The following is a 144179-nucleotide window of genomic DNA, read 5'->3' on the forward strand; positions in this document are numbered from 1 at the left end:
GTGAGTCATGAAGTTATACAAAGTCTTGCATTGTCAGGGCATGAAAATATTATAATAGACTTCTTGGGAGAAGTAGACTAGACACTTAAAGGTAAAGGTTTCCCCTGATGTTAAGTCCAGCCATGTCCGACTCTGGGGGTTGGTGTTCATCTCAATTTCTAAAACGAAGAGTCGGCATTGTCCATAGACACCTCCAAAGTCATGTGGCCAGCATGACTGCATGGAGTGCCTTTACCTTCCCGCCGGAGCGGTACCTATTGATCTACTCACATTTGCATGTTTTCGAACTGCTAGGTTGGCAGGAGCTGGGGCTAACAGCGGGAGCTCACTCTGCTTCTGGGATTTGAACCTGGGACCTTTCGGTCCACAAGTTCAGCAGCTCAGTGCTTTAACACACTTCGCTACCGGGGCTCCTTACAAGGCAACTACAATGCCACCAATCTTTTGGGGCTAGACTAGACACTTAGATGACCTTTTTTGGAGACTAGCTACTACGAATTAGTGAGAAATATGTGGGTTATATATATGAATCTTCCGGGGTTTGATGCCCTGGTTATCTTGTGCATTGTAGGTAAAATTCAAATAAATAGCTCTTGTAGTTTTTTGTTTTTTTTTAATTGTTAGTAAAACATTCAAAAATTTCCCAAAAATTAGTGGATGAGTATAACATTCTGAAACTTAGTGGGCTAACAGTGGGAAATGTGTGGTACAATTATAGCAAGTTTCATCACGATCGCTCTAAAAATAACTTATTTATTTACATCATTTATATACTGCCTTCCGCCCCTTCGGGACCCAAAGCGGTTTGCAACATACTATGAGCACAGTGTTAAAAATGATCAAACCGATAGCATTTAAAACATCCCAAGTAAAAACAGTTAAAATCACACAATCCGAAAGCATCAATCCAAGGCCAGTCCAATGTCAGTTCTCCATTGCACATATGGTTCAATGTTTCTTATTGCTGTTGAATAAAGGCTTCGTCCCACAAACAGTTTTTTAGTTTCTTCCTAAAGACCAGGAGGGAGGGCACAGATCTGATATACTGTATATACTCGAGTATAAGCCTAGTTTTTCAGCCCTATTTTTAAGTCTGAAAAATCCCCCCTCGGGTTATACTCGGGTGAGGGTCCTGGTTGGCTTATATTTGGGTCAGCTTATACTCGAGAATATATGGTACATTTATTTATTTTCCTCTATTATTATTGGTATTAATACATTTATTATTTTTCTCTATTATTATTGGTATTATTACATTTATTATTTTTCTCTATTATTGTTGCTACTATTACATTTATTTTACTCTATTTTTATTATTATTATTAATACATTTATTATTTCACTCTGATCTTATTATTATTATTGCATTTACTATTTTACTCTATTTATTATTACTTATATTATTTTCCTGTATTTATTATTATTATTATTATTATTATTATTATTATTATTATTATTACATGTATTATTTTACTCTGTTATTATTAAAAGGATACATAAGCACATTTACACTGAAGAAGATGAGAATAATGATTTGATTAGAGTTGGACAGTCTTATCTTAAATTTGAGCTTTATGTAAATATTTGAAAACATTTAACCTACTGATGCCTCAATTCATGTAATTTTATTGGTATCTATTTTTATTTCTGAAATTTACCACCCTTGGTTTATACTGGAGTTAATGTTTTCCCAGTTTTTTTGTAGTAAAATTAGGTGCCTCGGCTTATATTCAGGTCGGCTTATACTCGAGTATATACGGTAAGTCTACAATTTTATTGGTATCTATTTTTATTTCTGAAATTTACCACCCTTGGCTTATACTGGAGTTAAATGTTTTCCCAGTTTTTTTGTAGTAAAATTAGGTGCCTCGGCTTATATTCAGATCGGCTTATACTCGAGTATATACGGTAAGTCTACAATTTTGAAAACACCCTCAAAAACAATTCACCCTCCCCCCTTCAATTTGAAACATTTTTTCATTGATCACACAGCCCTATTGAGTACAACCAGCCAATTTCTTGGCAAACTTTCTTTGAACAATACTTTTATAGATTTCAGCTCCACCTTTCCAAGCTCTGGCCACCCAATATACCTGGCATCGACACCGGCATGGATGGCTACATGTATTTCCATTGATGCAGGGGAAGGGACATTTAAATAGCAAGCTTATCAAAGACACGTTGCTCTGGGAATGTGGCGATGTAAAACATAAATCATTCTTTCCTTAGTTCTTTTCTCATGAACGGAGCTGTGTAGAATTGCACCGGTCTAAAGGTCCACCTCGTCTGATCACTTTGTGCCCTGGTGGAGATATCAATGTGCCTTTCTTAAACAGAATTCCTTTAAAACTCTGTTTTGCTGCCCCTTTTTTTCAGTTACCACTGATCATTGATTGTTCAGTGTATTGGCTTTCTGACAGAGTTTGGAATGAAGCCATTTTTATTAATTTAGTTATTTTTGCTGATATAAAAGATCGTCTATCATGTTAATGATGTATCGGTCCGCGGTACCACTGAACAATAATTACAGAATGTTCTTAATAGTAAATCATTTGTCACAATCACAGGTCTTTGCAACAATCTTTTGTTGAGCAATAGAATACATTAGGTGAGCAGCAATACACCTTTACGCTTACCAATTAAAAGGTCCTGGACATATAGAATTCACATGAAATCCAGGGCAAAGTATTATAAATTATGACAGCTCCTTAGGAAATCCTACTAGGCATATAACTTGCTGCTAATTTTCAACTTGTCAGACAATTTATACATGTCTTTTCAAGTGTAATTGGAAATACAAAGGCATGGGCATTCCTCTGTGTCACTGCTGAGAGGTAGGAATGTAGGGGAGGTCAGAAAATAGAAGGAACACCAGAGAGTGATTCCCTGTCTGCTTAACATGAAAAATCTCTTTCCGTCCAATTTGCATGCCTTCCTATCTTACTTAGGGATTTTGCATCGTTTGCATTTTGAACTGAGCCAACCTGTGTTGTGCCTGGTGATTTAAAATTTACTCGGAAATGTATATTTTAGGACAAAATTGCTAAATTTGGGGAAAACGTCCTTTAGAAGTGTAAGTTCAGCACAAACAGGTGTTTTAAATACTTTTCAAAATACACTTTTCTGCAATATTTACAGTTCACAGATTAACCTGGACACAGGAATAGATTTGTGAATCAAGATGTGCAAAATGCTTCTAATAATAATAATAATAATAATAATAATAATAATAATAATAATAATAATAATGCGGTTTTCTGGCATTGTATATTTCTGCCGCTTCTGTGACTGTCATTTGTATTTTGATTCTGTAGCCCACTTGTCAATGGATGTCCAGAATCAGCAGCATCCACCGCGGTCCTTTTTATCCTGGGCGACAACTGAGCCAGTATAGACTTCGTTTTGGTTTGATTCTCCATAATGCTAATGGGTTAGGTGCTCTTAGTTCCATTCCTCCGCTGAGGCCTCTCTGGCTTGGTTGGACCTGCCGGTAGTTACACTACCGCCAGCACAGCCCTCAGTCATCTTTGGAGCAGTTAAGCCCCCACCACCACCACGTCAAGGTGGCACCTACGGGGGGTGTGGGGGGGTGGGGATGGAGCAAGCCATCTCCTCAGCTGCTGTAAGAAAATCGCACAGACAGACTACAAACAGAGGCACAACCATGTGGCCCAAATGATTCATTGGAACTTATGCTTCAAATACCACCTCCCAGCAGTAAAGAACTGGTGGGATCACAAACCTGCAAAAAGTATTAGAAAATGAGCACGCAAAGATACTGTGGGACTTCCGAATCCAGACTGACAAAGTTGTGGAACACAACACACCAGACATCAAAGTTGTAGAAAAGAAAAAGATTTGGATCATTGATGTTGCCATCCAGGTGACAGCCGCATTGACGAAAAACAACAGGAAAAACTCAGCTGCTATCAGGATCATAGAATCATAGAATCATAGAATAGTAGAGTTGGAAGAGACCACATGGGCCATCTAGTCCAACCCCCTGCTAAGAAGCAGGAAATCGCATTCAAAGCACCCCCGACAGATGGCCATCCAGCCTCTGCTTAAAAGCCTCCAAGGAAGGAGCCTCCACCACAGCCCCGGGGAGAGAGTTCCACTGTCGAACAGCTCTCACAGTGAGGAAGTTCTTCCTGATGTTCAGGTGGAATCTCCTTTCCTGTAGTTTGAAGCCATTGTTCCATGTCCTAGTCTGCAGGGCAGCAGAAAACAAGCTTGCTCCCTCCTCCCTATGACTTCCCTTCACGTATTTGTACATGGCTATCATGTCTCCTCTCAGCCTTCTCTTCTGCAGGCTAAACATGCCCAGCTCTTTAAGCCGCTCCTCATAGGGCTTGTTCTCCAGACCCTTAATCATTTTAGTCGCCCTCCTCTGGACGCTTTCCAGCTTGTCAACATCTCCCTTCAACTGTGGTGCCCAAAATTGGACACAGTATTCCAGGTGTGGTCTGACCAAGGCAGAATAGAGGGGGAGCATAACTTCCCTGGATCTAGACGCTATTCCCCTATTGATGCAGGCCAGAATCCCGTTGGCTTTTTTAGCAGCCGCATCACATTGTTGGCTCATGTTTAACTTGTTGTCCACGAGGACTCCAAGGTCTTTTTCGCACACACTGCTGTCAAGCCAGGCGTCCCCCATTCTGTATCTTTGATTTCCATTTTTTCTGCCGAAGTGAAGTATCTTGCATTTGTCCCTGTTGAACTTCATTTTGTTAGTTTTGGCCCATCTCTCTAGTCTGTCAAGATCGTTTTGAATTCTGCTCCTGTCTTCTGGAGTGTTGGCTATCCCTCCCAGTTTTGTGTCGTCTGCAAACTTGATGATCGTGCTTTCTAACCCTTCGTCTAAGTCGTTAATAAAGATGTTGAACAGAACCGGGCCCAGGACGGAGCCCTGCGGCACTCCACTTGTCACTTCTTTCCATGATGAAGACGACGCATTGGTGAGCACCCTTTGGGTTCGTTCGCTTAGCCAATTACAGATCCACCTAACCGTAGTTTTGTCTAGCCCACATTTAACTAGTTTGTTTGCCAGAAGGTCGTGGGGGACTTTGTCGAAGGCCTTACTGAAATCCAGGTAGGCTACATCCACAGCATTCCCTGTATCGACCCAACTCGTAACTCTATCGAAAAAAGAGATCAGATTAGTCTGGCATGACTTGTTTTTGGTAAATCCGTGTTGACTATTAGCAATGACCGCATTTGTTTCTAAGTGTTCGCAGACCACTTCCTTAATGATCTTTTCCAGAATTTTGCCTGGTATTGATGTGAGGCTGACCGGACGGTAATTGTTTGGGTCGTTCTTTTTTCCCTTCTTGAAGATAGGGACCCCATTCGCCCTCCTCCAATCTGCTGGGACTTCTCCCGTTCTCCAAGAACTCTCGAAGATAATTGCCAGTGGTTCTGAAATAACTTCCGCTAGTTCCTTCAGTACTCTTGGGTGTAGCTGATCTGGCCCTGGGGACTTGAATTCGTTTAGAGAGCCCAAGTGTTCCTGGACAACTTGTTTCCCTATTTGGGGTTGGATTTCTCCCAATCCTTCGTCCATTCCGTGTTGCTGAGGTTGAAGATGGCTTTCTTTTTGTGAGAAGACCGAGGCAAAGAAGGCATTAAGTAGTTCTGCCTTTTCCCTGTCCCCTGTCGCCATCACCCCATCTTCTCCTTGCAATGGCCCTATCGCCTCCTTTTTCTTCCTTTTTCTACCAACGTAAGCAAAAAAGCCTTTTTTGTTGTTTTTTATGTCCCTGGCAAGCCTGAGCTCATTTTGCGCTTTAGCCTTGCGAACCTTTTCCCTACAGGTGTTGGCTATACGTTTGAATTCTTCTTTGGTGATTTCTCCCCTTTTCCACTTCTTGTGCATGTCACTTTTGAACTTTAGCTCAGTTAGAAGTTCTTTGGACATCCATTCTGGCTTCTTTGCACTTGTCTTATTTTTGTTCTTTGTTGGCACTGTTTGCATTTGCGCCTTGAGTATTTCACTTTTGAAAAACTCCCATCCATCCTTAACTCCCTTGTTTTTTAATATCGGCGTCCATGGAATGCTGCTCAGTAATTCCTTCATTTTTTGGAAGTCAGCTCTCTTAAAGTCCAGAATGCGTGTTTGACTTGTCTTAGTTTCAGCATTCCTTTGTATTGCAAACTGCAGGAGCACATGGTCACTTGCCCCTAAGGATCCAACCACTTCAACTGTATTGATCAGGTCTTCCACATTTGTTAAGATTAGATCAAGAGTTGCTGATCCCCTTGTTGCCTCTTCTACCTTCTGGACCATAAAATTATCTGCAAGGCAAGTGAGGAATTTGTTGGACTTTGTACTCTTGGCTGAGTTTGTTTTCCAGCAGATATCGGGATAATTGAAATCGCCCATGACTACTATATCTCTTCTTTGTACCTGTTTGGTCAGCTGTTGACAGAAGGCTTCATCAAGTCCTTCATCCTGACTCGGAGGTCTGTAGTAGACACCCACGACAAGATCTTTTTGAGTCCCGGTTCCCTTGATTCTTATCCAGATGCTTTCAAGCTGGTTTCCCGGATTACAGTCTTGCATTTCTTCTGCAACTGAACTGTTTTTGACATATAAAGCTACTCCCCCTCCTCTCCCCTTTGTTCTATTTCTGTGAAAGATGTTATAGCCCTCAATGGTTAAATTCCAGTGATGGGGAGTCATCCCACCAGGTTTCAGTGATGCCTATGACATCGTATGTGTGGTGCTGTGCTAGGAGTTGGAGTTCGTCTTGCTTATTTCCCATGCTCTGAGCATTAGTGTAAAGACATGTAAGCCCCTGTGACCTCCCCTCGAACTGTTTATTTGGGATTATTGTGCTCTCTGTACTTGGTCCTTGCTGTGTTTGTGCAGCCCTCCGTTTAGCCTTTCGGCGGTTTCCTGTGGTCGTGGGTAATATAGTGTTCGCCAGGCTGTTGTTCCCCTCCCCCAGTGGATCTAGTTTAAAGTGCGCCTGATGAGGTTTGTGAGTCTGTGTGCAAAAAAGATGTTTTCCTACTTGTGTGAGATGCACCCCATCGCTTGCCAGTAGTCCATCCTCCTGTTGTATGTATTCCGGGCTGTATGGCCATGTTCCAGAAACATTCTCTCCTGACGTTTCACCCACATCTATGGCAGGCATCCTCAGAGGTTGTGAGGTATGGCGAAACTAGGCAAGGAAGGTTTATATATATCTGTGGGAAGTCCAGGGTGTGATCTCAAGATGGAACTGCAAAGACTCTGGCAAAAACCAGTGCAGGTGGTCCCAGTGGTGAACGGCACATTGGGTGCCGTGCCAAAAGATCTCAGCTGGCATTTGGAAACATAGACATTGACAAAATTACAATCTGCCAACTGCAAAAGGCCACCCTGCTGGGATCTGCGCATCATCCGAAAATACATCACACAGTCCTAGACACTTGGGAAGTGTTCAACTTGTGATTTTGTGATATGAAATCCAGCATATCTATCTTGTTTGCTGTGTCATAATAAAATAAAAATAATAATAATAACAATAGCAACAACAACAACAACAACAACTTTATTTTCATATGCCACCTCCATCTCCCCGAGGGGATTCGGGGCGGCTCACAGGGGACAAGCCCAAACAATGGGGACAAGCTTCTAGTTGGGAAACAGATTCATGACTCCTGTACTAATACTGCTTGCAAATAATTTTGCAGAAAGACCCCAAATTAATACATCAAATTTTTCTGGTTCCTGTCACCAGTTTGTCATCTGTTGGCCAATATCTGTTGGCCAATTTTTCTGCTTTTGATTACGCAGAAGGCACAGTGTGTGCCATTGGAGCAGCACTAAGAAGACAGGAACAGGTACAATGGTTTGAACTTACAGGATACTACATTTTGTGTAAACATTAGAAGGAGCGCCTCAGTGGCAACAGCAGTTTGGCCATAGAACCAAATACTTAGAGACAATGGAACTTATATATTTTAGCAACATTCACAAGGTGATATTCACTTCTCCATTCTCCAAAAATATTCTCATAATTGAGGAAAACTATGCCAGTCATGGGGCTGTTGTCATTCATGTCTGACTGGTTGTAAGGAGCAGTAGAGAGTCACTGAAAAAAAATGAGAGGAAGAGCCCCAAACAAATAAAAAAGGAGACAAATAGGGTGGCACTCAGGTTCATTTTGAGGGTTTAGGCTTAGCATAATATGTGAAGTGGTGTTTTTGTGAGTTACAGAATCTTCATGCTTGAGTTTACTGGGTAAATTCTGCAACATTTCACTTTTGCACAGTCTCAACCGAGCATGCTCAATAGTGTGACAATGGTAACCTTCCAAAGAGGAAATTGATGTACCTGGAGAGCACACTTAGCAGGGAATTCACCCTGATGCTTCATTTTGCTTCAGCTCCCCTTCGTTATTTGCAAAACACTTTTATGGAATGGAAACAGCCAGCAAAAGTTGAAAGCATGAATCTAGAGATGGCTGTCAATGACCTCTTGAAATTCTAACTATATTCTTGGAAAGAGTAATTGAAGGGGTTAATCTATTATTTCTTCTTTATTGCAGTTTTTGGGCATAGGATCAACAATTAAATGGAATAAAGCTTGTCTCTGGTTTCTTAAAGTCTTTTTTTCTACTTTGGTTTGCTATTGTTGTGTTGTTGTACAATTTTCAACCCTCCACAAGGCATTCTTTACAAATGGGAGTATCTTGGAAAGAAGTGACAGTGTCTCCCCTCCAAACTTGATATTGAACATTTGGAGAATATATGCAACATTCTTCTTCAAGAAGAATGCCCTTATACCTCAGGATCTGATCCCAGATTATCTGCTTTGAACTGGGTTATATGAGTCTCCTTCTGGAGTCCTTGTTACCAGGTGAGAGTATAGCGGAATCAGTAGCATCCAGATAACACCATGTGCAAAAGACTCAGAGCAGGCAGAGGAATTTAAAAGAACAAAGGAAACTTTACTCTTGCTTGTTGAGTTGAAATACAAAACAGTTCTGCAATCGTACAATGTCCATGTAGTTGCATAAGATCAAGAACCTAATCAATCAGCATCAATATATACAGCATAGCATATTCAAAACTACTACTTGACCGTAGCTAGAGAGCCTTTCTCTCCTGTGCTCTCTCTTGAAGCCCAGATTCCCAACTGACATTCTCAGCCACCTGCCAGAAACAGATACATTGTTTTAGGCGTGGCCTTGCCTCTGCAAAAAGAGCTCCTCTGCAGAGTTCCCTTGCAAACTAACTTTTGCAAGGATTTCTTTACACACACACACACACATAGCAATTTGGCACAATAGTCCTCTCAGCTACCACATGTCTCACCCTCCTTCCAGCATAGAACGGTGGATTGATCAGTCAGCAAAAGTAAATTCAACATGTGGTAATGATGCAGGAGCAAAATAATGCAGCTGAAATAGTGAGCCAATGCACCCTTCCCACTACAATGAGCACTTGGTATCCACTTTAGTTTCAGGACCCCGTGTGGATATCAAAAATCTGTGAAAGCTCAAGTCCCATTATATGCAATGGCTTAATAAAACTGTGTCCCTTAAATGAAATGGTAGAATAAAGGCTTGCCTTTTAGGTTCTTTAGAAATAATCTCAAACTGTGGATGGTGGAATCCATGGATATAAAATCCAGAATTAAAAACGATCTTAACAGACTAGAGAGATGGGCCGAAACTAACAAAATGAAGTTCAACAGGGACAAATGCAAGATACTTCACTTCGGCAGAAAAAATGGAAATCAAAGATACAGAATGAGGGACGATGCCTGGCTCGACAGCAGTGTGTGCGAAAAAGACCTTGGAGTCCTTGTGGACAACAAGTTAAACATGAGCCAACAATGTGATGCGGCAGCTAAAAAAGCCAACGGGATTCTGGCCTGCATCAATAGGGGAATAGCATCTAGATCCAGGGAAGTCATGCTCCCCTCTATTCTGCCTTGGTCAGACTACACCTGGAATCACACTGTGTCCAATTCTGGGCACCGGAATTAAAAGGAGATGTTGACAAGCTGGAAAGCGTCCAGAGGAGGGCAACTAAAATGATCAAGGGTCTGGAGAACAAGCCCTGTGAGGAGCGGCTTAAAGAACTGGGCAGACTTAAAAGAATAGAGGAAGCCCTAAAGATGCCGTACATCCAAAAAAAAAAAAACCTTCCCAGAAATGCAATGAGATGCACTGACTCTTTCCCCTTCCTTGACAATTGGGTTTTTATATCGGGATATGATGTTTTAACTGATTATGTATTGTGGTTGGATGTATTTGTATGAATTTTATGTGCTGTACGCCATTTTGAATCCCACCCACAGGAGAAAAGAGGGATAGAAATGAATACATTATTATTATTATTATTATTATTATTATTATTATTATTATTATTATTATTAACACAACAAGATGAGTCCGCAGCAGACAGTCTGCTGGCTGTTGCATTGGATGACACGTCGGACACTTCCCAAGTGGGCCGGGCTGTGGCGCAGCTGTTGAGCAGCTGCCTTAAATCACTCTGACCATGAGGTCATGAGTTCGAGGCCAGCCCGTGGCGGGGTGAGCACCCGTCAATTAAAAATAAAAAATAGCCCCTGCTCGTTGCTGACCTAGCAACCCGAAAGATAGTTGCATCTATCAAGTAGGAGATAAGGTACCACTAAAGTGGGGAGGCAAGATTAACTAATTTACGACCTGGAATGAGGAAGTGCCGTCAGTGTGGATGATGAAGCAGCTGCTCCCCCCTGTGGCCAGAATCGAACATCCCCTCAGAAGAACGTTAACTTGCCTCTGTGTGTGTCTCTCAGTCTCTGTTTGATGTGTTTATGGGCATTGAATGTTTGCCCTTTGTGTGTTATAATGTGATCCGCCCTGAGTCCCCTTCGGGGTGAGAAGGGCGGAATATAAATACTGTAAATAAATAAATAAATAAATAATAAATAAGTGTCTAGAACTGTGTGATGTATCGGCGAATAATGCGTGCAGATCCCAGTAAAGTGGCCTTCTGCAGCTGGCAGGTGGTAATTTTGTCAGCGCCAATTGCGTTTAAGTGCAGGCCAAGATCTTTAGGCACGGCACCCAGTGTGCCTATCACCACTGGGATCACCTTGACTGGCTTGTGCCAGAGTCTTTGCAATTCAATCTTTAAATCCTCATATCGTGTCAGCTTTTCCAGTTGTTTCTCCTCAATCCTGCTGTCACCTGGGATTGCAACATCGACAAACCATACTTTGTTTTTTAACACGATCGTGAGGTCTTGTGCTCCAAAACTCGGTCAGTCTGAATTTGGAAGTCCCCGAGTAGCTTGACATGTTCATACTCTGTAACTTTTTCCAGCTTGTGATCCCACCAGTTCTATTATTATTTTTTATTATTATTATTATTATTATTATTATTATTATTATTATTATTATTACTATTTTATGACACAGCAAACAAGATAGATATGCTGGATTTCATATCACAAAATCACAAGTCGAACACTTCCCAAGTGTCTAGGACTGTGTGATGTATTTTTGGATGATGTGCGCAGATCCCAGCAGGGTGGCCTTTTGCATCTGGCAGATCGTAATTTTGTCAATGTCTATTGTTTCCAAATGCCGGCTGAGATCTTTTGGCACGGCACCCAATGTGCCCATCACCACCGGGACCACCTGCACTGGTTTCTGCCAGAGTCTTTGAAGTTCAATCTTGAGGTCCTGATAGCGGCTGAGTTTTTCCTGTTGTTTTTCGTCAATGCGACTGTCACCTGGGATGGCGACATCAATGATCCAAACCTTGTTCTTTTCCACAACTATGATGTCTGGTGTGTTGTGTTCCAGAACTTTGTCAGTCTGGATTCGGACGTCCCACAGTATTTTTGCGTGCTCATTTTCCTATTATTATTATTATTATTATTATTATTATTATTATTATTTCATGGATGAAACTCTGCCAATTGCCTTAGATGATGATTCTGTGTCAAATCTAGACCTTCTTCTTTGTGATGTCCTTGAAAGCTGTGATCTGCATCAAACCTGCTATGAGGCACCTATTGATTTGCCTCTCCTTAGAAACACTGTACATCCTCTGCTAAAAGAAAAAAGAAGAAGCCCAACAGGGATGGGGAAGTCAATGGACTTTGGAGCCTCTGGGGCAGGTGTCAGGTTTTAATTTTGTGTCACGTCTTTTTGGAAGTTTGAGAACTTATCCCTGCTTTGCTCCCGAGTCTGCTATAAGCCTCAAAGGGGACACCAAGACCTTGAAAGAGCAGACATTCAAATGCGGTGCCTTTCCCCTAATGTCCTGCACATGCCACCCACCTCTTGCCATGTTCTGTCCAGAAGAAAAATCCCTCCGACGCAATGGTTGTTTTTATTAAATTCTCCTCAATAAAAAGCTCAGGCAGGATTTATTAGGTACTCAGGGCAGACGTTTAGTATTTCGCCAGTTATTAAGTGAAAATCAATAGAAAGCAAAGAAAATGGAAGTCATTGCTCTGTTAGCACGGTGTTGTCGCCTAGATATTATGTCGGCTGTCTTGTAGATTCATGACAGACGAAAGCAGGGAGGAGAGGACTCTTTCTGCTTACATTGCAGGAGCCAAAGTGGGGTTATTCATTAGACAAGGCAGCTGGCCAGATGGATTTCTAGCTCAGTTTTACCATTTATCTTGAAAACGCCGGTATCGAGTGAGAAAGAACACTGATATTATGTGATATCAATGGCAGCTTTATGTATCTAAATCAGGATTTATCGTTATTTTGTTCGGAAGACCTCTCTCTTTTTTTTCTTCCTCAAGAAATACCATTTCACTGGGAGAAAATAATAGCTAAAACCACGTCAAAGATAACCTCTCGTGATGTTTGTGCACCATGGGCTGTAAAGCAAATAGAACCAAGGGTATTAATAGGTTTAACCACATTCTAACAAATCATTCGATCTGGTTGTGAAGGAGAGTATGTGCGTATATGAGAAAGAAAGTGGACTTTTTTCTTATGATTGTAAGACTCTTTCTCTTCAAATACTCGCTTGAATTGTTGGCCGCGTCTGCTTTCCTTGACAACAGTTTAACTACAACCTCCGAGTTTTGCTTGGTTTTAATTGCCTTTGAAGCTATTGGCAAGGTCCTTGCTTTGGGTGATGGTTAGCTGTCTTGATGTTTCTTTGTTAAAAATAATCAAACACATCCAAAACAAACTATAATGTGACATCAATAGCAACAGAATGATGAAAGTAAATGCTCACCCATTTTAAAACTAAAATTCTAGAGTCAGACTTGTGCCCATTTATGGAATAGATTCCACACAAAATGATGTTGTGGTAAAATACACAATGTCAATGTAAGTGTCACATTGAGGAGGGAGTCATCTTGTTTTCTGCTGCTCCAGAGACTAATGCATGGAACAACGGATTAAAACTACAGGAAAAGGAAACCTACTTTTTTTAAAAAAAAAAATTATTTATAATTTAAAAAAAAACAATACAGTAAAAGTGGGGGAACAATACTTTGTATAGTAAAGTAGGAAAAGAAAGAGAAAGAGTGGGGGACAGAGGGGGGGGAGTGAAAGAATGAAAAAAAAGGGATGGGGGAGGGTAATGTTTAACTTCCATTCATCTTCTTCGCGAATATTTTCTTTTCTTTAAATCTATTTCTTCTATATTCCAAAAGGAATTCTTATGTTTGGTCTCCTTCTCCTCTTCATTTTTTCTCTTTTAATACTCTTTCTTACCTATCACAATTAGTTTAGTCCTTGCATATAGTCTTCATAGTATTTCCAATCCGTTAGTCTTATTTGTTTACCTGTGACTTTCTTTAATAAAAAAGTTAATTTGTCCATATCTTTTATTTCTGAAACTTTTTCCAACCATTGTTCCTTTTATGGGGTTTCTTTTTGTCTCCATATTTTGGCATAAACCATTCTAGCCGCTGTTGTAAGGTATGTGAATAAAATGTCCTGGTTTTTGTTTAAATTCATGTCTGAGCTTGTCATGCCTAATAAGTAAAACTCTGGTTTCTTTTCAAATTTTGTTTTTAGGATCTTCTGGGATGTTTCATGATCATACTCCAATATTTTGTTGCTTGTTTGCAGGACCACCACATGTGGTAAAAGCTGCCTTCATGCTGATGGCATTTCCAGCATTTGTTTTCTGAATTTGTATACATAATGCCAGTCTTTTTTGGGGTCATGTACCACCTATGCATCATTTTTAGCCAGTTTTCTTTTAAATCAGATGCATAGGTATAATTTAGTTTTATGTTCCAAATTTCTTCCCATTCCTTAAGTTTTATGTTTCTCCCAATGTTCGCAGACCATTTAATCATGCAATTCTTTATGAGTTTCGTCTCCGTTGACCATTCTAAAAGTTTATTGTATATTCTGGTTATCTCTTTTTTCTCTAATTTTATCAGTTTTTCCCAAAAGTCATCTTTTTCACTGAATCCATTCTTTTTATCTTTATTATATATTTCTTGTAATTGGTGTTATTGTAGCCATGTAAGGTTCTTATACTTGTTTGCCAATTCCTCTTGCGACCTCATTTGTAGCGTGTCATTTTTCTTAATTAATATCTCTTTGTAGGTGGGCCATCTCCTCCAGCACAATAGTCTTCTTTGAGTTGCCTACTTGAACGTTAGGAAAAACATCTTAGAGATAAGAGCTGCTTGAGAAAGAAATATGCTTCCCTGGAGTCTGATGGACTCTTCTATACAGCTCAGGCCCTGCCTATCTTCGTGACCACATCTCCTCTTACGAACGAACCAGTGTGCCCTCTAAGATCTCCTGTGGAGGCCCTCCTCTCGCTCCTGCCACCGTCACAAGCGTGGTTGGTGGGAACAAGGGAGAGGGCCTTCTCGGTGGTGGCTCCCCGACTCTGGAACGCCCTTCCAAGAGAGATCAGGCAAGTCCCTACACTGTCCTCTCTAGGACCCTGCTCTGCACTTTATCCACTTCCTGGCCCTATGATATTCTGTTGCACTAGTTTTACCTAGCACTTTATAGTTGGTCGTGCCCACCCTGAAGCCCTGGTCATTATATTTTGGCCCCACTGATGGAGCATATTGTAACTGGATTTTAGTTTTTGTGATTGTTTTGAATCGTATGTTCTTGTTTTATGGTTTTTCTTTTTTTTACTATGTTTAATTTGTTGTATGGTTTCTTTTCAGCAATTGAATGTTTTGCCATGTTGGAAACCACCCTGAGACTTCTCAAGGAGATCGGGCGGTATATAAATACATTATTATTATTATTATTATTATTATTATTATTATTATTATTATTATTATTATTTTATAACACAGCAAACAAGATAGATATGCTGGATTTCGTATCATAAAATCACAAGTCGAACACTTCCCAAGTGTCTAGGACTGTGTGATGTATTTTCGGATGATGCACGCAGATCCCAGTTGGGTGGCCTTTTGCAGTTGGCAGATCGTAATTTTGTCAATGTCTATTATTTCCAAATGCCGGCTGAGATCTTTTGGCACAGCACCCAATGTGCCCATCACCACCGGGACCACCTGCACTGGTTTCTGCGAGAACCTTTGAAGTTCGATCTTGAGGTCCTGATAGCGGCTGAGTTTTTCCTGTTGTTTTTCGTCAATGCGACTGTCACCTGGGATGGCAACATCAATGCTCCAAACCTTTTTCTTTTCCACAACTGTGATGTCTAGTGTGTTGTATTCCAGAACTTTGTCAGTCTGGATTTGGAAGTCCCACAGTATCTTTGTGTGCTCATTTTCTAATACTTTTGCAGGTTTGTGATCCCACCAGTTCTTTACTGCTGGGAGGTGGTACTTGAGGCATAATTCCAATGAATCATTTGGGCCACGTAGTTGTGTCTCTGTTTGTAGTCTGTCTGTCCGATTTTCTTACAGCAGTTGTGGATATGATCAATGGTTTCGTCGGTTTCCTTGCACAGTCTGCATTTTGGGTCATCAGCTAATTTTTTTATCTTGGCCTTAATTGCATTTGTTCTGATGGCTTGCTCCTGGGCTGCCAGGATCAGGCCTTCTGTCTCCTTCTTCAGAGTCCCATTCATGAGCCATAGCCAGGTCGTCTCCTTATCAGCTTTTCCTTCAATTTTGTCAAGAAACTTTCCATGCAATATTTTGTTTGCCAGATTATTATTATTATTATTATTATTATTATTATTATTATTATTATTATTATTATTCTCTGGAGATTTTTGAGCAGAGGCTTGATGGCATCTACCTCTATGATAAAATACAGTTAGACAGACTGGGCCTTGAAGTCCCTACCAACTCTGTGATTCTATGTGTCTGCTTATATGTCAAATCCTCATGTGAGGTTTCTACATCAATACTTCATAAGTAGAATATTACTAGTGGGTGACCTGCAGCATAAAGGTTTTTCTGTTGTCTTGAGTCAGCTTCCTCTTGTTTGCTATTTCAGGCCTGCCTCTTTTCTCCCCCAAATTTCACTTGAGATATATGATTATGGCTAATGCCTCCTATCCAAATCATTATCCCTGAGCCCTTCCTTCTCCTCTTTCCAGGAGTACAGGACAAAAACAGACCAACTAAACAACCCAATCCTCTTCATCCTATCTACCTAAACAACCCAACCGGGTACAAAAATGACTCTGTCTTCCACAATGGCAACAGAAGAATGGACTTTTCACCCTGGACTTTTCACAGATATATATAAACCTTCCTTGCTTAGTTTCTCCATACCTCACAACCTCTGAAGATGCCTGCCATAGACGTGAGTGAAACGTCAGGAGAGAATACTTCTAGAACATGGGCATACAGCCCAAAAAACATAACAACAACCCTGTGATCCCAGCCATGAAAGCCTTCAACTACAAACAGAAGAATGCCTTCTGCCGAATGTACTTTACAAAGTACAAAACAATCTAGTGTACCGAACTGGGGTCAATGTGGAACGAGCTCTTGTTGATACCCCCGGATCTGGTATTGGTGACAACTATCTCCCATGGATTAATAATCACAAGGTTTTCTCCATATAATTGGCATCCTGTTGAGTGAGAGATTGGTCATTTAATGGGGAACAATCAAACTTCCAGCCCACACTCACATGGCTGAACACTCCCTCCAATGGGTAGAGAATAGAAATATAGAATTATTGGAGATGGAAGAACCATCTAGTCCAACCATTCTGGAGACATCTACTTGGGTTGACTTGAATACCAGCAGAGTTTCAAGCAAGACTTTGTAATTTTGTTTAGTAAGGTTGGGCATCTGAGGGAAGCAGACCAGCGGACACTGAGATGTTTGGTGTTGGTGGGGACGACAGTCAACATCCACAACCCTTTCTCTGAGTTTAGCCCTTACGCATTCTGAAGAATACATGAGAAGGGCTACAGTGATTGGAGCAACCAAATATTTATGGCTATAAGCCCTTCCTCAAGAGTGGACAGCTTCTTTTTAAATGAAGCACAGTCCACCATGTTTCAAAGTAGTTCATAATATGTTTTGGGGAGGAGGAGGAGGAGGAGGAGGAGGGGGAAGGGAAGGAGAATAAGTGTCGTGGCACTTAAAGTGTTTTAAAATCACTACAATGTTCCCTCGTTACTTTGTGGTTCACTTTTCGCGGATTCGCTGTTTTGCGGTTTTTCAATAAACTCTAAAAGACTATTATAAATCATAAAAATTACAATTTACAGCCTAAGGAAGGGAGGAAGGAGAAGCCGAAGGGAGAGAAAAGGAGCCCAAGCGGCAACAAGAGGAGAAGGATGTGATTTATCAACACACGATTGGTTGATAAAGACTTAAAATAGTGTATAACTACTAAAATAATGTATAAATATTAAAATAAAGATAGTGTCCCTACTTTGCAGATTTTCACTTATTGCGGGTGGTCCTGGAACCTAACCCCAGCAATAAGTGAGGGAACACTGTATATCTTTACAGTGTGGATACACACCAAGTCATTCATACATTCACAAATACTGTAATCATTTGGGATTCATGCTGAGCAGTGAGCATGCATTTAATGACAAATAAAAGTGGACTTCTATGTGAGTTGTTTCGCACTGTGAAAAAAGAAACAGGGCAACTGTGGGAAACTAGATGAGCTAAATCGGTTTTCCCCTCCCTCCCTATCTATTTCTCAAAAACAAACAAACAAAAAAACCCAGAGTCTTCAACTGCTTTTACTGTTGTTATTGTTCCAATCCAGTAGCCTTTTATTATTATTACTTAGCCCTTAAGTTTGCTTTTCAACTCCACCTGCCTTTTTGTCTTCACCTGTGTTTTTATTTCCCTGAAATGTTACTTTGATTGGAGATGGTTCTGTAGCTTGATTGCCATTTCTGCTGTTAATAATTATTTATAGCAAGAAGAATCGTCTCTGAGGATAATCTCTAATCATACTTTTGGGATTCTTTCAGTCGAAGGCTGGAGAGCAAACACTAGTTTCCTGTTCACAGGGCCTGATTTATAACTAACTAGCGGGCTCAGAGACACATGCAGGCTAGATCTTCTATCTTTCCAATCCTCTAATTTCCCTAACATTGGCCCACAATAAAGAGTCCCAGGAAAATGTCAATGCGGATTCTTGATTTGCACCACTTTTGTTGCATTTCAGTGGCACGAGTACAATGTATTCTACTCTGAATTCTGGCTATAGACTACATACCAAACCTGGTCCACCTCCAGATATTAAGATGCCAAAGGCAATATGATAACTAAGGTAAAGGTTTCCCCTGACGTTAAGTCCAGTCGTGACCGACTCTGGGGGTTGGTGCTCATCTCCATTTCTAAGCCGAAGAGCCGGCGTTGTCCGTAGACACCTCCAAGGTCATGTGGCTGGCATGACTGCATGGAGCGCCGTTACCTTCCCGCCGGAGCAGTACCTATGGATCTACTCACATTGGCATGTTTTTCAAACTGCTAGGTTGGCAGGAGCTGGAGCTAACACCGGCCACTCATTCCACTCCCAGGATTTAAACCTGGGACCTTTTGGTCCGCAAGTTCAGCAGCTCAGCGCTTTAACACACTGTGCCACCAGGGGCCCCTATGATAACTAGCGGTGTGCAATTTTTTGTTAGTTATCGTAAGTCATATCACATTTGTTAAATTTGTACTTACGAGGTGATATCCAACACACGGGCATGGCCTGTGCCAAAAATTTAAGAATTAAAACTTACCCAATACTTTTATGTTTGCATTTTGTAAATCTTAGAAGCCTCCTCAGGTCAGTTTCATTTCCAGGACAAGGAAGTAAAGCAAAGGCACTTTCTCGCATCATTCTGTAACTCTGGCTATTATTTTTTGCAAGTTAAGAGAGATAAACACCAATATTTTCAAGACTGGTTAGGTAATGCAAAGCCCAGAACAACAGGGCAGTGTAAGGATGGTGGTCTAATGAGCCACACTGGGCCATCCAGACACTATCTAGCTTCCAGGCCAGCTCAGGGGCATGCAGTGTGGCCACATCCAACCTTCAAGTTAGCTTGACCACTGACCACTGCAGACTATGGTGAGGGCACACCACTCTGGACCTGCATCACTATTTGTGACCCATGTAGATACGCTATCAACAGGTTGTATGTGGGAAACAAAGAAACTTATCAGATGCAATCTTCTTTGCATCTTCTCTTCATTTTCAGGTGCTGACAAAATGGAGTCCCACGAAAGCCATCCCATGACACACAGCCACTTCTGGTGGTTGTCCGTGGGAATCCATGTTGCCAGCACAGCAAAGAGTGTGTTTGATAAAGCCCAATGTTTCCCATACACTTCCTGTTGACTGACAGCATATATTGTGTTGCCAACACCTAAAAATGGAGAAAGGCCACTACAGTAGCAAGAATGGTTTTCGCTAAAAAAAAATGGAAACAAGAAGAAGAACCAACAAAAGAGGACTTACTAGTCAAAATAATGGACATTATGGATATGGGCAGATTGACGTTTTTACTGAAAAAGGTTACAGGAAGTCATATTAGAAGTATGGACTGGAGTCTCTTTAGAGAATACATGAAAATTTAAATGAAGTAGATATATATATATATACAGTAGAATCTCACTTATCCAACACTCGCTTATCCAACGTTCTGGATTATCCAATACATTTTTGTAGTCAATGTTTTCAATATATTGTGATATTTTGGTGCTAAATTCGTAAATACAGTAATTACTACATAGCATTACTTCGTATTGAACTACTTTTTCTGTCAAATTTGTTGTATAACATGATGTTTTGGTGCTTAATTTGTAAAATCATAATCTAATTTGATTTTTAATAGGTTTTTCCTTAATCCCTCCTTATTATCCAACATATTCGCTTATCCAATGTTCTGCCGGCCCATTTATGTTGGATAAGTGAGACTCTACTGTATATACATACATAAGAAAGGAAGACATATGCTAAAATTGGAACTATACAAAGGAAGACCGAGTTGAATAGAAATCAGAATTGGGGTGAAGAAAGATAGATAATGAAGAGAAAATGATGATGGAAGGTAATATAAACAATTGCAAAGAAGAAGAATGGAAGTACAAATTTTCCCTGTTTTTCCCCTTTTTTTCCTTTTTTTAAATATTGGTTTTCTTTTTTTTCTCTTTTTTCTTTTCTTCTTTCTTTCTCCTTTCCTACTTTCCTTTAACACATGTTCTCCCACTTTTTATGTAGTTAAAACTTTTCTTTTTAATAAAAAATATTTTTTAAAAAAGAGACAGATGGAGTAAGGCCTCTGTTTTCTGGAGTCAGATGCTACCTTACTCCTAATTGTAGAAAACAGGGAGGAAGTGGGGAAGCATTGGAAATAGCGGGAAATGACATGGAATTGGAGGCCATCCCAGAAGACAGGGGCCTCTTCTACATCGCCATATAATCCAGATTATCAAATTAGATAATCCACATTATCTGCTTTGAATGGGATCATATGAGTTTACACTGCCATATAATCCAGTTCAAAGCAGATAATCTGGATTTTATATGGCATTGTAGAAGGGGCCGGTGTTAGGGAATGAAGGAGGACAGCTCCCTCCATTTGCCCCCACTTTCCCCTGCCTGTTTGATATGGTCCAAGGATCATTCATCCCCCAGAAGCTGTATCACATAACTTTTTTCATCTTGCTGCTTTGAGGAAAGTCTGCAAAAAATTAATAAGATAATAATAATAATAATAATAATAATAATAATAATAATAATAATAACAACAACAACAACAACAACAACAACAATGAATGGGACCTTGAAGAAGGCCTGATCCTTGCAGCCCAGGAGCAAGCCATAAGAACAAAGGCAATTAAGGCCAAGATCAAAAAATTAGCTGATGACCCAAAATGCAGACTGTGCAAGGAAACTGACGAAACCATTGATCATATCCACAACTGCTGTAAGAAAATCGGACAGACAGACTACAAACAGAGACAAAACTATGTGGCCCAAATGATTCATTGGAATTATGTGTCAGGACCATAATTTCAGGGCCTGTACTCTGGCGCCAGAAATCAAGGACGCTGACATCACAGACTGATAAGGCACCTGCGGTTCACGGCCCTGAAGGAAAACAGCTGGTGTGCTGAGGGGAAGAATTGCACGGGGTTTTCTCTGGGTGGGAATTGTTACATTGAATGTGGGGGGAGTGTATATAAGGGAGTCTTTCTGGGCCAACCAGCAATCTCGGCTTTATGCGTGTCAAAGTATCCTACAGTACAGTTTTCAGTGATAACAGAGCGAGTCTCTTGTGTTCATTTGGAAGCGGCTGGAGTGAGCTGACATTATGCCTCAAGTACCACCTCTCAGCAGTAAAGAACTGGTGGGATCACAAACCTGCAAAAGTATTGGAAAATGAGCACGCAAAGATACTGTGGGACTTCTGAATCCAGACTGACAAAGTTCTGGAACACAACACACTAGACATCACAGTTGTGGAAAAGAAAAAGGTTTGGATCATTGATGTCGCCATCCCAGGTGACAGTCGCATTGACAAAAAACAACAGGAAAAACTCAGCCGCTATCAGGACCTCAAGACTGAACTTCAAAGACTGGCAGAAACCTGTGCAGGTGGTCCCGGTGGTGATGGGCACATTGGGTGCTGTGCCAAAAGATCTCAGCCGGCATTTGGAAACAATAGACATTGACAAAATTACGATCTGCCAACTGCAAAAGGCCACCCTACTGGGATCTGCGCACATCATCCGAAAATACATCACACAGTCCTAGACACTTGGGAAGTGTTCGACTTGTGATTTTATTATACGAAATCCAACATATCTATCTTGTTTGCTGTGTTATAAAATAAAATAATAATAATAATAATAATAATAATAATAATAATAATACTTAAACAAGCAAACCCTGTACACTTTTTAGGAGATGCTGCTTACACTCTTAACTGGAGAATGTGGTGCTAAAAGTTGTTCTTTTATAACCGTGGATCAGCTGAAAGCTTTCCTACGAAAATCAATATCACTTCAATATGAGCATAACGTGACTGAAGACCTCAGAGAGAATTAAATGTGTGCATAATTCTTCTCTTCAGATCACTTGGGCTTAGAAGTGCTTAGCAATGCTTAACTTTGTGTTTTGATGATGTCTCTCTATTTCAGTAAAGCATGTATGGTCATCTGGGTATGTGGAAATGTAACCTCTAAAAAAAGAAGCTGAAATCTTGCTGAATGGCTGTTTGCTGAGTAGGATCCTTTCTGATCAGAAATGTAAAATGTTGCCTCTATCAATGAGGGGTACGCTCGTGGACTTTGGATAGTATGTCAATCTGTGAATAATATATTGAAACAAAGGTCTTCTGGCCCAAGAACACCATAGGAGAATGTTGAAAATGCTTAAGGGAGATAGACATATTTTGGCAGATGTGAATGAATAAAACTATCTATCTATCTATCTATCTATCTATCTATCTATCTATCTATCTATCTATCTATCTATCTGTTCCATCTCCCAGGGTTTTGATTTTACAAGTTGTCTATAGTTGCAGGAATAGCACCTGTTTGCATTTCTTCCAGGGCTGTTGCAGATTCTGCAGCAACCTGATAGTTTAGCCATTAGCAGAGTTTGTAGCCTGTTTGCAAAGCTTTGCTGCTTGTAGCCTGCAAATGTATCTTTTTGTTCTGGAGACCGCCCCTTTTCCTGGGGAAAGAAGGCTCCATTTTGAGAAGCCTCTTGCCTTCTAGACTGAAGAAGAAACAACTTAGATGTGCTTTTGTGGCCAAGCCAGGCCAACTCTGACAAAGCCATTGTAAGTACTGACCTGCCTTTAAAACCAGTGCCGAGCATAGATAGGGGAAAGACCTGTTCTTGCTAAAAATTGTAGCTTAGCACTGGGGCAGAGAACATCTCCATATTTCTTTGCCACTGGAAGAAGCCCTACCAACTTCACCTCAAAAACTAGCTTTGAGCTTAGATAGTTATAGACCTTTTTGATAGCATCTCAGGGCTAGGGTAAAGAGGATCTCAGGATCTCTTCACCTTTGGTGGAAGTTAACCCAGCAACTAAAGGGGAAAAGCAAGAAAGGAACATCTGCAAGGTTTTATAAGTTGACTAGCTGTGCCCGGCCACGCGTTGCTGTGGCAAAGTGGTGGTAGTATTGGTTGAAAATTGTTGTGTAATTTTTATTTGACTTTATTTGCATTTTTTTTATTAATTTTATTGTAAGCTATATTTTTATTTATTATATTTTATTATTTTCTTGTATTATTTTTAGTTATTTTCTGTTATTATAGTATTTTATTGTATTAATTTTTAGTGTTTTTATTATTTTTATTGGGTTGCTAGGAGACCAAGTTGGAGGAGCTTAGCCTTCTAACTGGCAGCAATTGGATAAAAACAATTATTCCTCTCCCTCTAATTAGGACTTTATTTTTCTTTTCTTTTTGTTGTATCAACCTAGAGGCGCGGGTGAGGGGTTGTGCTGTCAATTTTCGAGGTTGTGGGGTGTTTACTTTTGTTGTTTTGTCCGCTGCCGTGATGCCATCACTCTTTTATATATATAGATTGTTTATATTTGCAACCTTAATTACGTGTGCCAATTCTGCCAAGGACTTTATGAAAATAAAATTTTGTCTGATTATTCAACTTGAAGTGCCTTTGGTTACTGGGATTTCCAGAGCTTCTAAGTAAGGCCCCCGCAGTTCACCTGGGCAAAGGAAGAAGCACATCTTAAAGCTTTAAAAGGTGCCTGGGTGTGATGGCATACTATCTATCTCAGGTATGTGTGTCAAGTTTGGTCCAGATCCATCGATGTTTGGGTTCACAGTGCTCTCTGCGTGTAGGTGAACTACAATTCTCTCAAATCAAGGTGCATTTCCCCCAAAGACCTTCGGTATTGTTTGCTAGTAATGGGGGCTGTGTGTGCCAAGTGTGGTCCAATTCCATCTTGGTGAAGTTGAGTGTTTATTGATTGCAGGTGAACTATAAATCTCAGTACCTACTACTCCAAAATGTCCAGGCCATTTCACCTCAAAACCCACCAGTATTCAAATTTGGGCATATCGGGTTTCCCTCAAAGTTTGGTCTAGATCCATTACTGTTTGGCATCATAGTATGCTCTGGATGTAGATGAACTACAATGTCTATAAATCCCTTTAAAAACTGCCAGTGTTTTTTGCTGATCATGGGGGTTCTGTGTGCCAAGTTAGTTCCATGTCCATCATTGGTTGAGTTCAGAGTGCTCTTAGATTGCAGGTGAACTATACATCCCAGTACCTACAACTCTAATAAATCATGGCAAATTCTCCACAAACCTCTCTAGTATGTTCAGTTGCTGATCAATCCCTCTGCTGTGTGCCATAGAAAAGAATAGGAAAGGGTTATGGGAGAGGCAGTGGGCGGGGTCATGCAAATTCCACACCAATGGAGAGAGTCAGAAACACTGGGATGTCTGTGGTGGGGGGAAAACAAAAAAATTAGGATGAAATTGTCCCTGAATGAAAGCCTTCACTTGGGTGGTGGGCGGTATTGTGTTTGTGGAGAACATTGGCAGGACTCCACTCACTATAACCTGCAATGTCATTGGAGGGAGGGCCATTGGTGTCTCCTGAATAGTGGGAGCTAGAGCTGTTTGTGGAGTCAGCAGCTTGTCTGTGTAAGTGGACACCCAGCCACACACACACATACATATTTTCACTTCCATTATATGTATGTATGTGTGTGTGTGTATATATATATATATATATATATATATATATATATATATATAGGAGCCCCGGTGGTGAAGTGTGTTAAAGCACTGAGCTGCTGAACTTATAGACCGAAAGGTTGCAGGTTCAAATCCCAGGAGCGGAGTGAGCACCCGCTGTTAGCTCCAGCTTCTGCCAACCTAGCAGTTCGAAAACATGCCAATGTGAGTAGATCAATAGGTACCGCTCTGACGGGAAGATAACAGCGCTCCATGCAGTCATGCCGGCCACATGACCTTGGAGGTGTCTATAGACAACGCTGGCTCTTCGGCTTAGAAATGGAGATGAGCACCAACCCCCAGAGTCAGACACGAATGGACTTAATGTCAGGGGAAACCTTTACCTTTATAGATATACAGTAGAGTCTCACTTATCCAACATAAACGGGCCGGCAGAATGTTGGATAAGCGAATATGTTGGATAATAAGGAGAGATTAAGGAAAAGCCTATTAAACATCAAATTAGGTTATGATTTTACAAATTAAGCACCAAAACATCATGTTATAAAACAAATTTGACAGAAAAAGTAGTTCAATACGCAGTAATGATATGTAGTAATTACTGTATTTACGAATTTAGCACCAAAATATCACAATGTATTGAAAACATTGACTACAAAAATGCGTTGGATAATCCAGAACGTTGGATAAGCGAGTATTGGATAAGTGAGACTCTACTGTATATGCAAAAGTGGGTTTATGTCTATATCTTTCTACATACAGTAAGCATTCATAGAACTAGCCTCTACTAATGGTAAAAGATGAAACTTTTTACTTAGCAGTGGGATTGTTTTTCCTCTTTAAAAAGTAAACAAACAATGAACACCTGATTTAATTATATATATATATACACACACATACACAGTGAGAGGGATAATTGTTAATACAATCACATTTCTTTTGGAGAGAGAAAAACGGAGAGAAAGGAAAGGATGAAAATGTAAATGCTGCACTAATTGAATTACACTTTGGCACTGAGAGACACTAATGTAAATATTCTTGCGAGTAGGCCTAAGACACTTGAAGTAATTACTTAAGGGCTTCCTTTCAAAGGATCCCCCCTTTTTATTAAATGCCTTTTAACATTAGCACTTTCTTCCTGACAAATTAAATGAAATTTCATTACTCGCCCTGACTTAATGGCATGAGGCTGCTCTCTCTCTCTCTCGTATATATGTGTGTATATGTGAATTAACTCTCTGTGTGCAGAAGACAATGAGTTTGTACTATCCTTATGTTACTGAGCTGCCCAGCAATAGAAAGAGTTGGTTCTTCTCCTCCTGGTTCAGGCAGGCAGATATTATTGTGTTGACCATTACAGTTAGCATTACATAGCCACGGATTCTATACACACAGATTCAACCATCAACAGCTTGAAAATATTCCCTTCCAAAAAATTCAAAAAACAGACTTTAATTTTGCCATTTGATATAAGAAACTCCAATGTTGTATATAATGGGAGTGGGGTATCTATGGATTTTGGCTTCCACAGGGCCCTGGAACCAAATCCTTGGAAATATTGCTGTAATTCTCAGATGGTGACTAGTGGTGGGTATTCATATAGAATTGCTGTTCGTTTATGTATTTTTATTCATATCGTCTCATTTTCGTATTTGTGTCCTGCTAACGAAAATGGGCTGCCTATATAAAACAAAATTTTGTCTGGCTTATGAAAAAAACTAAATTTTTCAGACCATTGGCTGCAATGGGAGGGCTTCCGAGGCTCAACCCCCCCCCCCTCGGTTTTGGGGCTAGACGGGTGAAAATCAACACACATGGAGGGCATTTCAACCCCTTTTAGCCCACCAACTTTTAAAACATTTGGGTCTTCCCCAGAGTACTGTTCTTGTTGTTGTTGTTGTTGTTGTTGTTGTTGTTGTTGTTGTTGTCATCATCATCATCATCATCATCAAGACCCATTGATACACATTGGATGTAATTGGGAGGCACTGCTCTCCCTGACTCAGCTTAGGGTGCCAAAATAACCGCTGTTCTTAATATTAATATAAATATTATCATCAAGACCCATTGATACACATTGGATGACTCAGCTTAGGGTGCCAAAATAACTGCTGTTCTTAATATTAATATAAATATTATCATCAAGACCCATCAATACACATTGGATGTAATTGGGAGGCACTCCTCTCCCAGACTCAGCTTAGGGTGCCAGAGTAACTATCATTATTTATATTAATACTAGCTGTGCCCGGCCACGCGTTGCTGTGGCGAAGTATGGTGGTATGGGAAATCAGATAATCTGTATTTTATAGGTAGTGTGGAAGAAGCCTAAGTGAGGCCTAACTCTGTCTGTCCCCTGGGCTGAGTGGGTTGCTAGGAGACCAAGTGGGCAGAGCTTAGCCTTCTAACTGGCAGCAATTGGATGAAAGCAATTATTCCTCTTCCTCTAATTAGGACTTTATTTTTCTTTTCTTTTTGTTGTATGAACGTAGAGGCATGGAAGAGGGGTTGTGCTGCCAAGTTTAGTGTTTCTGGGATGTGTAGTTTTGTTGTTTTGTCCTAGGCCGAAATTTCATTACCCTTTTATATATATAGATTATTATTAACACCCATTGGTACAAGGAAAACGAAAGCAAGCACAATGATTGTGCAGCTTTTATTTTTGTGTCACCTCTATAGTTTCCTGCGAAAATGTCATCATTCGTTTTGTGTAGACAAATGGTCGAAACGAAATGATAGCACGAAGGAAATGAAGGAAAATTTTTTCGCAAACATCTCTACTGGTGACTATGCTAATCCACCCATTTTCTCCCTCCCATGGAAATGAAAGTATGTAATATAGTGTTCAACTTGAAGAAACTGATTTTTAAAACTTCCCTTTGGATCATGGGATTTGGAATCTGTTCTGGAATAATTTCTGAATTAAAATAGTAATCAGTAACAGGTTTCCTCCTGATCAGTCTTCCTACATGCTGGATTCATGGTGAATAGTATAACCCAAAAGGCACTTGAAAAATTCTGTTGACTAACAGCAAAAACAAATCAAAAAGTGAAATCCAATAGAATACCCTTCCTCCTCCTACTCTTCTTTTCCCCATCCTTCTCCTTGTCCTCCTTGGTACTTATCGGGGGCACTAACCACTTTGGATGTCATGACCTCCTAAGCCCAAGTAAGTCCTGAACATGATCATAGAAGATGAAGTTGTCTGCTTTTCAACGATTTCAAGCCATGACAGACCATTGGAATGAGACTTTTTAGGAGTTAGAGGTCAGGCAGATCTTACCCGAAATCTTCCTGGAACATACCTCACACGTTGGGCTTTGCTCTTGCCAAGTTCTCCCTTTTCGTGGAGGTCTTCTCTCTGTATGCAGAGGTTTCCAGCTTTGAAAACAAGGACCTTGGAAGATAATACTAATGGAACAATTTCTCTTGGCTGGGACCAGGGTTCATTTTTATCTACCCTAAAGAAAACATTTCTTGTTTTCTACAGTAGAGTCTGAAAGGGTTCTGAAAACAAATCTCTCCTCTTGTGAGGTCCAGGTAAATGTTCGTGGGGTTTCATGGCAATTTCCCCCAATGTAAACAATACAAGAGGAAGGATCTGAAAATATGATTGTTTGTATTAGTTTATTTCGGCATACAAAAAGAGTGAATAAACATAAGTGAGACTTCATTGCCAAAAGCAAAATGAGAAAATCCACATGCGATAGCCTGAGATAGCTTCTTGGGAAATAGCTGGGGAGAGTTTTCTGGGGGCGGGGAGGAGGTGTCCAGCTGGCCTTCCAGATCTTCTGGGACCTTCAATCTAATTGTGGCATCTTTACTGGATGTGAATTTCAAGGTTACACTTGGGTGTTCAAGGGCAGGCTCAAGTGTAATCGTTACTTAGATCATACATTAATCTTATTTGCCATCTATTAGGTTTGATTCCTGCTTTCCTCTCCTCCTCCCTAAAGCCAGGATTATTGTGATAGTTTAAGATAATGGATTCTAACGGAAGAAAGGTCATGCCGGCACTGAGATTTGGAACCTTAAGATAATATGATTAATCTAAAAGCTGCTTTCCCGAACAGAGAGGGGGCATGCTTTCATATGTTTAATTGAGAAGAGAGAAAAAGGGAGAGAAAGAATTAGCAAAAGTTGTGGGGCGGGGTGGAGTGAGGAAAAGGAGAAACGCTGGCCTCTTGTCAACATGGGTAACTAATGAATGCTATCAATAATCCCATTCATTTTCAAGCTCACCATGCAGATTTTTCTTGCCTTTCCATACACACATTCCAGAGATCAGACAGAGCCCAAATATCCTGTTTAATATGAAGTGCTATATGTTGACTTCAGCATCATTCCAGTTGGCACAATGGGATGCAAACATATCCATGTGAGATATTCTGGGAGAAGGCCAGCCGCATGGCTTGTTGACTTGGCCATGCCTCATAGCCAGAAGGCCAGCTGCATGGCCAGCCTGACTTGGCCACGATGGTCCCTTAGTTACATCCAGGATGGATTACTACAATGCACTCTATGTGGGGCTGTCTTCGAAGATGACTTGGAAACTGCAATTAGTGCAAAGGTCAGCAGCCAGATTGCTAATGGGAGTTGCTTGCAGGAAGCATACCTTGCCTCTATTGAGGTAACTCCACTGGCAGCCAAGAAGTTTCCAGGCCCAATTCAAAGTGCAAGTTATTACCAACAAAGCCCTATATGGTTCGGGTCCAGCCTATCTTCAGGATCGCATTAGAGTAGCCCCCACCCTCCAATGTTTTCTCTCCAACCGAAAATCTTGGCTCTTTACTGGTGGGTTGCTATTTATTTTATGCCCATAATTATTGTGGTGTTTTGTGGATGTCTATTTGAGGGTTGATTGATTTTATTGTGTTATTGTTTTATATATTGATGACATATTGGTATTAATGTATATCTATTTTATTGCACCATATGTATTGTTACATTATGAGTTCTCTGTAAGCTGCCCCGAGTCCCATTTGGGAGATGGTGGCAGAGTAAAATAAATTATTATTATTATTATTATTATTATTATTATTATTATTATTATTATTATTATTTTATGACACAGCAAACTAGATAGACATGCTGGATTTCGTATCACAAAATCACAAGTCGAACACTTCCCAAATGTCTAGGACTGTGTGATGTATTTTCGGATGATGCATGCAGATCCCAGTCGGGTGGCCTTTTGCAGTTGCAGATCATAATTTTGTCAATGTCTATTGTTTCCAAATGCCGGCTGAGATGTTTTGGAACGGCACCCAATGTGCCCATCACCACCGGGACCACCTGCACTGGTTTCTGCCAGAGTCTTTGAAGTTCAATCTTGAGGTCCTGATAGTGGCTGAGTTTTTCCTGTTGTTTTTTGTCAATGCGACTGTCACCTGGGATGGCGACATCAATGATCCAAACCTTTTTCTTTTCCACAACTGTGATGTCTGGTGTGTTGTGTTCCAGAACTTTGTCAGTCTGAATTCAGAAGTCCCACAGTATCTTTGCGTGTTCATGTTGTTGTTGTTGTTGTTGTTGTTGTTGTTGTTGTTATTATTAATATTATTAGGGAGCCCCTGGTGGCGTAGTGGGTTAAAGCCTTGTGACTTGAAGGTTGGGTTGCTGATCTGAAGGGTGCCAGGTTCAAATCCAACCCGGGGAGAGCGTAGATGAGCTCCCTTTATCAGCTCCAGCTCCATGTGGGGACATGAGAGAAGCCTCCCACAAGGATGGTAAAAACATCAAAACATCCGGGCGTCCCCTGGGCAACGTCCTTGCAGATGGCCAATTCTCTCACTCCAGAAGTGATTTGCAGTTTCTCAAGTCACTTCTGACATGGAAGACAAAAATTATTATCATCATCATCATCTCAGCAAACAGTCCGTTATAATGGGGGGGTGCCACAAAGGAGAAGAAATGATGAGCAAGTAGTTGGCATTCTGCTTGGTAGGCGTACAAAGAATATTTTCAAGAGTAGAATGGTAGCTTAGGCTGAGTGTTCGCGGCTGAGGCCTTTTACATGCTGACGCATAAATTAAACATTGTTGCTACTACTACTGTATACAATCAATGAGTAAACTGAAAGGTATGGGTGTGATACATGCATATCAAAATAGAAATGTGTATATTAATGTATGCCACTATGGCACAAAATACCCAGCGGTGGTGATGGATGTTATTAAAAAACACTAAAATATTGACACATCAAAATAAAAAATTGGCATTGCAGTGGCAGTTCTGATGGGCTGTGATGTACATAAATAATTGTTCTGGAGTAAAATTAACACAAGAAGGGAAGAGGAAAAAACACCTTACTGAACCTACAAAAATAAATCTTGAGGTTACTTTCCCCCCTCTAATAACAGGGGGGTTTTTTTTACACCTTGCTGGCATCCATCTGCAGAGAATGCACCCTTGGGTGAAAAGAGGAAGAAAATCAGATTCTGATTTATACTTTAGAATGTTTTAAAACCTCCCACAATTAAAAAAAATCATTCATACTATACTCACACTAACATACAGGATGACATTCTGAAGTGGTAAACTCAAACTGAGTAGACCCACTGAACGTATGGCATTTACATAACCATTGACTCTCCATTCAGGCTGGACCTACACTGCCACATTATCCACATTATCTGCTTTGATTATATAAGTCTACACTGCCATATAATCCAGTTCATAGCAAATAATCTGGATTGTATATGGCAGTGTAAAAAGGGCTTGAACAATTGATTTGTGGTGTCTATTCTAATTGGAACTACCACTATGATTAAGACCATGATCACATTGTATTAATTGTTGAAAAGATAAAAGATAGTCTGGAGTTCACTTATAATTATGCCTGGTATTTTTCCCAGGCATAATTATAATAATTAATAAAACTGTTCCCTCCTAGTAGTGTCAAACTGCATTAATTCTATACTGTAGATGCACCCTCACTTCACTACTAAAACCACTATATTCCATTAATCCTCTTTTCTTTCCAGTAGCAGAAAGACCAACACACATGTGTACTGTTATGACAAATCTAGAGTAAGAATGATTTCTCCCAACTAATCCAAAGTGTAATTTCCTTCTCTGGTTTTAGCAACATGTATCAACTGATGAGGATCATTTAGCTTGTTTTAATTCCTTTTATAAGCTCCTTGCTTGTCTAGTGACTGTAAATGGGTCTACACTGCATATAATGCTGTTTCAGAATTCACATTAACTGTGTCAAACTGGATTATATGGCAGTGTTGACTGATAGAATCCAATTCAGTGCATTTAATCTTAGTGGTTTAGTTATATGATAGGAGTATTTCACCATTTCCAAAGCTGCCATAAAACGAGGAAGTAATTTATATCTTTTTTAAAGAATGGCTAATGCTCTTTCAGGTGGTGTGGCTCCTAGTGAAATAAGTGTTTTAAAAGGGTGCCTTATCTCAGATTTATTGAAAGGGTGTTTCTTAAGTCTGATGCCTTAACCCAGATCTTATTGAAGGAAATGAGGAGAAATGATCCCAGAAAAGATGGTTTCTTCAGTCTCATGCCTTAACTCAGGTCTAGTTGAAGGATATCAGGAGAAACAATCCCAGACAAAGTGGTTTCTTAAGACGAATGCCTTAACCTCAGTCTTTGAAGAATATAAGGGGAATCAATCCCAGAAAGAGTGGTTTCTTAAGATGAATGCATTAACCTCAGTCTTTGAAGAATATAAGGGGAATCAATCCCAGAAAGGGTGGTTTCTTAAGATGAATGCATTAACCTCAGTTTTTGAAGAATATAAGGGGAATCAATCCCAGTAAGGGTGGTTTCTTAAGTTTGATGCCTTGTTATAATTTTTATAATTAGCACAATTTGTTGATTGAGTTACAGTAATTGCACACTCCTAGTGGTTCATCACAAACATGAATGCCCAGTGAGTTTCTTAAATAGACATACATCCATTTTAGTGGCAATTACTGTAACTCAATCAACAAATTGTGCAAATTATAAAAGTTATAACAATATAACAATATAAAACCGCAGCGTTTTAATTTTTGTATACTTTTTATCATGTTTTTATCATGTTTTTATCATGTTTTAATTGTTTTGTTTTTATAGTATATTTGTTGCTGGCCCTCGTGGCAGAATGTAAGCCGCTCTGAGTCCCCTCGGGGAGAAGGGCGGGGTATAAATGCATGTAATAAATAAATAAATAAATAAATGTTTGAACAGCACCAGCACTCCACTTCTGTGGTGACTAAACCTCTCTGGCAGTTTTTGAACTAAAGCCAGATGGCCATCCAGGAGGACATCCCTGCCTCTTTTGCCTTAACTGTCCTGGTCCTGTTGCCTAAACATCCTGGAAAATCTATACCAGCAGCACAATAGGGCCAATGCTGACTGCCAATAGCAGTCAATATTTATTTATGTGTATTTAATTAATTTACACCCCACCTTTCTCTGCATATGGGACCAAAGGTTACTCAAGGGTTCTTTCCCTGACCTATCTGGACTGAACTTTGGACTTCTTGGATACAAAACCTGTCCTCTACCAATGAATCATGTTGGGTTGGGTTTCTGAACTGTGCCGAAGAAATCCGGAATGCTTTTCTGCTCCACGTAACAGCTCAATAAACAGAAAACAGCAAGCAAGACTTTTCCCCATATGGAGATAAAGCGTTACAGCAGTAAATGCAAGCAAGTCACGCTGCTGTTAAAGGCCAGCACATGTTCATTAACAGCATGGCAGACAGTTATCATGGACCGCGATTTTACATCAAGGATTAAAAAAACAGAATTTTATCCCTGTGGTTGTACGAGACAGCTGTATGAATTGAGACACTTTGCGATCAAATATGCAACCAATTCTATTATGAATAAAAATGACAACTTTTAAAAATATATATATACTAGCTGTGCCCGGCCACGCGTTGCTGTGGCGAAGTATGGTGGTATGGGAAATAGTCAAGATAATCCAGTTCAAAGCAGATAAAATAAGATTATAAATGGGTTATATAGCTGTGTGGAAGGGCCTTGAGTTTACACTGCCATATAATCCAGTTAAAATAAGGTAATCTGTATTTTATAGGCAGTGTGGAAGAGGCCTAAGTGAGCCCTAACTCTGCCTGTTCCTTGGGCTGAGTGGGTTGCTAGGAGACCAAGTGGGCAGAGCTTGGCCTTCTAACTGGCAGCAACTGGATAAAAACAATTATTCCTCTCCCTCTAATTAGGACTTTTTTTTCCTTTTTTTGTTGTTGTATGAACGTAGAGGCATGGATGAGGGGTTGTGCTGCCAAGTTTAGTGTTTCTGGGATGTGTAGTTTTGTTGCTTTGTCCTAGGCCGAAATTTCATTACCCTTTTATGTATATAGATAGTGAGCAAGAGAGAGAAACAACTTAGCCCGAACTACTCTGCCATATAATCCAGTTTCTGAGTCCAGATGATCTGGTTTGAACTGGATAGATTATATAGCAGTGTTCACTCATATAATCCAGTTCAAAGCAGATTATATGTAATCAATAAGTGGATTATATGGAAGTGTAGACTCATATAATCCAGTTCAAAGCATATCACCAGTTTCTGATTCCAGGTGATCTGCTTTGAACTGGATTATATGAATCTACACTACCATATTGTCCAGTTTCTGATTCCAGGTGATCTGCTTTGAACTGGATTATATAAGTCAGAAATCAGAAACTGGACTCTATAGCAGTATATCCTCATACAATCCATTTCAGAGCAGATCATCTGGAATCAGAAACTCGATTATATTGCAATGTAGACTTATATAATCCAGTTCAAAGCAGATAACCTGGAATCAGAAACTGGACAATATGGTAGTGTAGATTTATATAATCCAGCCAATGAAGATGTTGGTATGTTTCAAATATGGCCTTGCAGTCGGAACAAGGATGGATAGAGGCATGAATCCACCATGAATTTTAGTGTGGATTGAAACCAATCTACCCAAAGTATTGAACCTTGAATTTCAGACTGGAACCTGGGGTGGATCCATCATCCACAGAAAAGCCATCAAAGGATATCTCTCCAAGGAAAAAGTAATTCAAAGGAAGGTCAGAAGAAGGAATGAAGCCCTGCTTGGGAGACGTCTATTTCTCCTCCCGTACTTCCTGGCTCTCCCTCCCTCCCTTTCTAACACACACACATTCTCTCTCTGGTCTTTGCCTCCCTTTCTCCTGAGAAAAGGGCTGTCTCTAATATATGATGGGCTTATTCATCCCAGACGGAGGGCATATCATTCTGAAATGACTGACAAGCTCTCCGAAATGAAGAGAGAGTGGAGTGTGCTCTAATAGTGAAGGGAAGCATTTCTAGTCAAACATAAAGCAAATTAATGTGAGCCCCCAATGCACCTTTCATCTGGAAATGTCATAAAGTAATAAGCAGAGTGACCCCAGTACTGTCTAGGGCTGGATTTCAATAGATTTACATCTTAAAGGGCAAAGCGCTCAAAAGAAAAAGGGAACCACAACCGAATCCTGATCTCACACAAACACTCATAGAGAGCCACAGAAGCGGCACAGACTCCAGGTATATGCCAAATGGGAATGGGGTCAAAGCCTTCAGAAGTGTGGGTCTCAGCCACTTTCCTCAAGTTGCTAGCTGTTGTTGATACCGAAGAATACTCCAATTTTTCTTAACTTCCCCAAGAAAGATGTATATCTACTCTGCAGAATCAATGTGATTTTACTCTGCTTTGACTGACATGAATCAAGGACACGGACAAGTCAAGGGGTGCTGTGGTTTTAACTTTGAAGATGCACTGAATATGCTTGAATGGCTTTGAACTGTGGATTTTTAATACCATTCACATTTGATTCTGTTTTAATGTTTGTATATTTGCATATTTTGAGTTGTTTACTAATGCTGTCATGTTAAGCCACTTTGAGTCCCATTTGGGAGAAATAAAGCGGGATATAATTTTTTTTTCATGTCAGGAGCTACTTGAGAAACTACAAGTTGCTTCTGTTGTGAAATAATTGACTGTCTGTGAGGACGTTGCCCAGGGGAGGCCCAGATTTTTTATGATTTTACCATCCTTGTGGGAGGCTTCTCTCATGTCCCCGCATGGAGCTGGAGCTGATAGAGGGAGCTCATCCGCACCCTCCTCATGTTGGATTCAAACCGGCAACCTTCAGGTCAGCAACCCAATCTTCAAGTCATCAGTCCTGCCAGCACAAGGGATTAACCCTCTGCGTCACCAGGGGCTTTGGGTAGATATATAGTTTGGGTAGATATATATTAATAAATATAATAATAATAATAATAATAATAATAATAATAATAATAATAATAATTCCTGCAGCCCAAGAATAAACACTTAGAACAAATGCTATCAAAGCCAGAATTGAAAAGTTGACTACAGACTCCAAGTGTAGGCTCTGCAAAGAAGAAGATGAAACGATGGATCACATCCTCAACTGCTGCAAGAAAATTGTGCAGATGGACTACAAGCAGAGGCATAACACCATTGCTCCGATGATCCATTGGAACTTGTGCCACAAATACTATCTGCCTATGACAAAGGACTGGTGGGATCACAATCCTGAATAAGTTATAGATAATGAACACATCAAACTACTCTGGGACTTCCGAATTCAGACTGACTGAGTTTTGGAGCACAAGACTCCTGACCTCATGATTGTGGAAAAAAAATAAAACAAAGTATGTTGCAATCCCAGGCAACAGCAGGATTGATGAGAAGCAACTGAAAAACTTACACAATATGAGGATTTAAAGATTGAACCGCAAAGACTCTGGCACATGGTGGTCCCAGTGGTGATGGGCACACTGGGTGCAGTGCCTAAAGGCCTCGGTCAGAACTTAAAAACAATCAGCGCTGACAAAATTACCATCTGTCAGCTGCAAAAGGCCACCCGACTCAGATCTGCATGCATGATTCACCGATATATCACATAGTCCTAGATGCATGGGAAGTGTCCGACGTGTGATCCAATACAACAGCCAGCATAGTGACCTGGTTTCTGTGTACTAATCTTGTTGTGTATCAAATTATTATTATTATTATTATTATTATTATTATTATTATTATTATTGTTATTTCTTACTCGCCTCTCCCCACAGCTCGAGGCAGGTCACAGCACAGTTAAAAACACACAATTACTATAAAAAATTCTACAAACACACATTAGATGCCCTTGCTCCATTTGTGGAGCATTAAAAAATCCTTTGTAACTCAAATTTCCTTTTATATTTGTGACGGACTCTTCAGATATCTTAAACAAAATAAAGCATGTGTGGTGCACCTGGAATCAGAGGATTATGTACAAAAATCTGATTTGTTGGGGGGTTTTTTTTGCATGTTAAGGAATACTGAAAGACAAAAAACCAATGTTTGTGGCCTAAGAAATTTTGATGCAGGTTGATTTGGATGAAATAGCAGAATTCTTTATTTCTTTGGGAGGATGGGGAGACATTTTTGCCATTTTTCTTTCCCCACCCTTTTCTGGGTTAATCTCAGAAAACAGTCTGCCAATGTCTTCTGCAGAATGCACTTTCTGCACCACTTTCTCTCACTTTGCATTTGATTATCATCTCAATGCTCTTTAATTAATTCATTTGCAGGATTTTAGAGTCTGAAGACATTTATTGCTTTATTATTAAGGATGGGAGGGCACCCTTCGGCCCTTATCCAAAAATGCTCTCCTCTCCCTCTGCTTTGGGGTTGCAAATGCCAACCCCATCAACTGTAGAGTCAGACTCAAAATCATTTATATTATATAGTAAGGGGGTGTATTTCTGACCTTTTGTGTTTGGTGTCATAAGCTGAAATGCTTATTTAAGCAATCACTCACTTTTAATCTCTATTACAGGCATAAGTGGATCAGTCAAAGAGGCAGACACATTTACTTACTCTTAAATAAGACGATTCCTTAGGGACTTCTCCTTTCTTTGTTCTCAAGTGGCAGGTACATTTTCTCTCTTTGTCTTCTAACTTTATCTCTATTGATTTTATAATAAGCCAGGCTTTATCCATGAACCCCCCACCCGCAATGCACCAATAATACTTTTGCACTTATGGAATCATATGTTGCACTTACGGCATATGGCTTTGGCTTCCAAAGGCTCCTGGTGCAATTTGCAACAGTCACATAATAATTACCCTTCAGCAGGAAAGAGAGAGAAAAAGACCAGGCTGGTCAATGATTAGAGATGGAAAGAATGTTCCAAAACGTTTTTAATGACAAAAATGGTTCATTAAGAGTTAGAAAGTCCCAAATACGTTTTGACCTTTAAAGCAGCATTTCCCAATCTGGGGGTCAGGACCCCTCGGGGGGTCCCAAGGGTGGTGCCAGAGAGGTCACCAAATTTGTAGGTAGTGTGCCAAGTTTGGTGCAGATCCATTGTGGGCTGAGTTCAGAGTGCAACTACAACTCCAAAATGTCAAGGTCTATTTCCCCCAAACACCACCAGTGTTTACATTTGGGCATATTGAATATTTGTGCCAAGTTTGGTCCAGATCCATCATTGTTTTAATCCACAGTGCTCTCTGAACACACCCTGTTTCCCCGAAAGTAAGACAGGGTCTTATATTAATTTTTGCTCCCAAAGATGCACTAGGTCTTATTTTCAGGGGATGTCTTATTTTTCCATGAAGAAGAGCTCACATTTATTGTTGGACAACAAAATGAACATTTATTATATATTGTAAAGTAGTTGTCATCACAAACCAGCATAACCAGACAAACTATGAATCCTATCAAGAATTTCTTGTTACTACCATTATTTACATGTACAACAATCTATGGTACCTCTTGCAGTTTAGGTTTCACAAGGTTTCCACACTGATTTCTCTCTATTCTAGTTTCAATGTAGTCATGAATGATGAATAATATAATATACTATTGTAATAATATAATATAATAATAAAATAATGATATACAATATATTAATGAGATAATATGATAATTGGATATAATAATAACAGAATATGATAATATTATGGTATTAATAGGATAATATAGTAATGGGATATAATAATAGAATAGCATAATAATATAATAATAATAGGATAATATAATAGAATAATAGAATGGAATAGAATGATATAAAATATATTAATAGGATAATATAAATGGAATATAATAATAATAGCAGAATATGCTAATAATAATAAAATAATAATATGATAATATAATAGAATAATAGTATAGAATATAATGATATAAAATATATTAATAGGAATAATAAAATGGAATATAATAATAACAGAATAATAATATAATGTGAAAATATAATAAAATAATAATAGAATAATAATATAATGATATAATAATTGTCACACCCGAGGCAACGGAGCACTAAGAACCGAACACAGAGGCCAATAACTATCTAATATCTTTATTAAGGAAATATATAGGAATAATAAAAACAAGTAGAAAATATGGTCCAGAAGCAGACCTATCAGATGAGGTCAAATATAGTCCAGAAATGTTTTGTCCAATAAATGATATTAGAGTTCAAAGTAAAATCCAACAAACCGAAACACACACTATTGCCAAGCAATAGTGTAGGGAAATGTCCAGGGTCTTTTAAGGTCCAAGGTAAATCCACAACAAGGCTGGAAACAAAACTTGATTCTAGGAACAAGGTCCGTGACTAGGAACAAGGCAAGGGAATTCTTGAATACTTGGATAGGCAAAGCAAGGAGACTGGGTTTGCGGACTTTGCGAAGTCCACACTAGTGTGATGACCCATGGGCAATGTAGTCCCATTCCTGGCACTGTGGTGCCAGATGAAGAGGAAAACTTGGGTTTTTCACCGTTCCAGCCAGAATTGGAACTTTCCCAGCCAGATTTGGAAACCTTGCACCTGCAAGAGATTTGTCTTCCAGAAGTCTGTCAAACAAGCCCCGAGCCACAATCTCCTACGTTTTCTCGCCATGCTTTTTGTAAACAACAGAGGGGAGTTCAACAGGCGTCCCGCAGGAGTGCTAGGATAGCTGCTAAGCATTCAGCTGATTAAGCCTGCTTTCCATGGGAAACTTTAAGGAGTCATGCATCTGGACTCAGAGAATAGCTTTCGTTTCTGGTTCTCCAGGGAACTGCTCTTTGGTGGGAAAACTAGATCCTATTTAGGTGCTTTGCCCACAAAGGGATCTTGCGGAGTCAATTCGTCAGCAACTGGAGTAGGTTGTGTGTGGACAGCGCTACTCCGCTTCTAAGCCTTCGTCCCTGTTTCCAAGCCTACGTTCCCGTTCCAGCCTTGTTTACCTCCGCGGACCTTGCCTTGCTTCCTAGGACTCAGCCTTGTTTTCCAGGACTCTGCCTTGCCTTGTTTTCCGGATTTTGCCAAGTATTCCACGGATCTTGTTCTTGCTCCTCGTCCTTGTTGCCTTGTATCAAGCCCTGTTTCAAGTTACTCCCTAGCCTCGCTCAAGTTCCATGGACTAAAGGACCTTGTCATCTCCCCTCACTTTGCCTGGCAAAGTGAGTGTTTCGGTTATTGGATTACAACTTTGGACCTTAATATTTCATATTGGACATTGTTTCTTTGGACTAATTTTGACCTTTCCTGAAAGGTCTATTTCTGGACTATTTCATACACTTGCTTTTATTAACTTTATATATTCCTTCAATAAAGATATTAGATAGAATCTGGCCTCGGTGTATGGTTATTGGTGCTCTGCAGCCTGGGTCGTGACAACTAGGCTGGAAACACGAAATCACTCCTGAAGCTGCTCTGTTGACTCCGCACGGAACCTACCGTGCCAGGCACATTTAACTAGGTCTCGTTTTCCTGCAAAGCAGGTGTCCAGCGCTCCCTTTCCCTAGGGAACAGGAAACGAAACACAGCTCTCTCCAGATGTGAGACTCCCTAGATTTTCCCAGGGGAACATGGCTAATCAGTGTCTTGTATAGCTGCAAGTCTCAAACTCCTCCGAACCTGCTCCTTCTCTCCCCTGCCCGCAGTATAGGATTGTCTCCTAACAAAAGGGGGTGAGAACTGCTCAAGGTCTGTTTTAATGGGTTCTTGGGCAAAAACATCAACATCAGGCATCTGGAAAAATTCCGGCTCTTGCTGAGCCGGCGAAAACCCCATGTTTTCATCTTCATCAGCCACGGTGGCACTGGGAGCAGGACTACAAGGCCCATGAGGCATTACAATAATAGAAAAATATAATATAATGATATAAAATATATTAATAGGATAATATAATAATGGGATATAATAATAGTAACAGAATATGATGATAATAATATGGTAATAGAATAATAGTATAAAATAATAAGTTTCATGGCATAGGATAGGAATAAGGATGAGAGGAGAATCCCTATGCGTCCTGTACCTTTAAGAAGCAGAAGGAGCAGGACGAGTGGAAAGCCCTCTTCCTTCCCTCCCACCCTCCCTTGCCCTGGCTCCAGGAGCCAATCAGAAGCCTTGGGGGCGAAGGGAGCATGGCCAGGATGGAGCCTTGTCTCCGAAGGAAGGAAGAAACGGCAGCGCAGCAGCAGCCACGGAGGCTGGGGGACAGGCAAGGCAAGGCCAGCAAGCACTTTCCCTCCCTCCCTCCCTCCCTCCCTCCCTCCCTCCCTCCCTCCCTCCCTCCGGTGTATGAATGAGTGCTGCTTCTGCCTTGCAGCCATGTTTCCCAATGGAACTCTGCTGCAGCCTTAGTTGCTAGGTCTTACTTTCAGGGGAGGCCTTATATTTGGCAATCCCCCCAAACCCCTGCTAGGTCTTATTCTTTGGGCAGGTCTTATTTTAGGGGAAACACGGTAGGTGAATTACAACTACAAAACTCAAGGTCAATTACCATCAAACCCTTCCAGTATTTTCTGTTGGTCATGGGAGTTCTGTGTGCCAAGTTTGGTTCAATTCCAGAATGATCTTTGATCATAAGGTAAAGGTAAAGTCCAGTCATGTCTGCCTCTGGGGGTTGGTGCTCATCTCCATTTCTAAGCCAAAGAGCCGGCGTTGTCCGTAGACCTTAGAAATGGAGATGAGCACCAACCCCCAGAGGCAGACATGACTGGACTTGTGGCCATGGGCATGACTGCATGGAGCGCCGTTACCTTCTCGCCGGAGCAGTACCTATTGATCTACTCACATTGGCATGTTTTCGAACTGCTAGGTTGGCAGGAGCTGGAGCTAACAGCGGGCGCTTACTCTGCATCCAGGATTTGAACCTGGAACCTTTCGGTCTGCAAGTTCAGCAGCTCAGTACTTTAACACACTTCACCACCAGGGCTCCGTCTTTGATCATAGGTGAACTATAAATCCCAGCAACTACAACTCCCAAATGATAAAATCAATCCCCCTCCAACCCCATCATTTTTCATTTTTTTCATTTTTTTTGGTCCAGTGAATGAAAATACATCCTGCATATCAGATATTTACATTATGATTCATAACAGTAGCAACGTTACAGTTACGAAGTAGCAAGAAAAATAATGTTATGGTTGTGGGTCACCACAAATAATAATAATAATAATAATAATAATAATAATAATAATAATAATAATAATAATAATAATAATAATTTATTTGTTTGACCAGTCATATGACCGTTTCAAAGTGCAACATAAATAAAAGGGTCACCACAACATGAGGAACTGTATTAAGGGGTCACGGCATTCAGAAGGTTAAGAACCACTGCCTTAAAGCATCCTAGATGAGCAAGTCTGAATTCTGTGCCAAAATGTCAAGCATCTTTGTGTGTACAGAAAATAACACTTTCTGCATGGAAATAATGTTGGTGCGAAGAATATGAATTAGGTGTGCCTTTAGCCCATGAAAAACAATAGGTGTTTAGCTTTTTGGAGTACTGAAATGGCTGAGAGAGTGCACATATTGCAACTTTAATCACGGAGCTCCATCAACATAGCTGCAATGGTTGGTGCCCTACTCCAAACCAACTGAAATGTTTTCAATGTCATCCACAATGCAATCACAGTAATGGGGAGATGCTGTGAAAAGAAAGTTCTGGTGGGTCCCACCAGAACTACTTATGTGGTTTTGGTCATAATTTCCCAGTAACTCCATCTCCAGAACCTTAGAATGTTTCACTCAGGACAAAACCAGACTGTGAAGGATAGGTCATGTTGAGTTTGTTCATGATTGTAAATAAGAATTCCCAGACATTTCAATTCTGTCAGCCCAGTTTATGATCTCATGATTGCTGAAAACAGAATGTCACCTGATAAGCCCAAAAGAAACCTCAAAGAATATACAGTAGAGTCTCACTTATCCAACCTTAGCATATCCAAAGTTCTGTATTATCCAATGCAGTCTGCCTTTTAGTAGTCAATGTTTTTATAGTCAATGTTTTCAATACATTGTAATGTTTTGGTTCTAAAGTCGTAAATACAATAATTACTACATATATTACTACATATAGGAGCCCTGGTGGCAAAGTGTGTTAAAGCGCTGAGCTGCTGAACTTGCAGACTGAAAGATCCCAGGTTCAAATCCGGGAGTGGAGTGAGCGCCTGCTGTTAGCTCCAGCTTCTGCCAACCTAGCAGTTCGAAAACATGCCAATGTAAGTAGATCAATAGGTACCGCTCCGGCGGGAAGGTAATGGCGCTCCATGCAGTCATGCTGGCCACATGACCTTGGAGGTGTCTACAGACAACGCCGGCTCTTCGGCTTAGAAATGGAGATGAGCATCAACCCCCAGAGTCAGACATGACTGGACTTAACGTTAGGGGAAACCTTTACCTTTTACTTTACATAACGTTATCGTGGATCAAACTGCTTTTTCTATCAATTTGTTGTAAAACATGACGTTTTGGTTCTTAATTTGTAAAATCATAATGTAATTTGATGTTTAATAGGCTTTTCCTTAAACCCTCCTTATTATCCAACATTTTCGCTTATCCAATGCTCTGCTGGCCTGTTTATGTTGGATAAGCGAGACTCTACTGTAACAGCACACAAACAACATAGGTGGATTGCATTTTTTTTTATAGAAAAACCTGAAATAGTTGCTTAAGTAATTTCTATCAAGCTTATGGAGATTTCTGAAAGTTTTAGAAAGTTCTTCCTAAGAATACTGGAACAAACTTAAGTCCTCATCTTGATCCAAGCTATTTGCCAACTTTTGAGATTTCTGTTTGTGGAGATGGCCTCCATTTTTAAGCACGCCATAAAACTTTTAGCAAGAGGGCTAATGAAATGCAAAGCTTTTGGTGAGTCCAAGCTAGCCTTCCTATCAAATCATCTGAAATATTTATTTGTCCTCTTGAATAATTGATAGGGGCATCAGCTATCCTGGTCAATTGATTTATTAAGGGGCTGTTCAGAATTAAACAGCTTAAAGATATTAGATTTAGCAGCGACCTTGCTTGTTAGCATATTCATTTACCTACGGGAGCCCCTATTAGATATTGTTAATACATAGCGTTCCCAGTCATGGCCTGGATCTCCTCAAATTGCATTAACACTGGGGCTGTTTAGCCACAGAATAACAGGTTTGATTGAGTGCTTGGGCTTGGTGTAATTAGATTTTGCTGGAGAAAGGGGGGGAATGGTTTTAATGCGCTGTGCAATAAACTACATATGTCATCAGCATTACAGTAATTGGCAAGCAGGAACGTCAGAGACCTGGCTGCGTTTGAATGTTTGTGTTTATGGCTTATCCTCCCATTTTCTGAGATCGTGCATAATAAGAGTTGCAGTCCTTTTCGAGATGCATGCCTTTGATCCAAGGTGGCTGTTATTCCCCCCCCCCCCCTCCTTTTTTTAACGAGGGTCTCTTCATATCATTAGAATAGTCCAAGCCCGGAATATTTCCAATGGAATAATGGGATCAATTTATTGTTCGTTAATAGTGCCAATTATTGGATGGTCCGCTAAGGTCATTGGGATGCTTAATCAATGAGGGAGATGTAGTGCACTTGATCATTTCGATGGGCCAAAAGGTAGCTCCAGGCTTCATCACACTCCGTCATGGCTTAGGGATGAATAGGGATTTTATTTCAGTTTTAATTAAGGATTTTACCAACATTTGCAAAATTGGAATGAGGGAGGAAAAGAAACACATTATTCCATCCCTAAGCAATGACCTTGGAATCGGAACCCAAGGAAAAGGACAATCTATGTCAATGGAAACAGATGCATGCAGATCCCAGTAAGGTGGTCTTCTGCAGCTGGCAGGTGGTAATTTTGTCAGCGCCGATTGTGTTTAAGTACAAACCAAGGTCTTTAGGCACTGCACCTAGTGTGCCGATCACCCCTGGGACCACCGTGACTGGCTTGTGCCAGAGTCTTTGCAGTTCAATCTTTAAATCCTCATATCGTGTAATCTTTTCCAGTTGTTTCTCCTCAATCCTGCTGTCCCCTGTGATTGCAACATCGACAATCCATACTTTGTTTTTTAACACGATCGTGAGGTCAGGAGTATTGTGCTCCAGAACTCTGTCTGTCTGAATTCGGAAGTCCACGAGTAGCTTGGTATGTTCATTCTCTGTAACTTTTTCCGGCTTGTGATCGCACCAGTTCTTTGTCGCAGGCAGACGGTATTTGTGGCACAAGTTCCAATTAATCATCTGAGCAACGGTGTTATGCCTCTGCTTGTAGTCTGTGCGATCTTGAAGCAGCTGAGGATGTGATCTATTGTTTCATCTGCTTCCTTGCAGAGTCTACATTTGGGAAAGGATTATTATTATTATTATTATTATTATTATTATTTTATTATGACACAGCAAACAAGATAGATATGCTGGATTTCATATCACAAAATCACAAGTCGAACACTTCCCAAGTGTCTAGGACTGTGTGATGTATTTTTGGATGATGCGCACAGATCCCAGCAGGGTGGCCTTTTGCAGTTGGCAGATCGTAATTTTGTCAATGTCTATTGTTTCCAAATGCTGGTTGAGATCTTTTGGCACGGCACCCAATGTGCCCATCACCACCGGGACCACCTGCACTGGTTTCTGCCAGAGTCTTTGAAGTTCAATCTTGAGGTCCTGATAGCGGCTGAGTTTTTCCTGTTGTTTTTCGTCAATATATTATTATTATTATTATTATTATTATTATTATTATTATTATTATTATTCCCAATATATGCATTGTGCATTGGTTCAACTATTATGTATTGGTCCTGCTGAATTTGCTCACTTCCATAGATAGATAAATAGACACATAGATACTAGATGTATAGACTGTATGACTGTATGTATGTATGCATGTATGTATGTATATATGTGAAGGGGTGTGTATATATCGTTTTTGGAAGCTGCCATGAGTCCCACTCAGGGAGAAAGCAGAATATAAATTAAACAATTAAACAATATATAGCAATATAAAGGAACCCTGCTGGATACAGATGCTAACAAATTGCCCAATCTAATTCCTTCAGGCAGAAGTCCACTTATGAAGATGTGCATCCCAACAGGATTTCAGCCTATACAACCAAATGATATTCGTAAGACTTTTTTTTGGAAAGGGCGAGAGTGTGATAGAAATATGCATTTAGAGAAATTGGACACAAATGTCTACGTTTCATACTCCCTTAGCTAAACTACAGGTCAAAGCCTCTAAAGTTTGAGTGGATGCATACTTCCGAATATTATGAAAGAGCTATTGGCTTCAGAAATATATAAAATAATTAGAAATAATAGATTGAGGAATGGATATGAGTACTATTTGTTAACAAATGCAAATTCATGAGGAAACAGGAATACGCCAATTTATGTCTAAACCCGTGCACAATTTTCACAGGCTAGAAATAAATCGATATATTAGTTCCTAGCTAAAATCACAAAAATGTTCAGTGTGGACAACAGAGTTCTGGATTTCACGACTGTTATACCTGATGAAAATTATAAAGGTTTGAAATGCGAAAATTTGCTGGTACATAACAATAACAACAAAGGTCCCCTACAGAAACAGCAGAATCTTTCCGTCTTGCATGGGACATCTGCATTCCTTTCAAAGTTGTGCAACTGGAGTTGTGTATATGGTCCCACTTTGTACATTTAGATGCACATCTGCTTCCAATGTGCATGGATGTGCATAGGCATAAATCTATAGACACATATAGCAACCCCCAGATGTATTTCCTGTAGCATACCATTGCCATTTGGCATAATGGTTGCATGATGCAGTCTCCATGTGCAGAGAGTTATATTTTGTCTCCTTGAAGTGGGATAGTTGCCATTATCCCCTAGAAGTCTATGTAGTTCTTCCTGTGGGCCCTTCTTAATGCAAACAAATATATGTACCTACATGTAATGAACTGTTTTAATGCCCAATGTTTAATGTTTTGAACTTTTTTGGATTTTAATGTATTTGTTTATTCATTGAATGTATGTGTGTGGCATCTAATTGTTGCCTACCAGATATGTGCCCAAAATTAGTTCCTACCATTTCTACTGTTTCTTTCGTGTGTTCCATTTCTTCAGAAGCACGAAACAGGAAGCCCCCTCCCCACATGGAAATCTGCTGGAAATGAAAGCCTGCTTTTGTGTGCATCTGAACTTGCCTCCCAGGAAGGGGAGCCAGTGAGTGTGATTCTGAGTTTTGGGCCCCGAAATGAAAGAACCAAAAACAACTCTCCCAATTTTGGGAGACTTACAAAGAACAACCCAACAAAAGCCAGGACACGAAACACAACAAGGTTTCCCCCAAATGCACCAAAAACAAGTCATGCCAGACTAATCTGATCTCTTTTTTCGATAGAGTTACGAGTTGGGTCGATACAGGGAATGCTGTGGATGTAGCGTACCTGGATTTCAGTAAGGCCTTCGACAAAGTCCCCCACAACCTTCTGGCAAACAAACTAGTCAAATGTGGGCTAGACAAAACTATGGTTAGGTGGATCTGTAATTGGCTAAGCGAATGAACCCAAAGGGTGCTCACCAATGCGTCGTCTTCATCTTGGAAAGAAGTCACAAGTGGAGTGCCGCAGGGTTCCATCCTGGGCCCGGTTCTGTTTAACATCTTTATTAATGACTTAGACGAAGGGTTAGAAGGCACGATCATCACGTTTGCAGATGACACCACATTGGGAGGGATAGCCAACACTCCAGAAGGCAGGAGCAGAATTCAAAACAATCTCAACAGACTAGAGAGATGCGCCGAAACTAACAAAATGAAGTTCAACAGGGACAAATGCAAGATAGTTCACTTCGGCAGAAAAAATGGAAATCAAAGATACAGAATGGGGGACGATGCCTGGCTCGACAGCAGTACATGTGAAAAAGACCTTGGAGTCCTCGTGGACAGCAAGTTAAACATGAGCCAACAATGTGATGTGGCTTCTAAAAAAGCCAATGGGATTCTGGCCTGCGTCAATAGGGGAATAGCGTCTAGATCCAGAGAAGTCATGCTCCCCTCTATTCTGCCTTGGTCAGACCACACCTGGAATCACACTGTGTCCAATTCTGGGCACCTCAATTGAAGGGAGATGTTGACAAGCTGGAAAGCGTCCAGAGGAGGGCAATTAAAATGTTCAAAGGTCTGGAGAACAAGCCCTATGAGGAGTGGCTTAAAGAGCTGGGCATGTTTAGCCTGCAGAAGAGAAGGCTGAGAGGAGACATGATAGCCATGTATAAATACGTGAAGGGAAGTCATAGGGAGGAGGGAGCAAGCTTGTTTTCTACTGCCCTGAAGACTAGGACACGGAACAACGGCTTCAAACTAAAGGAAAGGAGATTCCACCTGAACATCAGGAAGAACTTCCTCACTGTGAGGGCTGTTTGGCAGCGGAACTCTCTCCCCCGGGCTGTGGTGGAGGCTCCTTCCTTGGAGGCTTTTAAGCAGAGGCTGGATGGCCATCTGTCGGGGGTGCTTTGAATGCGATTTCCTGCTTCTTGGCAGGGGGTTGGACTGGATGGCCCATGGGGTCTCTTCCAACTCTACTATTCTATGATTCTGTGATTCTATGGCCTTCCTGTGTCGGTGATCCGGAAGCTTAAGTTGGTGCAAAATGCAGCTGCCCGGCTCCTTGCCGGAGTCCCGATAAGATGCCACATAACACCAATCTTACGGCAGCTGCACTGGTTACCAATTGAGCACCGGATCACTTTCAAAGTGATGGTGCTTACCTTCAAGGCCTTACATGGTCTAGGGCCGATGTACCTGAGGGACTGCCTCACTCCCTACAAACCCCAGAGATCCCTCCGTTCTGAGGACCAAGACCTACTGGAAGTCCCCAGTTTTAAGACTTTTCATCTAACTGCAACTAGACGCAGAGCCTTTTCAGTAGTGGCGCCATCGCTCTGGAACACCTCGCCACCTGAAGTTCGTGCCTTGCGGGACTTGTTGACCTTCCGCAGGGCATGTAAGACACATCTGTTTCGACAGGCTTTTGAGTTCTGTTGTTGATGTTTTAAAAGGTGCTTTTAGGATGTTTTTAAGATGTTTTTAAAGATGTTTTTAAGATGTTTTTTTAATTGTTGATTTTAGCCGGTTCTTGTAAGCCGCTCCGAGCCCTAGGGGAGTGGCGGCATATAAGTTTGAAAAATAAATAAACAAATAAATAAATATACATACAATTACATACATGCATGCATGCATACATACATATACATGCTCCAGAATTTCCAGGTTACGAGCAAACAATGGAGTGCAATGGAGCCCTACACACACCTCCCCCCTGAGAAATGATGAGGGAATAGGAAACATTTTCTGCCATTTGCTAATGGTTTAGGTAAACCATGCAGCATTGAGCACAGTTCCTCACGAGGGCGATTTGTAACATTACCTGTTTTGCTCAAGGAAGCAATGGCTCAAGATGATCTAGCAAATCCTCTTGAAGAATATACCATTACAAAATACATTGCTTAATCTCAGCTGTCTGTTACAGGGAATGGAGAAGGAAAAGGCACATAGAGTGAACATTGGGTTTTGTTAAAACCAATATTCATGTGTCCTCAAGGACACCAATACCATTTTCTTACCCCTCTCCAAGTCCAACATTCCCTCCTTTTCCGCCTTTTTCAAATGGAGCTTGACTATATATATATTTTAAAAAAACAACCCACAAATGCAGAGGAACAATCGCCTTTTTCAAAGACACTCTCCTCCTTTTGGGGCTTTTATTCCTTTCTTTTCGTCTTGAAATTACAATAGGCGTCTCCTCCTCCTCTTCTCCTTTCCTACTCCTAAAGTTGTATTAGGGATTCACTTAAGCAGAAATGAACTGTAATATGCAAATAGTTCTAATTGGACTGCTAATAGAGCGTGTCTCTGTTGTTTTTTTGTAAGGAGTTTTATGTCTATGTAATCAGTGCAGACAGACGTTAAGTAAATGAAGAGGCAACTAACAATGTCAGAAAAGAGACCAGGCGGTTCCAGCTGACACTACCCTAATCTTCCAGGACCCATTAAATGGCAGTTTCAACGCATTACCTACCATAACAGCCTTGAATATCACTGATTTTATTTGCAGTATCAAACATTCCATTTCATGCCCCATTAACAATGGGAGCCTGAGCTTTTGACGCAGCTAAACATTTTACTAACTACCTGGACTAAGTAACCAATTAACTTTTGGAGACAATACGGCCAATTAAGCGCAAAAAGGTAAGGTTGTCATCCCCCACCAAAATTGAATTTCCGTTTTCATCCCCCTTGCTTCTCTCCTTGATAGCGCTTAGCAACAGAATCATATTGGGGAGTTGGTCTTTATTAAAAGGAGAGAAATCTTAGCATTCGAAGAAGTAGACTTTGGAGGGAACACATCACAAAGTGTCCTGAGGGGTCAGTCATTCTTCTGAATGTTCTTCATGACATCAGGTTTTGTGGAGGAGGCTGGCAGTGATGGTCAAGTTGGCAGTGAAGTATCTTTTGAGTAATCATTGTGTGTCCAAGTGGGCACCCACTTCCAGCTTCGAACAAGCAGTGCAGATAAATATTCACATAATTTGATAAATGAACCAATAACACTGCCAATGAAGTTATCCTGACAATATAATGTTTATAAATATATTTGTAACTCTGTATTTACTCTCTGTATTGATCATCCAAGGAGCCCCGGTGGCAGAGTGTGTAAAAGCACTGAGCTGGAGACCGAAAGGTCCCAGGTTCAAGCCCCGGGAGCGGCGGGAGCAGCCGCTGTTAGCTCTAGCTCCTGCCAACCTAGCAGTTCGAAAACATGCCAATGTGAGTAGATCAATAGGTGCTGCTCCGGTGGGAAGGTAACGGCGCTCCATGCAGTCATGCCGGCCACATGACCTTGGAGGTGTCTCTACAGACAACGCCGGCTCTTCGGCTTAGAAATGGAGATGAGCACCAACCCCCAGAGTCAGACATGACTGGACTTAACGTCAGGGGAAAACCTTTACCTACCTTATTGATCATCCAAATTAGCTTAGTGTAGTGGTTTCAGCGCTGGACAACAACTCTGGAGACCAGGATTTGAGTCCCATTTTGGTCGTAGAAACTCACTGTAAAAGTCACATACTGTCAAACTACTTCCACAATGCCATATAATCCAGATTATCCAAGAAGATAATCCACATTCAGGGATGTAGTCAAGGGGGGGGGGGGGGGGTTAGGGGTTCAACCCCCCCCCCCCCCCAAAAAAATCAGGTTTTTAAAAAACCTGGTTTACTCATGAATTTTAACTGATTAACAAAATCCTCATGAGTGTCCACTGAAGTTTATTGATGGAGCCTGATTTCTAAATTATTTTGTGTTATGGAATTGCTCTTCCTGATTCACTTAAAAAAAAAGTTTCAACCCGACCCCCGACCCCCCCCCCCATTTTTTTTCTGGCTATGGCCCTGCCCACATTATCTGCTTTTAACTGGATTATAGGAGTCTAAGGTAAAGGTAAAGGTTTCCCCTGATGTTAAGTCCAGTCAGGTCTGACTCTGGGGGTTGATGCTCATCTCAATTTCTAAGCCGAAGAGCCAGCGTTGTCCGTAGACACCTCCAAGGTCATGAGGCCGGCATGACTGCATGGAGCACTGTTACCTTCCCACCAGAGTAGTACCTATTGATCTACTCACATTGGCATGTTTTCAAACTGCTAGGTTGGCAGAAGCTGGAGCTAACAGCAGGCGCTCCCGCCGCTCCCAGGGTTTGAACCTGGGACCTTTTGGTCTGCAAGTTCAACATGAGTTTACATTGTCATTTCATCCAGTTCAAATAAAATAATCCGTATTTTACATGGCTGTGTAGATGGGGTTCCAGAAAGCCCCACCTTAGTGCCACTATATGTCTGAAATGACTTGAAGGCACAAAGCATAATCTATTGATCCACCATTGCACTCCCTTTCCATGGCAGTGGGATTTGTGTATTCCCCTGAGGCTATACTGATGACAGCAATGCTGCTGGTATTTTGTGCAAACTATCCCTTGTGCATTTATTTCTATATAGAATATTCCCCAAGTTCTCCGTTTGTGAAAAATACAGGAAGAAAACTCACAGTTCTGTCATCCTTCCCAGTGGAGCTTCCCAAGTATCAAGAAAACCCCTTTTCTCAGCTTGGAAACAAATACCAATGAATATTTGTTTTCATTCCAATCCGTCATTTGTAATATCCAGAGCATGTATATAGTCTTCCATTCTTTTTTGTGTATTTGTTTATTGCCTGGATTTATCTGACTTTTTTGCTGATAAATAGTGGGAAAGGAAGGCTGTTATGAGAAGGGGACAAGGGTAAGGAAATTCAAGTCAACACATGACACAATTCCACTGGTAGTCCTTCTCTCTCAATAGTTAGCTTTCAGTGGTGAAAGCCACTGCCTTCTTGGAGAGGGAAATATTGCCTGTTCGGGCAAGACATACATACAAGATCAGGAGGAAGACTTCAAAGGACAAGAATTGCTCTTTCCATGCCTTCTTTGCCCTGTGGCTATGCCAGTTATGGCTCCCAGTGGGAAATCCCCAATAACTGTGCCAGCGTTGTTGCTGTTGGAAGGAAATCCATAAAGCAGGCAAGCTTTTTGAAACCGCATGCAAGGCGAACGTAGTTTTCTCTTTGCGGCTTTTCAAGCAACTCTGTGAATACTTGCAATGTGTAAGACAAAATAGGAGGCCACATCAAGGAGTAATCCAATTCTTAACATAAGATTATCCCCACCACAACACAGCTGCTTCGAGTCTGCTATTAATCTAATCTCTTAAATGCATATAATATCCAAACAAGAAAGTCGGAGTGCCAATGTCTGATTTATCTAATGGCAAAAATATGTTGTGGGTTTTTCTGTGGCAAGTCTTTACAATAGTAAGTAATTTCAGTGGCTGGAACCTCAGCCACCATCTTGACGCGACATATAGCTCCCAGATTGGATGGTTTTCTCAGGTAAGCCTTCCAATTAAGTGTGGTTTCCTTCACTTATTAAAAAGTGCAGTCATCCTTCATATTCATTCATTTATACCTGGAGGGAGACATTAGTAATGTTAGGAAATTGCCACAATGGGATTAAGCATGTTTTACTAAGAGGGAGACCACATTCACAGGTGGCTTTCAGGAAATTGGCCAAAGTACATTTGTAATGTGGATTTCGGCATCTATTCTTTTTGCTATACTTGACTTAGGTTTGGTTGTTCTACAAATGAGACTGTCTAGATCAGGGGTCCCCAAACTTTTAAAACAGGGGGCCAGTTCACACTCCCTCAGGCCATTGGAGGGCCGGATTATAGTTTTTTAAAAAATATATATGAACAAATTCCTATGCACACTGCACATATCTTATTTTGAAGTAAAAAAACAAACAAATAGGGAACAAATATAGCCTCAATGTTAATAATAATAATCATTATCACCATAAAAATAATAAAGAGGGTTGAAAAGACCCCTTGGGCCATCTACTCCAACCCCCTTCTGCTTTTGTGCACCACACCATAATCAAAGCACCGCTGACAGATAGCCATCCAATAATAATAATAATAATAATAATAATAATAATAATAATAATATCACCATAATAAACATGGTTGGAAGAGACTCCTTCGGCTATCTTGCCCAACCCCCTTCTGCCTTTGTGCACCAAAACATAAAGCACCCCTGACCAACAACAACAACATTAACGACAACAACAAAAATAATAACACTGTAATAATCATGGTTGGAAGAGATTGCTAGCTTTCAAGAAAAAAGAATCCACAACAGGGCTGCAGAGTATTCTTTCATTCATTCACACTGGAATGACTGAGGAGGGAGAGAGGCACATGCGGACTCCCTGCTTGTGTCCTCCGTGACAGCGAGAAAGGTGTGTGCGGGGCGAGGAAAAGGCGTGCGCCTTTCTCTCCTCCCTCGCCTTGCACGCACCTTTCCTGCTGCCTTCCTCGGTGGCGGCGGCGGGAAAGCTGCCTGCGGGATGAGGGAGGAAAGGCACAGGCCTTTTCCTCGCCCCATGTGCATCTTCCTTGGTGACGGCGGCGGCGGGAAAGGTGTGTGCAGGGTGCACATGGTGCGAGGAAGGTGCGCATGGTGCGAGGAAAAGGCCTGCGCATTTCCTCCCTCGCCCTGTGGGCAGTTTTCCTAACGCCACCACCGAGGAAGACAGCGGGAAAGCTGTCTGCGGGGCGAGGGAGGAGAGAAAGGCGCAGGCCTTTTCCTCGCACCATGCGCACCTTCCTCGGTGGCAGCAGTGGAAAAGCTGCGTCTGGGGCGAGGATTTCTCTCCTCCCTCGCCCTGTGGGCAGCTTTCCCACCGCCACCATCGAGGAAGGCAGCGGGAAAGCTGCCTGTGAGGCAAGGGAGGAGAGAAAGACGCAGGCCTCTTCCTCGCCCCGCACTCACCTTTCCCGCTGCCGCCGCCACCAAGGAAGATGCACATGGGACGAGGAAAAGGCCTGTGCCTTTCCTCCCTCGCCCTGCAGGCAGCTTTCCCGCCACCACTACTGAGGAAGGCAGCGGGAAAGGTGCAGGCCTTTTCCTCGCACCATGCGCACCTTCCTCGGTGGCAGCAGTGGAAAAGCTGCGCGTGGGGCGAGGAAAAGGCCTGCGCCTTTCTCTCCTCCCTCGCCCGGCGCACACCTTTCCCGCTGCCTTCTTCAGTGGTGGCGGTGGGAAAGTTGCCCGCGGGGTGAGGGAGGAAAGGTGCAGGCCTTTTCCTCACCCTGTGAGCACCTTGGCGGCAGCAGTGGAAAAGCTGCGTGTGGGGCGAGGAAAAGGCCTGCGCCTTTCTCTCCTCCCTCGCCCGGCACGCCTTCCTTGGTGGCGGCAGTGGGAAACTGCCCACGGGGCAAGGGAAGAAAGGCGCACGCCTTTTTCTCACCCCATGTGCGCCTTCCTCGGCGGTGGCGGTCGAAAAGGTGCGTGCGGGGCAAGGGAGGAGAGAAGTGTGCATGCGCGGGCCGGATAAATGGCTCCGACGGGCCGGATATGGCCCGCGGGCCGTAGTTTGGGGACCCCTGGTCTAGATGCTCAAAGCCTTTGGCAAGTGTCCCATACTTGTGGAAATTGTCCTGGAGAATGTCTGAAGTCCAAAGCATTTTAATGCAATTTAACAATAATTTGCTTCAGAAGCCATTTCTTGGTTTGCATAGAAAAAAAAATTAGTTTCATGTTCAGCACAAAGAAGCAAAACAAAGCCAAAAAGTCTTCCTTTCCTCCTTAAAATAATGGCCTCTTGCCATGACAAGAGGGAAGCAGCAGGGAGAAAGCAGCGTTCGCTGAGAAAGAGACTGAGAAAACACAGAATTTCTACGAAATGTAGTTTGGGAAGGCAATGACTCTTATGCCAGAGAACGCAAAAGACCCTGCCCTGAACTACATTTCCCAGAATTCTACTCAGCCTCAGGAAGCCTCAATCAAGAGAGGGGAGAGATGTGTTCCTTCATTGCAGCAGCCAGCTAGAGTTCCAATGAATGGTTGAATCTGAAAATTGGAGGACTGACTAATACTTCGAGTAAGTAAATATCTGTGTTGAGCTGGGGAGAAATATATTGCTAAATAGGAGAAACATTCAATGAGATAGTGTTTTTGTCAAAAAAAATTAAAAATTGCCAAAAATCAGTAGATGTATGAATATTTCTGAAAGTTGGGGAAAATGATCCCCTGCTATCTGGTGTCATTGTATAGAAAATTCAAGGAGATAGCTCTTGTAGGTTTTTTTTTAAAAAATGTTGTTTATAAAATTTTTGAAAATTCCCCAAAAATCTGTGGCTAAATGAAACATTTGGAAACTTGATGGGCTAACAGTGGCAAATTGTAAGGCTTCTCAGCTCCAGCTGTGTTGCTGTGGGTTAGTCTTCTTCGGAAGAATACACCAAGACACACAATGAGTGAAGATACCATATGACTTTATTGTTCGGAATACAAGAGCCTACTCTACTGCCCATCTATATAGCCCCTCGCTACAGTGTTATAAATCATTCTTAGAGTCCTGGCGCCTGGAGGTTGCCCATTCTCGCATTCCAGAGTCCCTTTCCCCGCACCTCAGGGCAATTGAATTTTATGGCTGGTTCATATTCCTGTCCTCCCTTTCGGCCCATGGCCATGTGTTCTGTGTCAGCACTCTGTGTCCGGAGATGGCATGACACAAATGTATTCTACCATTGTAGCAAGTTTCACCCCAATAGGTGTAAAAATAAGGGGAAAGGAGTCCCTGAAGTTTCCCTGCTCGCACAATTACTATAACGAAAAAGTAACAAAATTTCATTACGCTCATTACAGTAACAAAATGTTAACTAAGGATACTTTAGAAACATTTTAGAAACAAAACATCAGCGCCCCCTAATTTTGTAATGACTTTTGAAACATTTTTTTAATTGATTGCACAGTTCTAATATCCAGCACCCATTTCTCAGTTTAAAGAAAATAATGTTCTGGAGAAGTGCTATAGGAATAGGCAACCTGCTCACTTATGAGACTTCTAGGAGACCCAAACCACCTTTATCTTTTTGTTTTTTAAAAAAAAAACCATGGACAAAGGAATCTGGATAAGTTAGGGTTGGAAAATACAACCTTGGAAGGGCGAACCCTTTGCCCACCCTGGTTTCAATCAATGGAAAGGTTATGAATGGTTTCTTCTAATCACTTAGCAACTAAACATTGTCACTCCCCTATTAATAAACGTGGAACTCAAGAGGAACGGCAGTGCCAAAATAGTACAACCATTTCCATTATGAAGAGAACACTCCTGAGTCTCCAACCCATAAATAACCATAAAAGGTAAATAATAAAAAGAGAGGTACAAGGGAGGCATGGAAGAAAGGACCCCTATAAGTAAGAAGTTTTAAATGAAAGGTGATGCCCTGTGAACTTAACACACTGGCCCTTTAGCCTCTCTGTTAACAAGATAATCTGATTGCCATTGATTTTCTTCACCTCTGGAACTAAGAAGGTGGTGGAATGATGTCCACATAGATGTATTGAATCAGATACAAAACAAAGAGCAACATAAAGTACAATTATCAGCCTCCTGGGCTTCAGCTCACTGATTATGACATTAGCAGAGAGACAAGGTCTGGGTGACTATATATGTGTATATTCACATATACACACATATATATGGTTTGGTAGCCTGGCAAAATCTTCTGCTTTTCTGCTGTTTTCTTGCTTCTGACTGCTGAAAATGAATCATTTCCACCACTGCAGCTTACCAATAGGCATCCAAGTGTAATCTAATTAATTACTTTTATTACGCTTGCAGAGAAAATAGCATAATGAGGAGGAATCAGCTTCTAGCTTCCAAGGCTTCCCTTGGGCAGAGGAAGGAGAGGAGGTTTTGCAAGATCTGAAAGAGAGAATGGAAAGGAGATGTCACGAACTTCTTTTCTTATGAAGCGTGACCATATTCATAAATCTAGACTCTGGATTTGTGTGTAGAGGAGTATACCTATGTGTACATGGATTATAATAGCCTACCCACAATACACCAAAGCTACAAAACCTCTTTAAGTAGACAGTTGGACGTTGAGTGTTTTGGTGGATTTTCTTGGTCTCGTGTAGACAGCAACATCTTCTGAGCCCTTGCAAAATAGACCTTCTGCTAGGCTTAAGTGAAGAAGCAAGTAGCAAAACTAAACTCGTATGTAGTCCCCAAACTCCCATTGAGATAATGATAGGATGTGGCCTAGATTAATGTTGACATCCACAAAATATTTACCGTAATATTCCCATGTTCCTCCTTCTCATCTTATCTTGCACAGGACGTCTTGGAAAGAGTATGTTCAAGTCACCAAACATTTGCTTTCTATGACATTTCTTGGACTGTCTTTGGGTCGTATCCAGTATTGAAACCATATTCACTCAAAAGTAGGGTATAGGATGATAAAAGGATCTGGAACATATCAACTCAGTGCATTTTCACAGCTACCACAAGCATATCATGTTAGATTTTGGGCAATGTGTCTAGACTGGGAATACAGAAAGAAAATTGATGAATTTAGGGGATATTGTTATAGTGGAGAAAATTACTCAGAATAAGAAGCAGACTGGTTGGGCTTGATGAACTGCAACTCCCACCAGCCTCATGCAGCTAGCCAATGGTGAGGGATGATGGAGCCTACAACCCCCAAATACTTGAAAGGCTACATAAAGCTTTAGGACTTAGAGCAGTGGTTTTCAACCTGTGGGTCCTCAGGTGTTTTGGCCTACAACTCCCAGAAATCCCAGCCAGTTTACCAGCTGTTAGGGTTTTTGGGAGTGAAAGCCAAAACATCTGGGTACTCACAGGTTGAGAATCACTGACTTAGAGCATTAACTGAAGCAATTGTTGACTGTTTATTGCCTATGCTTTATTTTACACTTCTTGTATTTTGTATGTCACACCTTGAGTGTTTTGTGAACTGCCCCAAGTCCCTCTGGGAGATGGTGGCGGGATATAAATAAATAAATCATCATCATCATCATCATCATCATCATCATCATCATCATCTAATTCTGGAAAAATTCTACAGTAAAATGAGCACCAGATATTGGGTTTTTGTTCCACAAATGGAAAAAAGGCTTTAAAAATAGTTTTCATTATTTCTTACTATTTCTTTGTTTGTTCACTCATTCATTCAGAACCTTTTTAGTGACTGCTCCCAAATTTGGAATCTTCCTTCCAAATTTACAGTCTATTATTACTAGATGCTTTAAAAGGGATTTTGATACTTTACAGCTATTATTATTATTATTATTATTATTATTATTATTATTATTATTATTGACACAAAGACAGTATGACACAGCAAACGAGATATACTGTATATACTCGAGTATAAGCCTAGTTTTTCAGCTCTTTTTTAGGACTGAAAAAACCTCCTCGGTGAGGGTCCTGGTGGGTGGCTTATACTCAGGTCGGCTTATACTCAAGTATATATGGTATATTTATTATTTTTCTCTATTATTATTGGTATTGTTAAATTTATTATTTTACTCTATTAATTATTATTATTACATTTATTATTTTACTCTATTATTGTTGTTACTTTTACATTTATTTTACTCTATTTTTATTATTATTAATACATTTATTGTTTTACTGCATTTATTATTATTATTACTACATTTATTATTTCACTCTATTCTTATTAAAAGGATACATAAGCACATTTACATGGAAGAAGATGAAAATAATGATTTAATCAGAGTTGAACAGCCATATCTTATATTAATTACAGTTTGATGTAAAGATTCAAAAACATTTAAACTACTGATGCCTCAATTAATGTCATTTTAACGGTATCTCGGCTTATACTGAAATCAATGTTTTCCCAGTTATTTTGTGGTAAAATGAGGTGCCTCGGCTTATATTGGGGTCGGTTTATACTTGAGTATATATGGTATATGCTGGATTTCGTAACACAGAATCACAAGGCAAACACTTCCCAAGCGTTTAGGATTATTATTATTATTATTATTATTATTATTATTATTATTATTATTATTTATTTGGTTTCCAAAATTGTTTTGTTCTGATGTTTTAGCAGCACAATGAATTTAACTTGCATTCTAATATGTATAATTTAATTTCTTTTTTACTCGCATCGTTTTTAATTGTATTGTAAGCTGAATTGCCGGCGTGTCCAATCATGGGGAGAAGGCTGGGATATAAATGGAAAAGAAATGAAATCAATACCAATTCTTCCATGCTGGTTTACAAAGACCATCAAAATATTTTAGAAAACATGCACAATAAATAGTGTATGCGACGTTTAATGCATTTTCAAGATCCTATTTGTAAGGCAGTTAGTGGGAGAAAAACGGCCCTGCAGACAGTAGGGGAAGGCACAGTTTCTGAAGACCTTGAGATATTTTTTTCTCACCTCCCTCCTTCGTCTTGTGCTTTTTCGGCTGTTTCATAATGTTCAGATCACAGAGGCCTGAGATGATCTCTGCAAATGTATCTCTTGCACATGCAATTGCAAATACTGGCATGCTGGGTCACTATTTCTGGTTGCCTGGAATGTGGAATTTAATTAATGAGGATATTTGAAACAGACATTGTATGTGACCATAACCAGGCACACCAAAAGACACTCATTTAGTTGTATCCTACTATGTATTGACCATAAAGGTGTGTCGAGCAATCATCCTTTAGTGTAAAGGTATCTTCTTGTGAACTGCCATCAAGTTGAATTTGACTTATGGTGATCCTATGGATAAGAATATGTATGTACTATACCATGGGATGTTGGGACTTGAAGTTTCACAAGCTCTTTAGACTTTTATGCCCGAGTGCTGGTGCCTCACCAAACTACAAATCCCGTGAACCCATAGCATTGGGCCAAGGCAATTAAAGTTGTGTCCATTCATTCTGTTGCACCCCAAGGCAGCGTGAGCACTTGAAAACCAGATAAGAGCCAATATAACACATTATAGCTTTTGTGATGTCTCAGAGACCCTTGAATCATGACCCCACAGCCATTATGGATCAGACTGAAGAGGATATGGGGTTTGTGCCGACTCAGCCAGATTCTGCTTCCTTCCAGATGTCCCCTGTTGACAGTTTTAGCCCACAGTTAATTACGAAAGCCCTTGAAACAGAGCCTGTTTCTCCGGAGAGTGCTCCTTTTGATAGGAGATTGTTTTGGGAAACATCCTGCTCTGAGAAACAGAATAGGAGGAAAAGCACGAGGTTAGCAGAGAGAGCAAACACAAACCGGTTCCCTTGAGAGTTTCCAGGCAGGTTTGCATCTGGCAAGTTGTTGTCTTCAGTCCGTTTCCCTTGGGAAAAAGTGTTCAAGCACCTGGTTTGGGGGGAGATTTGAAGTCCCTTAAAAGTTCTGTGCGCCAGCTGGCCATCGCGGTGTCAACGTGTCAGTTGGGAAACCAACACCGTCTCTAGTTTCCTGCAGCGTGCTACTCCCGAGTAGACCGGGCATTGTGTCTCGTCTCCTTGCCAAGTCTGGACTGCGATTCAGTTCCACCACGACCAACTTTGCCTTGCCTTGTTATCCTAGCCTCGGACATTGAACCTGGGACTCTTGAGAGACCTCGCTTATTTCCCCACTCAAACTGCTTGGAAGTTTGAGTGTGTTTCGGTTATTGGATTAAAAACTTTGAACTCTAATACTGGACATCTAACTTCATATTACTGGACTATATTTGATCTTTCCTAAAAGGACTATTGCTGAACTATATACTCTGCTTATTTTTGTTTGACTCTTTTATTTCTTTAATAAAGATATTAGATTGTTTATTGGCCTCCGTGTCTGGTTCCCAGTGCTCTCGAAGGTTAGAGTCGTCACAGCTTTATTAACACAATTATAAATCCAAAGGAAATTAGGTATAGAGTCTGAGTAAGGAACTTTTTAGAAAATCAATGATGGTTCCAAATGGGTGAAGGGAAAGGTCCGATATTATAATCCACAATGAGAGCTCGATAGCTCTCCCAAGAAATCAAAGTCCATGAGTTAAAACAGGGAAACAAGGCTGTCAGGAAACAGAGTTCAATCTTCTGGAAATACTTCGTAACGATCAAGGCAGCAAAGTTGTCTAAGCTGAGGCAAACCTGAAACAGGAACAAGAATAACAACTGAAGTAAAGCCAAGGTTTACTCGAGACTCGCGGTACGGCACGGCCCGACTGGAACTGGAACACTTGGCTTGGGAACAGGAGCTGGAGACGGAGAAACCTCTCTCCAAGAAATTAATGTTGACACTGCAAGGAAATCTATTGAACACTTATAACAGATTCTGGACTGTTCAGAATTTAGGGAGTACAAACTCCCAAAACTTTCCCAAGGGAACGCTAACCATTGTCCCATCTATTTGCCAGTCTTTGGCTCCAGTGGATTTCTTGTTTTGCACTTCTTTCTCTAGTTACAAAATCTCTACGATTAAAAACCCTGTTCCCAGGCATCTCTGCAACATCTGGCTCTATCTGCGAGGGAGGACTAGAAGAATCTTTTCCAATTAGCAAGTCTCCAGATTCAATATCTTTGGGCACCTGCAGCTGTAAAGGCCCCTCCGTGGGGGGTGTAATGTCAGTAAATTCCTCATCATTATCTGTGTCAAAGTGCAAGTCCCGAAACACTGCAGGCCTTGGTGCCCTCGCTGGCTGGGATCTAACACATTCATTCTACAATGTAGATGCATCCCAAGCCATCCTTCTACCCACAGCTCTGCTCAGGTCCTACAGTCAAGATCGTAGATAAGAGTAAACAAGAGTAAACCCATGGAATCTATTATGTTAATTGCATCAGTTTAATATCTCTGTGTTAACTTATTTAATAAGTGTACTGGAGTGGCAGAAAACAAGTGCACTCTATCATCTACACAACATTCCTCCAGGTACTTAAATACGGCTGCTATATCACCTTTCAGTCGTCTTCTCAAAGATAAACATATCAGCTCCATAAATCATACATAATTTAAATAAGTTTAAAAGCAGTTTCATTAATTTTAACTGTTATGTTTTAAATACCATTGATGTTTAATTCTGTTTTAATGTTTGTATATTTTCAATTGTATTGAAAAACTTTTGATGTAAACGGCTCTGAGTCTCATTTGTAGAGAGAAAAAGCAGGGTATAAATAATCAACAACAATACATTTTTTAAAAACATAACTAATTTCAATAGTAGAAAATACCCATTGAAAAGGCAGAAATAGACATGTTAAAGGTGAACATAACTTAACTCTCTTGGAATCCTAGGGTGCATTTACACTGCAAAGTCAATGCAGTTTGATACTACTTTAACTGCCATGACTCAATGTTGCAGAATTGCAGGAATAAGCAGCATATTTTGGCAGCAAAGGTTAAAAACTTTGTAAAACTACAACTCCCATGATCCCATAGTGTTATTTTTTGTCATGTCAGTAGTGACTTGAGAAACTGCAAGTTGCTTCTGGTGTGAGATAATTGGCTGTCTGCAAGGACGTTGCCCAGGGGATGCCCGGATGTTTTTGATGTTTTTACCATTCTTGTGGGAGGCTTCTCTCATGTCCCCGCATGGAGCTGACAGAGGGAGCTCATCCGCGCTTTCCCCGGATTGGATTTGAACCGGCAACCTTCATGTTAGCAACCCAACCTTCAAGTCATCAGTCCTGCCAGCACTAGAGTTTAACCCCCTGCATCACTGGAGGCTCCAGTGTTAAATTAAAGTGGTGTCAAACTGCACTCATTTTATGGTGCAGATGCACTCTTTTAGTGAGAAGCAAACATACTCACACATTTGTTTCCATGAAGGAACATGCTATTTGAGGATTTTCCTTACAACGATAAGGAGAGTAGTCAGATGCACACTTAACTTGCTGCCATCTGAAATATTATAACACTGAGAAAATTACATATTTTAAAGAAAGAGTTAAAAAAAACAGATAAAGTACTGTATATACTTGAGTATAAACCTAGTTTTTCAGCCCTCTTTTTAAGACTGAAAAAGCCCCCCTCGGATTATACTCGAGTGAGGGTCCTGGTTGGCTTATATTTGGTTCAGCTTATACTCGAGAATATATGGTACATTTATTATTTTTCTCTATTATTATTGGTATTATTACATTTATTATTTTTCTCTATTGTTGTTACTATTACATTTATTTTACTCTTTTTTATTAGTAATAATAATACATTTATTATTTCACTCATATTATTATTATTATTGCATTTATTATTTTACTCTATTTATTATTACTTGTATTATTTTCCTGTATTTATTATTATTATTATTATTATTATTATTATTATTATTACATGTATTATTTTACTGTATTATTATTAAAAGGATACATAAGCACATTTACATTGAAGAAGATGAGAATAATGATAATCCGGCAGGCTCCATCCCTTCTGGGGTTCAGAAAGAAACTGAAGACCTGGCTATGCGGGCAAGCGTTTAAAGAATAAGTTTTGTTGGCTTCAACACGGTCTGGATTCAGGTTTTTGTACAAGGTCTGGCGGATGAATGGCACAAGCATTTTGCACTGTTTTAATTTTGTTTATTGTATATTGTGATACTATTTCAATGTTTTAACTATTTTAATGTTATTTTATTGTATATTGGTGTATTTGGCATTACAGTAGATTCTCACTTATCCAAACTAAACGGGCTGGCAGAAGCTTGGATAAGTGAATATCTTCTATAATAAGGAGGCATTAAGGAAAAGCCTATTAAACTTCAAGTTAGGTTATGATTTTACAAATTAAGCACCAAAACATCATGTTATACAACAAATTTGACAGAAAAAGTAAGTTCAATACGCAGTAATGTTATGTTGTAATTACTGTATTTACGAATTTAGCACCAAAATATCATGATATATTGAAAACATTGACTACAAAAATGGCTTGGATAATCCAAAGGCTTGGATAAGCGGGGCTTGGATAAGTGAGACTCTACTGTAATTGCCATTTTACAGTGGGTAGAAATGATATAAATAAATAAATAAATAAGTGATTTGATCAGAGTTGGACAGTCTTATCTTACGTTTGAGCTTTATGTAAATATTCAAAAACATTTAATCTACCGATGCCTCAATTAATATTATTTTATTGGTATCTATTTTTATTTCTGAAATTTACCACCCTCGGCTTATACTGGAGTCAATGTTTTCCCAGTTTTTTTGGTGGTAAAATTAGGTGCCTCGGCTTATATTCGGGCCGGCTTTTACTTGAGTATATAAGGTAAATTGCTTTTAATAGAAACACCATGGTGAGAAGTGTGTGCATGTATTCATAGCTCATTCAACATTCTCGTGAAATCCCAACTCATTCTTTAGGGATTGGTTTCCCACCCTTGAAGTACACATTTGGAAATTTTTTCACCAGAAGGATCAGACAGTATGGCATTGTTTGGCTTCCCCACAAACTCGGACCATTCCTTTGCTAACCACATCTTGTTTTTTTGGCTTCCACTCTCTCTCTTCTCTTTCTTTTTTATGGACCCTGCAGGTGTATAAACTACAGGCACAGTGCTCTAGCTCTCGGCTGTCTTTCTGCCCTAGGTAGGGAAAGTAATGACGCCTGGGATGTGGTATTATTATTTTATGGCATCAGAAAAAGGTATGGCATTTTCTCAAGGGCAGCCCTATCCCCTGCCCTCCTCCGTCTTGGCAGCCATCACTAATTGACTGTGAAAGTGGAGAACTCAGTGGTTTAAGATGATCTTCCCTCTGAACTCCGGAATGGCTTGTGGATGGAAATCAGCTGAAGCAAAACAGCCGCTCAATTGCATTGTCAAAGAATATAGCACCTGCCTAGACAAACTAGTAAACAGGTGTCAACAGCCAGACTGCTGCCATGTGTAACTCTTTGTCTTATTGCCTTTGCAGATTTGAAGACTTCATGGAGGGATTGCCAGGCTTGGGATGTGAGGCAAGGTAAGATGTGGGAGGTGGAACTAGCAGGCAAAAATTCAAAAATGTGTCTTTTCTATTCTATTCGATTTGTCGTTGATCCACTTCTTTGGGCTTCATGCAAATCTACCATTTGCCAATATTAATATTAATATTGAAGGAGCCCCGGTGGCGAAGTGTGTTAAAGCACTGAGCTGCTGAACTTGCAGACTGAAAGGTCCCAGGTTCAAATCCCGGGAGCGGAGTGAGCGCCCGCTGTTGCTCCAGCTTCTGCCAACCTAGCAGTTTGAAAACATGCAAATGTGAGTAGATCTGGCGGGAAGATAACGGTGCTCCATGCAGTCATGCCGGCCACATGACCTTGGAGGTGTCTACGGACAACGCCGGCTCTTTGGCTTAGAAATGGAGATGAGCACCAACCCCCAGAGTCAGACATGACTGGACTTAACGTCAGGGGAAACCTTTACCTTTAATATTAATATTAATATTAATAACTTTATTTTTGTATCCTGCCTCCATCTGCCCAAGTGGACTCAGAGTGATTACATGGAGATGAGCCCGGTCCACATCATAGAATATAATCACAATAAAACAAATACACAGTATCACAAAACAGAATAAAACAACAATTATAAACAACATAGCAGTTGTTATGTAAATATAAAATCCCGGGCTGTGGCGCAGGCTGATAAGCAGTCAGCTGCAGCCAGCTGCAACGAATCACTCTGACCGAGAGGTCATGAGTTCGAGGCCAGCTCGGAGCTGCGTTTGTCTCTGTTCTATGTTAAGGCATTGAATGTTTGCCTTATATGTGTAATGTGATCTGCCCTAGTCCCCTTCGGGGTGAGAAGGGCGGAATATAAATACTGTAAATAAATAATAAAATTTTCTTTTCCATTTCTGGCTGAATAGCTTAACCATTGTTTCATCCCATCGAGTACGAGGTCTGCGCAAGGGCCGCTTGTGGTTTCTTGGTATCCAGTTGGCGAGTCAATATCTTTATCAGATGTCTTTTGTTCATGCCCTATGCCCTGCCTATATTCCTTCTTTTTGCCTCATGGATTATTACATTGACCATGTTGCATGCTTCAGTTCTTTGACATGGATCTGTGGTTTATCATGCTCTATACCATCAATGGCTTTAGTGTAATCTCATACAAAGCACAGGCTGATTTTCTTTGGAAATTATTTGCTGTGAGTCATTAGTTAACATCTGCTTGCAACATGATCCCTAATCTCTCTTCCTTTCCTAGTTGGCATTTTTTTACTCCAGATAATTTGATACAAATCTTTGTTGTGAAATTTTGAGCATCACTTTGCTTACAGGTATAGAAAAAAATCAGTGTTCCTGTGGTTCCTGTACTTCTTGGGGTCTGAAATGTATATTGGCCCTTCCCGATCTATGAGACATTGTTTTGAATTTCCCTATTATGACAGATTTTAGTTAGAACTAGGGTCAAATCTGAAGAAGTTACAAAGACAGGGGTTTGTGGTGCCTCCTTTTTCTGCCGTAGTTGCCAGTGTTAGTTGTAGCGCCATTGCCTCTGAGAGATGCCCTGACAGTGTTTCCCCCTCACTACTAATGTTGACCAGTTGTGGTTTGGCAAATTTAGATTGGCAAAAGCCTACCTGACAAAGGAGAACTTACCATTAGCATATCCCATTGCCTTGCAGCAGCGCATAATCCTATTACCATGGAAAGGTAGCTCCATAGTGAAAATTACGTCCTAACTACAGTAGAGTCTCACTTATCCAACATAAACGGGCCGGCAGAACGTTGGATAAGCAAATATGTTGGATAATAAGGAGGGATTAAGGAAAAGCCTATTACACATCAAATTAGGTTATGATTTTACAAATTAAGCACCAAAACATCATGTTTAACAACAATTTTGACAGAAAAAGTAGTTCAATACGCAGTAATGCTATGTAGTAATTACTGTATTTATGAATTTAGCACCAAAATATCACAATGTATTGAAAACATTGACTACAAAAATATGTTGGATAACCCAGATAAGCGAGTGTTAGATAAGTGAGACTCTACTGTACATATCAAACACAATCCTGCTGTAAAGAGGAAAGCCCATTCAGAGTTTAATGTTTCCCTTCCCTTGCTGTGGGTTTGTTTTGCTTTGCTTTACCACAATGACCTTTATGGAGAAAAGATGAAGGCAGCCTCAGGTGAAAAAGAAATAGACACATTTCATCTGCCGTTAGCCTTAGTGATCTTTGAACTCGGTTGTTTTTTTCCTTCCCTTTCTGAACCTGTTTCCCTGGACCATTTCTTCTTGCTGGAAATGAGAGACTATCCAACGGCAGAACCGGAAGGCAGAGGACAACAAGTTTTGTTTGGCGTTGTGTTTCCAAAGCACAACATTCATTTCCACTTAGCAGAGAGCTCCTCGCTGTTGCGTTCTAAGAAGAAAAAAATCCTAGCAGACAAAACAAACTTTCATAGGGCGCTCTTGGCCTTAAGCCTCACATTTAAGCATCTAAGCCTTGGGTTTTTATTTTTCAAAAATCACCTTGTCTATCTATCTGTGCGTGTGCCGGTGTGTGCATGCCCCATTATCGGCCCATCACTTCCCCGGCTATCTCTAACATAGGAGTCAAGGGGTTTTGGAGCACACGGAAACACGAAAAGAGAGATTTCCAAGAGAGCAGGAGATTGGGCCGGGGTCATACGAAAGGGTAATTATTGTTAAATGTCAGGTTAACTCGGAAGGCCTCGGCTCATCCAACTGAGAACAGATTAGTCCAGATGGAGACATTTTCCACACGGTTCTGCCTAGCCAATCAGAGTCGGCTGGGATTATCCAAATACCTTCTCTCATCTACTTGTTCATAGAAAGGTCATCCTCTGCTCATTTCTTCTCTTTTAAGATGTACTTTTTATTCTTTCTCTCTTACCTTTTTTTCCCCTATTTGTAGCGGCCAGATGCAGCCAAGCAGGGCTCTTTTATCTCCAAATTAAATATTCAACATGGAGAGAAGAACTACAGGTTGTTTGTTTTTTTGTTTTTTTTGGAGTATCGGCTTCATTCATTTTCAAGAGTACTTTAATCTTTAATTTTTAATATATATATATATATATAAGAAAGACCTGCATATAATTACCCAGTTTTTCCCTTTCTTTATATCAGCTCATCCCTGTCGGAGTTGGATGGAGACAGACTAATTCTACACCAAATGAGAATCTGGCCCTGTTTAATGCACCAAGCAGTTGCCGTGTAGTAGAATGATTCCCTCTCCTTTTGATTGTTTTGTGCATCTTTTAAATGGAAAAGAAGGAAGGAAAGCAATTTGATTCTTCTTCTCCCCCCCCCCCCCCCCCCAATGTACATCACCATTCAAAAATGGCTGTTTATGTTTCCTGTGTTTAAAAGTGTACACGCTTCCTTCTGCGTGGGCACACACGCACACACGCACCCCAACTTAAAACAATAAGGAAAAAGTTTTAGAAGGAAAAGAAAAAGAAAAAAGAAATGCTTTAAGTCAGCCCTAGAGTGCTATAAAAACTAATCGGTTTTTATATACAGCTCTTTTTCCCAGACAGCTTAAATAAGTACACACATAAAACCTAGCGATAAAATGAACAGAAGTGAAAGAAAAATCACACTGGAAACACCATCCGCCAAGATCACTCTTCAAATCCCCTAAACGTTTCCCTGAGTTCTGAATTATTGCCATTTAGAACTACAGTTCCACACCTATCTGAAAGGGCTTTATTGGAGACACTAGCAAGAAAATAATCTATGAAATTTCAAAGATAGTGTGAAAAAGAATGGGTTGGAAAGACAGTATCCATAAGGCATTCATTGCAAGGATTTTGCTTCTATTCTGTCTTTTTATATGTCAATATTCCTATCTTCCCTCTCAAAATACTCCCAATACTTCCTTATATCCAAATATTCCCAGATGTGTTCTTACATTGTATTCCCTTGCCAGCTATTGTGGATTAAGACCAGATAGGGAGACCATTTACTGGGAATCAAAGATGCAGAATAGATATTTTCCAATGTTTGTTATTGTTATGATGATGACGGGCTTTGGCATTTATATAGTAGCTATGGCCTACAAACCGCACATTCCTGTACATAGGAAGATACACTATCAGAAAGAAGATTGGAATTATTTTCATTGGAATTATTGTAAATAATGTATAGAACATTGATTCTATAGAGTCTCACTTATCCAAGCTAAATGGGCCGGCAGAAGCTTGGATAAGCGAATATCTTGGATAATAAGGAGGGATTAAGGAAAAGCCTATTAAACATCAAATTAGGTTATGATTTTACAAATTAAGCACCAAATCTTCATGTTATACAACAAATTTGACAGAAAAAGTAGTTCAATACGCAGGAATGCTATGTAGTAATTTGTCAGAACCCTGCTACTAGAGCCTGTATGTGGCTCTGAGTTTCAGGGTCACTGACATTGATAAGACACCTGCGTCTCAGGACTCGGAGAAGAAACGGCTGCTGGACTTGGCGGGGAATTTGCGCGGGGTTTTACTGAGCGGGAAGAGACTTTTCAAATGAGGGGGAGGGTATATAAAGGATGGTTGGCCGGAGTCTCCCATTCTTGGCTTTTCTGATGTTTATGTTTCCTGCAGTAAAGTTTCTGGTGATATCACAGAGAGTCTCGTGTGTTCATTCAGGAGCGGCTGTGGTGAGCTGACATTAAGCCAAGAATACAGACACCATCCCGCCGTAGCGGTGAGGTGTAACATGCAAGTGGAGGATGAAGAGCTCTTGGGCGCAAGAGGAGGAAGGTCGGGAAGGGCCACTCCCGAGCCGGACGCTGAGTTCCACCAGCTGGCAGCCCTGGCGTCATCCACCGCTTATGCCCAGCCAAATGGGGTAACCCAGAGGCGTGGAGTGGTGCGGGGAGACAGCACCGGAGGAGAGGAAGGTTCACCTTCCCCAGGCCCACAAAGGATGGTGTTTCTGGAGGAGAGGATGTCGGCGATGGAGACCACCCTGGCAGTAATGTCGAGGGCGATGGAGCGCCTGGCGTTTTTGGCGGAGCCAGAGAGAGGAAGGGAACTTCGGGCTGGCTCAATGTGGGACGTGAGCGTGGGAAGCAGCCAGGGCTTTGCAGACCTCCCAGCACCGAAGGGAAGGGAAATGCGAAAGGAGCCCGGCGCCCGGCCCAAGACCCAAACGAGCCTGACGCGGGTGGAGGAGAGTGACGACGAAGGGGAAAAGCCTCTGAGAATCCCGGCTACGCTCCCAGCTGAGACCCTAGTGCCCCTGGCGAATGCCGGGCGTGGCACAGGGCCAAGAGAAACAGCAGCGGGGCCCACTGGTCCGCAAGGGGGCTTGCGACGGGCGGAGAATTGGGGATTGCCACCACAGGGACCCCTACCGAGACGAGAGGAACTAAGGATCGAGTTTGGGGGAGAGTCCTCTGAACTGGATTTTTTCCTTACCACGGTGAGGGGCTATATGGAGGACAATGCTCACACTTTTAGAACGGAATCCAGCCGGATACGGGCCATTGGTGCAGTGTTGAAGAGGGGAGCGGCTAGCTGGTACGTTCAGCTGCACGCGCGGCGCGACCCATGTCTGGGGTCAGTCCGACGCTTTATGGGGGCCCTGGAGACCCGTTTCCGAGATCCATTGGAGCAGATCCGGGCGAGGGAGAAGTTGAGGACCGTCTCCCAGGGGCAGAGGTCGGTATCTGAGTATGCAGAGGAATTCCAATGCCTCGCCGAAAAGGTGCCGGAATGGTCTGCAGTGACAAAGATGGAACTCTTCAAAGAGGGGCTCAGGCGGGAGATCCTCTCCTGGGCGGTGCATCGTGATGAGCCTGACACACTGCGCGGATGGATTCAGCTGGCGGGGCGCGTCGAGACATCGCTGGCCCAGGCGAGGAGGCACCGAGGAGCGCTACAGCAACGGCCGCAGATGAAAGAGGGGAGCCGGAAGGAGGGATCAGCCCCAGCCGGGAGGAGAGCAGAGCCGACAGGGAACGTGAGCGCCAGCAGGAGTGGCTGCTTTGTGTGCGGCCGGTTGGGCCACAGAGCTGCCGAGTGCTGGCAGAGAAAAGGGGAAAGCGGAGGCCAGCCCAAACCAAGAGCCGTGGCAGGAAAACGCGCCGAGGAAGAAACACCGATGAGGCACCATTCGGGGGGGTTGGTAAGTCAGGACAAAGCTATGATAGTGGTCCCCATTCAGCTTGAAAATGGCAGCAAACAAGCAACCTGCAAAGCGTTTGTGGATTGTGGATGTTCCAGGAACATCATCTCCCCTGAATTAGCTGAGGGATTAGGATGCGAAAGAACGAACCTAGAATCCCCAATAGCATTTTCGCAGTTGGACGGATCCACAGCATCAGGATCGTTAGCTAGGTACAGTGCCGAAGATGTAAAGTGTAAGATAGGGAGTTGGGAAGGAAAGGTGTCATTTGTGATATCACAAATAGCCAGCTATAATGTTATACTAGGCATGCCGTGGCTGGGGCAGGCCAACCCGCAAATCAACTGGGAGGATAAGAGCATGATTTTCGGGATGAGTTTGGAAGAAGGGAGCCAGGAAGTTGAGAGGGAGCCGGGGAAAAGGGGGGAGGAAGACTCTATCAGAATAGCAGAACTGGCAGATAAATTACCCCCGGAGTATCGGGATTTTGTGGACGTGTTTGACGAGAAGGAAGCAGACAATTTCCCACCGAAGCGGAGAGTTGAAGTGAAAATAGAGCTAGTCCCAGGAGCAGAGCTTCCCAAGGCAAAGATATACCCGATGTCGGCTAGGGAAAAGGAGGAACTGAGAAAGTACATTGATAAAAACCTAGCGAGGGGTTTCATAGAACCTTCGAACTCCCCTTTAGGGGCACCTGTGTTGTTTAGGCGGAAAAAAGACCAAACGCTGAGGCTCTGCATTGACTACAGGGGCCTGAATGCAATCAGTACTGTAAATAAATACCCTCTACCCTTAGTGAAGGACTTGATCGCCCAGTTATCGGAGGGACAGATATTCACTAAATTGGATTTAATTGAGGCTTACCATAAATTGCAGATCAAACCAGAGGACAGGTGGAAGACGGCCTTCTCCTGCGCCTTCGGATTATTCAATTATTGTGTGCTCCCATTCGGTTTATGCGGGGGAGGGGCCGCGTTCATGCAATTAATCAACGAAGTGTTGCATCCATTATTGTACAAGGGAGTCTTTATTTTTTTAGATGACATATTGATAATGTCTCGGACCAAGGAGCAACACGTAGAACTAGTCAGGGAAGTCCTACAAAAGTTGAGGGAAGCGAAGCTGTATGCGAAGCTTGCCAAGTGCGAGTTCAATAAAGACCAGATAGACTTTCTGGGGTATAGGATTTCCTCCCAGGGAGTGGCGATGGACCCTGCGAAGGTGGAAGACGTAAGGGGGTGGGAAGCCCCCAGAACACGGAAGCAGCTGCAATCCTTCCTGGGGTTCGCAAACTTCTATAGAACGTTTATCAAGGACTTTGCGCGCCTCACTTTGCCGTTAACGGATTTGTTAAAGACTAAAGGCAGGGGAGAAACAGCCAAAGTGAAGGCCCCAGGGGCCAAACTGACCTGGACAATAGAATGCCAGGAAGCTTTCGAAGCCCTAAAAAAGCGTTTTACTGAGGAGCCTGTCCTACAGCACCCTGATATGTCTAAGGCCTTTGTACTACATTGCGATGCGTCAGACCGGGCATATGGGGCAGTTCTGCTGCAGAAAGACGAGGGGGGGAACCTGAAGCCATGTGGCTATCTGTCGAAAAAGTTTAGCGATACAGAAAAAAACTGGCCGATTTGGGAGAGAGAAGCCTTAGCGATTCTGAAAGCACTAGAGTGCTGGAGACACTTTCTGGAAGGAAGTGGAACACCGTTTGAGGTGTGGACTGATCATAGAAATTTACAGTATCTGAGATCCCCTCGTAAACTATCAGCGAAGCAGATTAGATGGGCCCAATATTTCAGCCGTTTTGATTTCAGACTCAAGTTCTTCCAGGGGAAACACAACATACTCGCTGACGCTCTCTCTCGGATGCCTCAGCACGGGGGAGGAATTCAGGAATCTGAGGGGAGCCTTTTCCTAGATAAGCAATGGGGCCTGGCAGTACTGACTCGAGCACAAGCAGCCAAAGAAAACAAACGTACTGCCATTTCCACGGGGTGAGGAGAAATATGGGAGGAAGAGTTGAAGCGAGCATATGGAATGGACAAATGGTTACAAACGAACAAAGAACAGGGAGAACTGTGTGGGGATTTGGTGTTTGTTAATAAGAAATTGTATATTCCTGAATGTTTAAGACAAGAAATGTTAAGGAAATGCCACGATAACAAGGGTGCAGGTCATCTAGGCCCCACCAGGACTATTAAACTGTTGGCCAAACAATGCTGGTGGCCAGGAATGAGGAAAGACGCCAGGGGGTACGTCACGCAGTGTGAATTATGTGCAGAGGGCAAGACACCACCTGGGAAGCCCCAGGGGCTATTGCAAAAGGTGGTGGAGCCCATGAGGCCATGGGAATGCGTGGCAATGGATTTTGTAGGCGAACTACCCCCCAGCAGAGGCCACAGATACATTTGGACAATATTGGACCTATTCTCAAAACAGGCACACTTTGTGGCCCTGCCAAAACTCCCCTTGGCTGAAAAGCTCGCTGATTTGTATGTGAAGCATGTATATCGCCTACATGGGTGCCCCGACAAAATAATTAGCGACCGGGGAGTCCAATTCACTGCAAAATTTTGGGGAAAATTCTTACAGCTGTTAGGAGCGGAAAGGAATCTGAGCTCGGCTTTTCATCCCGCGACCAACGGGGGGGTCGAACGTACCCAACAGACACTGTGCCAATTCTTGAGGATGTACACCAATTATAGACAGGACGATTGGGCGGACCTTCTTCCGTTTGCTGAGATGGCTTTTAACGGGGCCGTACATTCGGCCACAGGTCGTGCCCCATTCGAAATAGTATACGGACAGGAGGTGGCACCTTTCCCCAGGCTACCCGAGTGGAAGGAAGGAGAGGGCCAGACCGACAAGGAATGGCCGGCCAAAATTAAGCAAGGGTGGCAGACCGTGGTGGAGGCATTGAGGGAAACACAAAAGAAGTACAAGCTCTTTGCAGATCGTAGGCGCCGAGAGGGGGACAAATTGGGCGAAGGAGATCTGGTTTGGCTGAGCACAAAAAACCTGAAATTGGGGTTCCCATCTAAGAAATTGGCTCCACGCTATATAGGGCCGTTCAGGGTAGCGAAAAGAATAAACGAAGTGACCTATGAGCTGAGGCTACCCAAGGACCTAGGAAAGGTACACCCGGTATTCCATTGCAGCCTGTTAAAAAAGTATAAAGGAACTCTGGACAGCGGAGAACAATAGTTGTGTTTAATCTTTTCCTTCCAGGACGAAGGGGAGGAGGACGCCATGTCAGAACCCTGCTACTAGAGCCTGTATGTGGCTCTGAGTTTCAGGGTCACTGACATTGATAAGACACCTGCGTCTCAGGACTCGGAGAAGAAACGGCTGCTGGACTTGGCGGGGAATTTGCGCGGGGTTTTACTGAGCGGGAAGAGACTTTTCAAATGAGGGGGAGGGTATATAAAGGATGGTTGGCCGGAGTCTCCCATTCTTGGCTTTTCTGATGTTTATGTTTCCTGCAGTAAAGTTTCTGGTGATATCACAGAGAGTCTCGTGTGTTCATTCAGGAGCGGCTGTGGTGAGCTGACAGTAATTACTGTATTTACAAATTTAGCACCAAAATATCACAATATATTGAAAACATTGACGACAAAAATGGCTTGGATTATCCAGGGGATTGGATAAGCGAGGCTTGGATAAGTGAGACTCTACTGTATATAATACAGGGTAACTGCAATTAAAAGCTTAGTGGTGTTAAAAGGCAAAGGTAAAGGTTTCCCTCTGACATTAAGTCTAGTAGTGTCCAACTCTGCGGGTTGGTGCTCATCTCCATTTCTAAGCTGAAGAGCTGGTGTTGTCCATAGACACCTCCAAGGTCTTGTGGCCGGCATGACTGCATGGAGCATTGTTACCTTCTCGCTGGAGCGGTACCTATTGATCTACTCACATTTGCATGTTTTCGAACTGCTAGGTTGTCAGAAGCTGGGGCTAACAGTGGGAGCTCACCCCACTCCTAGGATTCGAACCGCCGACCTTTCAGTCAGCAAGTTCAGCAGCTCAGCGGTTTAACCCACTGCACCACCAGGGGCTCCTTAGTAGTGTTACCAACTCTTATTTATGAGGTCTATCACATGCATGGGCAAACTTCGCCCCTCCAGGTGTTTTGGACTTCAACTCACACAATTCCTAACAGCCGCTGTTAGGAATTGTGGGAGTTGAAGTCCAAAACACCTGGAAGGGCGAAGTTTGTCCATGCCTAGTCTAGCACCTATAGGACCCGAATTGCAAAAGCATGAAATGTTTGGTTGTGATAGATATTGCTTTGCTGTTGGCTGGACATTTACTTTCAGAATGTTCAGTCAAAAGTTCAATTATAAATATCACAAAGAGGCAGAAATAAATCAAATGAATTAAAGGGATATAACTGCATTCAGAACAAAAAGGCAATTAAACATATATGAAAGTTATAAAGGTTCTGTGAAAGAAAGATGAAGCTCAACCATTCCCCTTTTGTTGTTTTTTTCTCCCCTCCATCATCTACTTACAAAAATAGGAAAAAATATATCTATGGGGAGGACATGTCATTGAGAGAAAATATCTCTTAAAACCGGAGGGGAGAAGATTCTCTGGGGTTATGCAAACAAGACTCCAAAGAGAACCGTTGAACTAAGCTTTATTGCCCTGACTCCCAAGTTATAGTCTTTTAACCAAATTTAACATTAATTTATGAGCAGGCTAATTTGATAGAGGAAAGCATTTGAGCAAACTGACCTTTCTTGCAAAAACAAAAATTGCTGGTACCATCTGATTTCACTTCATGGGAAACTGAATTTTCTCAGAAAACTTTTTAAAGAAAGGGTGCTGCAAACTCTCTCTCTTTTTTTTGGAACTTAAAAATACACTTACGTAGAAGTCATTTTGATAGGTAAATCGTTGCAATTTCTCCTCCCCTTGAGTCTTTTTTCCAGGTAGTATTGTTACATCACGTATTTACCAAGCCTATTCCTGTGAATTTCTCTGTTAGCTTGTTTCGATTTTTGGGACCTAAGTGCAGAATTGTGTGCTGAATGTAATTTCTATTATTTATTTATTTGCTATATTTATCTCCCACTCTCTCTCACCCCACAGGGAACTCAGAGCGGCTTACAACATGGCAATATTCAATCTCTTTTGAAGACAGTGGTCCTCTTGCACCTCATATATTCACCAGGGTTTCTCAAAAATGATGGCAAGTGATTAAGTGTTGTTCCTTCAATATTGCCATATAAACCACTGAGCTGCTAAATATGCTGACCGTAAGGTTAGCAGATCGAATCCAGGGAGTGGGGTGAGCTCCCCCTGCTTCTGCTAATCTAGCAGTTCAAAAATATGCAAATATGAGTAGATCAATAGGTACCACTCTGGCGAGAAGGTAACGGCGCTCCATGCAGTCATGCCTGCCACATGACCTTGGAGGTGTCTAGGGGCAATGCCGGCTCTTCGGCTTTGAAATGGAGATAAGCACCAACCAACAGAGTCGGACACAACTAGACTTAATGTCAGGGGAATACCTTTACCTAAGTTAATCTTCATGTTAGTCTAAACTGAAGATACGATGCAGTTTCAAACTGCATTATATGACAGTGTTGGTGAAGTTTGACCAATTCAAATTGGGGTGAACAGTTGAATTTATATCAAGGTATTTTTCCGGTTTGTGAGGTTCTTCACTTTTGCAATGGCATGTACCAAATCCATTCCCTATTGCTACTCCTGACTAAAGTATCACCACTGAATTACAGAGATTTCCCTCCTTTCAGCTTCATTGTTCAATTGTTGATTCAATGACTCTAGTTAGAATTCCAGATGTATTTCAATAATACCTAAAACAGGATGATACATGGCAGGAGATTGGACTGGATGGTCCTTGAAGGCTCTCCCAACTCTATGATTCTTTGTTTTATGTTATTTTCATGATAGCTGAACACTGTCAAACTCATGTAAGCATTGTGGGAGTTCTGTAGTTTTAAACCTGCAGAAATTGTCATCTCTCTTCTACCATAGATTTCCATGGAAAGTCATGTTATCTAAATTACCTGGATGGAGCTCCCTGAGGTATGATGATATCTCACGCCTTTAACTGCTATCTTTTCATGTAACTTTGGCCTTCATCCATCTCAAAATGAGACAGTAGGCGAGTCCCTTTAACCAAAGCCTGTATCATAAACCTTGCAATTTTCTACTGTCATGCTCAGGCAATTTCAACACATTTAAATTAGAAAGGACCATCCTAATTTTGCTTCATAGCCAGTGTAATTGTTGTAAGATATAATTATCTCTCTCAGGCTTTTGAGATTGAAAGAGTGAGTTGGGGGTTGGGGTATGCGTAGAGGGGGCAGAAGGAGGAAGGAACGAAGGGAAAGGGATGATCAAAGTATCCTCTACGGCTGTTTTAATTCCATTTCAGAAATGGTTCTCCGTAGTGACCTACAGACCTTCTCCCCCAAATCAATGGTTGCTAGTTTTAGTCTTTTGTTATCATTTGGAGCACCTACAGCATTTCATATGATTGTGTCTACCTATTGGAAGTGAAGCAGATGAACACGTAAGAAGCTGCAAGGAGGTTTCATCTCTACACATTTCCAGCAATGACCACGTTCAAGTCTGGTTTCCAGAGTTTCTGACAAATGGATTCATTGATGAGAGAGTCCCATACCAGCGATAAGGATTGCTGTTGTGTTGCCTTCAAGTCTAAAGTTTAGGTTAAGAGTCAGGTAAATTCCCTGGAGGGCCGCATCCAGCCCGTGGGCCTTAGTTTGGGGATTTTTGGTCTATAGGATGCTCAATGGAAATTCATGGAAAATGGGGAAATCTTTGAGACGGTCACACATTGGTAGGTTAAAATTATTTCTTGCAATGCAAACATGCCACCATGAGAGGCCTTTGAATCATTCTTCAAGCAGCTCCAAGAGATCTAGACCACCTAGCAAGTGATTTCTCTATAATCCTTGTCAACTAAAATAGTACAAGAAAAGAAAACATGGAGGAAGTGGGAAAGACAAGATGCATTCCTAACAACTATGGTGACTTATATCACAGGCCACCCATGGATGTTAGAGCCAATGAATCATATTAACAGGCATATTTACTATGTTCTGTCTAAGGACTCTTTGGTGTCCAGATAAGAGTTGAAGGGCACAAGAGAGTTATTTGACCGCTCCCTCCAGTTCCTGACCTGATTTTCATTGAGATAAGAAGGGAAAGAGCACATCAGGCATTCTTGTCTTGCTCCTATTAACTTCTTCTCCTTATGTATTGCTAAATTGCTCAGAATAATTTACAATGCGATCACTTTTAAATAGAGAAGAAGAAAGTTCACTGGTTCTGGGTCATGATAGACCTATTCGTCTATGTAATTCCAATCTGGCCAGTTCTACATCTGTGAAATCACAAATTCTTGTTTTCTGGTTTATTTAAATGCATAAAAATAATACAGGTTAGCATCCAATATTATCCAAAATATCCAAAATATTTCAAAGTCAAAATCGTGGACATGGCAGCCTGAGATAACAACACCTTGGCTTTCTGATGGTTCAGTTTATACAAACATTGTTCCGTGCACACATTATTTTTTAAAAATGTGTATAATATAAAACGACCCAAGTTCATGAATTTTACACACATACAATATTCAGAGTAGTGTGGGGAAAAGGACCAACATGACAACAGTTTGTGTGAAAAGGATCTTGGAGTCCTCGTGGACAACAAATTAAACATGAGCCAACAATGTGATGCTGCGGCTAAAAAAGCCAATGGGATTTTGGCCTGCATAAATAAGAGTGTGTCTAAATCCAGGGAAGTCATGCTACCCCTCTATTCTGTCTTGGTCAGGCCACACCTGGAATACTGTTTCCAATTCTGGGCACCGCAATTGAAAGGAGATGTTGACAAGCTGGAATATGTCCAGAGGAGGGCAACTAAAATGATCAAGGGTCTGGAGAACAAGCCCTATGAGGAGCAGCTGAAAGAGCTTGGCATGTTTAGCCTGCAGAAGAGAAGGCTGAGAGGAGACATGATAGCCATGTACAAATATGTGAGGGGAAGTCATAGGGAGGAGGGAGCACACTTGTCTTCTGCTGCCCTGCAGACTAGGACACGGAACAATGGCTTCAAACTACAGGAAAGGAGATTCCACCTGAACATCAGGAAGAACTTCCTCACTGTGAGAGCTGTTTGGCAGTGGAACTCTATCCCCCGGACTGTGGTGGAGGCTCCTTCTTTGGAGGCTTTTAAGCAGAGGCTGGATGGCCATTTGTCGGGGGTGCTATGAATGTGATTTTCCTGCTACTTGGCAGAATGGGGTTGGACTGGATGGCCCATGAGGTCTCTTCCAACTCTCTGATTCTATGAATCTATGAAATGCGTTTATTTTGCTTTAAAGTAAATAAGCATTTTGAGATTTCATCAGAAAGGAGTTCTAATAATTCTGGGTTTGCTATAGATTTCTCATCATAGTCTCCGTGCCTCGTTGTCCCCCCCCCCCTTTTCAGTCACATCATTGTAGGAAGATGCACGTCCATCCATGCAGAAGAACCACAACCTGTGAGAAAGTGATTGCAGTCATTTTCTTAAGAATATGTGTGAATTCACTCCAGGCCCATCTCTTCGCTGATGTCTTCAGGCGAAGGCAGCATCATGCTACGAAGCGAATGTGGAGATTCTATTCATAAACAAGGGAATGGTGCATTAATAAGGAATATTCAGCAAGAAGAGGGATCAAGGGAAGGTTTTACACACCCGACACCCCTGGCTCAACAAATAAGGGGCTGGAAGCATGCATTTAAGGTAACATCAATCAATGAGTGTTATTGTCCCGGCAAATAAATGCTACAACAAATCAATACCATAAAGCAAGGCAGGGATTCCAACCTGGCATGAAAGGGAGATGAAATGAACAAATTCATAAAGAGACAACTACCCTTTTTCAAAACTCTCTAGAAATGTTTAGGTATTTTCACTATATTCTAATAGCATATACAAAGTAAACTAACACTACAATAAAAGGAAAAGAAAGGCAATGAGAAAAAAAAGTCAAAAAGGACCAAATACAGAACTCGATGGTGCAGTGTGTTAAAGCGCTGAGCTGCTGAACTTGTGGACCAAAAGGTTGGCGGTTCAAATCCGGAGAGTGGGGTGAGCTGTTAGCCCCAGCTTCTCCCAACCTAGCAGTTTGAAAACATGCAAATGTGAGTAGATCAATAGGTACTGCTCTGGTGGGAAGGTAACGGCACTCCATGCAGTCATGCCTATGGCCACATGACCCTGGAGGTGTCTAGGGACAACGCCGGCTCTTCGGCTTAGAAAAGGAGATGAGCACCAACCCCCAGATTCAGATACGACTGGACTTAACATCAGGGGAAAACCTTTACCTTACCTACAGAACCTCCATAACCCAAACAGTAATCTACTTTTCAATTAACTCCACAACTAAACTGTTGGGGTGTTGTGTGACCTCCTATCCCAGAAACCAAAGACATTGTTATAAAACTACATTAAACATCTCATTACTCTTTAACTAAAGTTTAAATGTCTGCCTATCAACGTCAATAAAGCTATATCTTCAAACCTTGCAAGCGTTGTTATTCCTTCTTCTCTATACAGGAAAAAATGATTGCCAATCTTAAAATATTGTAAAATATCCAAACTCTTCTCTCTCATCAAAATAGAAAATATTTCCTTTTTGTCACTTCAAAAATCTTTAAAATCCATTCTTTTTCAGTTGGAAGATTCGTATTCTTCCACTTCTGGCCATTAGGCATGTCCGATTGATGAAAAAAATGTTTCAATTCTCGTTTCTAAAGTAGGGGGCGCTGGCGCTTCAATATAGAAAGTATTTCCGATTTTTTTCACCCAAAAATTTCAGATATTTCCGAAAATTCGTAATGATGCTAAATGTTTCTAAAATGGTGGACGCACGTGCGCAATCGCCCCCCCCCCCCCAAATAAAAAAGGGAACTGGGGCGGGGGGGGGACTTTTACAGGGCTCTCCCGCCCTCATTGCTTGAGCTATCCTCATCAAATTTGCAATGCCCTTGCAAGTTGTGCAAAGATACTTTGAAAACTAGAAATTCCCTTGCTATATTTGTAAGCAAGAAGGACACTGGAAATCAATGGTATCTCTGGCTATGTAATCCCACAAGCCTCAACCCAATGCCTCCAATTAGAAATGGACCAGTGACCACCACGCCAAGCAATGCCATGGCAAGAAGTGCAAAGATACTTTGAAAACTAGAAATTCCCTTGCTAAGAGGAAACACCAGCAACAAAACCCTAACCCTTTCTCCAAACCCCTCTGTGGGAACAGCCAGACTGGGCCCCTTCACCCTCTCTCTCCCTCAAGAGGCTTGCTTGCTCTCCGTTTGCAGACCACCACCCTCTCCGCGCAAAGCCCAGCCCAGAATGGCTACACAACAGGCTTTTATGGCAATCTTCCACGTGGACGCAGAGGACCCTAGCCCCCACCTTTGCATCCATCGTGATCCTTCTGATTGGCTGGGGAGTGGCAGCCGAGTTAGGCTGCGCTAAGCTCCCATTCAAGGTAGGTTGCAGAAACAAAAAAAATTTTCAAAATATTTTTTAAAATATATTAAAAAAAATTTGGGGAAAAAATTAACGAAACATTAAGAGACAATTAGAGAATGGGCCAACTATGTTTCGAATTACATTGCTGGTTGCGCTGTGAGACAATGTCTCGGAATGCATATCAAAAAGCGAGAACAATCCGAAATAATTCCGATATACGATTCAAAACGATTTTTTGGACATGTCTACTGGCCATACATTAATCTTGCTGTCCAAATTACATAATGCAACACCTTTGAGTCACCTTGGATGTCCCATGCCATTGCCTTGGCTGGGATCTTATTTATGTTTTCTGCATGTTCACGTTCTCTGAAGGAAGCCATTGGAAATATATTTTCCAAAATGAAATGTGCTTTCAGTTCATGTTTGCAAGGGTGAACCTCTTCCTGTGTTGACACTGGTGCATGTTTTGCACCTGAGAGATCATTGTATTTGGTTGCAGAATATCACAATTGACTGATCAGGTAAAATTGTGCATCTCCTATAGACCAACATGCGTAAAGTTGTGCTCTGTTTTCTCAGTGTTGGATCTTGAATCCATTCTGGGCCTCATTACATAGGTTACTGCTTCACTAAATATATTTGTCTTCAGAGCAAACACTTCCACTGATCAGAGAAATATTTGGAATCTATAACAGCATCATGTGGTCATTGCAGGGAATCATAGAAACATAAGAGGTAAAAGGCTACAAAGCCCACCAACCCCATTCTGAAATGTAGACATTCACAATCAAAATACTCATTACACTCCTGAGGGGATTCTACTTGAATGTGTATATTCCGTTGTTGAACAGCTCTTACTATCAGGACATTCTTACTAATGTTTAGATCAGTGGTTTTCAACCTGTGGGCTGCGGCCCAACAGTGGACTGCGAGAACGAAAATCAGGTCCGCGAACCTCCTTCCTGTCCTGCTCACTTCAAACGACCAGCATGAACGCAGATCAAAGACAGCTGCTATCAAAACCGATCTTTATTGAAGAACACACGACTTGGAAAAAGTCGAGAATGACATAATGTTTACATACAAGCAATTTTATCACCTTGGTTGCAACGTAACACCACACGTAAATATCATCACCAAACCCCACCCCCTGTATCACATTTCTACTATTCCCACACAAACTACTCATTATAATTGTTATGATTTTCACCCCCGAGTTCCCATGCTCTGCTGCCAGGTGTTTTCATGATACATTCAGGAGTGTTGATGTTATGGCTCCAATTCCAGGGCTTGCAAATTCAGCCCTGGGAATTGGTCCCATGACATGGCGCCCCCCTTTTCTCCGTCCTCCTCTTCTGTGCTTCCTCCATCACGACTCTGAAATAAATCAAACAAGAACACTAGGTATCCATTTTGTCCAAAGTACCCATATACTTTTTTAATAAACTGCGATGGAACACTGGATGTATTTTCCCCAAACTTTTTGGTAAGGACAATTGGAAAGTCACTTCGTTTATCACATCCTGTATCCTGAAAGGTCCAATAAATTTGGGGCCCAGTTTTCTTGAAGGTAGCCCCAATTTGATGTTTTGTGTGCTTAACCACACTAAGTCCCCTTTCTCCAATTTATTGCCTTCCACCCTTTTCCTGTCTGCGAATGTTTTATACTTTTTGTGTGCTTCTTTTAAGGATGCAGTTACCTGACTCCAACATTCTAGCATTTGGGTTTTCCATTTCCCTGCCCCTGTTTCTTCATTCTCTGCCCACCTTGGCAATTGGGGCAGAGGCTGAATTTCATACCCGTAAACTACTTCAAAGGGGGTTTTATTTGTTGCGGAATGTATGGCAGAGTTAAAAGCTAGTTCAGCGAAGGCTAGCCACTTAGACCAATCATTTTGTCTCATATTAGAGTACATGCGAAGGAACTGCCCCAGCGTCTGTTGAGTACGTTCTACCGCCCCGTTTGTCATGGGGTGAAAAGCAGAACTTAGGCTCCTTTCTGCTCCTAGCATTTCCAAGAATTTTTCCCAGAATTTTGCTGTGAATTGAACACCCCTATCACTGACCACTCTACTGGGACATCCATGAAGTTTGTAAATGTGGTTTATGTATAATTCAGCCAGTTTCTCTGCCGATGGTAGTTTAGCCAGTGCTATAAAGTGGGCCTGTTTAGAGAACAGGTCTAATACTGTCCATATGTAGCGATGTCCCCTGCTAACAGGCAGTTCTCCCACAAAGTCCATGGCTACACATTCCCAAGGCCTGGTAGGTTCTGCTACCGTTTGTAATAGTCCCATTGGCTTCCCTCCTCTCGATTTATTTCTGGCACAATCATCGCATTGGATAACATAATTTTTTATGTCCTTTCTCATCCCTGGCCACCAACAGTGTTTTGCTATCGCCTTCGTCGTTTTTGTAATCCCCATATGACCAGCGCTCTGGTTATTATGAAAACGATGCAAAATCTTAATCCTCAATATCGCTGGGATGTACAGTTTCTTGTTCACAAACCAAAATCCCCCCTTCTGCTCCCCTTTTTCCGCGTTGGATAAGATCCACTGATCTCCTTCATATGACTGCCTCAGTTCTTTTTCCCAACTATCTTCTTCGTCAAATTTGACAGTAGCAGTGCTCTCCCTTTGAGCCTGCGCTCTTGTACTGACAGCTAAACCCCATTGTCTTTCGGAAAATAACGTTCCCTCTTTTGCTGTGGTTATGTCCTCGTGCTGAGGCATGCGTGAAAGAGCATCTGCCAAAACATTCTGTTTCCCTTGGAAAAACTTTAATTGGAAATCGAACCTGCTAAAATATTGTGCCCATCTAATTTGTTTGGGGGATAATTTTCGAGGAGATTTTAAGTACTGGAGGTTCTTATGATCAGACCAAATTTCAAATGGGATTCCACTCCCTTCGAGGAAGTGTCGCCAGCATTCCAAGGCCTTTAATATAGCTAATGCTTCCTTTTCCCATATGGGCCAACATTTCTCAGTTTCACTGAACTTCCGAGACAAATATCCGCAAGGTTTTAAGTTCCCATTTTGATCTTTTTGCAACAGTACTGCTCCATATGCACAATCCGAAGCATCACAATGTATTATGAAAGGGCTTTGAATGTCGGGGTGCTTTAGGACAGGTTCTTCTGTAAAGCGTTCTTTTAGGGTTTCAAAAGCCTTTTGGCATTCTGACGTCCAGCTCAACTTGGCGCCAGGGGCTTTCACTTTCGCCGTCTCCCCTTTCCCCTTTGTTTTCAAAAGTTCTGTGAGGGGTGCGGTTATTTGTGCAAAGCCTTTTATGAATGATCTATAGAAATTTGCAAATCCTAGGAACGATTGCAACTGTCTCCTGGTTTGAGGCACTCCCCATTCTCTTACGTCCGACACTTTGGATGGGTCCATAGCTAACCCCTCCGGAGATATTCGATACCCCAAAAAGTCAATTTGCGTTTTATTAAATTCACATTTGGAAAGTTTCGCATACAGTTTTGCTTCCCTCAGTTTTTGCAAAACTTCCCGGACTAGTTCAATGTGTTGCTCTCTGTCCTCGCTTATGATAAGGATATCATCCAAAAATATGAATACTCCTCGATATAATAGTGGATGTAAGATTTCATTTATAAGCTGCATAAAGCAAGCGCCGCCGTTTTTTAAACCAAAAGGCAAAATTTGATATTCAAAATGTCCGAATGCGCAGGAAAATGCAGTTTTCCAAGTATCCTCGGGTTTGATTCTTAATTTATGATAAGCTTCAATTAAATCAAGTTTGGTAAACATGCTCCCTTTCTTTAACACGGTAATCAGATCCTTTACTAAGGGCATAGGGTATTTATTATCCTTAGTAATTGCATTTAAATTTCGATAGTCAATGCACAGTCTTAAAGAGTTGTCTTTCTTTCTCCTAAATAACACTGGGGCTCCCAAAGGGGAGCTGGACGGCTTAATGAAGCCTCGCGCCAGATTCTTATCAATGTATTTCCTCAATTCCTCCTTCTCCTGAACAGACATGGGATACACTTTTGGTTTTGGTAAGTTTGCTTCTGGGGTTATTTCGATTTCTACTTCTATATTCCTTTTGGGAGGTAATTTACTTGCCTCTTTCTGATTGAACACATCCACAAAGTCCCTGTATTCAGGGGGCAATAGTTCTTGGTCTATTTCCCCCGCTTCATCTCCCTCGCTCTCTTCTTCTGCTATTTTGCTTATCTCCCATTGCGTTTGTTGCTCTTTAAATGCCAGGCTCTTTCCCCTCCAATCCACTTCGGGGTTTGCCTGTTCCAGCCATGGAATCCCTAGTATGATATTGTATGTGGCAATAGGGGCTATCACAAAGGATATTCTTCCTTCCCATTTGCCTATTTTACATGGGATCCCCTGTATTTCTTTCGTGGATACTTCCCCAGCAGCAACTGATCCATCTAGCTGCGAAAATGCTTTACTTGGGACAGGGTGGATTCGACGCACCCTGCCAGTTGAATCCAACCCTGTAGTGTCTCTGGGTCATCTCTGTGCGCCGCCCAACTAAATACCTCGGGGTGCAGTCCCTCTTTGAATATCTCCACTTTGGTCACTTCGGACCACTCTGGTACCCTTTCCGCGAGATGGAGGAATTCTTCTGCGTACTCGGGCACCGTCTTGTCCCTCTGCTTTATTCCTTTTAGTTGGTCTCGAGCCCTCAATTGCTCCAGCGGGTCTCTAAATCGGTTTTCCAGTGCGGCGAGGAATTGGGGCACTGACCTCAAGCACGGGTCGCGTCTGGCATGTAATTGTACATACCAGCTGGCCGCTCCCCTCTTTAGAGTATTACCAATGGCCCGAACCATGCTTCCTTTGGAGGGGAATGTGTGTGCATTGTCCTCCATGTATCCTCTGATGCCAATGAGGAAAAAGTTCAGTTCGGATGATTCCCCTCCGTATTCCAGTTTGAGCTCCTCTCTCCTAGGCATCCATTCTGCGGCCCGCTGCCTTTGCATGGGTGGTCTGGGGAGGGGTTGCATCAGGTTCCCCTGAGCTGGCCCTTTGATCACTCCGCGTCCCAGCCCGGCGGTCGAGCCTTAATTGTCCTGCTCACTTCAAACGACCAGCATGAACGCAGATCAAAGACAGCTGCTATCAAAACCGATCTTTATTGAAGAACACACGACTTGGAAAAAGTCAAGAATGACATAATGTTTACATACAAGCAATTTTATCACCTTGGTTGCAACGTAACACCACACGTAAATATCATCACCAAACCCCACCCCCTGTATCACATTTCTACTATTCCCACACAAACTACTCATTATAATTGTTATGATTTTCACCTCCGAGTTCCCATGCTCTGCTGCCAGGTGTTTTCATGATACATTCAGGAGTGTTGATGTTATGGCTCCAATTCCAGGGCTTGCAAATTCAGCCCTGGGAATTGGTCCCATGACACCTTCCTCTTTATTTATTTATTTTATTTCTGCTCCTTTCTGCAGAGCTGACCATTGTATTGGATAGACCACATCAGCTCGATTATTAAATGTGGTTTTCTGTGAGTGAGCAGGTGGCTTATGTTCTGTATCAGAAACTAGCACTGATGTGGTCTATCCAATGCAATTTTCTGAATCAGCACCCCAAATAACCAAATCTAAAGTTGACCAAAAACTGATTTGTAACCCTTTTGGTAATAATGTTGAGAGTGGTCCCTGGTCAAAGTGGGCCCTGTTCAAGTGGTCCCTGGTAAAAAAAAAACAACAACATTGGGAACCACTGGTTTAGATGAAATCTCTATTTCTGCATTTTGAAGCCATTGCTTCATGTGTTTTTCTCTGAGGCAGCAGAAAATAAACTGTCTTCATCTTCCATATGGCTCTCAAATATTTAGACCTGGCTACCATATCCCTTCTTAGACTTCTCTTTTCCAGGCTAAGTCACCCCTTAGAGGGTTTTGTGGTTTCCAGACCTTTGAACATTTACATCCCTTGTGATTTTTATTGCTTCTGAGGACAGCATCCTTCCTCCAATCGTCTTCCGCAACCAGAAACAGAACTGTGGCATATCCTCTTAGTCTGGCATGCCAAACACCAACTCTAATGATTGGCCAGACATTACCAACTTCTTGGTCATTGGGATGGGGTTTATTGGTGTTTGCTTCAGCAGAAGGGATGGAATACTCCTATAAATGCCAGTGCAAATTTCCAGACACTCCCAGTAATAAAGCAATAAAGGAATCTAGTGCAACCCAGTTCTTTTCCTTTCCTCCTCACCCTCCTCCTCTTCCTGTCAGGCTTCAACTAATGCTCTCATAAAAAAGAAACATTCTGTAGACACCAAAATATAAACTGGAAGATGCCCAGATTTTGCATGATGTTGAGTAAACAACCAATGTCTCATTCATCCTCAACTTTCTATTTGCAATAAACGAAAAATAATCCTGGTGTACTTTTAAGAGTTACTGTAAAAAGTAATAGATCAAAGCAGGCTGACATTGGATTCATCCATGTAGAAGTATGGACTTTTCACACTGGATAACTACTTGACATGTCATAGCAACATTATACGGATTCCTGTGGTTTGTAGCATGATGAAGAACCAGAGCTGCTTGGCTAACAATTCTAAATCTATATATATATATATAAAGGTAATGGACTGGGAGCCTAGAAGTAAACAACAAAACTAAACACCCCAGAACCACGAAACTTGCCAACAGAACCCAACGGCCTTGCCGCTAGGTTCCTACCACGAAACTGAACCGCTCCAACCGAACCGGGACCCAAAAAAGCCCCAAAACCGGGAAATACGAACAACGCATGCGCTGGACATGAATCGGTGCGCATTCACCACACCCCCACACCCCCCGCACAACTGTCGCTCCCGCACAAGCCTCTTAGCGCCGCTACAGCCATCTTTACCACCATCCCCGGAGTCAGCTTCGTCCACCTCGCCGCTGCTCTGGCCCAGCTTCTTGAAGTAGGCTGTGAGGAAAGGCACCAGCTCCTCCGGCCTGTCTTCGAGCAAGAGAAGTCCCATTGTATTCTGTTGGTCCAACCACTTCTGGAGTCCACTTTTAAGAAGGCCGCATGGACCATGCCCATGATGCCGGGTTCCAGGAGGAAGCAGGCCGCGCTGTGCCCACCGGGGACTCCATTTGCCGCCACCACAGGCCGGCTTGGGGCGCCTTGAGAAGAAGACTTCACCATCTCTCCAGGCAATAATTCCCTTGCAGAGCTGGTATTACTGTCAAGACATTCCTTCTAATGTTCAATTTCTTTTCCAGTGTCACCCTGTTGAGCTCATATTTTGCTAATTGAAGCCTTTGCTGAAACCCAGGTAGATATCATCCACAGGATTCCTACCATCTACTAAACTAGTGACTTGCCTAAAAAAGAGGTATTAGATCAGCATGGCAAAAAATGTTTTTGATGAACTATGTATTGTCATCAAGACGTTTGGAGACAGACTCTATATCTCTTTATGACTCCCAAGATCCCATAGGATGTGGCCATAGCAATCTAAATGGGATTATGGAGCTATGATTGTATTATGTTTTGGTCAAGAAAGATCCACCACATTTAGCCCTAGTCTGTGAAACAGTGGATCTCAACTCGTGGGTCTTGTGGGTCAACATTGTTCTTGATGAACTATGTATTGTCATCAAGACATTTGGAGACAGACTCTATATCTCTTTATGACTCCCAAGATCCCATAGGATGCGGCCATAGCAATCTAAATGGGATTATGGAGCTATGATTTTATTATGTTTTGGTCAAGAAAGATCCACCACATTTAGCCCTAGTTTGTGAAACAGTTGATCTCAACTTGTGGTTCCCCAGATGTTTTGGCTTTCAACTCCCAGAAATTGTAATAGCTGGTAAACTGGTTGGGATTTCTGGGGGTTGTAGCTCAAAACACCTGGGACCCACAGGTTGAGAACCACTTCTGTAAAGACTACTAACACCTAGTCCTTCCATTGGCATTCTAAATGCATGAGTTGCTTCTTATTCATTCTTAGACTGAGTACCCATCACTTGCAGAACACCTGAATGTGTCTCTAATTGGTGATTTCCTTTTATTATACTGTTTTTCATGCCACTGCTCAAAGCACAAGCTATTTCATGATACAGTGGGGCTCTTACTGGGGGGAAATGCAAAAGTGGGCCTAAGACGGCAGCCATTTGCTCCCATTCTCGACTTCCTCTCCAATCCATACACATTTACGCTGCAATCTCTGTGTGAGTTCTTAATTGGTGCTTGCAAGCAAAATGCTTGAACTACCTGCAGATAATATGCTCCCCTCTCCCTCTCTGGTTATCGACTGTTTACTCAAAAGTTACTTTTGCAGCGCAAGAGACCATCAAGGAGACCACCTATGGGTTGCCTTCCCTGCCTTGAGATACTTATGATCTATCAAGCATGGGAAGCGAAATAGAGGAGAGTAATAGCTTGCCCTTTGGCCCAGCGGGGAGAAGCATCCCCCTCGGCAGAAGCCAGATAATGTCTTTTCCCCCCTCCACCTTGCCAGGGAGCTTTCTCCTGGGTTCAGGGAAGGCATCTGAATAAATTCTCCTCCACCGATTAAGGCATCCGAAGGGCACTCCTCTGCTCCGAGGCTCCCTGCTTGGATTTAACCTCCAAGGGGTTAACTTCATAAAACCGTGGCTCTTTATTCCAGCCTGTGATTTCCCATCATACTTTAGGGCCAGCCAACCGTTCCTTCATTGATAGCACCTTTTGGCTTCACAATACAGCCAATTTGTTAGAATTCTTCACAGGTCAGGAGCTCCATGAAGCTGCTGAGGCCATAGCTATGGCCACTGGAAAATGAAGCTGTATTCGCTTGGCAAATTATACGTCAGCCACACTTTATGGCCTTTGGGTTCCTTTCCCCTCTCTTTTGCTCTCCCCCCTCCGTTATCCTCTTTTCCGCCCGTCTTTTCTCCTCCCTCCTCCCCCTCTTTTTGTTTAAATGGGAGACGCATGTATGTGAGCTATTGTCACATATCCAGTTAATGTAGGTTAATAGATTGGTTCCACTGACATGGATCATAATGAACAGTAAATTGTTTTATCTCTTAAGTCTTATTTGGTCAGCCAAGAAAACATATGAGGTAATATGGCTTGGGCTAAATGGACCGTATAATAGATCTCTCTCTAAAGAAAAAGGACAGGGGTGACAACTTCTCCTATGATTAATGAAAATAATAATGGTCTTGAAATTGAAATTTTTCTAATTTTTTTCATCCCCTTTCTCTCTTGGCTGCTGCCAAAAACTTCAGTCAGCAGATGATTTGTGGACTGCAACCACCTCTGACGTCCTCCATGGCTTTCTAATATGAGTTTAGGAAGTGTTTGGTGGCGGGAAGGCGGGGGACAGGGGGTTATATGGATTTCTGAGTGCTGAAATCAACATCGGGGGAAGATACGGATGCAGCTGGATTTTCTACGAAGACCTTGAATGGTGAAATACAGCATGGACATGGGTGGGACGTCTCCACAACATCTGTTCCGAGAGAGACATGAATGAGTTTAGCTGCTTCTGAGATATTTCTCAAATCTGCCATCACGAGACTCTTCTAAAAACGTTAATCAATCATCACAAGAGATCTCAGCTTTGGTGCACTGAGGTGGCATTTTTTTTCATCACCACCATTTCTGCAATATGAGCAAATTATCATTGTTACAGGTTGAGCATCAGTTATCTGAAAAACTTCAGACCAGAAGTATTTAATGTTTCAGATTTTTATTTATTTACTGGATTTTGGAATACTTGCACATGCATACATAACAAAGCATCTTAGAGGTGGGATGTATTCATTTTTTACACACATAGCCTAAGGTAAGGTAAAGGTTTCCCCTGATGTTAAGTCCAGTCGTGACCGACTCTGGGTGTTGGTGCTCATCTCCATTTTTAAGCCGAAGAGTCGGTGTTGTCCATAGACATCTCCAGGTCATGTGGCAGGCATGACTGCATGGAGCGCCGTTACCTTCCCACTGGAGCGGTACCTATTGATCTACTCAAATTGGCATGTTTTCAAACTGCTAGGTTGGCAGAAGCTGGAGCTAACAGCGGCCACTCCCGCTGCTCCAGGGGTTTGAACCTGGGACCTTTCAGTTTGCAAGTTCAGCAGCTCAGCGCTTTAACACACTTCGCCACCGGGGCTCCACACACATAGCCTATATTTATTTTATTCATTTATTACAATATTTATATCCTGCCCTTCTCACCCAATAGGGGACTCAGGGTGGTTTACAATAAAACACATATATAAAATTGTACAATACATTGTGAATCAATTAAAAAGTTATTAAATTACATCAGACATTCATAAAAACACTTATAGGCATGTTCGAGTCTAAAAGACTGGGTCTATATGCATATAATATTTTAAATAATGTTTGCGGACAAAACACTTTTGTGTACATTGGGGAGATGGTGGCGGGGTATAAATAAAGTATTATTATTATTATTATTATTATTATTATTATTATTATTATTATTATTATATTGCATCAATAGAAAGCAGGAGTGTCCCTAACTCAGCCACCCATGTGGACAATTTTGGATTTTAGTATGTTTTGGATTTCAGAGCCCCAGATAAGAGTTCATTAATCTGTATGTCAGATCACTTAAAGTGAGAATAGGGAATTGCATTGCAATTGATGTTGAGATTGAGATCATGCAATGCATTTTGGATGGCTTGACTTGGCCATGGTGGTCCACGCTCTGGTTATATCATGCATAGATTACAGCAACGTGCTCTGTTTGGGGTTGCCTTTGAAGACTGTTCTGAAGCTTCAGTTGGTCCAATTCAAAACACAATTCAAAGTGCTGGTTTTAGCCTAAGAAGCCCTAAATGGTTCTAGCCTACTTTACCTATCCAAACGTATGTCCCCTTATGAACCATCTCAGAGTCTAAGATCATCTGGAGAGCCCCTGTTCTTGGTCCCACCTCCTTCGCAAGCGCGATTGGTGAGGACGAGAGATAGGGCCTTCTCAGTGGTGGCCCCTCAGTTGTGGAATTCCCTCCCAAGTGATAATATATCAGCCCCCTCCCTCCTGGCCTTCAGAAAGAGAGTTAAAACTTGGCTTTGGGAGCAGGCCTTTGAGATATAGTACAGTGCAACAAATTTACTGGAAATCATGCAGTTGATTATGGAACGGCCTTCGACCTTACCTTTGGATGGCATGTCTCAGCATTGTATTGTATCTTAACTATGTTTTTATGTATGTTGAATTTTAATTTAATCTTATTTCGTGTTTTATGTTTTAGGCACTATGTAGTGCCATTTGTAAGCTGCCTTGAGTCTCCCCAGGGATAGAGAAAGGTGGGATATAAATATGGCAAATAAATAAATAAATAAATGTTTCCAAAATGTTACATGTGCTAATTTTATGGGGAAGGTAAAAGCAAGTCCCCCTTTGAAGAATCTTGGCCAAAAAAAACCCAAAAACATAGGACAGGGTTGCCATAAATCAGACATGACTTGAAGGCTGGGAGATCAGGGCTTAGATCCCATTCAGCCATGAAAATCCACTGGTTGATCTCAGGCAAATCCCACTTTCTCAGAATCGTGACAATGTGTTGTCGAAGGCTTTCATGACCGGGATCACAGGTTGTTGTATGTTTTCTGGGCTATATGGCCATGTTCTAGAAGTATTCCCTCCTGACGTTTCACCCACATCTATGGCAGGCATCCTCAGAGGTTGTGAGGTATGGAGAAACTGCAATTGTGACAATATTAGAAGCTTCACCAGCACCAGTGCAATGCAATATCGATTTATGTAGCTTTAAAGTGGACAATGTAGGCATTAAGATAGTCAAAGATTTATTATACCTTGATGCAGTCATTAATCGAAACAGAGATTGCAGACAAGAAATCAGAAGATGATGGGGATTTGGAAGGGCAGGAAGAGAAATCATTGGATACCAAAGTTAGGATGGTCCATGCCATGATATCTCCAGTTCCAGGTATGAAATATGAACAGTGAAGAAACCTGATAGAAAGTACACCAACTCAGTTTAAATGTGGCATAGAGAAGTATTCTATGGATATCATGGATGCCTGAAAAGGCAAATACAATAGAGTCTCGCTTATCCAACTTTCGCTTATCCAGCGTTCTGTATTATCCAACACAGTCTGCCTTTTAGTAGTCAGTGTTTTTGTAGTCAATGTTTTTAATACATTGAAATGTTTTGGTGCTAAATTCGTAAATACAGTAATTATTACATAATGTTACCGTGCATTGAACTGCTTTTTCTGTTGCTTTGTTGTAAAACATGATGTTTTGATGCTTAATTTGTAAAATCATAACCTAATTTGATGTTTAATAGGCTTTTCCTTAATCCCTCCTTATTATCCAACAGTTTTGCTTATGCCAGCCCATTTATGTTGGATAAGTGAGCCTCTACTGTAAATAGTTCCTTGAAAATGAAGTCAACATGACCAAACTTTGGAAATATCATAAGAAGAGATGTTTCACTAGAAAAAAAAGGGAAGATAGGAGGGAATTCAACAAGAGGAAGGATAAAAAGACTCAGTAAATAAAATTGCAATCTTGACTTTGCATGTGTGTTTGCATAGGGTGTTTTGAAGGGTCATCAAAAAGTTAAAGTTGATTTGATGGCATTTAACCACACTATTTTCACCCTGATTCAAGCAAAACATTTTAGACATTTCATAAGCATTCAGAAGAAGGACTGCAGGGGCATGAAATAAACTTTTGTTTCCACTTTCCTTGCACATGGCAGAAAGCAACAGATCTGTCTTCCTTTGCTCCATTATCTTATCTCCTCATCTTGCACTCCATCCAGTCTTTGGAGTTTTACAGTGACTGTCAACAAACAAATCAAGGGAGATGTTGGGCTGCAGTGGATTAGCATCCGATTTTGTCATTTGCCTATCTAAGCATCTGGGTCAATCCGGGAAGCAGGAAATAGCCTTTGTCATAAAAGGAAGGAGGTGATGGGGGAGAGAGGGAGAGAAAAAGAAAATAACAGCTATCCGTCCTCAACTTCAAGGATCTGGGAGAGCCCAAACTGGAGGCTCAACTTCATAAATATCCCTAATCTCTGGTTTTAAAAGCAAGCATTGTTTATGATTCATGGCATTTGATGACATTTAACAGCATGCAACCCATTACAGCGCCTTAAGTCATTACATGACAGGGCTGCAAATGTCACTGGGTGACAAGACAACAAGCCAGGTTATTGGTGGGGCAGGGTTCAGTTTGGATTAGTTCAGGTTTCTGACAGATGTAGGGTTTCATTGCAGATGGAACCCAAAGTGTGCCTCTTTGACTTACCTCACTAGGAAATGAGCCGGCTTCATCCTTACTTAGCGGGCTCCTTCCCCCTCCCTCTCTCCCCTTCCATCCTCTCTGCAGAAGTTGACTTTAATTCTTTTCTAACTTGACTGATGCAACCATTCAAGTAATGACTTGCTCTGTGTGTGTGTGTATACACACACACACACACACACCTCTGGTGGCGCAGCATGTTAAAGCACTGAGCTGCTGAACTTGCAGACCAAAAGGTCACATGTTCGAATCCGGAGACCGGAATGAGCGCCCACTGTTAGCCCCAAATTCTGCCAACCTAGCAGTTCGAAAACATGCAAATGTGAGTAGATGAAAAGGTCTGGCGGGAAGGTAACGACACTCCATGCAGTCATGCCGGCCACATGACCTTGGAGGTGTCTACGGACAACGCCGACTCTTCAGCTTAGAAATGGAGATGAGCACCAACCCCCAGTCAGTCACGACTGGACTTAACGTCAGGGGAAACCTTTACTTTTACCTATATACCAAAAGGTTTCTCTTTCTTGCAGTTGTGGCAAGGACATTTTACCTTCCGCCTGTTGCATAGCTCTGTGTAACTCAAAAGCCTGCTAGCTCCATGACCACATCAATGTATACAGTATGTGGTATCCTCCAGGACAGAATGACTTATGCAAGGCTCTGACTCTTCAAATTGACTTTTTTTGGTCCATTGTGCAATGGTTGTAGTCAGTCCCTGATTGTGGAAATAGAGTTCCATGAATGCAACAATTTTACATCAATAAGCTGTATCAATAGGAGTATAGTCTCCAGGTCAAGGGAATTAATAGTAGCACTCTATTTTGCTTTGCCTCACCTGGAATAATAACCCTGTGTCCAGTTCTGGGTGCCGCAAGTCAAGGAGGATATGGACAAGTTGCAAGGTGTCCAGAGAAGAGCCACTCTAAGGTTGCTTGTTTGGAAGACAAGCAAGCCAACCTTAGGGAGCTGAGTAAGTTTAGCTTGGCAAAGAGAAAATGAAGAGTGCACATGGAAGTTATGTATAAATATTTGAAAGGATGTCATATTAAATATGAAACCATCTTTTTTCCGCTGCACAAGATGCTAGGGGTGGTTCTACACTGACCACTTATCCCTTGCCAATGACTGCAATTGGTGTTTTCATCTTTTGAGGTCCTCAATCCAACTCTGGCTCTCACATAAATTTCTATAGTTAATTAAATAAGATATTAAGGTATTATAGGAACAGAAATTCTATCAGACAGTTTCTAATGTATTCCCTTCTGAACTACCAGCACTTAGAGACCAACATCCTATAGCTGGGAAGCTCTAAAGCAATGGTTCTCAACCTGGAGTCCCCAGATGTTTTTGGCCTTCAACTCCCAGAAATCTTAACTGTTCATAAACTGGCTGGGATTTCTGGGAGTTGTAGGCCAGAAACATTTGGGGACCCCAGGTTGAGAACCACTGCTCTAAAGTAAAATCATCTGGTATCAATGGAACTGCTCTATGTGTTGACTCAGTAATTGGTTCAGTCATGTTGGTTATGGATAAAGTCTTCACTGGGCTATGGAGATTACATTTTAGAGAAGGGCTGGAAAACATCTCCAGAATTTGCTGGATCACTCCTACCATTTGTCCTGATTGACTAAACTGCCTATGGCTGCTAGAAATTATAGCCTAACACTTCCTAGAGAGCCACATATTAGCTAGATCTTACTTCAGTTCCAACCTGAAGATAATCTAGTTCTCTCAGATGGAAGTCATCCAAATGGATTCTATGAGCCATTTAAGTTTTCTCTCTCATGAAACCTTTGCATTCTAGATCACTTCCAGTGTATAACATCTGCTTCATCTTTTCTACATCTCAGACATCTTGTTTGTTGACTCTCACCTACCTGAATGAAATTTGAACTACACCAAATGGACACTATTAAGTATAGTTTCTATCTATATATATAAAAGAGTGATGGAATCCCGGCGACCGACAAAACAACAAAAGTAAAGGCCCCCCAACCTCGAAATTTGACAACACAACCCATCATCCATGCCTCCAGGTTGATATAACAAAAAGAAAAGAAAAATAAAGTCCTAATTAGAGGGAGAGGAATAATTGTTTTTATCCAATTGCTGCCAGTTACAAGGCTAAGCTCCGCCCACTTGGTCTCCTAGCAACTCACTCAGCCCAGGGGACAGGCAGAGTTAGGCCTCACTTAGGCAGCTTCTGCCAACCCTAAAGTTCAAAAACATGCAAATGAGAGTACATGAATAGATACTGCTCCGGTGGGAAGGTAACAGCGCTCCATGCAGTCATGCTGGTCACATGACCTTGGAGGAGTCTACGGACAATGCCAGTTCCTCGGCTTAGAAATGGAGACCCCAAAAGTCAGACACGACTGAACTTAATGTCAGGGGAAAACCTTTACCCTTTACCTTAACTACCACCAATTCCTCAATACTTTATTTCCCATAACACCAGACTTCGCCACAGCAACGCGTGGCCGGGCACAGCTAGTCCATCATATAATGTTGGTGGGGTTGTGTTGATTATCTACTTTCATCACAGCAGATGTCACCTCAACAGCTCCCAAAAGCTCTCCGTGACATTTTTCTGTCTGGGATGAAAAGCAAGATACATCTCCATTCTAAGTTCAGATGCCTTCTTGTTCCACTTAAGACTGAACCTTGTTTACAAGACATATATTTTGACTTGTTGGGTGTTTGGTGACATTTTTTCAGGTGGAAAGAATAATTAGGTTGATGGAGATTCTAGTGGTCTTTATCTGGCTTGCTGGATCATTCCGTAGGCCTGGCCTATGTGTTGTCCTCAATTTATTTTCTTAAGAAACTTCTTTCATTTATCAGTGATCACAAGTGTTAGGCTGTGAGGAGGAATTTTCAGATGATTCACACACTTTTTTTTTTAATTTCATTCTTCACATGCAGAAGTCAACAGAAGTTGACCTTGTCAGTAATGCTGGCACATCCACAAACCATCTCTTGAAGTTCTTCATCTGTTAGCCTCTTTCAGTCTCCCCTTGAAATGCCTTCCAGAATATATGGCCTTAGAAGGATCTGAACAGAGAAAGGCAAAGACTATGCAGAGTTTAATCTTAATGTCATTGAGTCTTGTCATTTCACAATAAAAAAGACATTCTTGAATACTTAATGTATTTGTACTGGCTTAGAAAAAACATAATTCTAAGTATGAACAGATAATATCTGTCCAAACTTAGAATTCACATAGTACATGGATATTCATCTTAGGCTTGTTAGAATCAATGAAAACAGTGAATAATATGACCTTCGGGGTGGGATCATTCTGTTTGCAACATGTTCAACAGTAACTTTGTGTCAGATATGTGTTTTTTTAGCTCAATGGACAAAGAAGTGTCCAGTACATCCCAGTACAACAACATTAATTTAGACATATCAGTGCATAATTGACAGCCAAAAGGTGATGGGTGACTTGGGAAGAATCCAAATATAGTTCTATATCTGAGAGTAGAGTGAAGACATCATCTTCCTATATCTTCAGTGTGAACATGTAAGAATGCTTGAGATCTAGAATGGTAACGTCTTCTCTTTCCTTCCAGCTGGAGAACCCCAACCAGACACTCCCTGGTTTCCCTTTGCCACTATTTGGCAGTTTGTGGATGATCTAGAGTTGAAATTGTTTTTCAGATTAAGGAAGCAAGGTAGGAATATGGGATCCCATCATGCTAATAAAGCATCTCAGCATGCGATGGCTAGCAAAATCCTTCCTGTCGAGATTTATTCATACACATTGAGGTTCTGTATTTCTGGAGGAGCATGGATACTTAAAAAAAAAGTTCTGGTCTTTGCTCACATGATTAATCCATGTCTTATCCCCCCCCCCCCCGACCTTCCAAAATATGGAACAAACATTTTGAATAAGAAATACGCAACATGTTCTCTGGGAACAAAAGTGGTGTAGTGCTCTCTGTGTGTGTATGTATGAGAGAGAAAGAGGAGGAGGAAGAAGAAAGGATATTTTGAAAAAGATGTTTTGTGTCATGAACCAAGCCAAATATTTTCTTGTCACTATGCTCATAACTTCACTCTGTTGAGGTCACGGCCTTCACTTTCTTCTTCAGATGGTTGGAGAGTGGAATGTCCCCGAGATTAGAGCTCCTTTTGTTTTCATTGGGAGGGGCTTTGCTTACTCTGGCGGGTCCCTGAGACTCACCAAGGCTCTCTAGACTCTGTTTATTAGATTTTTATCTTCTTATCAGAGTCTTCCTCCTTAAATCATGTCAGGATTTTACCACTCTTTTGGGATTCCTGGTGTTTTATTGCATGCATGTGGGCTGGAGAAAGTGGGAGGGAGAGTACACAAAAGGGCGGGGGAGGATGTGAAAAGGTTGCAGTTTAATACTGATAAATCCTTTTTTTAAAAAAGCATTTATAAAATGTCAGAAGTAGATACAGGGAAAGTCTCTCATTTGGATCCATTGCTTATCTAACGGTCTCATACTGAGCTTTGTTTTGTTGCTGTTTTGATTCAGAATGGATAACTGGGGTGCGTAATATGGAACTGGGGTTTTGTTCATACTACTGTTGCTGCTGAAGAGTTAGCAAAATAGGCGTAAGTAAGAATGGAAAACATAATATACACTATAATAGATGAAAGTATTGCACTGTATGCAACAAACACTTGCAATGTATGTTATTTGAATGAATTAAAATAAATAAACATTAAAAAAGAATGGAAAACATCTCACCCTATTTAGTGGTGCTTCAATGGTAATTTCAGCTCTAAATGTGGATCCGTTTTTTTTCTCTGTGAAACAAGTTCTGAAAACAAGTCAAGCGCCAGATCCAGTTTACTCTCAATGCCACTGCATTGGTTTGCCCAGTAGAGGGCACTATTGGCCTGTGGTCTACTATACTTGGGCTCCACTGCTGCAGCTGGTGAGAGGGTGGTACTTCAGGTTTACTAGTTATCAGGTGACACATGGAACCCAATAATATTTCACCTCTGTCCTGTGTCATACGCAACTTCAAACCATGGACTATCTGGGTTGCGATGAGTTTTCTAGACTGTATAGCCATGTTCCAGAAACCTTATCTCCTGACGTTTTGCCCACATCTATGGCAGGCATCCTCAGAGGGTGTGAGGAAGTGGTGTTTATATATCTGTGGAAAGATGTCTAGGGTGGGAGAAAGGCGCAAAGATCACTGCAGATGCAGACTGCAGCCAGGAAATCAGAAGATGTCTACTTCTTGGGAGGAGAGCAATGGCCAACCTTGACAAAATAGTGAAGAGCAGAGACATCACACTGGCAACGAAGGTCCACATAATCAAAGCAATGGTATTCCCCATAGTAACCTATGGTTGTGAGAGCTGGACCATAAGGAAGGCTGAGCGAAGGAAGAGAGACGCTTTTGAACTGTGGTGCTGGAGGAAAATCCTGAGAGTGCCTTGGACTGCAAGAAGATCCAACAGTCCATCCTCCAGGAAATAATGCCCAGCTACTCACTGGAGGGAAGGATATTAGAGGCAAAGTTGAAGTATTTTGGCCACATCATGAGGAGATAGGAAAGCTTGGAAAAGATCTTGATGCTGGGGAAAATGGAAGGAAAAAGGAAGAGAGACCGACCAAGGGCAAGATGGATGGACGGTATCCTTGAAGTGACTGGCTCGACCTTGAAGGAACTGGGGGCGGTGATGGCCGACAGGGAGCTCTGGCGTGGACTGGTCCATGAGGTCAAGAAGAGTTGGAAACGACTATGCGACTGAGCAGCAGCAGCCTGGCAGTTTCAAAGCCTGGCTGCTTCCTGCCTGGATTATCTCTTAGGTCTCAGCCACTTCTTTCATAGATGGACATCACACTGGGCTCTGGGCTCTGATCTCAATTCATAGAACTGGACTTCCTAAGCTGGGCTCTATAGACTAATAGCTAATCTTTGCAGACATCAAAAAAGCTGTAAGACCTAGAGCAAGCCACAAAAATAAAGGTAAAGAACTACCTAGAGGGATGGTATTCTTACCATACATCAAAAAAACCACTGCATAGGAAAGCTCATGAAGAAACATAATTTAAAAACTATATAAAAGGTTTCCCCTGACGTTAAGTCCAGTCACGTCTGACTCTGGGGGTTGGTGCTCATCTCCATTTCTAAGCCGAAGAGCTGGCGTTGCCCGTAGACACCTCCAAGGTCATGTGGCCTGCCGGCCACATGACCTTGGAGGTGTCTACAGACAATGCCGGCTGCATGACTGCATGGAGCGCCGTTACCTTCCCGCCGGAGCGGTACCTATTGATCTACTCGCATTGGCATGTTTTCGAACTGCTAGGTTGGCAGGAGCTGGGGCTAACAGCGGGTGCTCACTCCGCTCCTGGGATTTGAACCTGGGACCTTTCGGTCTGCAAGTTCAGCAGCTCAGTGCTTTAACACACTTCGCCACCCGGGCTCCAAAAAAAAAAAAAAACTATATACACACCTACTAAGAAAATTCAACAAATGCTACAGATAGCGAAGAATAAGAGGGATCTTCTCATCTCTGCAACCAGCACCCTTCATAAACAAAAAATTGTCCAAACACGAATCAAGGAACATGAAAGGCACTGCAGATTAACTCAACCAGAGAAGTCAGCCATAGCAAGCACTTGGTGAACCAATCTGGACATGGACACATATTATTGGAGAACACAGAAATGCTGGACCACTCTAACAGCCACCATGTCGGACTACACAGAGAAGTCACTGAAATCCACAACCACATGGACAATTTCAACAGAAGGGAGGAAACCATGAAAATGAACAAAATTTGGTTACTAGTATTAAAAAACACCAGAATCAAGACAGCAAATAAGGAAAGCCACTTAAAAACAGGGCACTGTAGACAGCAAACAGTCAAGGGCCAGTGAGCACCATCCAGACAAAAAGAACTCCAAGGGAACAAAGGCTTCCCTACTTCCAGGCAGATACCGTCACTATTGACTATGCAATCTTCTCAGTTACTCACATGCTGATGGATGGATCCCACTCAAACACTTGCAAATCAGGGTTGCTAATTGTACCCTTCACACATGGTTAATGCACAATGGTTCTTTTCTTCCATCCTGGACATTCCACAGGTATATATACTCCACTTGCCTTACCATCATCAGATCCTCTGAAGATACCAGCCACAGATGCAGGTGAAATGTGAGGAAAAAATGCTGCTGGAAGACAGTCACACAACCCGGAAACCACACAATACTCCAGAATGATGGAGCCTTAGAGCCATAAGCCCCATATAGGGGTGGATCTGACTATTGGTAGCCAAACACTACATGGGGCTGATCTGGAATAATGTGGGACAAAGCCACCTTAAGATGGCCAGATTGGCCCCAGTTATGATCTAGATGAGGACTCTAAGAAACAAAGTCAAGAGAATCTTTGTCTGGACCATGCCTAGGGCCAATGTGGAGTTACGGGTCAGTGTACATTCTCTGTAAGAATCAAGAGCTGGAAGGACTCTCATGGGTCATTGAGTCCAAGATCTCCAACTAAAGCATCCCCAACTTTTCCAGCCTCTTTTTGAAGATGTCCAAAGAAGGAGTCCCCACTACCTCCTTAGACAATTGATTCCATTGCGAACCACTCTTGTGGCCAATAAATACCTTTAATGTCAAATTGAAATCTATTAGATACCATCCTAATGCTAGAAAATCCAGGATTGTGGGACAGGCCAAAGAAGAGCATAATCAAACACGAACTTTGGATTTCAGGAAAGTTGTTTTTTTGTCAAGTTCATGGGGATACCGCTAAAAAAGAAGTTGCAAAAAGCACAGTCACAAATATGATTCCATGGAAGATTCCATGGAAGTAACTGTCATATACTTCTTTTTTGTTGCTCCCTCCAATATCTATCCTCTAGACTGTACCACTATCTTATGATCCTGTTCCCTGTGGTTTTTATTCTTATTTCTTTCTCACCCCGAGTTTTAACTTAGTGTTCATGTGGTTTTATTGCTTTTCTGATTTTGTGCTGTATTATGTATATTATTATCTATTGTATTGTTTAATTGTGTTATGATGTGTTGTTTTATATTTTGTTATATTGTATTGTTCTGGGCATGGCCCCATGTAAGCCGCCCCAAGTCCCCGTTGGGGAGATGGTGGCGGGGTATAAATAAAGTTTTTTATTATTATTATTATTATTATTATTATTATTATTATTATTATTATTTTCATGTCAGGAGTGACTTGAGATACTGCAAGTCGCTTCTGGTGTGAGGGAATTGGCTGTCTACAAGGACGTTGCCCAGGGGATGCCCGGATGTTTTGATGTTTTTACCATCCTTGTGGGAGGCTTCTCTCGTGTCCCCGCATGGAGCTGGAGCTGACATAGGGAGCTCATCAGCGCTCTCCCTGGGTTGGATTCGAGCCTGGCAGCCTTCAGGTCAGCAACCCAACCTTCAAGTCACAAGGCTTTAACCCACTATGCTATCGGGGGCTCCTCCATCCATGGAAGATGAGAGATTGGGAAAGCACAGAAGAGGAAGAGGATGGGGGGAAGGGGGGGGGGAGAGGAGAAAGCACATGTAATAAATGGAAGGAAGACTAATCACCAAGGAAGAATACAGATGTTTAGCCCAAACTTGCAGAAATAGTGTAAGGAAAGAAGAAACTCAATATGAGTTGTGATTGTGATTAGCCAAGCAGGAAACAATAAGAAAGTATAAGGATCCAATCATTGCAGTATAAACACTTGAGTCATAACTAAGTTATCTAAGAAATGTATGGTAATTAGTGGGAATTCATATTTTTGTCTGCTTTAGGTAAAGACTCTTTAATGCTGACTTCTTTTCTAAAGATAAGCATTTCCTACGCAAGTTGGCGAAACATTTTTTCTCCTTTTTTCTTGATGGTGTAACATAACATAAGGGTGATAAGATTGCAATGAAGGACACTGACCCTGGGATGTTGGAACAAATGACTCATGTCCAAAAGATAGTCATTAATAGCAGATCCAGATGTGCAGATCCTCTTCTTTCTTGCTCTTGTTTTTAAAATGGACCACATTTGCTGCTGATATGCAAAGCAGACTGCCAATTCTACAGAATATGAAAACCTAGACTCACTGCGTCTTGTTGTTGCTCTGTGCCTTCAAGTTGTTTCAGATTTATTGAAACCATGAGGAGAACCTACCATGAGATTTTCTTGGGAAAATTGGATTCCATACTGAATTCCATATGTAAAACTAAAGAGGGGGAAAAAGCAAAACAAGTCCACGTACACACTTTGACCACAATGTTTCTATTAATTCTTTTGACCAAAGATAGCTCAGCTCAAGTCTTTTTGAAATGACTTGCTCCTATTTTACACAAAGGTGAGACTATTGTTGTTCTAAAGGCTTTTACAATCAGCATCAAGTTTCCTTGATTAAGTCAAATGAATTTTATGCAAGCTTTAAAACTGTTTAGCCCAAGATCAATGAAGGTACTGGCTATATAAAATATAAAGAAAACAGACTAGGACTGGAGTAGGAAATTCTTAGACTGTTTGCTTAAAACCTACTTGCTGGGATTAGCTGTGTCCTACTTTGTACCTTCTGGATTGAAGGTTAGACAAGGGTCAAGTAGGAGATTTCAACACATCTGACACAGGCTTTTGCCCTCCCATCTCCAAGAAAGGGAAAGCATTTCACCACTTGACTCTAATGCTTCCAACTTAAATACTATTTTGTTTTATTTGTGCGTGCAAAGAGGTGGCCAGGGACTGTTATAAAGCCTAATTCCCAAATCCATGTCATCCATCATTTTCTATTATGGGGAAGCTGTGATGGAGAGGTCATCAAGGGTCACCATTGAAACAGCAACAGGGACCCAAGTGAGTTCCACCTGGAAAATCAAATGAACTTAGTAAAGACATGTTCTGATTCTATGTGAAGGAAGGTCCACTGGCATGGAAGTATGGCTTGACACCAGTGATGGCATTGTCTGGTTTAGTGAAGGTAGTAGACTTCAAAGGATTCATGGAGTTCTGAATTGTGTTGAAAGAATGATTTTCATGCTCAGAAGTTTTAGAAACTGGGGTGAGGATATAGCTGAAGACTAAATGTAGGGACAGTGTAGTCTGTGGGGTCCATTTGGGTCTTAGAAAGTCCATTGTGTCCCTTGGCACCCCTCGAGCAACCAGCACCCTTCATAAATTGGTCAGTACCACACTACAAAACAATTTAAATGTTATTTTGTTTGGGTGGTTTTCATACCTTGAAACAGCAAGAACATTCACCCAACAGAAGCCAGTTCTGGCCAGGAATGGCAGCAACCATCTAAAAAGAACTAGGGTGATATTGATAGCAAGATAAATTGTAGTTAAATCAGTCAGAGGATACCATGCAAAGTTTAACTAAGTAATATTAAAATGGAAAAAACCTACCTATATAATTAAACTTTCAGGTTGTACTCGAACTACAGAGGAGGAAACCAGAAGATTTTATCCTGGGATCAAGCAAGAAATTGCTTACAATGTTCTTTCCATCCCTGGTAAGCATGAGCCTAATTTTAACCTTACATGTCAATAGCTCAAGGCTTGGATATTGGAGCTCATGGCTGGTATTGAAGCTGGACTGGCGGAAATGGAGGAAACACTGAGATTACCATCTCCATGAGAAGGTTTGTTGAGGGTCTGGCTCAAGAAGAAGAAGAGGAGGAGGAGGAGGAGGAGGAGGAGGAGGAGGAGGAGGAGGAGGAGGAGGAATTGTATTTCTTACCCGCTTATCCTCATGCTTGAGGTAGGTTACAGAATAATTAAAACACATAAACATTTTTAAAATACCATAAATACACATATTAAAATGTATTTCTATAAAACATATGCTCTCTGATGCTATTCTCTGATACTACACCTTCTCTTTGTACCATGTAACGTGCCTATGTCTCCTTAAACTAGACCAGGGGTCCTCAAACTTTTAAAGCAAAGGGCCGGTCCACAATCCTTTGGACTGTTGAGGGGCCGAATTATCATTTGGGGGAAAAAAACCGAACAAATTCCTATGCACACTACACATATCTTATTTGTAGTGCAAAACAACAACAATAACAATGAAAGAACAATACAGTATTTAAAAATGAAAATAATTTTAACCAACATAAACCTATCAGGATTTCAATAGGAAGTGTGGGCCTGCTTCTGGCCAATGAGATAGTCAGGTTAATTAGGGTTGTTGTTGTTGTTGTTGTTGTTGTTGTTGTTGTTGTTGTTGTGTGTCTTCAAGCCATTTCAGACTTTGGGCGAGCCTAAGTCCAAAATTATTTATTTAAGTCCAAAATTGTTTACTACATTTATTTACTACATTTATATCCCACCCTTCTCACCCCGAAGGGAACTCAGAGCAGCTGTATGTACATACAATATATTATATTATTAGCATAGCACAATATTAGCATTACACTATATTGAACTATACCACTATACTGTAATATTATATGTAATATATAACATATAATTAATATTATTATATGATATTATTGTTAGTTTTGTATTGTATAAAATGATAATATTATTATCAATATTATATGTATATACAATATATTATATTATTAAAACGGATATAAAATATTATATTATAAATGAGGGCGGGGGCCAGGTAAATTACCTTGGAGGGCCGCATCCGGTCCCCCGGGCCTTAGTTTGGGGACCCCTGAACTAGACCCTTTGGAAGACACTCTGCTGTATTATCACCTCTACCAACATAACAATCAACCATCAGCCCCATAAGCTTCTGGATATGGAAATGATGGAGAGAATATTGCCTTTCATCCCAGGCATGGCAGTCAAATTTCTCAGGACGATCCTGAAAGTTAGGAAAGTTACTTTTTCAGCTACTGCTTCTTGCATCCCTCAGCCAGGGAGGGAACATGGGATGCTTTGTCCAATAGAGCCTTTTCTGATCTCCAGATAGTCTTAGAAGCCATATGACTAGATGACAGAGATCACCAAAGGTCTGGAAAGCTGAGAAGATGGGTATGTTGAGCCTAGATAAGAGTACAAGGTGACATGACAGCTCCTTCAAATACATAAAGAAATGTCATGCAGAAGACGGAGCATGGTTGTTTTCTGCAATAATAACTTCTACTATTCTCTTTTCTATGAATTTATTATGAAGTGGGATGGAATGAGGGCTTGAAACCTCAGACAACAATCCCGACAACAGCCCATTGACATAATGAGACAGTGTCCTTCTTCTGAAAGAGAAGAGTTCAATAGTTTAATTTTTGTTAACTGAAATCCCTTGTACGAAGGTAAATTACATTGCATTTTCCATTACTAGCTCTGTTAATTGTCAAGCAGTAAGAGTTTATGCACTCATCCAGAGCAGCCGAGAATTTCCCATAATGTTACAAAATAAAACCTGACAAAGCACAATAATCTTTAGTTTATTGATGTGTTACCAGGCTGTGGAAAAACGCATCAGATCTGTAATGTGCTTTGGTTAGGAAATTGGGGTCTAGGGAGAGATACTGGGACTTGGGGAGGATTATTTTCCCTGTCATAAGGTAAAATGAAGCAATCTCACCAGGCAGCAGATAATGGAAGGCATTGCAGCCTGCCAAATGTTCCTACAGATAGTACCCAAAATTGGGTCACTAGATCAAGCAGGAGACCAAGGCATGACCATGTTTGATGCCACATGAGGCGGACCCGAGAGATGTTCTAAAGGTGATATTCCAAGTCCCTGTCTGTGTCAAGAAGCATCAACCACAGCTGCACAGAACACGTTACTCGTATTCAATACAAGAGTATAAATACAAGAGCATAAAATATTTATTTATTTAATACATTTATATCCTGCCCTTCTCACCACAAAGGGGGCTCAGAGCGGCTTACAAATTAAATTTACACACAATATTATATTATTAGCATAGCATAATACTGGCAATAAATTACCATATTGTACTATATCTATATATTGTATTATCATTATTATTATTTTATTATGACACAGCAAACAAGATAGACATGCTGGATTTCGTATCACAAAATCACAAGTCGGACACTTCCCAAGTGTCTAGGACTGTGTGATATATTTTCAGATGATGCATGCCGAGCCCAGTAGGGTGGCCTTTTGCAGCTGGCAGATCGTAATTTTGTCAAAGTCTATTTTTTTCCAAATGCTGGCTGAGATCTTTTGGAACAGCATCCAGTGTGCCCATCACCACCAGGACCACTTGCACTGGTTTCTGCCAGAGTCTTTGAAGTTCGATCTTGAGGTCCTGATAGTGGCTGAGTTTTTCCTGATGTTTTTCGTCAATGCGACTGTCACCTGGGATGGCAACATCAATGATCCAAACCTTTTTCTTTTCCACAACTGTGATGTCTGGTGTGTTGTGTTCCAGAACTTTGTCAGTCTGGATTCAGAAGTCCCACAGTATCTTTGCGTGCTCATTTTCCAATACTTTTGCAGGTTTGTGACCCCACCAGTTCTTTGCTGCTGGGAGGTGGTACTTGAGGCATAAGTTCCAATGAATCATTTGGGCCACATGGTTGTGCCTCTGTTTGTAGTCTGTCTGTACAATTTTCTTACAGCAGCTGAGGATATGATCAATGGTTTCATCGGTTTCCTTGCACAGTCTGCATTTTGGGTCATCAGCTGATTTTTTGATCTTGCCCTTAATTGCCTTTGTTCTGATGGCTTGTTTCTGGGCTGCAAGGATCAGGCCTTCTGTCTCCTTCTTCAGTGTCCCATTTGTGAGCCATAGCCAGGTCTTCTCCTTATCAGCTTTTCCTTCAATTTTGTCAAGGAACTTTCCATGCAATGTTTTGTTGTGCCAGCTGTCAGCTCTAGTTTGTAGTGCGGTATTATTATTATTATTATTATTATTATTATTATTATTATTATTATTAGCTTTCAATCTTATGAAAGGTACAAGAGGCATGTACCTCTGGAAATCTTACATGGTTAAATATGTAAAATATTCACACGGCATTGGGAAACAGAGCAAAAGAAATACAGACCACTGAATGGAGAACTCTAGTGTCAACAGTAATGTCTCAATGCTATGGAATCAGAGAGTTGTATGTTTACAAAGTCCTTAGCCTTCTCAGATAAAGAGCACTGATGCCTCACCAAACTACAACTCCCAGGATTCAATACCATTGAGCTGTGGCAGTTCAAGTGTTGTAGTAGAGCCTGTGAGTAACGTTACAAACAGTAGTATGGGTGCCAGAAGGGAAAAAACGGTTACTTGGGAGCAGGAATCTGATGATGAGCAGCAGAGAAAGAGGATCTGGGACATACTTACAGCACCTACAGATGAGGAGTCGTTTGAGGGATTCTCTGGGGATGATGGGTCAATGAGTGAAGGAGAAGAAAGAGACACCATGATTGGACTAAGATAAGAGAAGTGCAAGCTATTTGTGAGGCACCAACAACTATCGGTACCTTTATGGGGTTCTCTGGGAGTGAAGACTGGCAATCAGGGGATCCAACTGATTCTTGGGGGGATCTAAGTCTTGACAGGAGATGGAGGAACTGGAGAGAGAGTCAAAGGAATTCACGTGAAGAGCTGGGAGCAACTGTAGGAGATGGTGATGGGGTGGTGGTCAGTTCATCCTCTGATGGTGGTTTGTAGATAAAAGTGAGTTCAGGGGTGAGGGGTCTTTGCAGAAGGCAAGGTGTTGATGTGCATTCGTGTGCTGGGTATTGGGAAAGTTTCTTGTAGTCTTGTTGCTGCCTGTTTCATGTTTGGATCTGCAGTTTGGACCTGAACCGGTTTGGCTGGAGATGCTACTTCTGCAGACATTGGAGCAACGCTACTTTGGATTCTTTGTGCTTCGACCTTGGACTTTGGCTGACAACGCTTCTCTTCTTGCAACTCCCTCTGTTAACCATCTGTGTACTGTGCCTTTTTGCTTTGCCTTAGAACACTTTGTTTGACCTGTTGCTTTTTGCATCCAGTTAGTCTGGATTACATTTCTGTTTACCCTTTTGAACCAGGTCTGGTTTGGGTTTTTGAGATTTTGACCAGTGGAACTGCATTTACGTATCCCTGCATTCTTTTCCTTTTGTTTCAATAAACTCTGTTTTGAAGACACTTTTAAGTCTGGCCCTTTAAGGCGTCTGTGATTCCAACATCAAGTGGTGTCAAACTAAACTAATTCTACAGTGTAGAGGCACCCTTCCTTTGCCCTCCTTCATGCCTTAAATTCTATGCATTGCATGTACACACAGACATCATACACAAGAAGACTGGGGATGCATTTTCGTTACTTTTTCTTCTTTTGCACTTAGGGAGAGAGATTGTGAGAAAGAGAAGGGGAGAGGAAGAGAGAGAGAGAGATGCTGGAGTCTGCAATAAAAGGTAGCAAGGTGATAAATTAGTCCTCTCAACTGAAAATGGATTACCTTGTGTTCCCCTCCAGCTCATATGGTAGCAACACAGATGCTCTGAAGCACCTTAATGTCACATTGGAGCAAATCCGTCAGGTTGGCATCTTGGAACATTTTTCTGCACAAAAAGAGAAACCAGCATCCACTTCCCCTGTTCCTTCTTTGAGATATGCATAGGTTTGTTCCCTTCTCAAGACCTTCCTGTAGCATTCACGGAAACGGAAATGTTTGGGGCAGCCCCAAATGTCAAGCCTTCAATTTCCCATGGAAACACTTCATAAAACAGCCTGGCTTTTCCAAGGAGTAATGATGGCTTCTGTTACATAAAGGACAGGACTCATCCTGAATATGAAATATGGGCACTTATAGTAGAAGGAAGTGGTCCTGCTGAGATCCAAACAGAATATTATAAATGCAGGAGAACTCACAGAAAAGAAAAGAGGGAAGAAAGGCACACGTGGAAAGAGACCTTTTACAGTTTGACCTTTGCTGGCTGGTCTTGTCTTGTGTTTGGAAGCAAAATTAAAGGGTGAGCAAGAGACTGTTAGGAGGAGAAATACGTTCAATTTAACCAAGACTGTTGGGAGGCAAGCAGCTCTTGGTCTGTGAGACTATTAACAAAAGTGTGTATGAATCTTTCCATTTTGTATCATCAGGGAAAAGCCATGAGAGTCAGCCCACGGCCTGCCCAATTTTTTTCAAATAACTATATATATATATATATATATATATATATATATATATATATATATATATATTGTATATACTCGAGTATAAGCCTAGTTTTTCAGCCCCTTTTTTAAGACTGAAAAAGCCCCCCTCAGCTTATACTCAGGTGAGGGTCCTGGTTGGCTTATATTTGGGTCAGCTTATACTTGAGAATATATGGTACATTTATTATTTTCTCTATTATTATTGACATTATTACATTTATTATTTTTCTCTATTATTGTTGCTACAGCCTGGGCTGTGGCCCAGGTGGGAGAGCAAGCCAGCTGCAATTAACTGCAATGAATCACTCTGACCAGGAGGTCATGAGTTCGAGGCCGCTCGGAGCCTATGTTTGTTTGTCTTTGTTCTATGTTAAAAGGCATTGAATGTTTGCCTATATGTGTAATGTGATCCGCCCTGAGTCCCCTTCGGGGTGAGAAGTACAGAATATAAATGCTGTAAATAAAAAATAAATAAATAATAATAAATACTATTACATTAATTTAATTCTATTTTTATTATTATTAATAATACATTAATTATTTCACTCTGATCTTATTATTATTGCATTTATTCTTTTGCTCTATTTAATATTATTTGTATTATTTTCCTGTATTTATTATTATTATTACATGTATTATTTTACTCTATTATTATTAAAAGGATACATAAGCACATTTACATTAAAGAAGATGAGAATAATGATTTGATCAGAGTTGGACAGTCTTATCTTAAATTTGAGCTTTATGTAAATATTCAAAAACATTTAACCTACTGATGCCTCAATTAATGTAATTTTATTGGTATCTATTTTTATTTCTGAAATTTACCACCCTCGGCTTATACTGGAGACAATGTTTTCCCAGGTTTTTGTGTGGTAAAATTAGGTGCCTCGGCTTATATTCGGGTTGGCTTATATGGTGTGTGTGTGTGTGTATAATCTGCAGCCAATCTATCTATATATATAAAAGTTAACTGCATTGAGCTGGATTGTATGGCAGCATCTATATATATTAGGCTTGATCGATCCATGAAAAATTTGATTCTAAACTCGTTTCAAAACTAGAGGGGGCAGTTTTTCGTTTTTGTTGCTAATAACGAATTTGGCCCCCAAAATTTTTCGAAATTAACGAAAATTCGTTATTTTCTAAATTAATTCGTTAATGGCGGACGCGCATGCGCGGTGGCCCAAAAACAGCCCGAAGGGGGGGGACTTAGGGGGCTCTCCCGCCCTCATTTTTTGAGTGATCTTCTTCAAACTTGGTACAGTGGTAGAACACATTTAACACTGATAGCTCACCAAAATGTGGAACGTTTCCCTTATCCTCTGATTTTTGGCAAATTTTCATAGCTTTTATAATAAACCATTTTTTAATAATTGCAGAAATCTGTTCCTGGTTTGAAAGTCTTATTTCCTGTTAAATTGGGTTGTCTTTACTGTGAAAGTCATTGTTCTACTTCAGAAACTTTGTTTTTGTGGCTGAAACTTTGTTAAATTGGTGTGTGTGTGATATATATTGTGTATATATAGTCCCTGCTTGTGTGTGTGTGTGTGTGTGTGTGTGTGTGTGTGTGTAGGTAAAGGTAAAGGTATCCCTTGACGTTAAGTCCAGTCATGTCTGACTCTGGGGGTTGGTGCTCATCTCCATTTCTAAGCCCAAGAGCCAGTGTTGTCCATAGACACCTCCAAGGTCATGTGGCCGGCATGACTACATGGAGTGCCATTACCTTCCCAGAAACACCCAGAAAATGGGAATTCCAGACAGGAAACAATCAGGGCCAGCTAATACCTCCCAACAAAGGATTCCCCCAGGTAGGAAGCAGCCAGGCTTTGAAGCTGCAAGGCTATTCAATGCTAATCAAGGTGACCAATTGCAACATTCACACTTGCCTCCCACAGACAAGAGTTCTTTCTCCCACCCTGGACCTTCCACAGATATATAAACCCCACTTGCCTAGCTTCGCACAGACGTCAAAACCTCTATGTCTGCCACAGTTGTGGGTGAAACGTCAGGAGAGAATGCTTCTGGCACATGGCCATAGAGCCCGGAATACATACCACAACAGTGTGATCCCGGCCATGAAAGCTTTCGACAACACAACCACAGTATCCATTCAAGTTCATGTAGCGTGGTATGGACTGGAGACCTGTATTGGGGGGAGGGAGTGTGCGAATCTGGGCCCCTGGGAGCAGCCGAGGATAGGCCTGGCCCACACCCCCTCGCATCCCGGGCCTCTTCCTCCTCACCGCCGGGCCCCTCGTGGTCTCTCCAGGCCTGAGCTGAGGCGAGGCGGTGGCGGCGGCCATTTCCCCCCTCCGTCTTCCTCCTCCTCCTCGGCCTCCTTCCCCCTCGCCCCCTCCCATTGGCTGAGCCTCCCATTGGCTGAGGGGCAAAAGGAAAGGAGTTTGGGTGATTTGCAAAAGCTTTTTTTTCTTAACGAAAAAAACGAAGAAATAAGAAAAAACGGCCTCTCGCGATTCGAAACCGCGATATCCAGACGTGTGGACAACCAAGGTTCTATATTGCTTCAAAACAAACGAAAATAACGAATTAATAACGGGTAACGGGAAAATCGAATTATTTGAGCAAGCCTAATATATATAAAAGAGTGATGGCATCACGGCAATTCACAAAACAACAAAAGTACAGGCCCTCCAACCTCAAAATTTGACAACACAACCCATCATCCACGCCTCAAGGTTGATACAACAAAAAGAAAAGAAAAATAAAGTCCTAATTAGAGGGAGAGCAATAATTTTTTTTTATCCAATTGCTGCCAGTTTAGAGGGCTAATCTCTGCCCACTTGGTTGCCTAGCAACCAAGGCACAGCCAGGTTTCAGTTAGGGGACAGGCAGATTTAGGCCTCACTTAGACTTCTTCCACAGATTATCTAATTTGCACTGGATTATATGGCAGTGTAGACTCAAGGCCCTTCAACACAGCTATATAACCCATTTATAATCTTATATTATCTGCTTTGCACTGGATTATCTTGACTCCACACTGCCATATAATCCACTTCAGTGTGCATTTTATACAGCTGTGAAGAAGGAGCCTCATATAATCCAGTTCTAAGCAGATAATTTAAGATTATCAATATACAGTAGAGTCTCACTTATCCAACGTAAACAGGCTGGCAGGATAAGTGAATATGTTGGATAATAAGAAGGGATTCAGGAAAAGCCAATTAAACATCAAATTAGGTAATCATTATACAAATTAAGCACCAAAACATCATATTATACAACAAATTTGACAGAAAAAGTAGTTCCATGCGCAGTAATGCTATGTAGTATTTACAGTAGAGTCTCACTTATCCAACACTCGCTTATCCAACATTCTAGATTATCCAACGCATTTTTGTAGTCAATACTTTCAATATATCATGATATTTTGGTGCTAAATTCATAAATACAGTAATTACTATATAGCATTACTGTGTACTGAACTACTTTTTCTGACAAATTTGTTGTCTAACATGATGTTTTGGTGCTTAATTTGTAAAATCATAACTTAATTTGATGTTTAATAGGGTTATCCTTAATTCCTCATTATCCAACATATTCACTTATCCAACGTTCTGCCGGCCCGTTTATGTTGGATAAGTGAGACTCTACTGTACTGTATTTACAAATTTACCACTAAAATATCACAATGAATTTAAAACACTGAGATTCTTCTTTAATATGAAATAATTACTGGGATAGAATAATGCAGAACAATATAATCTCTAAAACCAGGACAGTAAATAAACAGGGGAATTCCACACAGGAAACAATCGGGGCCAGCTAACACCTCCCAACAAAGTATTCCCATCATCAAAGTCTGGCAAATCCTGTTTTCTCAGGGCCACAGACAGTAGAAGCACATAAAATATCGCATACAACACCACTCTGAAAACAAGGGAATTCCAGACAGGAAACAATCAGGGCCAGCTAACACCTCCCAACAAAGTATTCCCATCATCAAAGTCTGGAAAATCCTCTGTTTTCTCAGGGCCACAGACAGTAGAAGCACATAAAATATCGCAAACAACACCACTCTGAAAACAAGGGAATTCCAGACAGGAAACAATCAGGGCCAGCTAACACCTCCCAACAAAAAATTCACTCAGGGAGGAAACAGCCAGGCTTTAAAGCTGCAAGGCCATTACATCCTAATCATTTTTCCTAATTGCAGCATTCATACTTGCCTCCAACAAACAAAAAAAACCAATCAGAAATATTGTATATTCACAACCTTTAGGAAATAATATCCCCTGATGGCGCAGCATGTTAAAGCGCTGGGCTGCTGAACTTCTGGACCGAAAGGCCACAGGTTTGAATTGGGGGAGCGGAGAGAGCCCCCACTGTTAGCCCCAGCTTCTGCCAACGCAAATGTGAGTGCATCAATAGGTACTGCTCCGGAGGGAAGGTAACGCCGCTCCATGTAGTCATCCCACATGACCTTGGAGGAGTCTACGGACAACGCCGGCTCTTCGGCTTAGAAATGGAGATGAGCACCAACCTCCAGAGTCAGACACGACTGGACTTAATGTCTGGGGAAAACCTTTACCCTTGACCTTAACTACCACCAATTCCTCAATACTTTATTTCCCATACCACCAGACTTCGCCACAGCAACGCGTGGCCGGGTACAGCTAGTATATATATAAAAGGATAAAAAAAATTAGGCCTAGGACAAAACAACAAAACTACACATCCCAGAAACACTAAACTTGGCAGCACAACCCCTCATCCATGCCGCTACGTTCATACAACAAAAAGAAAAGAAAAATAAAGTCCTAATTAGAGGGAGAGGAATAATTGTTTTTATCCAATTGCTGCCAGTTAAAAGGCTAAGCTCTGCCCACTTGGTCTCCTACTAACCCACTCAGCCCAGGGGACAGGCAGAGTTAGGCCTCACTTAGGCCTTTTCCTCACTGCCTATAAAATACAGATTATCTGATTTGAACTGGATTATATGGCAGTGTAGACTCAAGGCCCTTCCACACAGCTATATAACCCATTTATAATCTTATATTATCTGCTTTGAACTGGATTATCTTGATTCCACACTTCAGTGTGCAGTTGGATACAACTGGACTTAATGTCAGGAGAAAACCTTTACCCTTTACCTTAACTACCACCAATTCCTCAATACTTTATTTCCCATAACACCATACTTCGCCACAGCAACGCATGGCCAGGCATAGCTAGTGGCTATATAATGCTTAGTTAATTAAATGTAAGCACCACGGGTACATCTACACTGTAGAATTAATGCATTTTGACTCCACTTTTACTCTATGGCTCAGTGCTATGGAATCCTAGGAACTGCAGCTTGACAAAGCGCCAGCAAGACCTTGTAAAACTATAGCTACCACTATCGTCTCCTTAATGTATCATTTCTTCCTTCTTCATCTTTGGGTCCTTCCACACAGCCCTATATCTCAGAATATCAAGGCAGAAAATCCCACAATATCTGCTTTGAACTGGGTTATCTGAGTCCACATTCAGATAATATGGGATGGTCTGCCTTGCTATTTTGGGATATAGGGCTTGTTTGGAAGGGCCCTCCATCTCCTCTTTCCATTCTAGTTATGTTGGTGTTCATACTTTTGAGGATGGATCTAACCTCTATTTGTTACTCCATATCCTCTTCCCAGCCACTGCTCAACAACTCTTTTGCTCCCTTTCAGAAATAATACGAAATAATACGAAACATATGCTCGCATCTTATGCACGAGTGTTTATTACCACAGGGCAAAGAGAGCCTACCACAACATTGTTGAGACCTCCCAGCAGTATCTTGTGTACCTAAATTATATGTGATTTGAGTGTTGTTGCTGTTGCTGCTGTTATGCACATTGAAATCAACAGATTTTATTTTTTATTTTATTTCAAATATTTCTATCCCACCCTTCTCACCCGGAGGGACTCAGGGCGGCGTACAATTGGCAACAATTCGATGCCGATGCATCATTAAAAACAACAACATATAAAAATATATTACAACCAATTAAATACAGTATAAAATATAAAACATAAAACATATGCTTAAAATCCATTCGTCCAATATCCTCCAACTTTATCCATATAACAATCTGGGTCGTCTTTATCATTTATTCGTTAAAAGCCTGGGCACAAAGCCATGTTTTTAATGCTTTTCTAAAACTCAAAAGGGTTGGGGCTTGCCGTATATCTCTGGGTAAGGCCTAACTCTGCCTGTCCCTTGGGCTGAGTGGGTTGCTAGGAGACCAAGATAGGACAGATAGGACAGATAGGATCTATACTATATGGCACTGTGCTGTCATTGTTGCTTTGCACCTTGAAATCAAGTCCGGCTTTTGGCAACTTTCTCATGGGATTTTCTTGGCAAGTTATACTCCTGGCCCATCACTTAAACCAATGCACTATGTGACTACAGAGTCAATTTTAGACTGTATAAAATGGGCCTGGTGTGTTTAAAGGTTCCTTGAAATCAGCACGGCAAGGTCAGCACATGAGGGTAAGGAACCATGTTTGTTCCTGCAACAGTCTAAGGAGATTTCCAGTGGACGTAGTTTCCTTACACTTCTCCACATTGTGCTAAAAATTATAAATTATTTGAATCATTCTATTACCTATCCTTAACTGAAACATCCCATGCCTTCGAAAAGCTTGTTAATATGCAATCCCGCAGTATCACTGCTAAGTTTTTAAAGGTCACCCATGTTTTATTCATAAAGGGTGGTCTTCTGGAAGGGAAAAAAGGTTACAGAGTCATGGAAGTGAATTTCCTTATGGTACATACCTGGGATGGGGTGGGATGGAGGGAATGGAAAAGGAGACATGGGAACACACATTACACTGAAGAGACAGGAACTCATAGAAGAATCTAAGCACAGATTATGCTCATGGGTAGAGGTTTGCAAATAACCATTGCTTTCGATCCTCATCATCCATCATAATTTTGTAGGCATATATCTGATACTCCAGTAGATATTCAAAAATCCAAAGTGTAAATATTATAAATGAAATATACCCAGTGTCTTGTTTCATTAATTCCATTACAAAACTGAAAGATTTCTTCTCTATCTTTTGTTTTAGTCTCTCAGTTGTTTTTTATTATCAGTAATTGGATAGAACTGCCCATCTAATTTGTACGGGAAATATTATGATATCTGTTAAGGGAGCTTTGTTTCCTTTTAATTATGTCAACAAACATTCATGGCCAAGAACCTATATTAGAATGGTGTACTCTAAAGGTGCATCTACACTGTAGAATTACTGCAGTTTAACACCACTTCAACTATCAGTGCTGAACACTATGCAATCTTGGGAGCTGAAGTTTGGTGAGGCACCAGAATGCTTTGCAAGAGAAGGCCAAAGACTTGGTAAAACTACATTTCCCATGATTCCATAGCATTGAGACATATCAGTTAGAGTGGTATCAAATTGCACTAATTCTGCAGTGTAGATGCACCCTAAATCTCTACATGCAAAGATATGCAAACATTGTGCCACAAAAATCGCTTTCCGAATGGCAACATGGTGCAACTGACCAAAAAAGAAAATGGGTTCACCTGGAACTACAAAGACAAGTATCCACTATTACAGTAATACAGAAATTGTTTTAGATGTCATTAAACCTAAATTTAGTTCAATACATCAATATGAATATAGATACAAAAGGCGTTACTAAACAATCAAACAAAGGACTGTTACATTCACAGAAAAACAGTATTTTTCTCTTGAAGGATGAATTTACTCCTCATGACTTTTACAATATCTTTGTTATGTATCGTGTATGTCTCATGTAACTATATGTATTGTAAATAACTTATAGCCACTGTATATGTTCCCTATAGTATCCACATTAAAAAAACTAAAAAAAAAAAAACAACTGAAAAAAAGACTACAATCCACCTGATGAAGACTCTTTTGAGTTGAAACCGGTTGTGGTTTTGGAGTCTACTATCCATAATAAAGAAACAAGAACAATTATTATATATAAGAAGAGGACTCAATTTGTGTATTTGAAACCATTAAAGAACTAAAGAACATTTATTGTTTATGAGAAGAGGAGTAAATTCATCATTCAAGAGAAAAATATTGTTTTTACTGTGAATGTAACAGTCCTTTGTTTGATTGTTTAGTAATGCCTTTTGTATCTATATTCATATTAACATGGTGCAACTGCACATTAAGTATGAAACATGGAAACCAATATGCAATGCACAATAATGACCTGTATGCAAATCCACTTTAATAACTTTGAGTCCAGTAGAGATGTTTCCCTATGGACAAGAATGTCCAAGTTCTTATATTATAGAATGTATACATGTATAATACACCAACAAGGTCCAAACCCATATTTGATTTGCTGCCATCATAATATGCAATATGAGATTGGCTGAGGTTGCTAAAGGTTAAATCCAACACAAGAAAAATATGGTTGCTGAAGCAGGAGCAAAGTCCTATTGTAATATATGAATAACACTCATATACTTGTCAGAGAGTATCATATGTGATTCATAGGTATTGGTGTCAAAGTAGGAAACATAGGTTCACTCCATCCAGTTTGAAACTTCCTTTTGTTCTAAGATGAATTTAAGTGAATTTTAAAACCAAATTGGGAGAGTTTGGTTCAAAAAAAATAATCAGTAAAAACACATGACATTATGATCAAAAGGATTCTGGGAGCTGTACCACACAACGCTCATGTTTACAAGCTCTCTTCCAAACATCCTTAGTTGTGGACTCCAAAATGGGAAGGAGAGGCCTGTTTTGTCTTGACTGCAATTCAAGACACAAGGTTTCTAAGGGCCCATCTACACAGTACCTGAAACATGGGATTTCATGTGTTAAAAAGGGGGTGGCAATATGATGCTAGTGCTAAATGCACACTGACTCGCCACAACAGCCGAAAAACACGGGATAAAAGGGGAACTTCCGGTCAAAAATGTGCATATTCACATCACTGTATATCCCTACACTTTCCAAAAACATGTGATTTCCTTCCCTCCCCCCTGTGGAGACTACTTCAGCACATGTCCACTTTTTAAAAGCCTGAAACAGCTGATCAACTGATTGGGCTGTGATACAGACACACAGCTAATTTAAAGTAAGCAAAATGGAGAGCAATTAGAACTCTCTGAAACTCTTTGTTTTAAATGACATAATATTAAACGGAGCTTAAATGAACAATTGGGGGGAAAGAGACATCCAGGTGAAGTTTTTTTTTAAAATCACTCTATTATGTGTAGAACCTCATATGTAAACAAACATGTGAATCTGCTTATATTTGTATTTAGTTATTTGCATATGTGCATATATGGTTCAACACATAACGGAGTGAATTTTTACTGGACTGTGGCGCAGGCTGGTGAGCAGCCTGCTGCAATAAATCACTCTGACCATGAGGTCATGAGTTCGAGGCCAGCCCATGGCGGGGTGACCACCCGTCAATTAAAAAAAATAGCCCCTGCTCGTTGCTCACCTAGCAACCCGAAAGATAGTTGCATCTATCAAGTAGGAAATAAAGTACCACTTATAAAGTGGGGAGGCAAATTTAACTAATTTACGACGTTGGAATGAGGAAGTGCCGTCACTGTGGATGATGAGGCAGCTGCTCCCCCCTGTGGCCAGAATCGAATATCCCCTCAGGAGAAGGTTAAATTGCCTCTGCGTCTGTCTCGGTTCTTTGTGTATATGTGCATTGAATGTTTGCCCTATATGTATATAATGTGATCTGCCCTGAGAAGGGCGGAATATAAATACTGTAAATAAATAAATAAATAAATACCCTACCCGCCTTCCAACTTGATCCAAGACAGAGGAGATCTGCGAGGACATTGGGGGAAGAAATCCTGGGACCCACAGGTCTATGTGGGGACCTGCTCTCAGGTATCGGGTTTTTTTCTCCTCGCTCTTAAACCTGCATTTTTGTGCTGTCTAGAAGTGTCCCAGTTCTTCTCAAGTTGTTACAGACTCTGCCTTCTGTCAGTGCTATGGGGAGCTAGTAAGTTGTATGGCCTCTTGCATGGTAAACCAAGCGGAATCGGAGGTTAAGCCACTTTGTGGAAGGGTTAAGCACCTTGTTCAAAGAAAAACAGGAAGGATGCTACCTTCTTGCCAACACCAACAAATGTATTTGAATGCATACTTTTTCAACCACTTAGCACATCTGCAGCCTGGGTGATACGGGCCATGCAATGTTAAAATGCATTGGCCAATTTGGAAATGAATAATGTCCAATCCAACATTTTAGACGATGATCTTGGCAAAATGACAAGATTAAGGTAACAGGGAGAAATGTCTGTATCCCCCTCTTGCCCCCAAGGACTTGGAACAAAGACAAGTGATGGAGTGAAACCACTTTGCTCAAGAACACAAGCAGATTGGCTGCTGTTAGTCATTCCACTAGAGGTTGCCTTCAGAGCTAAAAGCTCTTTCCTTGTTGACCTGTAGATCTGCCTCATTAATAGCATTCGATTCAATTTTTGGCAACGTGACTTGGCATCCATAAGTGGAGGACGAGTCTCTCAGCTTTTCCCAAATGGATCAGGTCTTGGGTGATTATTAAATTATCAAGAAAACTGTTTGTCTCAGTTCTGGGGCTTCAGTTGGCTTAGTAAACAAATTCTGATGCAAATATGCTTCTTGATCTCTGCATTCATTAGGGCTTTTCAACAGCAACCACATTTCCCTGGCAGAAGAATGGTTTTTGGGGAGGCCTTTGAGCATCGAGTCATTTAATTGAAACGCCTCACTTTAACACACATAAGCAGGCACAGACATTTAGACTAAAAGGCAGCCATTAAGGAGAAAAAGAACTGTTGCGGGTAGGTATTCTTTACTGCACTCGTTTCATTAATGGTCTGCTAAAAACAGAATTTCTTCAGAATTTAGAAGAGCTTTAATGTTCTTCTGCATCTTCTGTTTCCATTCTTCAGGGCTTGGTAGAGTCACAAATATTATTATGCATCCAAAATCAGTGTCAGGTATTGAAAGAGGTCTTAATTATTCCAAAATAGACACTCCAGGGTGTAGACCTGTATCAATCTTTGACTGGAATTTTTCAGATTGATCTTAGATAGTTGATCTCTTTCTTTCCCATGTTGAAAAGAGATTTCAAGTTTTGCTTATGAGTCTATTCAGCTTGGCCATCAACTAGCTTTCTTGGACAATCTTAGAAGCTGCTGCAGGAGTTGGTTTTCTGGGCATTTGGGAGTTAGATGTTTCTACTCATTGTCCACTTCAAGTGTGAAATTTCTGGAGAACCTTGGAATCTGGAAGATGAGTTCCTTGGTTTTTCTCATGTCATGGGTAGTGAGGGTGAAGAGTTACTGGTTGAAGGGCCAGCATTGGAACTTAGCAGTGCCCAGCAGATCCCTCAGCAGAATTTAGAAGAAGAGTCAATGGAGGTGGCTACCACTTCTCAGCCTGCAGAGCAAGTGCAAGCAAGCTTCTCTGAGCAGGCAAATGAAGGGTTACATGTTCTAGTTTTTGTGGACCTGAGAAGAGAGAAGGCTCAACTTCACAGGTCCTCTAGATTAGCAGAGAAACAAGCTAGTGATAGGTAACACTTAGCATATATGTAGCTCAAGTGTGGCATCTTGTTGCAGCAATGTCAGTGTTTGAGCTGTGTCCTTGGGCTGTTGCCTATCTAGGATTTCATGACCTCTCCACTTACTTTTGGACTCTGGCTTTCAGATTTCAGATTGACGTTGGACTCTAGATTCTTTTGGATTTGACTTTAGAGCAGAGGTTCAGCTTCTCTGTTGTGTTATCTTGCTGATGTCTCTCGACTTTGGCTTGAACTCAGACCATTTGTTAACTTCCTGCTTGTAATCAGGGTTGAGGCCCATAACATCTCAAATCAACCAAGTTAATATTTTTCAATTTCCACTTCCATTTCTATTATGGGCTTGGTGATGCTCTTGCAAGAGGAGGAGGAGGAGCAGGAGGGACCATGGTATCATATGTCAAGCTCCTCAAGTGTATCATCTTCCCTTCTGAGCTTAACTCCAGTTCTTTTGTGTTCGAGAGATGGGTTGCACCAGCCAAAATATATTGCTGTGAGTTTTCCCGGGTAGACCTGAATGAGCAAATAAGACTTATTAGCTTTACTAAAGATCTACTGTTCTTGGTATAGATGAAGGGTACAGCTGTATGGATGTGTTGGTATGGATCATACTGTGATCTACGTTTTGGATTATTTTTAAAGGAATGGCTATGGAGACTACAAAATGGATCTCAGCACAGCAATTGCTGTAAGACATTTCATTTCTTATAAGGACAGTGAAGCACACTCGAAACATTCAGATAATGGGCTGATGTGGCCTCACGTTGTATTCCATCTCTGAATAATGCTGTTTTCTCTGCAAAACAACCACATGTGAGTTTGAAAAGCATTTCTGCAGTGGGAGGAAAAATGCTGAAATCACTAATTGCTTCCTTCAAGAAGGAAACTGGTAAATAATATCTAAATCCATCCTATCTGAAGGCTCTCAGCTTTGCAACACCTGGGGTAGTCTCTTCCTTGGCACACCACTTTTCTACTTTCTACTTTTATTTGGTTCTATTAAATGACATTATGCACGTATGCACCCAAGAAATGGTACAATCCAAGCACAGCAGCATTCCTGCAATATTGCTAGATATAAAATCATTTGAACTCTTGAGAGACCCCAATAAATCCATCCCACTGCTAAATATTATCATTGCAAAATGGATTCTCTGCCTATGTTATATTATGTGCCTATGTTATATTATCAAACACTGAAAAAGACAGCGCCATTCCAAAATATACCCCAGTCTCCTAAGTAGTTGATGACTCAAGCCTTTAAAACAGGGCCAAGTTAAAATATATAACTTTTAACTGTTTAAGTAGCAAGTTGAGGAGCTTAACTGTATTTCTTCTTCCCGCCCCCAACATCGTCTGTGGCTTTCCTACTAAATCTATTTCTCAGAGTGAAAAACCCAGGGAAAAAAGGTATAAAATAAAGGAGATGGAGATGGATTAGGTTAATTAATGGTTAGGAACTGGCCTTTCACCTCGACAATTGTAGACAAGTTCAACCTAAGAGCTTAAATCAGGCCTTGCTGTTGGAGACTCAAGTGGACATTAATTCCTGTCATATAATTGGGCAGACTTGGCCCAGAAATGAACTTGCCAGGGACATGACCCTCTGAGTCATTGGACAGGGCAGCCAAATGGGGAGGGAGGAGTGGGGCGAAGGAGGGTTGAAAAGGCAAGTTTTTCCACAAACTGACTTCTGAAAGGGTAGGGCAAACTCACAAAGAGACATACTTGGAGTGGTTATGCATTACACTGCAAATAATAACAATAATAATTTATACTATATTGGGCATTATATACCTTTGACTGAAAGTCATAGCAGCGCCTACAGAGGTGATTCAAGTTGTTATCCAATATGTGGGGGGCAATATGATGCATATTTTAAGGTGGTCACTCTCTCTTTCTCTTATAGTGAGCAACATAATATTGGTATGATATAATGAACCAGGGATGTAATATTATAAACTGATAATACAGTAATCACTTATCCAAGCTAAACGGGCCAGCAGAAGCTTGGATAAGCAAATATCTTGGATAATAAGGAGGTATTAAGGAAAAGCCTATTAAACATCAAATTAGGTTATGATTTTACAAATTAAGCACCAAAACATCATGTTTTACAACAAATTTGACAGAAAAAGCAGTTCAATACGCAATAATGTTATGTTGTAATTACTGTATTTACGAATTTAGCACCAAAATATCATGATATATTGAAAACATTGACTACAAAAATGGCTTGGATAATCCAGAAATTTGGATAAGCGAGGCTTGGATAAGTGAGACTCTACTGTATTTAACACTCTAGTCAGAAATAGAGATATGAAAATTTATCCCCCCCCCCCTTTTTTTTGAAATTAGAATAGTTTAAAACCCAACTTCTTTCCATCTGTACTTAGTTCTTTAAGAACTGAAACTTAAGGTACCTCTATACTATAGAATTAAGGCAGTTTGGCACCACTTGAACTGCCATGGCTCAATGCTATGGAGTCATGGTAATTATCTATATATATATATATATAAACTAGCTGTGCCCGGCCACACGTTGCTGTGGCGAAGTATGGTGGTTTGGGAAATAAAGTATTGAGGAATTGGTGGTAGTTAAGGTCAAGGGTAAAGGTTTTCCCCAGACATTAAGTCCAGTCATGTCTGACTTTGGGGGTTGGTGCTCATCTCCATTTCTAAGCTGAAGAGCCAGCGTTGTCCGTAGACTCCTCCAAGGTCATGTGGGATGACTGCATGGAGTGGCGTTACCTTCCCGCCGGAGCAGTACCTATTGATGCACTCACATTTGCATGTTTTTGAACTTCTGGGTTGGCAGAAGCTGGGGCTAACAGTGGGGGCTCTCTCCGCTCCCCCAATTCAAACCTGTGGCCTTTCGGTCCAGAAGTTCAGCAGCTCAGCGCTTTAACACGCTGAGCCATCAGGGGATATTATTTCCGAAAGGTTGTGAATATACAACATTTCTGATTTTTTTTGTCTGTTGGAGGCAAGTATGAATGCTGCAATTAGGGAAAATTATTAGGATGTAATGGCATTGCAGCTTTAAAGCCTGGCTGTTTCCTCCCTGAGTGAATTTTTTGTTGGGAGGTGTTAGCTGGCCCTGATTGTTACCTGTCTGGAATTTCCAATTTCCCTGCTTTCAGACTGTTGGTCTTTATTTACTGTCCTGGTTTTAGAGATTATATTGTTCTGCATTATTCTATCCTAGTAATTATTTCATATTAAATTAGAATCTTGCTTATCCAACATTCGCTTAAACAATGTTCTGGATTATCCAACGCAGTCTGCCTTTTAGTAATCAATGTTTTTGTAGTCAGTGTTTTAAATTCATTGTGATATTTTAGTGGTAAATTTGTAAATACAGTACAGTAGAGTCTCACTTATCCAACATAAACGGGTTGGCAAAATGTTGGATAAGCGAATATGTTGGATAATAAGGAGGGATTAAGGAGAAGCCTATTAAACATCAAATTAGGTTATGCTTTTACAAATGAAGCACCAAAACATCATGTTAGACAACAAATTTGGCAGAAAAAGTTGTTCTATATGCAGTAATGCTATGTAGTAATTACTGTTTTTATGAATTTAGCACCAAAATATCACGATATATTGAAAACATTGACTCCAAAAATGCATTGGATAATCCAGAATGTTGGATAAATGAGACTCTACTGTAATTATTACCTAGCATTACTGCGCATGGAACTACCTTTTCTTTCAAATTTGTTGTATAATATGATGTTTTGGTGCTTAATTACCTAATTTGATGTTTAATTAGCTTTTCCTGAATCCCTTCTTATTATCCAACATATTCACTTATCCTACCGGCCTGTTTATGTTGGATAAGTGAGACTCTACTGTATACTGATAATCTTATATTATCTGCTTAGAACTGGATTATATGAGGCCCCTTCTTCACAGCTGTATAAAATGCACACTGAAGTGGATTATATGGTAGTGTGGAGTCAAGATAATCCAGTGCAAAGCAGATAATATAAGATTATAAATGGGTGATATAGCTGTGTGGAAGGGCCTTGAGTCTACACTGCCATATAATGCAGTGCAAATTAGATAATCTGTGGAAGAGGCCTAAGAGAGGCCTAAGTCTGCCTGTCCCCTCAGCTGAGTTGGTTGCTAGGAGACCAAGTGGGCAGATATTAGCCCTGTAACTGGCAGCAATTGGATAAAAACAATTATTCCTTTCCCTCTAATTAGGACTTTATTTTTCTTTTCTTTTCTTTTTGTTGTATCAACCTAGAGGCGTGGATTATGGGTTGTGTTGTCAAATTTCGAGGTTGGGGGGCCTGTAGTTTTGTTGTTTTGTCAATCGTCGTGATGCCATCACTCATTTATATATATAATGTAGCCTTCTCTGCCAATGACCGCTGCCATGGTTCCATGAAACTGAACCATGGGCAGTCCTTTAAAAAAGAGACTGAAAGCAAATATATAATCAAAATTTTGCCTTTTCATTTTTACCAACCTGATCTGGATTTCTAAAGTATGTGTGTACTTGAAAGCACTTCCTCCTCTACCTCAGGAAAGATGCATGGAAATAGGGTTTTCCAGAAATGCATGCAAACATAGATTAAGACTGCTGTCTAAATAATGGTCCTCATGTCATTGGGATGATGAATCTATTCCAAGCTTTGGCTTTCTTTATGGAAGCTCTCCAAGGTGCTGAACTCATTTGGAAATATGCTTCAGGACCTTGGTGAGCTCTTTAAAAGCCTAGATTAAAGCCTCGAGTTGATCCACTATCCATCACCAGCTAAAGTTGCTTTTGCCAAATATTTCGATGGGTATTTAGTAGAGTTGTGCAATCCAGGTAAACCATGAGCCATTTCGTGACCCAGCTTTTGGTTGGGGCCCAATCCAATTTTTGGGAGCCTCTCCTATATGTTTTTGCTTGGGGGTGCTGAAAGATGTGTGTTTCTATTGGCCCATTATGGGAAGGGGGGCTTCCAAAGCTCCCCTTCCTGTCATTTTAGGCATTTAAACTGTTTGTTTCTACTCTAGAGAAGAGGTGCTGGGCTGCAGGCAGGAGCATTTGCTTTAAGAAGGCTTCTTACCTGTTTCTTCTCTAGAGGCAGGTGCATGCTTTTTGTTTGGTAGGATTGATATTATTAACTAGCTTGGGGACCCGGCGATGCCCGGGTTATTCATAGACGGCATTGAGTTGTTTTGGATATTTTGAATGGGCCCATTTGTGCAGATCTGTGGGTGATGGGGTTTTCAGTGGGAGACAATTTGGGTGAAGGTAATGCAAATCCCATAATCCTTTGTCCATCCTCGGCCAAACTGCTGCAGGGTGTAAAGTGTGTCATCTGGGATATGTGTGCTGAGTTTGGTTCAGTTCTGTCGTTTGTGGTAGTTGCAGTGATCTTAGGAAGTGAGTGAAGGTATTGTAAATCCCATCATCCATGGTCCGTTGTCCCACAAACCACATCAAATGTAAAGTAGGTGAAAGGGAGTATGTGTGGCAAGTTTTGTCTTTATCAGTCATTGTTGTGGGTTGCTGTGGTCTCAGGAAGTGAGTGAAGGTACTGTAAATCCCATCATCCTTGGTCTGTTGACCTTCAAACTGCAGGAGGGTCATGTGGGGCATATGGGCCAAGTATGGCTATGAAGCGTCATTGGATAGAGTAACAATGGACAGCGGATGGGAAAACATTTGAAAGTACTGCCGATCCCATCATCCATGGTCCATCCTCCCCCACACCACACCAGGGTGTAAAGTGGGGCAGATAGCATCAGTGTGCCAAAATTGGTGTAGTTGTTTCATTCATGCGCGTCTCAATGGTCTGTGGGAGGTGAATCAAGGGAAGGTACTGTAAATCCCATAATCCTTGGTCCATCCTCCTCCAATTGGCACCAGGATGTAAAGGGGGTCACGGGGGCTCTGTGTGTCAAATGTGGTCCAGATCCATCACAGGTGGGCACCACAGTGGTCTGTGGGAGCTGAAGCATTTGAAACTACTGCAAATCCCATCATCCATTGTCCAGCCTGCACAAAATGGCATCAGGAGATAGAATGGGTCAAGGGGGTTATGTGTGCCAAGTTTGGTCCTAATCCGTCATTAGTTAGAGTAACAGTGGTCTGTCAGAGACAAAGTGTTTGAAAGTACTGCAAATCCCATAATCCTTGGTCCATCCTCCCCCAAACTGCTGCAGCGTGTGAAGTGTGTCATTCGGGATATGTGTGCCAAGTTTGGGTCTGTTCTGTGATTCGTGGCAGTTGCAGTGGACTCTAGAAGTGGGTGAAGGTACTGGAAGTCCCATAATTCTTGGTCTGTCCTTCCCCAAACTGCCCCAGGACATAAAGGGGGTCATGGAAGTTCTGCGTGCCAAGTTTTGTCCAGTTCCGTGACTGGTGGGCATCGCAGTGGTCTGTGGAAGGCCAAGCAATTGAAAGTACTGCAAATCCCATCCTCCATGGCCCATCATCCCCCAAACGGCACCAGGACATAAAATGGGTCATAGGGGTTATGTGTGCCAAGTTTGGGCCACGTCAGTGATTCCTGGTGGTCACAGTGGCCTGTGAAAGTGGCGGCCAATCAGAAAGCTGCCACATACTCGCAAACAAACATTGACTTTTATTATATATCTTTAGTAAAAGGCGAAAGATTTATACGATCTGAAGAGAAACCAGAGTATATATAGATATTAGGCTTGATCGATCCATGAAAAATTTGATTCTAAACTCGTTTCAATACTAGAGGGGGCAGTTTTTTCGTTTTTGTTGCTAATAACGAATTTGGCCCCCAAAATTTTTCGAAATTAACGAAAATTCGTTATTTTCTAAATTAATTCGTTAATGGCGGACGCGCATGCGCGGTGGCCCAAAAACAGCCCGAAGGGGGGGGACTTAGGGGGCTCTCCCGCCCTCATTTTTTGAGTGATCTTCTTCAAACTTGGTACAGTGGTAGAACACATTTAACACTGATAGCTCACCAAAATGTGGAACGTTTCCCTTATCCTCTGATTTTTGGCAAATTTTCATAGCTTTTATAATAAACCTTTTTTTAATAATTGCAGTAATCTGTTCCTGGTTTGAAAGTCTTATTTCCTGTTAAATTGGGTTGTCTTTACTGTGAAAGTCATTGTTCTACTTCAGAAACTTTGTTTTTGTGGCTGAAACTTTGTTAAATTGGTGTGTGTGTGATATATATTGTGTGTATATATATATATATAGTCCCTGCTTCTGGCACATGGCCATAGAGCCCGGAATACATACCACAACAGTGTGATCCCGGCCATGAAAGCTTTCGACAACACAACCACAGTATCCATTCAAGTTCATGTAGCGTAGTATGGACTGGAGACCTGTATTGGGGGGAGGGAGGGTGCGAATCTGGGCCCCTGGGAGCAGCCGAGGACGGGCCTGGCCCACACCCCCTCGCATCCCGGGCCTCTTCCTTCCTCTTCCTTTTGTTATTTAAACTATATATTGTGAAATTATGGTGTGTTTTTTTTCATGCGTGTTCTGTGTTCAAGATAGGGAGACCAAAGAGGAAAAGCAAGGGAGGGACGGAGGCCCCAACACTTCCGGCTCCCATGCGAACTCCCCCCTTGTGTGCCTTGGAGGGTGGAGCATGCGCACTGGCTCTCCCTTTCTCTATGGCTCTTTTCAGGTCGCTTGGGAACCCGAAGTGCCTCCTCCCTTTGCCTTTGTGTCCAAGAAGGAGAGAAGGACGTTGCAAGGTTTGCATTGAGGGTGTTTCTCTGGTGGGTTTGGCTTGGAAGGGGGCTCATTAAGGCCCAATTAATTAATGCACTGAGCTGAGGCGAGGCGGCGGCGGCGGCGGCCATTTCCCCCCTCCGTCTTCCTCCTCCTCCTCGGCCTCCTTCCCCCTCGCCCCCTCCCATTGGCTGAGCCTCCCATTGGCTGAGGGGCAAAAGGAAAGGAGTTTGGGTGCTTTGCAAAAGCTTTTTTTTCTTTTCGAAAAAAACGAAGAAATAAGAAAAAACGGCCTCTCGCGATTCGAAACCGCGATATCCAGACGTGTGGACAACCAAGGTTCGATATTGCTTCAAAACAATCGAAAAAAACGAATCAATAACGGTAAACGGGGAAAACGAATTATTTGAGCAAGCCTAATAGATATAGATGATAATATTTTAAAAGTATTTCCTGAAGGAGAGGAAGGAAAGGAGAAAAAGAAGCTAAAATAGTGAAAGCCCCCGAATGTCCCCGCACCCCATCCATCATCCCTCAAGTCTCCAACTCCCAGTCACTCCCGATAAATAAAAAGAATCAGGAAAATTAAGGAAAATCAAAAAAATTCAACTGTGATGCCGAATAGGGGAGGATGAGCTGAGATCGGTTCTCACTTACTTTCGTGTTGGGCAGGTTTTCGTACTGGGAGGACCCTTATCGTTATGTGCTCCCGAATTATCAAAGGTACCGAAGGAAAGGGAGGAAACAGAGGAAATGAAATCCGTGCATAATCCTAGTATTTAAAATGGATATTTGGCTCCCATAGTTTGTCTTCTTCTGAAGCTTCCGGCTGTGTGCAGCTTTCTCCTATGACTGTGTTGTCTCCCAGAGTGGTTGATGGACAGGTTGTTATGGGATGGCAAATCCATTTTTTGTTTTATTACTGCTTCTACTAGAGACTTGGCTTTGGGTTGTTCTGAGCTTCTGTTGGGAATAAGGTGTGATATTTAGATGGCTCCCTTACAACCCAGAGCCATAAACTGAGAGTAGATTTATTGCTCCACAGCAACAGATCTACTACTACCCCTAGTTGTTGGATGGTTTTTTCCTTATACTTTCAGGTTCCTCTGACCATTTCCTCTTCTTTCCTTTTTTTATTCCAATCATTATTTACTAAAATAGGTTCTTTGCTTCTTTAAACACAATCTCTCCCGATATTTCTTTTATGACTTTCCTCAGCTTTCCCCCCTAATCCCACCCTTCTCTGGAACCATTGCAGTTTAGACACTAGTAGCCAATTTGGGCTCTTCTCTGACATTATATTGGCAATCCTTGCTTTGTTTGCCAGGCCCAGTGATGCTTGATTAATGGACCTTGTTAAAGTCATGCCAATTATCAATTCAATCCGAAGAAGTATGAAAGGAGGAATTTGAAGACCTCTCTTCCTTAAGGTAGGCCTCTGTTAATGTGTTAATGTGAGTTAACAAAACTAAACAAGATGGACCAATGGTCTGAATCAAGCCAGACTACCTTCTTTGAAATAGAATTTGGCTCTCAGGACTTGAAAAAAACACATTTCCCCATTCTTATCTTAAACAATTTTTTAAAGTCTAAGAATACGTTTAACACACAATTCTTAATTCTACAATGACAGTAAAACACACATTCATTTAGGGTTCAAGGAATGTAGAAGCCATTGGGAAGGGTTGTAGCTAAGTCTTTCTGCCTGTAAGAAAATCCCAGTTTTCCCTTTTTAGGATTTGCAGAAAATGTGGTTCATCTACAGTTCATAAGATCAAGGTCAGCCCAAGGAAATCCCTACGTTAAATTGAATTCAGAGTCTCACCTTTTTATGCAAGGTGATGATCACCTTATTTATTGCCCCCACGTAACCAGCCACAGGTGGAACTGGCTACAGACAATGAAATTGGGGGCCATCTGCCCACTCTTTCACTTTTTGTCTTGATGTGCCACTTGACCCCTGGTGACAAATGGCAGCACAACTGAACTGTCCACCCATTGACCCAGGGTCAGACCTATGAACCTGTCTGTAGGCTAGAATGTATGGAGTCTCAAAGAGCAACCATTCAATCAGTGTCATTGTTGGGAGCTGGGCTGATAGGACCTGGCAAGCTGTGAACATGGGGAAATGACAGGAGATCTCATTCAAGTCAATGTCATAATCATCTTACCTCCGGGCTTATAGTTTCAGTTGGAGGCTGGCTTTTTCTATTAATTTGTCAGTAGGTCTAAGAGAATGCTGTAGTGAGATTGATCATTCATTCATTCATTTATTCATTCATGCATTCACTCGTTTTAGGATTGTGCCAAGACAGCTCAAGTATTGGGCTTATTAGTGCATGCAAACAAGGATTAGTATCGAATGTACAGGACTAGTCTAATAGTTTCCTAGAACTACTCCTGGTGATTTGGGTAGGAATCCACTCAGAGCTTTGTGCCAACATAACTGTGTATAATGGCAGTGCAATTCTTTTTCTGACATCACATATGGAAATATTCAGTATTTCCACATATCACAATTTTGACAAACAATTACTGGATGTCATCTGATACAGCTCTGTCTCCAGAACCAAATGGCCAGTGATAATTGTACAAAGATAGTATGCATAACAAGATGATGTAGTACAAGCAGCACTTGAATATGTTGAATGCAGATTTATGTTATGCAAGCCTGATGTAAGATTTTGGTTGGCTTTTGGAATTGTGATAATCTTTTTGTCAATAGATATTAGAGGTGTGCATTTTTCATTTGCCTCATAATTCAGACAGGCCTGTAGCGAGGGGGCGGTTTTAGGGGTTCAACCCCCCCCCCCCCAAATTTTTCAGGTTATAAAAAAACCCTGGTTTACTCATGAATTTTAACTGGTTAACCAAATCCCCATGCTAAGTCTATGAGACGCAAAACAGTAAGAGTCCCTCCAGGCACTATTTCAAGCAGATATTGACAGGTTTATAGCAGGGAGAGGTGTGTGCTAGGGGTTCAAAGTCAGTTTCCTTTTCAGTGCAAGGAGCAAAGCAAAGCCCCAAAAATGTCCTTAGTGCCTTGCCTTTCCTTTTCTCTAGATTAATGGAGTCTCAGTATTAGGAGCAGGAAAAAGAGGGAGCAGCATTTGCTGGGAACAGAACAGAACTCTGGGAAATGTAGTTTGGGAAGGGAGGAGCTCTATGCCTGAGAATTCAAAAGGCCCTGCTCTAAACTACATTTACCAGACTGCATCAGCATCAGAAAGCACCAATCAGGGCAGCGGAGAGAGAGATTTGTCCCTCTGTGACAGCAGCCAGAGAGCGTTCCAATGAATGGTTGATTAATATGAGAGACATTCAATGAGACAGCTGTTGTGATTTTTCTAAAAAGTTTTTGTCAAAACTTTTTAAAATCCCTAAAATCAGTAGATGTATGAATATTTCTGAAAGTTGGGGGAATGATTCCCTGTTATCTCCTGTCATTGTATAGAAAATTCAAGGAGATAGTTCTTGCAGTTATTTTTCAAAGCATGTTGTCATTTTTCAAAAAATGAGGGAGAAAGGAGCCCCTCAAGTTTCCCCAATTATAGTAATTTATGTGCATTTAGAGGTAAAGATTTTTCCCTGATGTTAAGTCTAGTCGTGTCCGACCCTGTGGGTTGGTGCTCATCTCCATTTCTAAGCCGAAGAGCCGGTGTTGTCCATAGACACCTCCAAGGTCATGTGGCCAGCATGACTGCATGGAATGCCATTACCTTCCCAACAGAGCAGTACCTATTGATCTACTCAGTTACATGTTTTCGAATTGCTAGGTTGGCAGAAGCTGGGGCTAACAGCGGGAGCTCACCCTGTTCCCCGGATTCAAACCACTGACATTTTGGTCAGCAAGTTCAGCAGCTCGGTGGTTTAACCCACTACACCACCAGGGGCTCCTATGTGCAATTACTGAAGCAAAAAAAAGTAACAATATTTTGTTATTCTCATTATAGTAACATTTTCATTAACTATACTTTAGAAACACTTTAGAAATGAAATGCCAGCGCCCTACAGTTTTGTAATTACTTTTGAACCATTTTTAGTGCATCACACATCCCTAATAAATATGTTTAGGAAATGTTCAAGACCAATGTACTTCCCCTTCTCTTCCTCCTTCCTTTTTCCCTACTTCCTTGCCTCACTCCCTCTCTTTTTGTAATCATGTTATTTCGATAAATCCATGTTTAAAAAGAGTTAACTCTCATTTTCTAGTCAGCAGAATATTATTATCATCATGCCTATCATCATGCTCAAAGAAGAGGAAAGAAATTGAAGGCAGAGGGTTTCGTATTAGGGGAAAGGTGGAATATAAATGAAATAATTAAACAAACCAATTGATAAATCAAAGAATCCAGTAGCACCCAGAGACCAAATAGGTTATTTCAGCATGGCCTGTCATGGATACTAATCCACTTCATCAGACACGTTCCCGGAGAACAGTATTGTAGCCCAACTATTTAAGTATAGCTATGTAGTTGTACATGTAGGACCATAATATATTCTCTTAATACATGAAGATGCAAACAGTGAATTTAGAAAAAAAAGATGAAGGGTTTTTATAATTAAAGCATTTCAATGCACCATTTCTGAGTACCTGTTGAAGTTCCCTGCTCTCTTTGGTTTCCTTTCCTTCTTTAAAACCGCCACATGCAGGCAGTATAAAGAAAAGCAGTGACATTAAAAGAATAGTCAACCTGGAAAGGAAGAATATCTGTATGCAAGAGGTAAGCAAAACACAAGGAAACACGGTTTTCTGATGGGGGGCTGGATGGCATGCTAAACTGATTCATTGACATCTGACCTTCATGCGCCCTGAGGTTAGCTCTGGATTAAATTGCAACTGAAATAATCATAGAGGTTTTGCTTCAAAAATTAATGCTCTGCTTGATTCAGTTTGACAGAAGTAGCACAAAGATGCCAACGACCAAATTAAAGCGAGCTGGATTGTCTGACAGTGCATCTGTTGATGGCACAATTGAATATATATTTTGCTTGCCTTGAGCTATCATATACGTACCTGATTTTTGTTCTTGTGACATAAGACATTATTCATCTAAAAAAAACCCAACTTGGCCAGGCAGCGTCTTCAGTGAACAAGCTAAACATAATCCTTGCATTGGTGCAGGAAGCTAATATCAAATTTACCTCTTTAAATTCTGTATTTTTTTTTATTTTGAGAACATTCTGCAAACCCTTGGTTAATAATAACTGGGTCCTAACCTCAGATTATTGGCCACAAATAGTTAACTTTCTTAGGGCCATATCTTCTAAAACTGAAGGTTGGCATCAAGATAGCAACTGATACCATAGTCAAGCAATCTATCATGGAGCCCATTCCTCCTCCTGAGAAAGTAATGATATTAGTATGGCTTGCAAATGTGAGTAGATCAATAGGTACCACTCCGGTGGCAAGGTAATGGTGCTTCCTGCAGTCATGTTGGCCAAATGATCTAGGAGGCATCTACAGACAATGTTGACTCTTCAGCTTAGAAATGGAGATGAGCATCAACACCCAGAGTCTGACATGACTAGACTTAATGTCAAGGGGAAAACTTTACCTTTTATAATGTCACCTCTCATTCCTCTCTTCTAAACATTGCCAGTTCCCCAAGCTATTACTTTTAGGACTTGGTTTTCAGACCACTTACCATCTTGGTTGCCCTTCTCTGGACATATACCAGTTTGTACAGCCTTATTGAATTATGGTGCCCAAAACTGAACACAGTCCTCCAGGTAAGGTTGGTGCAATCGCCTATGCTGTCATTCAATGTGCTTTCCAATTGTTTCTGACTTATGGTGAACTTATCATGAAGTTTTCTATGTAATGTTTGTTCAGAGAGCATACGTAGCTTCCAGTATATATCGCATGACTGAAAATCAAGGTATTGAACCAAGCAAGAAGCTACTGAATGTCATATAGGTCCATATGAGTTGTTAGTTCAAGGAGCTAAACTTTTCATATGGAAGGGATCAATCCCATGAAGGGTCATTCAGACTGGAGGATTTCTAAGGCTTCAGCAAGTCCCCACCTTTGGTCAACACGCATTCTTGAGTTGGAGGAAGGTATCTCAGATGGTGCCCAACTGTTTTCCATATCCAACCTGAAAATTCTGGTAACTTCTAAATAAGCTGCCATGGTCTCCTTTCATGGAAATGCTTTTGCCAAACCAAAGACTGATTACAAAGCCTAATCATCTCCACTCCATTCAGACATAACAAGTAAACTAACTTGTCCTAAATTAGTGGGAAACTGGGTCTTAAATCTTCTAAATTGAACCCCTAATTGCCACATTTCATGGAGAACCAAGCTAGCATGAAGGAGAGGGTAATCCTCTTAGGAAATCCTGAGATCAGTTTTCCTTCTGCAGTCCCATGACATTGTTAAAGTTGAAGCACAATCCTTCCAAAATGCTACTTTACCACACTTTACCATGCATTTTTTGTAAAAAAAAAAAATTGCAATCTTTCTTCCTCCATCATAATAATTTTCTGATTCTTACAAGACCTGCTAGAAAATTGGGTGAATTGTTCCATCATGTTTATTTATCTTTTAAAAATTTGTTTGACTTGAAGGAAGTTCATAGAATGAAAGAGTTCTTTGGATGGGACAGGGCAAAAGAAATGTTATATTAAATATATTATATGTTGATGCATTACTAGAGGCTCCATCTTCAATGCCATATAATGTAGCTTGGATTGCATTATAAGGTAAGTCTAGATTCACATACTGCAGCTTGAACTGGAATTGGATTATATGAGTCTACAATGCCATACAATTTAGTTCAGTGCAGTTGATCTGCATTCTAAAACTGCATGATATCTGCAATGGCCAGACAGTGGTGACAAGGAGAATCTCCAGCTCTTTGTGGTGAAAATCTGATGGTCCTGATTGAATAGAACCAACATATGCAGGCAATATGGCCAAGAAACTATTTGAGCAGCATCATTTTCCATTCCATTTCCCCAGTCCAAGTAAAGATACCTGCTAGGCAGCAAAGGTCCACATCCATCCTGAATCCCAGAGCTGATTTAAGAAATTAAAACAAGGAGACACCAACAGCAAGGCAGAGAAGGGAGAGGTGGTCCAGGTGCAGATGGATTCCCATGTATTTATTTAAGCTCAACATATTTTGAACAGCTGTTCCACTTCAGGGGCGCTGCGAATATAAACAACATCAAGCTGCAAGGCAAATATTTGCACAGTCTTTGATAATGAGACTAACAGTGCAATCCTATGATATCTACTCAGATGTAAGTCCCACAGCCTATCCATCCTCGTCATGGCATAATCCTTGAGGTTATCATTTGGGGATTACAGATCTGTCAAGTGCATTTCAACTGGCTTTATTCTTCTTCCACCTCTAAATCCATTTGGTGGTAGTCCCATGACATATAGTTATAGAAGTGGAATAGCCCAATTGCACATAGTAGACATTGGAAATATGATGGGATTGGGAGCTATTGGTATGTTTTTCCCATCAATAATAGGGGGTGGGAGAATCACAGGAAGGAGGTAGACCGGCAATGGGATGTGATAGGGTTCATCTGCTAAGACAGTGGTTCTCAACCTGTGGTCCCCAGATGTTTTTGACCTACAAATTCCAGAAATCCCAGCCAGTTTACCAGCTGTTAGGATTTCTAGGAGTTAAAGGCCAAAAACATCTGGGGACCCACAGGTCGAGAACCACTGTGCTAAGGTGACAGTCCTGCTTCAATGCTAGTTTTTCTGCCTTGGGTGAGAAAGTCCTTAGAGAAAAAACAAATACTTTTTTATTTTCCCCACCTTTCCCTCCTATTTCATCTCAGTCTATTATTATTATTATTATTATTATTATTATTATTATTATTATTATTATTATTATTATTATTATGACACAGCAAACAAGATAGATATGTTGGATTTCGTGTCACAAAATCACAAGTCGAACACTTCCCATGTGTCTAGGACTGTGTGATGTATTTTTGGATGATGCGTGCAGATCCCAGTAGGGTGGCCTTTTGCAGTTGGCAGATCATAATTTTGTCAATGTCTATTGTTTCCAAATGCCGACTGAGATGTTTTGGCATGGCACCCAATGTGCCGATCACCACGGGACCACCTGAACTGGTTTCTGCCATAGTCTTTGAAGTTCAATCTTGAGGTCCTGATAGCGGCTGAGTTTTTCCTGTTGTTTTTCATCAATGCGACTGTCACCTGGGATGGCAACATCAATGATCCAACCCTTTTTCTTTTCCACAACTGTGAAGTCTGGTGTGTTGTGATCCAGAACTTTGTCAGTCTGGATTCGGAAGTCCCACAGTATCTTTGCGTGCTCATTTTCCATTACCTTTGCTGGTTTGTGATCCCACCAGTTCTTTACTGCTAGGAGGTGGTACTTGAGGCATAAGTTCCAATGAATCATTTGGGCCACATAGTTGTGCCTCTTTTTGTAGTCTGTCTGTGCGACATTCTTACAGCAGCTGAGGATATGATCAATGGTTTCGTCAGCTTCCTTGCACAGTCTGCATTTTGGGTCATCAGCTGATTTTTCGATCTTGGCCTTAATTGCATTTGTCCTGATGGCTTGTTTCTGGGCTGGAAGGATCAGGCCTTCTGCCTCCTTCTTCAGTGTCCCATTTGTGAGCCAGAGCCAGGTCTTCTCCTTATCAGCTTTTCCTTCAATTTTGTCAAGGAACTTTCCATGCAATGTTTTGTTGTGCCAGCTGTCAGCTCTAGTTTGTAGCGTAGTTTTCTTGTACTATTTTTTTGTCTGCTGTGCTTTGAGGAGTTTCTGATTTTTGACTTCAATCAAAGCAGGTTCTTCACTTTGCTTTACATATTCTGCCAGGGCATGTTCTTCTTTTTTGACTGCTTGTTTTACTTGTAAGAGTCCTCTGCCACCAGATCTTCTAGGCAGATATAGCCGGTCAATATATTATTATTATTATTATTATTATTATTATTATTATTATTATTATTATTATTATTAATTCATTTCTTACCCACCTCTCCTTATGGCTCAAGGCGGGTTACAACATTATCAAACACATAATCAAACATATAATCATATAATAACACTCTGCAAAATATACACACTAAAACATATTTCCATAAAATACATATTAAAATACACAAAACAAAAGTTAAACATAGAGTGGAAGTTTAAAATGTATCATTCAAATTGTCTGGATAGGCCTGCCAGACTTCACTTGTGTCTTCAATGGTGACAGCTGATCTATTTATTATTGTTTTTATTTACTGTACTTCTACCCCACTCTTCTCACCCCGAAGGGGTCTCAAATTGGCTCTTCAGTGTTACATTGCAAAAACACAGTGTATAAATACATCATATAAACAAAAACAGATAAAACATATGCACAGACGTTACTTCAATTGGGATGGTTTGATCTAATTACGAAGACTCAATCCCGACGCTGCCACCAATTGTGATGGTGCTAACGCCAATTGGGAAGACTCAAACCAATTGTAATGGTGTCAAAGCAAATTGTAAATGCTGTTTCCACTGCTGAGGGGATTTTTGAATCTTTTAATCCCTCTAGATTATATATATATATCACCTTTATATGAGGGGAAGGATTACAGGGGGTGATCTTTATTTCAAGGTCCCAGCCTCTGTCTCTGTAGTTAGGGATTTCTGTGTTGTTGTTCCCTTTCTGAGGTAACTGGGACTATTACTCTTCCCAATTAGGTGATTTATTAAGGTAACTGCCACCAACGTGAGGCTTTTGAATTATCACCAATGAAATTTGGCTCCACAGACGCAGATGAGATGAAATGAGTCGGTTGTTGACAAAGAACAACAAGTTTATTGTGTACAAAGCTTATGGTTGCAGGTTGACTGATTTACTTATGGAACCTTAGATAAACAAGTGGTTTAATAACTCTTATAACCACCACAACAGTAGTCTCTGGTGTACTTCCACTCTCACTCTTCTACTGATGATATAAATTGTAGCGAACTCTAACCTCAGCTGAGCTTCTTAGTGAACAATGTCCCAACTACAATAAAAGCCTTTAATTTGATCTACTACCGATCAAATTCCTGATCACTAGTCCTTCCCAACTAGAGATCTTGACTAGGCTCCCTTTAGTCTGCCTTGACTAAAGATTTTTTTGGTCAGGCCTGTCTCCTCAGCCCCTCTTGACTGAAAAGCCTCCAGCCATGCACTCCCTGGCTTCTTTTTTTTTAACTCCCACTTTTCCTTTTCGTGGCTCCGCCCACTTCTCCCTCTGGTGAGCTAGCCAGCTCCGTCTCCTTGGTAACAGCACTCCTGTGGATTGAAACAAGATGGCTTCTATTTCAGCTACTGTGTCAAATAAACACAAATACATACTCTAACAGTTAAAATTAAACATAATAACTATGACTTCTCCACACATATAAATACAGTAAGACTGTTAAAATTAATAAAAGCATTGCCCTAAACCTGTGCTCATCCTTCATGCTGCTGCATTCGTGGTAGTTCTGTATTGCATTATTGCCCTATTCTCCGAATGCCTGGTTCCAGAGCCTGGCATTTCCTGAATACCGGGGGGAGGGGACCAGTCTGTCAGAGCTCTGTCGGAGGTCTGTTATCATATTTGATAGACATTCATTTGAAGATAAGTGGTGCCATGCTCCCATAAAAATATTTCTCATGGTGCACAATTATGTGTCCATTCTTACAGTAAGCCTCTATTAAAAATGGCTATCTCTCTCTCTCTCTCCAGAGAGCCTCATGCTGGAAGTCTTTATGAAAAATGGCTGCTACCATTCTGCTCCACATCAAATGCTCAAAATGGCTGATGCACCATAATTATTCTGACTCTCCCACATTGCTGATGATTGTCACCTGGTTCAAAAAAGAAGATGGGGATGGAGGAGAGGAAGGAAGGAAGGAAGGAAGGAAGGAAGGAAGGAAGGAGAGGGAGGGAGGGAGGGAAGAGGGATGGAGAGGAGAAGGGAAGGAAGAATGGAGAGAGAATAATCTTTCTTCAGTTTGGGAAAGGCAGGGGTAACATGGTTGAAGTGATTCTCCTCTCTTACTCTTCTTCTTCAGGCTGGGTCCCAATTCCAGCATTGACCCATGAATAAATTGACCCAAGTTTTGGGGGATAATTGTTAATCAATTTTGTATGACATATTTATCAATATAAGCAATGAATTAAATTCCCATCCTGTAGTCAAAAGTCTTGCTCATCTTGTCCCACTTGATAGGATTATTGTGATGCTATAGTGGGGAGGAGAAGTATTTATTTTTATTTTATTTTTATTTATTTACATTTATATCCTGCTCTTCTCACCCCGAAGGGGACTCAGAGTGGCTTACAAATCAAATAAACATACAATATATTATTAGCATAGCACAATATAAGCTTTAAATTACTATATTGTACTATATCATTATATTGTAATATTATTAGTAATATTAGATTTAATATATAATATATAATTAATATTATTATATTGTATTATTAGTAGTATAATATTGTCTTCCATTATAATATTATTATCAAGTACCATGTATATTGCCTTGGACTCACTGGAAAAGTAGGTTATACTTTAAATAAATAATTGGTCAGTTTATTTAGTTTAAGAAACTATTGAAAAGGAAAAGTAGTTCTTACATTCTTTCGATTTTAGTTCCAGTCCTTAGCACTGATAACATAAGAGAAATCAGCACCTCTGCATCCCCGAGAATTGCAGATGTGTTTGGAAGAAAAAACAAACAGAGGCTAAAGAGGCATACTGAGATCTGAGAATTCAATGGGAGAGAGGGAAAAGGAATTAAAGTATTTCAAATGTCTCTAGCTCCTTCTATAAATATACAAAAATGTTCTCTCCGTCCCCCCACTGGGTCAGAAAGGCCTTCATGTGGATGTGAACCATGTTTACTGTTAGTATTAGGGAAATAGTGGCATTTTAACAAGTTAACTCATGCCTGGAAATAATCCCAGTTTTACAAGTTGCCCTCATTTCCCTGCCAATTGTCCGTGGGAATAGTCGGGATGGGAAAAGTTCAGATGTTCTCTGGAAGAACTCACTTCATGGAAAAATAGAAAAAAGAGGATGTTGCCATAAAAGCTACTGTCCAACCCAGAGAGGAAACAAGAGTGAAATGGGAGCAGATGTATGTTTGTTCTTTGGAAAAGAAAATGTTATTCTCGTTGGTTTGAGTGTTTTGCTCAGGCTGGGCTTCTCTGATCATGAGGCACTTTGCTAATTTTACTGTCTCCAAGCTAAATATGAAACAAAACTTTATTTATTGACATTACCTTTGTATCTATTATGAAGACCCTTCCTTCCTTCCTTCCTTCCTTCCTTCCTTCCTTCCTTCCTTCCTTCCTTCCTTCCTTCCTTCCTTCCTTCCTTCCTTCCTTCTCTCCTCCCTCTTTGTCCTTTCCTTACCATTTTGTTCGAAAAAGTGAATTGAAAACAAAATAAAGCTGGAGAGCCTTTCTTATTCTTACCAAGTGTACATTCACACTCACATAGGGGCATCTACACTGCAGAATGAATGCAGTTTGGCACACCTTTAACTGCCATGGATCTATTCTACGGCGCTTTAAGAACTGTAGTTCTACAAGGTCTTGAATCTTGTAAAGCCAAAGATTGCTCACACCTCACCTAATAACAAACCTCATAATTCCGTAGCATTGAGTCATGGTGGTTAAAACGGTGCCAAACTGTATTAATTCTACACTGGTTACACAGTGGCTGTGTTGTGCTGTATTTCTGCTTAATATCAATATTGGACAACCAATTTTGGATGTGCAAATGTGCCTGCATCATGTACCAGGGAAAACACCGTAGCTCCTTCGGCAAATCAAGATGTGTCTTAAAAGCACCAATGAATCAATATATTATCTGGAGTCCTGTTCTTTGGTCTCAATTCAAGTAGAACTATTGGGCCAGTTATGGAAAGGTAAGTCCACATCCAGGCAAATCAAATTAATTTGGCAGCTCTACTTGGGACTAAATAGGTTTCCAGCCCAAGTGTAATGTTTACATCCATGGAAGCTGATTCAACTATTTACTACATTTCAAGCTCTGGGAAGCTGATGGTAAATGTGGGGGTTTTTTTTCCATGTCAGGAGCGACTTGAGATACTGCAAGTTGCTTCTGGTGTGAGAGAATTGGCCGTCTGCAAGGACGTTGCCCAGGACACGACCGGATGTTTCTGATGTTTTTACCATCCTTGTGGGAGGCTTCTCTCATGTCCCCTCATGGAGCTGGAGCTGATAGAGGAAGCTCATCCGTGGTCTCCCCAGATTGGATTTGAAGCAGCAACCTTTGGTTCAGCAACCCAACCTTCAAGTCATCAGTCCTTCCGGCACAAGGGTTTAACCCACTGTGCC

General features: G+C 41.2%; 1 long non-coding RNA gene across 2 annotated transcripts; it reads left to right on the top strand.

Moving 5' to 3' along the window:
• Positions 1-21477: 21477 nt before the first annotated feature.
• On the top strand, positions 21478-81673 carry LOC134293948 (uncharacterized). 2 transcript variants are annotated; one of them, XR_010000907.1, is made up of 3 exons: positions 21478-23147; positions 65611-65658; positions 76872-81673. It is a non-coding gene; the product is annotated as an uncharacterized LOC134293948 (long non-coding RNA). The 2 variants fall into 2 exon arrangements; XR_010000906.1 differs by lacking the exon at positions 76872-81673 and adding an exon at positions 75009-75893.
• Positions 81674-144179: the final 62506 nt, after the last annotated feature.

This window comes from Anolis carolinensis, unplaced genomic scaffold, assembly GCF_035594765.1.
Source record: "Anolis carolinensis isolate JA03-04 unplaced genomic scaffold, rAnoCar3.1.pri scaffold_11, whole genome shotgun sequence".
NCBI classification, from domain to species: Eukaryota; Metazoa; Chordata; class Lepidosauria; order Squamata; family Dactyloidae; genus Anolis; species Anolis carolinensis.